This window comes from Rhinolophus hipposideros (assembly GCF_964194185.1).
Source record: "Rhinolophus hipposideros genome assembly, chromosome: 14".
In the NCBI taxonomy this organism is placed as follows: Eukaryota; Metazoa; Chordata; class Mammalia; order Chiroptera; family Rhinolophidae; genus Rhinolophus; species Rhinolophus hipposideros.
The window spans coordinates 28696333-28821524 of record NC_138060.1 but is presented as its reverse complement, the minus strand read 5'-3'; the positions used below and the strand labels follow the sequence as shown (position 1 = coordinate 28821524).

General features: G+C 42.9%; 1 protein-coding gene across 11 annotated transcripts; it reads left to right on the top strand.

Annotated features, from left to right (window-relative positions):
* The first annotated feature begins 15583 nt into the window (after positions 1-15583).
* ZBTB38 (zinc finger and BTB domain containing 38) lies at positions 15584-124565 on the top strand. Of its 11 annotated transcripts, none has more exons than XM_081072056.1 (6): positions 15584-15691; positions 52884-53070; positions 54194-54267; positions 70432-70497; positions 84178-84282; positions 118086-124565. In XM_081072056.1, exon 6 carries the CDS (start codon positions 118086-118088, stop codon positions 121671-121673), a length of 3588 nt encoding a protein of 1195 aa, XP_080928182.1. In that variant the 5' UTR covers positions 15584-15691; positions 52884-53070; positions 54194-54267; positions 70432-70497; positions 84178-84282; the 3' UTR covers positions 121674-124565. The 11 variants fall into 11 exon arrangements, with proteins under 11 accessions (XP_080928182.1, XP_080928181.1, XP_080928185.1 ...); XM_081072055.1 differs by lacking the exon at positions 15584-15691 and adding an exon at positions 52241-52415; XM_081072059.1 differs by lacking the exon at positions 15584-15691 and adding an exon at positions 90081-90195 and having other exon boundaries at positions 52585-53070.
* The last annotated feature ends 627 nt before the right edge of the window (positions 124566-125192 follow it).

Sequence of the window (125192 nt, the reverse complement as noted above, 5' to 3'; positions counted from 1 at the left end):
TCACTTGTAGACAGAATTGAAAAACTTAATCTAATATTTTTATTAACCTGTTTGGAGAGTCTTCACAGCGATAGCAGAATTAGACTTTTGGAAAGATTTGAGTGATTCTGTTTTCTAGAGCTTGTAAAGACTGACGCTGGAGGGGCAGGGATGCAGGCTTCCGTGTCTCTGAATCTTCAGGAAGGCTTCAGAAGAGATTTAGCTGCCCAGGCTGTGGTGGATGTGCCCTGGTGTACTTAAACACAACCACAATCGAAAGCAGAAAACAGCTTGGGTTTATATTGCAGTGGTAGCTTTGATGGTGGCGAGCACAGAGTTCTGGCCTGGGCATCAGTTGGCTCTCATTGCTCAAGGCCATGAGTGTTGAGGTTTTACCCCTGCAAAGTGCCTATCCAGTGGCCAGCTCAGATGAGTAGTAATAGCTTCTGCTTAAGAGGAACCAACTGAATTCATCAGAGTGGCTGGCTAGGCCTTCTGGCCTCTGAAGCCCACCTGTCCGCTAAGACCGACCTTGATCGCTGAGGGGTCAACATGACTCCTCCCTGAGCTACAGAGCCCCCTCAGCAGAGGGATAGCCTGAGGCCTGGCTTCTAGATAACTCTGTCAGTAGTAAAGTCACCATTTGGGGGGTCATGCTTCCCTCCAGGGGCCCCACAAGCATTTATCAATTTAAACAACTTTCTGAGGAAGGTCCTATTACCCCTAATACAAATGAGAAAACAGGCTCAAGGGAGTGAAGTCACTTTTCCGGAGTCAAAGCCCAGAATGTAACCCAAGTTCACATGACACCAGAAAACACCATGGAAAGGCTTTACGTACACTAATTTAATCTTAATAGTCTACACGATACCATGGTGAATATCAATGAATGCTAAAACACAGTCGGGTTTCAAGTTACAAACTTAAATCTAAATGGTTAGGACAACAGTCTGACTCTGCTTACCGTCTGTGATTGCTGTTTGTGTTAAGAAAAAACTTATGTAATGTAAAAACTAACCTTTGCAGTGATGTTATACCCAGCCACTAGGGGGTAGCATCAAATAAATTTTTAGGGTTCAAGACCCAGTCTTCCATCTGAAGGAAGTAGGGTAGTTTTGTGATGTGTTTTAATAGGATGAACAGCCATCTGTCCGGTTTGCCTGCAACTGAGGGGTTTCCCAGGATGAGGGACTTCCAGTGATAAAACTGGGCAAGTCTCAGGCAAACTGGGAGAGGCTGGTGACCCTAGTGTTACATGTTGAGACGTGCATTGGATGCTACTGTTATTCCCACTTTATAGAAATGGGGAAGCATAAAGGAGTGACCTTCTGGGTTTACACATAGCTAGCCAGTATGCGGCAGAGCTGGGACTCAAAGCTGTTGTCCATGAACTCGAAGGACCACATTCTTAAACAGGATATAATAATGCTTCTCTGAACTATTTGGCACTATTTGGTGACATGTAACAGAAACCTGATTACAGTGGTTAAACAAATAAAGCCTTTCATTTTCTTCAGTGGCTCCACCATGTCATCAGAAACCCAGACTGCTATTTAAACCTCACTGGCCAGAATGGGGTCCCTTGGCCCACCTCTACTGCAAAGGAGTCTAGGGAAGTGGGGATTGTTTTGGGGCATATTGCTGTCTCAAACAAATCAGACACCTCTTAATAAGGAAGAAGGGGAAAGTGGATACTGGGCAGAGAACTAGCAGTGACTGCTACTTTCTCCAAAGCCACCCATTGAAATTGAAGGTGTGGACGCAGCACCACCCTTCTCCCCCACTTCAACCAGAACTTGTTTCCCCAGTAGCTGGGAGTGTGCAGGCTGGCGGTACCTCCTTTCCAGGCCAGTAACATCCAACGGCTGGGAAGGGCAGAGATATAAAGCCCTGGAGACAACTCTGAAGGGCCATCCCAGCTTCAGCACTCCCCACAGGGTCAGTTGCAGTCTTGTGACTACATCGCAGCCCACTTCTGCCTCATTCTGCTTATTTCCCATCCTTCACAGTGTTAACCCCAAGAACAGTCCCCAGTAAACTTCCTGCAGACATACCTGTCTCAGAGCCTGCTTCCTGGGAACCGGCCTGCAACGGGAGGCAAGCAAACCCAAGGCGTTAAAGCCTCTGCTAGTCTGGGCAGTAAAGCTGGAGTCAGCTATTTGAAAGAGATAATGTATCTATTGATGACAAACGTCCATTACTGCTTTTGAGAGGCTTTGCATTTTATTGTGGAAGCTAAGTAAGCACACAGGAAGCAATAGGAGAAACTGGATCCTGGACAGTCCAGAGCTAATGACAGAAGCCTGTTCCACCAAGACTTACCATTGATTGAACACATACCATGGACTGAGCACTCAACTGACATAGTCTCTATGTCTCACAGCATGAGTAGACATTCATTATCTCCATCTTACAGGTAAGGACACTTAGGCCCAGAGGTAAGCATCTGCCCACGGTCACACAGTCAGAGTAAGTGGCAGACTTAGGACTGGAACGTGGATCATCCTACACTACAAGGCTCTCTCAGGACCCTTAGCACACCACTTGCTCTACCCCATCACTCCATTACCCTCATACAATGGAATAAGTAAGATATGAAACTTGAGGGTATAGCTGAGAATCTATCCCACTCCAGGGAATGACCTCCTCCTTGCATTTCTGTTCAGACATTCATGTTTCTAGTTTCTTTCGTTTCTCTTTTCCCGTATTTTTTCTAAGGCAGCATTTTCAAGAAAGTATTTTTAGGATCATCTTATAATGGGTTGTTTAAGCTTGGGTTCCTCTGAAAGCAGAATCTGAGAAAAAAGCTTAAGTGTATGTGTTGACTAGGGAATGCAGTCCCAAGGAGCAGGAGTTGGGTGGGGCAGCGGAGCTCACCAGACCAATCAGATTTGGCCCTGTGGGGGAGGGGTCAACACAGAAAGATGGCGTCTGCCTGCTGGCTACACAGGAGGGCGAACCCACACAGGGAAATTGCCAACTATCTTCCAGCCCTCACCTGAAGCTACACACCTTAGTCTACCTCCTGTTTGTCTTCAATGCCCCCTGAATCACCGTCCCTCTACCGCAGCCCAAGGTGAGTGCAGCGAGCGAGTCTGTGCGTGAGCCCTTTTAAGAGGACAGCTGGGTTTCCTGCAACCTCCTGTCCCATTCAGATGATCGGAATCCCCACTGTTTTTCACAGCCAGATGTTGTGGGGGCTCCTCTTCCTGGCACCAGTGCTCCAGGCTGGGAGGCTTGGTGTGAGGCTGGAGTCCCTTGCTCCTCTGTGGGGAACCTCTGTAGCCAACATATTCCTCCCCATTTTCATCTGCCACTCAGAGGTTTGGGGCTGGCCAGTTTTGCATCTCTGCTGCTCCTACCAGTCTTGACATGGCTTCTTTATATCCTTAATTATAAGACTTCAGCTAGACTTCAGGTGGTTCTCCAAGTGGATTGTTCTATAATTTAGTTGTAATTTTGATGTGTTCACAGAATAAGGCAAGCACGGTGTTTACCCTGCCATCTTGGATCTCCTCATTACTCTTTTAACTGTTCTGAATCAGAAAAACTGGCTGGAACCAGAATGTGTCCCTGCCCATTTTGTTAAGCCAGGAGGCCCACCTCGAGGCCTAGCATCAAGGCTCTAGGCATAACTGGTAGATACAACTCTCTGGGCCCATGCACTTCCCTTTGGAGGAGAAAAGAACTCGAATTTTCTGACCCCTTGCCTTTATGCCCAATGCCATGTTTGACATGTTTTACAATGCCTATGTAAACATCTCAATTATTCCCCACAGTAAATTAAGCTCACTGCTTGCCCTTGTCCATGTTTCCTTCATTCTCTGTATCTAATCTCCATCTTCCTGCTTTAGTCAGAGTTGCTATCCGTTTCAGAAGAAGCAGCTGACCACAGAGTTCAGCAAAGGAATAGGAGTCTGTAGTTTTTAGGCCATTGGTCTGGCTCTTCCCTTGGCCCCTAGATATGCTGAAGGAGAAGCAGCCTGGGAGGTGACGTGCACCTCAACAGAAGACAGATCCTGCCCTCTGTGCCTCAGCTTTAGGGGCCGACTAGTGCTCCTGGGGCAGACTAGTGAGGCGCTCCTCCCCCTCCATTTTCCCTCCTCCCCAATGCTGGTGTGCCCCTGGCAGCAGTCCTAGGAAAGGCAAGTCCTCCTCCTCGTGGGTAGCTGGCTGGCTTCCTCCCAGCTCAGAGCCAAGCATGTCGTGGTTAGGCAGTCCCCAAGATGAGAAGTCCTTTCAGGAGCCTTTCTTCAAAAGCTAGGAGAGACGGGGGCTTCCAGAGCCTGCGGTTGAGCCTCCAGTGTGCAGAATGTGGAAATGAAGGAAGGCCACACTGCCCTCTAGTGACAACTTGGCCTGGCCCTTGCTCTGCAGCTTTTCTTGTTCCCCACACCAGGTGAGGCCTCTTTCCCAGCAAGCTGGAGCTCCCTCTGGTGGTCTAGGAGTCAACTCTTCTTTCACCTGCTCACATTGTCTTCCAGGATGTAGGTAGCAAGTAGAAATGCACTCTGTTATCTAAATGATCTCGCCACAAGTGCTCTTTTGTCCCACTGATGAACTCACTGTTTACTGTTCTCAACAACTGACTCCCTGATGGGCAGACTAACCATTAAACTTACCTTCTGACTGATGGATCCTGGGGAGACTGACTGACTGGTTAGCTGATTAAGTTTCTAAACCACAAATCATTTGACCTACTGGCTTTATAACTGACCTACTAATCCTAAATAGCTAAACATCTGATAAGCTTGAACTGCGTGCCTGGCTGACTCTTCCACTAACCAGGTGAATGACTGCCCAGCAGGGGACCTGCAAGATTAACTGCCTGGCTCCTGCAACTCAGGGTAACAGATGGATGGGAAGCCTGGTGCCCCTTTCTCACACCCTGACTCTTCTGGGTGCTTGAAGCCCTGCTCTTTTCCCCTCTAGGGTCACTTAAAGACTGCAGAGAGGACAACCAGGAAACTGACTTTCTGATGAACCTCTAGTGAGGTTCTTAACCACGGCCCCACCGATGGATTTCAATTTTCTTTTCAAAATAGTGTAGATATGAAGATGTGTGTTTATCTGAGAAGAGGGTTCACAGATTTCACTGGGGTCTTAGAAGACTCAAGCACACATAAATATGTTCAGAACCACTGCTCTGGGAAGACCCTCTGCAAACACATTCAGAATATGGAAAACCCTTACCTGAATTCAACCCCATTTCCCTCTCCCATCAGGCCAGGGTGGCAGGAAGGAAACTAGGAAGAGTCAGAGTCATAGTGGACATGGACATAGTAAGAAGTCTAAAGGCTGAGCTGTATGTGAAGTTTCCAGAAAATGAGCCAAAGAAATCAACATATGTCCTTTTGGGAGGCAACACTTAGCCCAAGATGGAAGGGCATCCTCAACTCTGGGCAGAAGCTCTTTGAGCTGAGATGAAGGATACATTTATCAGGGCCCTCCTTGTCTGGGGCAGGGAGTTTGCGGATGTGATCATGAGTAGCCATGTGACCGTGTGTATTCGCATACCAGTGTGCTCACAAGGGTGGGTATAACAGAACTGGGTGCCTGCATGAATGTCCTTTGGGGCAAAAGGTGCATCTGAATAGTTTTGTGGGTGGATTTGCACGTTTGTGCTCATCGTGGAAACGTCAAGTTTTTTGGTGGGCTGAGACAGATTATGAGTAAGAATTTCATTAGGTGAAAATATCTGCAGACATGCGAGGGAACCACACCAAAAATCTGGAAATTCTCAACATCTCCCTGTCCCTGAGCCGTCATCATCACACTGCCACCGCCACCACTGGCTCTCATCACATCTTCCTGGAATAGTGCAGTGTCCCCAGTGCCCTCCCCTTGTGATCCTTCCCAATAGCAGCCACAATGACCTTGATAAAATTAAGTTAGGTCACAGTGCGCCCCTGCCTGAAACCGAAAACAGCCCTACACTGTCAAGGGATAACGCCCTTCTCTTCAGTCTGACTCAAGGGCCCTTTCAAGGTCATAGACCTCTGTTCATTGGAGACTGGGCTTTCGAAGCCCCAGAATTTCGGTGCGTCGCCCCTCGGCCTGATCCTACGCCACACCCCAAATTCCGGCTCTGATGCCTCTCCTCGGGGCCTGAACGCGCTGCCGCTAGGTCCTGTATCTCGGAGATACCACCTGCCGCTAGAATTGGCCAATTACAATTAACAACTGTAATTGATTGACAGAGAACCCCAGTGCGTCTGTCTCATTCCACCCCGAGCCCGGTCCCCACCAGACAGGAGCCTGAGCGGCCGACAGTCGGGGATTGGCCAAGCCGCGGAGCTGTAGAAGCCGGTGACGTCACACGGGAATGCGCGTGTGCGAAGTGAACAGCAGGAACTACGACTCCCAGAATCCTTTGGACCGAGAGAGAGACTCCATTTCCCAGAGAGCTCCTGGGGTCCCCACCCCGGAATTGCTCTCTTTTTCGAAAGCGGAAGGTGGGACAAACCTGGCAGTGAGGAGGGTTTTAGCCGAGGTAGAACGGGGCGAGGGGGTGTGGAGTGTTTGCCTCCAGGGGTCGTTCTTGAGTCAGAGAAAGCCGGACTTTGGAGGAGAAGGACGGGCCGCAGCCTTTCCGCGCCTCGCGGGGCAGGGCCCTCCGCCGGCGCTGTGTCCGGCCGCTTCAGCCGTGCGCTCGGTCGGCCTGCTCGGGTTTCGTGGGCCCCGCAGCCGCTGCAAAGTCTCTGCCCGCCTCCGGAGGCAGAGACGGGAGCTAGCGAGTCCCCAGGACCCTCTGGTACCGACTCCGCCCCGCCTGCCGTCCGCGGGCGGACGTGGCGACCTTGGCCGTAAGAGCAGAACCCGCGCGGCTCCACGTGTGAGCCCCGCGGCGCCTCGGCTACTTCCCGCGGTGGCCGCAGGAGTCGGCGCTGTGTGCGGTGGGGACGCGTGGGGACCGTGACAGGGAGGGGCAGGGGGAACACCCATGGTGCCTCATCTGCCGCCTCTGTTCGCAGGAAGACACCTTTCCGGCCTCGCTGACCCTCCGGTCGCTGTACCCGGCCTGTCCACCACGTATTCAAAGTGTCCGCCCCGCTGCCTGTTCCCACCGCTTAGATGGCCTGCTTAGCAGTGGGAGCGAGGTTGGGGTTGAGATGGGGACTCCGGAGCCTTTGCAGGGAGGGAAGGAGAGGACTAAACCGCCAGTCAAAACTGCAGGACATTGGAGCGACTGACAGTGACAGGGTCACAATGGGAGGGTTAGGGGGCAGGGGTGAGGGGGTGACAGAATGAAGCCTGTCATCCCTGTGTGTCCCCGCAGTATCTCTAAGCAGTCAGGTGAAGAACACATTCTTCAGAGCTGTTTATGAGACATGTAACTCAGTGGTTTCGTTTTCTCAACATTTTAAGTGAAGTAAATACTTGTGCATCGGCCTGCTGAGCTACAGCCACGTCCTCCACCTACTAGTGATGTGTCGCTCGGTGTGGCCCCATTCCTCTGCGCTAACGTAGGTCCTGGAGACCCTTTTGGGGGATCTGCAAGGTCGAAACTTTCACAGTCAGAGAAAAATTTGCATTTTTTTTCTCTATTGACGTTTACATTTAAAACGGTATGTAAAACTGCTAACACCTGGACATGAATCAAGACAGCGGCATCAAACTAGATTCGTAGTCATCGTATTGTTTACCAATGCTCTTGGGGAGGGAGGGGGAGCCAGTTTCACTTAAGAATGTCCTGAATGAAGCTGTAGAAAGTATTCATTTCACTCGCGTTGAACCTTGAGTACTTGTCCTTTTGCTGTTCTGTGTAACAGTGGGAAGTATGCCTAAAGCAAGTCTGCTGCGTACCAGGGTGCTATGTTTAGCACAAGGGAGTCCCATGTGCACAGTCTTCCAATCCTTGTACAGTCGCCTAAGAATACTCACATGCCTTGTGCCTCCTAGAACATTTCCTTACAAAGCGATAAAGAGCGGTCACAGCTTGTGCTGGGCATCTCTCTTTGTTTGGAAATACCTTCCCCTATTCCAGACTTCCTGTGTACTTCTCTGTTCTGCTCAAACGTGTGTCACGTGGCACCGGACTAGCCCCGTTATTATATCTGTTCTTGGTGGGGAGGGAATGGAGTTCTTCGCTTCCAGGACAAGAGGGATCATGCAGACCATGGGGGATACTCACTCCGGAAGCTGCCCTTGCCCTTCCCCTTCTCTGTGTGAGAAAAGCATTTCATCCAGTGGCTATGTGAGTCATGTCTTTCTTGGCAAACCCAACACCTGCAAACCATGGAATGGGTCGACATCTGCTGGTCCTGGTGGCAGGTGTGGCTACACTGTTTGCTATCCTCCTGGCTGTGGGACTCCTCCGTGGAGGTGGAAATAGGTGTCACTTGCTCCTCGATAAAAAGCATTTCTGTGCTTGTTTGATTTGCTAGCCGAACTAGACTCTTTTCCCAAAAACACCTCTTTTACTTGAATGACTAACGGTGTGATTATTTGGACTTGGGTGTTTGGTAGACATTTTCTATAAAATGAACAAAGTGAGCTTTGTCACTTCCAGGGAAACAACTGACATTTGTCGCCAATAATGCAATTTGGTCTTTCAAGCAAAAATTAGAATTTTGAAGAACATGCATCTGCCATACATCTTGACAGTTTCCTAGTGCTTTAAAAAGATTCTTCTGATAAGTTTGGCGGTGGTATGAGCAAATGTGATTTTTTTTTCTTCTATTGAATAATGTGTCAACATTTGGAAGATCTGCATCACTCAGTACATTAGGTATATGTTGTGGCAGAACGAATTATTCCAAAACATAGTGATTTAATACAACAAACATTTATTATCTCCCAGTTTCTGTGGATCAAGAATCTGGGAGTGGCTTATGTAGATGGTTCTGACTGAGGGTTTCTCCTTGAGGTGCAGTCAAGATGTCTGTTGAGGCAGCAGTCATCTGAAGGCCTGACTGGAGCTCGAGCATCTGCTTCCAAGAAGTAAACTCACATGGCTGTTGGCAGGAGGCCTCAGTTTCTCACCACATGGACCTCTCCACAAGGCTTTGAGTATCCTCACAACATGGCAGCTAGCTTCGCCCAAAGCAAGTGATCCAAAAGAGAGGGAGCAAGATAGAAACCCAATGTCTCTTATGATCTACCCTCAGAAGTCATACTCTGTAATTTCCGCCACCTCCTGTTCATTAGAAGTGAGTCACATGTACAGCTCATGCTCAAGGAGAGAGTACATAAGCTCCGCCTCTTACAGGGAGCCGCACCAAAGAGTCCGTGGACATGTTTTAATAACACGACGCATTTCCAAATGACCAGCATGAAATTATAAAACCATGATGCATGGATAAAAGAATCTATTCCAATTGCAAAATACCTCAGTGGATTTTAACTGTAACAGTTTGAAAAGTGTATTGATGTAGTTTTAGATTCTACATTGCTACTAATTAGTAAGAAGCTATCATTTGTTGCATTTTGGTGTATCCAAAGAGTATACATAATGATCTGAAAAGGCTATTAAAATACTCCCCTCATGTTTAACTACGTATTCCTGTGAGGCGAAATTGTTTCCATGTACTTCAACCAAAACAACATTTGAACAGACTGGAATGCAGAAGCAGATAGGAGAATCGATCCGTCTTCTATTGAGCCAGACAGAGGTTTGCAAAAATGTAAAACCATGAGGTTTTTGTCACAAATTTTTTGTTTTGGAAAATACGTTTTTCTTAAAAAGTGTGAGTGTAATTGACGTACTGGATTTATTACTGTATTTTTTAAATGAATTAGATATTTTAAATTTTTCTCAGTTTGAAAACCTCTAGTCCAAGCGATCCTGATGGTACTGCCACTCTTGAAATCACATGATTAGATATGGGCGTGCAGCGCAGTTCTGGCCAGTGACACATGAGGTGAAGGTGTTTATTAACTCGAACCATACATGGGGTCTTCAGTGGGATTGGTAGTGTTCTGTTAACCTAAGCTAGATGATTGATATGTTTATTAGCTCTCTTTATCTCTTACATGTTAAATTATTTGGGGTGTGAAATATAACAAAAAAATGAACACATAGAAGAGAAGTTTCCACTTTCTCTACGTAACATCGTGTCTGTTTTGTAGCATATTCATCTGGTGTATGGGCCTGAGAGTGTGTTGTTTGGCTCTAAAGAATTCTGTGCACATTTCATGGCTCTCTGAGTCTGTGCCTACAACATATTTGTTATATTTGATTTGTAACCTGAGATTCCTCAGACCTCTAGCCACATAGGCAATCTCACCACATTCACAAGGCCACCAGTTCAAGTCATACAAAGTCCCTCATAAGAAGACCTTCTCTGCTCCTGGCTTAGTCCCTCTCTCCCGTAGGGTAGGCAGGACACCAGTCTGTCACACGTCACATCGTCTGCCAGGTTCTCCCACCTAACCTCCTTATACGAGCAGACAGATGTCTACAGATGTCTACTGGGGTTGCCAGGCCACCAGTTCTGTAAACTGCCACACTCTTGAGTCTATTTTAGACCCCTTTTAGGAACTTGTGTGAGCACCTTCTAAATGGAACCCGCAACAGGTACAAAGGTAGGCTCAGTACACTTTGAGTGAGTGGACCCTCTCCCTGTGTGGTCACCCCATGAAGTTCCAGGGTCCCTCAGTCTCACTGAAGGGCCTGAGGCTAGGTTTCTCGTACATCTGCTTTTTTTTCTCATTTGTTTTTGTTGTTGTTGAAGAATATTGGGGAACAGTGTTCCCATCAGCTCCAAGTCATTGTCCTTCAGTCTAGTTGTGGAGGGCGCAGCTCAGCTCCAAGTCCAGTCCCTGTTTTCAATCTTAGTTGCAGGGGGCACAGCCCCCTATCCCATGCGGGAATTGAACCAGCAAGCTTGTTAAGAGCTCACACTCTAACCAACTGAGCCATCTGGCTGCCCCTTGTACCCCTCCTTTTAATGTAACTTTCTCAGAAATTCATAAATCAAGTAGTAAAATTAGAGAATTAAATAATCAATTAACAAATTTGAGAGGCTACCTGAATAAAATCTGGGTTTTACCATTATGGATGAAGGGGAGATAACTATTGGGTAGGCATAAAAATTGTGTGTGTGTGTGTGCGCGCACGTATTTAAAATCTTTCCATAATAAAATACATTGTTTGTGTGATTAAAAAAGAAAGAAAAGTAATGAATATGAGAGGAAGTGGACATACAAAACTAAGAAATGTGTGGGGACAGAGCCCCAGAGAGCAGTTTCCAGGCTCTTGGCCTCACATAGAAAAGTGCTAGCTCAGGTAGTAAATGGCCATCAACTGTGATCAGATGGCCGTCAGCTGTGGCTAGTTGTCCGTCAGCTGTAACCAGTGAGCCTTTGGCCACTAATATAACTGCTGTGGCTACGCTAGCAAAAAAAAGCGGGGCTAGCAAGAAGATGGTGGCTGGCAAGCGCGGATTGCAGTTAGCACGGCAGAGTGCGGGTTGTGGATTGCAGAGAAGTGGACAGCAGGTTGCATGTTGTGTGAATCTAGTCTCCAGTGAGGCAATAGTGGTATGACTCCCCTACCTATGGCTTCGTGGGTGTTCCTTTTTGGCCTCACCATGTTCTGCGTTCTTATGCGGGAGCGGGAGCTGAGACCCCGCCTGTCGCCCTGCATGACAAAATGTACTCACACCTTAAGCTAGTTGAGACAGATATGCTGGTAAAGGAAGCGTACCCATTTGCTCAAACCCAATTCATTGATCAATGTACCATATTTACTTCTTTTACCTATTTAAAATTTACAGCAATTTATACTGGACGGAATTCTTTTAATAACTTTTGAACATTTCTGCAAAATTTTATTTAGCCAGTATTCTATTATATCCACTTAACAGCATTTTTTGGAATAGTCAGCCTGTCAGCCCAATTAGTGAGAGGACAAGGGACACTGAGGAGAAATTATTCATGAGCTATATAAAAGATAAATATCTAATAATCCAGATATATTAATCAATAAGAAAAAGGCAACCCAATTGAAAAATGGACAATTCACATAATCAGAAATACAATTAATCAAAAAAATACATGACAAGATTTTCAATGTTACTAGCAATTAAGAAAATACAAGATGAAACAGCAGTAAGATGTTTATTTGCACAAAATATATTATCCGCTGGTGAAAAAGAGGAATAGTGTTGGTGAAGGTGTTTCTGAGATCAAGCCCATTCATTAAATTCACTGTTGATGTGCGTGTAAAATTGACACAGCATTTTGAAATCCTTGAGAGGATTGGGGGAAGTGAAAACAAATGGCGGTGGGAGGATTCAGAGGGATTAGAAACAACTGAAGAAATGTGTGGAGAGGGACGAGAAAGGAAGAGGTGGGACAACAGAGATAAAATGGAAACATAAGTTGACAGCTTTCAGTGAAGTGACCCAGAGCCACTGGCAAACAGGACCTCCTAACAGTGAGTAAGACCCCTGTGGAAGAATGAGGTTTGTTAGCAAACAGGAAACAGTAACTTTCACAGTGCTGCCAACTAACGGGGCTTTGCAGAGTTCTTCTACTTCCTCCAGTCTTGGCTCTGTTATTACTTCGTAGTTTGCTTGTAAAAGCAACCTGAGATCTCTGAAGCCTCCTAGTCTAACGCCTCTGATGATCAATGGTTTGTATCTTTCCCAGGCTATCCTAAATAGATTTCAGTGGCCTCTAATGGACACTTCCTTTGTCACCATTAAAACTCAGGGAGATGCCCCGAATCCTGAGAGGCCATGCACGGAGGCTCTGTCTGCAATAGAGTGCAGGTATGCATAAGGGGGTGCAGACGCCAAGACTTCCACTTTTCTCTTGGTTTGAGGCAGGCATTCGTTTAGGAAGTAGACAGCCCTGTGGTCACTGGCTTTTTCTGGAGTTCACGCCGCTTGCCACACAGCGAATCACAGGACAACCAGACACAAAAATCTGCGTGAGAGGGATAGGGTGGGAGGGGAGGCTGTTATGGTTTGAATTGTGTCCCCGAAATTCATGTGTTGAGGCCCAAATACCCAGTACTTTAGATGTGACTGTATTTGGAGATGGGACCTTTAAAGAGGTGATTAAGTGAAAATGAGGCCATTAGGGTGGTTCCTAGTCCAATCTGACTGGTGTCTTTATAAGAAGAGTAAATTTAGACACAGAAAAGATACACTAGGGATGTGTATACACAGAGCAAAGGCCATATGAGGACACAGCAAGAGGGCAGCCATCTGGAGGCCTCCGCGGACACCAACCCTTGATCTTGGACTTCCAGCCTCCAGAACTGTGAGAAAATTAGTTTCTGTTGTTTAAACCACCCAGTCTGTGATGTTTTGTTACGGCAGCCCTAGCAAATTAATACTGGGCCTTCAGGTCTGAAGGCATAGGGACCTGGGAAAATAAAAATAATTCAAGTCCTCCCGCTAACTATTACTGAGAACTGTTTGGAAGTGCTCCCTTTGAGCATGGAAGAAGCCCCTGCTGCACTCCCCCACACACTTTTACTTTTTGTTCAGGAAATGTGGAGCTTGCACTTATACGGCCCTAAAAGTTCCCAGGTTGAGTCAGTTATCAATCATTAAATTGGTAAAGAGAAATAGGGATGCTGGCCAATCAGGTTGGGTCTTTCAGTTATCATCTCTTCTAACTCTGCTCAGGGATTTAGTCCTTGGCTTTGTAGATTCAAAAACTTTTTCAGTTCAGGCCCAAATTAGTAATATCCATACCGGTTCTAAAAATTAGCTGGAATTTTAGTTTAACAGTGAGAGCTATATTTGCCAAGAAAACTGAACTATTCATGATAGACTAGTCCTAAACAATCTCTACCCATTAAGAGGAGCTAAGTAGAAAAAAACAAAACAGAAAAAACTTCTACCATAGGAAAAACCCTTGTTCTTTAGAACTCAACAGAAAGGTTGCTTTCTTGGAATGCTTTCTTTGGCCTTCCTGGGAAGCATGGGATTGCCCCTGTTCTGAGGTCCTAAGGAACCTTGTATCAAAAACCCCAACTTGTAGTATTTTAATTAGTTGTTTATAAGCTTGCATGTACGTTGGATTGTGAGCTCCAAGAGGAAGAGATCGTGTCTTGTCTATTGATTTATCTTCAGTGGTATCCAGACCACAGTACGTGCTCAATAAAACTAGGAGGATGAATGAATTAAATTGTGATATCACCTGTCTCTTGTATGGACTCTACCTTTCAAATGGACCAGAAGACCAGTCAGTCATCTCCCTATCTGCGTACTATTGGAGACATAATGATAAAACACTCCTCCTCAGCTTCTCCTTCTCCAATCTCTTCAAGGAGGGTCACCTTTCCACAAGTAGTTGTCCGTCTTATACCCTTTTGTTTTGTTTGGATTTACAAGTGGTCTTTTTCCTGATTTTGTTCACAAAGAAACACTTTGCTCCCACCACTAAACTACCTCCAAATGACAACATAGGATGAATTCTTTCTGGGAATGTCTTCTAGAAGCAACATGTCCCCTATAAACTACGATCCTTATGGACTACACCTCCTGACTGGTCTCCAGATGTTTAACTTATCTCACATCTGGATTTGTTCACCTCCGTCAGCTGACTACCCTCCTTAGGTACTCTGCCCGGGCTATCACACTCCACACTCCCATTCTTCAGGGCTAGGTTAAGGCTTTGAGTGGGATCATGTAGATTGATGGGTATCAGTTCAACAGAGGACACTGGATAAATATTGAGTGTGGGACACCCAGGAACTTGAACTTAATTTGTAGAGATCAAAACCAGTGAAGAAATGAGAAATTCAAGAAGATTATTCTTAGCCAAGTGCCGAACAGCCAGGTCACATGTTCCATTAGGGCAGGCGTGGAGACCTGAGTATAGATGGGCCTGAGCCTAAAGATGTGACATGCTCTTGCTAACGATGAGAGAATGAAAAAAGGAGGAGACAACCTCAGACTAGGGGAAGGATGAGGGAGGAGGTGACAGCTTGTTCCACTGGAAGGTTTTTTAGGCCCTGGTATTCAACAAAACAACTAATCAAACTCAGCAGACTCAAGTTTGAACATTGCCTTTTTCTGTTATAATCCATACCTAAATTCCAGTTGATTTTTCAACGTGCCACCCACATATTGCTGATTTTTAAGGGCCATCAGGGCATGCTCACTGCTGTAACCTCAACCCCATCATCTAGAACAGTGGGACTCAACAAGTGTTTCCTGAATCAATCAACAAATATATATATGGATATGTAGAGATGGATGGATGTTCGGGTCTATAGTGGTATACAGTGCCTGCTCACAGCGGTTTGAGATCCTCTCTGGGATGGGTCCATTTCTCCATCCACCTGCCCCCTGATAGCTCTGAAAGTTCTTAGTCATTTGGCTCAAGTGCCCTACGTTTGGAGACTAGCTATTTATTAACTAAACCGTTGCACCACTCACTCTTATAGCCGTAAATGAATTTGGGTTAATTCTTAACTGTTTCCTTTGTGTACATGTGTCATTTAATGATTTGCCTTTATCTGATTTTCTCCAATTTCCTGTGCATTTGTGGTTTTCTACAGGAGCTCTCTACCAGAGGCCTCAGGCGGTCATGCCAAACGCGTGTGGGCACCTACATTTTCTAGGAGGGCTCTCCTGCTGCCCCGGGTCTCATCCAAGCGGTGTCCATCCAAACATTCCCACCCAAGGTTATTTATGCTAAAGAAGGAAGAATGTCCACCCCAGAGGCAGTTCGTGGGGAAAAGAAGAATTGTTGATATAGCCAGAGCCCCAAAAGAAGAAAGATTACTTTGCAACAGCTAAAGGTTGGTGACATACTTTTTCTCCAACTCAGTGAAAGCTGTCTATGTTTGTTTTCTTTCCCATAAATCTTATGAGTCTATTTTTTCCAAATGACCTTTGGAATAAACAGGAAAGAAAGAGTTTAAATCAATAGAATAGCTTCATGGGGGACCGAGAGTTTATGCATCATTGATTCCCTTCCTCTAGCATAGCACCTGACATGTAGATGCTCGGTAATTGTTTGATGAAGGAAGGAAGGAAAGATGGCATGGAAGGAGAGAGAAAGAGGAAGAGTTTGGAGAATGGGCATGAATGGAAAGAATGTCAAAGTACTATTCAGAAATAATACGATGATAACATAGTTGTGTTTTCTAGGTTAGTTAGATGCATTATCACTGACACCTAGAATCAATAAAACAAATTAAGTCACTGCAAAACGAAGGCTGTATTTATAAAGATAACAGAATAGTAGACAACCAGAATAACAACAAATGTACTCCTTGGAACGTAAGCATAAACAGCAGTGGTTAAGTGGTTAAGATAAATTCAAAATTCTGTAATGTAGTAGTTCTTTGTTCTGTCTATGCCCAATTCTCAAAAGCAAATTAAAGCCACCCAGAACTTCACTTATGGATAAATGCAAGGTGATCAGGGAGGTGATAGAATTGACTGCAATTGGTCGGTTGGTATTTAGAAAAAGTCAACTAATCAAAAATGGTGCACCAAGGAAATTTACAAATATCTAGGCTTCCTGCCGTTGAAAGGGATTAACCACACAGTAATTCAGCAAACGCTCAGACGTATGTAATTATGTGTCAAGGAAAAACATCTCACTACAGGAAAAAAAAGGATTAAGGAAATTAACATTTTCTTAATATCAGTCTTTTAGTTATTTGAGATCATACAGGCTACACAATTCAGGTCCAGCAAACCAACTCTAAATGACACATATATCACAAAAGAATATGCCACCATAATGGAGGTAGAAAGAAATAAGTCAGACATACCATTTTTATAAAATCAAGATCTCAAGCTAAGAGATGGTTTCTTCAGCAAATCAGCAACATATGTTAAAGCTCTTGGTGTTAAGACAAGTCACTATAATTTTATATTACTTTAATTTGGGGACAATAAAATGTAACCTAGGAGAAAAATCTAAACCATATCCAAAGCAAATTCAGAGAAACCTCCCTTTTGACACCAGTCTTGCAAAGACTGTGTTGCAGGAGCCTGCGATTTGTTTTGAAAGGTTTGCCAGAGTGATTTAGACTCGTGATCAGTACAATTGTATTATCAAAGAAAACTGTTGGTAATATAGGTAGATGATGACTGGTGACTAGCAAAAAATGAATGTACCATCTTAGCTGCTGTGGGTTGTTCCCAAAGTTACAGTAAAATGATTCAGGCTTTATGTGTACAGTAAATTTCACCTGTGAAACTAATTAATGCGAGAGTTCAGTGGGTCCCAAACCTGAACCAGCAATCATTTTTGTCCTACCTCTTACCACTTGTCCTATTTAACATGCTTTTTCTTTAAATCAAATTGTTTTTACCTTAAATATCTTTAAAAAGAAACTTAGTAGATATTACTACCTGAAATCATCTCTGATAGGCATTCTCTGGAAAACATTTCAATAGCAAAATAACAATAATAATAAGTTAAGACTGTTTCAAACTAATTTTATGAGGTAGAGATATACTGGTAGAGAAAAAGTTAAAAGCGTTAGCGCTCATGGGAAAGTATTTGGATAAATCATATGCTCAGGTCACAGTTTGCTCTTTGTGGCTTTATTTAAGAAGCAAGTTAATGTTTACGTGACATTGAAGTTCAAAGTCCAGGCAATAAGGAGGAAAATAGAGTGAAAGAGAAAAACAGTTTATGTTTGCCACTTCCTTGCTTTTCCTTACCCCACGGAGAGGCCCCCCGAGGGCAGCCCGACACACGCTGGAAGGAACCAAAGTTGGGAGTTGAGTCTTATCTTACTGTGTATAATAATCATTTAGTAAATTATAAAAATGTAGTATGCTAAGATGCAAGTCCTGTTTATGCTCTTTTACACAGCAGTTATTCTTGTTGGAGTTTCATTATGTTTTTGAATAAGCTTCCTTCCTACCATCTTGGTGCGCAATGCTTTACCTTACTGTTTTTGTAGTGATGCAATCTCTGATCACGTTGTGTGTCTTTCTGTGATGCTCTTGGTGTATAGAAGTCAGTGCTGTTAATATAGCAAAGTAAGACATTATTTATCTTTCAAGTTCTTCCTTTCCGATTCCTCCTCTTATGGTGGTTTTTCACTTACTCCTAACTTTTAAGTTAGACCAACCTCATACATGGCAGCAGCAGGGTGGACGAGGCGTGGAGGCTTGCCGGACAAGCCCCCGGACAAGACACCTTCCAGGCTTGCTCCAAAGGGAACCTCCGTGCTTGAGGCAGCAGTAAACCCGTGCCTCCTGGAAAGAAGCCACTACCTGCCTTTTGAAATCCCATCGTGTGGTATTTTGAATTTAGATACATTTAGAAATGTTAAGTCTCATAAAATATCCGTTTAAAGTCAGGTTCCATAGTTGACAAGTCTGTGTGTTCTTAGGAATGTTTGAAAGGCAAGAAAGGAAGCTGGAGAGAAGATTCTTTTAAATAAAAAGTCAGGGTGAAATTTAAAAAGCTGTCTGCCTCCTCCCTCAAGAAGGGGGAACATAAACTCCCCACTCCTTCAGTATGAGCTGCACACAGTGACTTCCTTCCAAAGAGCACAGTATGGAAGGGGGCAGGGAGTAATTTTACAGTAGAGAAGCCTGACAAACGTGACCTCAGCCAGGCAACCAAGGTCAATGTCAACCCTGATAATTCCTGTTGATAGTATAGACCTTGATGTGATGTGGCAAAAACGGTACCTGACCTCTATGGTATTTCTCTCGAAAACTTATAACCCCAGTCTAATAATGAGAAAAATGTCAGAAAAAATCAAATGGAAGGAAGTTCTATAAAACTTGACCAGTACTCCTTAAAACGGGCGAGGTCATCCGAAACACGGAAAGTGTGAGAAACTGTCACAGCCCAGAGGAGTGTAAGCAGACATGACAACTAAATGTGATGTGGTACCTGGATGCTTTCCTAGAACAACAACCAAAAACAGACATTACATAAAAACTAAGGAGATCTGAATAAGTATGGACTTTAGTTAATAATAATGTATCAGAATTGGTCCGTTAGTTATGACAAAGGTACCACACTAAGGGAAGGTGTTAACAATATGGGAACCTTAGGTGTTGAGTATATGGGAATTCTCCGTATTATTGTCTCAACTTTTCTCTAAACCTAAAACTGTCCAAAAATAAAAAGTTTACTTTGTTCTTTTTAAAAGCTAACTGCCAGAGAAACCACTGGTTGGAAAACTACTGAGACTCTTTGTGACTTCCATGATTTCCTGAAAATCCTAGAGATACTTCATAATCACATCCAGAACTAAGTTGTACCTTTCCAAAATTAATGGGGACAGATTCGAGTTGTCCAGTCTAGTGCTTGACGTTACTTCAAAGGGGAGAAGTCAGAAGGAAAGGCAGGGATAAATCATTTTATACACACAAATGCACACACAGACACACACACACACACACACACACACACACACGACGTGTGACAATTACATTCGCGAACTTGTTACAATGATGTTGCTAACCTTTTTTGATATCAAAGGGATTATTCATTATGAATTTGTATCAAATGAACATACAGTTAACCAAGTTTACTATTTGGAAGTGCTGAAAAGGCTGCATGAAAAAGTTAGACAACCTGAACTTTTCGCCAACAATCCGTGGCTCTTGCATCACGACAACGCACCAGCTCACACGGCAGTGTCTGTGAGGGAGTTTTTAGCCAGTAAACAAGTAACTGTATTGGAACACCCTCCCTACTCACCTGATCTGGCCCCCAATGACTTCTTTCTTTACGTGAAGATAAAGGAACAATTGAAAGGAAGACATTTTGATGACATTCAGGACATCAAGGGTAATACGACAACAGCTCTGATGGCCATTCCAGAAAAAGAGTTCCAAAATGGCTTTGAAGGGTGGACTAGGTGCTGGCGTCAGTGCATAGCTGCCCAAGGGGAGTATTTCGAAGGTGACCGTAGTGGTATTCAGCAATGAGGTATGTAGCACTTTTTCTAGGATGAGTTCGCAAACTGAATTGTCTGACCGCGTATATACTCATTCATTCATTCACACACACCTGTGCGCTGAAGCAGTGACACCCTCTTTCTCCGTTCAGAGACTCCCCCAGTCTGCTTCATGGACTTGTCTGTGTCTGTCCATCCTTAAAGGTGATGCCTCTCATACACTTTCAGGTACCTACCACCCTCCAGTTGTCTATCCATGGCTTTATCTGTCACTTACTTGCCAATCTCGCTCTGATCAATAGATCCACGTGTCTGAAGATGTCCCCGCTTGGATGTCCCACATACACAACACGCAGGGGCACTTAGCACGCCTCAAAACCTGCTGATCCCACTGCTCTTCTTTTAAACCCTCTCTGTAAATGATGCCACCACCCCCTCAGCCACTCAGATCAGGAGCTCCCCGTCTGGTGAGCCTTCCCACAGATTGTCCAGATTGTACCTCTTGCATGTTTCTCGGGACTGACCCCTCCTCTCCAACCTCAGGGCTTACTGCAGTTTCTCACCATGTCTCACCCCAGAGACGGCCTCTGTCCCCTAGTTGGACTCCCACCTCCAGCACCAGCACCCCGACCTTGCCCATACGAGTGTCTCTAACACAGACCTGATATGCCGCTCCCCTGCTGAGAGCCCTCCAACATTCCCTCTCACCCCTGGAATAAAGGCCAGGCTTGGTAGCCCCGCACACAAGTCCCTTCATGAATTTCTTCCTCTTATCACTCTCACCTCATCTCCTGTGATGTTCCCAAATTCTACCCCATACTGGGAATTCCTTTTGCCTATTTCCTCCCACATTCACCTCCTACTCGGTCTTCAATATTCAACCCAAACCTTCTCTGTCAAACCTAAGGCGGTACCCTCCACAGCTCCTCCTTATTGATCTCATAGGTGCCCCCTCCCTTATCCTGACCCCTTCCTCACTCCCCAACACCCCTCCAGTGTGCATAACTGTGGCATTGCATTCATTCATTCATTCAGTATTTTTTTAAATACAAAAAATACAGCAGTCAACAAAACAGAAAAACAAAAATCCCTGCCTTCTTGGAACTTTTACTCTTTGCACATTGGCTTTGATTTTCCTGTCTCTTCCTTAGGAGATCTTTGAAGGTGGGAAATGAAATGCTTATATGCATCTTAATGAAGGCCCATGATTTTGTTCCTTTCATCCTCATGCTACGCAATGATCAGAGTTAGAGAAATGCTTCCAGCGTGTGGAGGAAAAATAACTTTAATACACTTTCCATCCCTTCCTCAAGTCTTCCTCCTGACTTAGTTGCTTTTATTTCCCTTTGAGCAGCATGACTTTAGTGACTTGTCTGCATGTTCTTTTCTGAGGGTCTTCACTTGCCTCTGGAGGGAACAACTGACACAATCAGAATATGACAAATGGTGGTTGTTGGTTTTTAATTTTAAGAATAAAGCTCTAGATGAAGCACAAGCAAGTATATTTCCAGAACAAAACATAAAAGTTATAAACCTTGGTGTCATGTAGCAGTGCTGGGAAAGGGCACAGCAGTTAGGGACAGGGTGGAGAGCAGAAGTGGAAGGACACACAAATTGAGACAATTTCCTCATCTTCAAAAATGGAAGTCAAGTGAAACTGCCTTCCCGGGATGCACCAAGAGCTACAAAATTATACTTAAACTCTATGGTTTTTCTTTTCATTAGACAGCCTTTGGTATTGTTTGAATTTTTAAAAACCAGGTACACGTGATTATATTTATACAATTTAGAAACTGGTTAGCAGAGAAAACCAGTGACGAGGACATGGCGTGTTCACCGTGGAAGAGGGGCTCTGTCACCAGGAAGTTGGTTTAAGAGTTCCCTCCTCCAGTGGGGGGACGGGCGCTGCGAGGTGGCTGAGTCCAGTGTTGACGGCAGCTGGTGACTTCAGGGAGCTCTTGCTTTCCCATCAGTGCTGAGTCACTGGCTGAACTGTGGCTGACGAGCTTTCCTGACTGAAAGGCCACCGTGGGTGCTCCCTTCCCTGGGCCTCTAGGGCCTCAGACACAGGTTTATGCGAGTTCAGAGGGAGATGCTGGGAAGTCCAGGACCACCTCCCAGAAAGCCGTCCTCCACTGATAGGGGATGTACGGGTAACTCTCCTCCTTCCTCTTTGTCCCCATTTCTGATGACATCATTCTCATCCACCCTGTGGAGCTGTTAGACAGACACTGCCTCTGGAACTGGAGGACCAGGGCGAGAGGATGGCCACACACCAGCTGATCGAGGGGCCTTGTGCAGGACACTCAGACTCTGTGTGCTTAGTCCCCCTACCTCCCAAATGTGCCCTCTGTGTGTCTCTGGGTTTTGGATTTTGTAAGGGACACAGAGAGAGACAAACAGAGACACAGAGAGCCAGCCAACCCACCCGTGTCACTATCAAACTGTGTCTGGTGAGGGAATCTTTATACCGTTTTCCAGGAAAGTTTGTAGCATCCGGCCCTTCCTTCAGGGCAGCGCTGACGGCGTGTAGCCCCCACCTTTACCCAATTCAGCAGCAACGGGCGTGCCTGCTTCAAGAGCGACTGTGTATGCACGTGCATGTATGTGCTCCATTGTGCTGGTTTTGGAGAGGTTTCAACATAAGGCCGTTTTTCTTTGAATTTCTTTGGCTCTAAGTGTGTCATAGTTGCGTGAGGCCAGGAGAGCATTTGGGTGTTTCCCTTCCCTGGATTTGGGCAGAAGTGGAAAGGTCTGAGAAGTACCGATCTGGTCTCAGAATGCTCTCACCGGCTACCGAACGCGTGACTGGTGATCATGTGTTCTTGCTGGAGAGGATTCTTCTGGGAAGGCCTGTGAGTCAGGACGCCCTTCCCCCACCCCCAGAGTCCTCTGTTGGGTGACTTCAAATGAGTCACCATGCTCTTTGATTCCTGATGAATAGGTAGAAGGTAATGCAGCTCCCTTCACCAATCCCAAAGGCTTGTGACCCTTTTAGGGTGAAATGTGTCATCGTCGTTGCCCTTTGCTGACCATTCACCTTTCAAACATCACTTCTGAGCAGCTTGACATCTGATTTTTGCTCTTAGCTTGTTTTCAGTTTTCCTAATGATTTTTTCCCTCCTAAGTTGAATCATTCAGGACTCTTGCTGGTCTCTCAAATGAGCTGAATTTTCCTAGCCCATCATTCAAAATCTGGTCCCTTCTCATTCTCCCATTTGGAACGCGCTGTTATCTGACCAAATTCATCCACTAACTGTTCCTGAGCACTCCACGGACATTTCCATCCTTTCTGGGATGCACCCAGCACCCCTAGGCCTCAGATTTTCCTTTCTTTTTCTTATGTTAATCTGTTGAAATCCTGCTGAAGCCCCACCTGCTCTGCGGAGCTGTGCCCCTTTACTCTAGCCCTGGCCACTTCTCCCATCTCTGAGCCCTCAGCCCTAACGGTACTGGGGACACCCTTGTGCGGGGCACGGCCTCTGGTTGCTGGCTGTAATCATCTTCTCTGCCCCACCTTTCCTTTGTGTTGGGGACATGTCTATCACTTCGCTGTATTTCCAGAGCATTTTCAGAGCTTGGGATGGGCTACCGTCCATCTATAATACGTAACGGGTGCTCCTTTATGTTTGCCCGAGATAAGGACAAAAGGATCTGCCGCCCTGAGCAATGCACAGAAACGTTTGTTTGCACAGCTCTTGGGTTCCAGAGGAGCCTGCAGCGGAGAGGGTGAGAGGGGTGCAGAGAGAAGAAACCCAGAGGTGTCTCAGCATATAGCTCTTCTGTACTGAGGTTTCAAGTAACATTAAAAAAAAAAATCAGTGCTGAAAATTTGAAAACCATTGGACTCACTGTTATTATTTCCATGCCAAATGTGACAAATGGGAGGAGAAACTCATGCTCACCATTGGAAAGCGTGTGTGTAGAGCACTGATATAGCATCAGAAAAGGACGTATTTGGCTCAAAAAGTGGGCATGTTATATAGTACCAAATATACATATCTGACTTGTAGAAAGGGGTTCCTTAGACAAATGAATTGGCCAGAACCATCTAATTTCTAGAAGTTTGCATTTTGAGTTGCAAAAGGCCACAAGTGATTGAAGCTTCACAGTGAGTCACCCAGGTGGTGAGAAGACCTGTCTCCCCTATACAGGCCTTCACAAGCCTTTGAGGCTCCCAGGGGACAGTGTCAAGCCCAGGCCTCACACCATCCGCGCCAATAAGACCTTGTTTGGGTGCAAGAGACAGAATCCAAGGCTGACCAGCTCCATAATAAGGGGAGGGGGTGATGGAAGGACATAGTAAAGGATACCTAGGTTGGTGATTCGGGGACAGCCAGGTGTGGGAACGCTGCAAGGGAAAGCCACTCAGCCGCTCGGTTGCTCACTTCCGGTCCCTGAATCCCTGCTTCTGTCTTCCTGTATCTGCTTGTCACTCCTCTCCTCTGTACGCTCCCGGTAACCACTAGCCCACAGTCTATGGGTCCTCCTGGCTCCAAAGGCTGCTGCCATCTCACAGCCTCTCAGATCACATTTGTATGTGGGTGACTCTGGGGTAACTGGGTACAGCCTGTGCTGAGTGATCAACTTCCTGCCTAATCAGTGGAGAAGGAGGGGTCACCACAGGGTCCAGAAGCACCAGTGAGGCAGGCTGGCTGCAGGAGGTGAAGGTGGGAGCCCTGGCTGTCCAGGACAGAAGACATGTGGGTGGGGACAGAGTGCCGGGCGTGGTAGTGACGCCTTGTCTGGCATTCTCATGGCCACACAGATGCCCAGTGCTGCAATGTGCAGGGGTTTTGAGCACATGTCTACTGTGCAAGCACAGTGGTGTTGCAGCCCGTGTTTTTGCTGCCAGATTCCATCAATGATTATAGGACTCCTGCTTCCTCTGGGGCTGCAGCCTCGTCTCCTCCCCTCAGGGGGGACTTTGAAGCATCCGCTGGGGTCTGCGTGGCCAGTTTCTCAGCTTTGGCAACAGAAAAAGTCAAAACTATGAAGCCTTCAGACACAGTGCAGTTACATCTTTCCTTAAAGGATAGTGAGTGACTCTGGACCCTGATGGGAGAGACAGTCCCACATCCTTATTCAGGAACTGAGGATAATAATACCCCTTGGTAGGTCTGTTGTGACGACAAAATGTCTTAATATTTGCCAAGTGTTAGAGCAACGCCTGACACAAAATAAGTGCCATACAAGTGTTTTAAGGAACAATACGTTTTTAAATCCCATGCCAGCACACTCGACTCCTACACCTCTGAAACAAATGAGAGTGGCTTCCTCGGATGTGTGTGAAATCCCAGGTGCAGACAGCTAGAAAACAAAATAAGAAGCCCGACTGTTCCTTGTGGTCACTGTACAATTATCTGCCCAGGAGCACAGGGAAGCCACAAGACATGAACCACATCTGCTGTTCTAGATGGCACGATGCCCTGGCTGGGCTGCAAGAGACAGGAACAGCCCCCACAGGCATAAGCCTTCCGTGGTGGCCATGCTGAACACAGTTCTTCTCTCAGGGCCCAGCTCTCGGCTTCAGCTTCCCTCCCAGAAAGGCCTCTGCTGGCCCCACCACTAGTCTCTGTCAATCACGTTACTCATGTTGTTGCGTCATAGCAATTATCGCTATTTATAATGATCTGTTTATGATGTCTTTGACACTAGAACGTAAGCATATCTGTCTCAGTCTCTGTTGTTACCCAGCACCATGCTTGACACCTAGTAGAAGCTCCATAAGTTATTGTCGGATGCATGTCAGAGAGTATGGAATTGAAGGGGAACACAGAGCACATTCTTCTGTTTCGCCTGTCATCACCGCTGTGTCTCTCCTTACTGGGAGCTGGGAGCTGCTTCCCGAGGGCTGGGGACCTACAGGCAGACTGTCCTGTGTGGGAGCCACTAACCACCAGACAAGGGCCCTCCCAACTCTCTCTTAAAGGTTCTCAGCCCCAGCCTGACTACTGGTCGATGGGACATTTGTCTTAAAGTCCTAACTAAGTGTAAAGGCGCGGGCTGGGGCCTGGACAGCCCTTACTCTCAGAAGCATTCGCATACTCTAGAAGGGAGGCCTGAAACCCAAGCCACTTGGGCTTCCTGGCCAGAGCACCTGACACGCTTTTCAACTTACTTCTCTAGACCACCAGTTATGAAATGCACTATTTTTTATGTCCAGATAGACCATGGGCTGGGCATCTCAGTAGCTCAAATCAGAGACAGAAAATTCTTAATTGGTGGTCACAGTTGAGTTGAGTTTATAAATACAACCAACCCAAGCTTTTCTGTGGTGTTTCTCTCCAGGACTGCTGTTGGCATTTGCCTGGGATACTGCTTTGCTGGATGGGAACTTCTCACATACTCATCCCTGAGGAACTAAATGCCAATAGCCTGGGAGTCAAAAAAAATGCCACCAAGCATTTCCAAACACCCACAGAAGGGTGAGACTGGCCCATTTGCAAACTGCTAGTAAGGGGAAAGTAAATTCCTTCATTTTACCTTAAATGTGGTGTTTCGGCATGATCTTGTTTGGGCAGTTTTAAATGTTAATTTTTAATTACAGAAGAAATACATGCTCTCTTTAAAAAAATATTTCAGATTAAGCTAAAGTCTCCTTTGACACCTACTTCCAGTTTTATTTTTATTTATCTTTTTTATTAGTTTCAGGTGTACAAAACAATGTAATAGTTAGACATTTATCACTTATATCCCTCACACTGTGATAACACCCCTCCCCCCATCTACTATCCCTCTGACAATGCATACAGCCATTACATTTCCACTCTCTCTATGCCTAATGCTGTACTCTGCTTCTTGTAACTACATATATACATATATATGTATAAGTATATATATATATATATATATATATATATATATATATATAAAATTGTAGTTGACATTCATTATCGTTCACCTACTTCCAGTTTTAGTCACCTCCCCATTTCGCTGAGGAAACAAGTGTTATTGATATGGTTTCTATCCTTCCCGACTTTTTTCTATATGTTTACATGCATATATAGAGAAACCTGTCCACAAGTGGAATGGAGTGTTGTTGGTAGGTGTTTTTCCTGTATATTTCATCTGCAACCTGAGATTTTCACTCGGTAATATATGTTGAAGACCTTTGCATGTCAGAACACGTAATGATGCCTCATCCTTTGTGACAGCTGCACCATCTTTACCATGTCGACAGACATCTTAGTGAGAGCTGCAAAGAAATTACTACCCTGGGTGAGGTGTCACCTGTGGTCTGGTCACAGGACCAGATTAGACAAAAGCTGAGGTCATTTTGAATCATCGCCTCCAACCCTGCTGCTGTCTACAGAACAAAGCGGCGCCTTGACTTGAATTTAGAAGTAGTATCTTTAAGCATCGGTATTCTGGCTGGTGTATAAACCCAGCTCTATGCGTCTCTTGCACTGAAATGGATTCATTTCCTGCCTTAGCCTCTTGCGTACCGTTTTCCATCAGTAAGTTCTGGTTCTGAGAGAAAAGGTTTGATGACGGCCTTTGTCCTTCAGCTGCGTAGTGCAAAAAGAGGGATGTTTACTTTTCTGGTAATTATGGGTCTACGAAGTGAGAGTCTACTATCAGGCACTTTCATCCCTTATCTCTGAGCTTCACAACAGTCCTTTGCAGTAAGTATTACTAGCTCATTTTTATAGATGAGAAAACTGAGATAGAGGGAGATTAGACAATTTGCCCAAAGCTGTTCAGTTAGTGGAGAACCAGGGCACAAACCCAGGGCTTGTTCTCAGATGATAAATTATGATACCATCCATTTATTTATTCAACAATATTTATTAAATGTGTATAATATGCTATAAATGGTACCCAGCACTAGGAATATGGCAGTAAACAAAGCAATAAGCAAAGATAAAATCTCTGCCCTCGTAGAGCTTACGTTCTAGTGGGGGAAAACAATTAAGAAGTAGTCAAACAGACACATATTGTAATTTAGGGAACATTAAGTACCATGAGTGACCAAGAAGCAAGATAAGGGAACAGTGCATTGCAGAAGGAGCTTCATTAGAAAGGGTGTTGCATAAGGCCTCCCTGAGGAGGTGACATTCAAGCAGAGACCTGAATGAAACAAGAGGGTGAGCCGTGCTGCAGTCTCTGGTGAGGCAGTGTTGCAGACAAAGGGCAGTAGGTGCAAAGGTCCTGAGGTGAGGCATGCTGGCCATGTTCAAGGAACATAAGGAGCTGGCAGAGCAAGACTGGAGTCGGCGAGGCAGAGAGAGATGGAGGGGTATCAGAAAGGAAGTCGGGCCCTGATCACTTGAGCTTTCAAGGCCATGGTTAGGACTTCAGATTGATTCTGAATGTGATGGGAAGTCTTTGGAGAGTTTTGAATGGGGGAATGGTATGATCTGGCTTAAGATTTTAGAGAATCATCCTGGTTCCTGTGTGAAGAAAAAATTTAGTAGAATATATTCAGGGACATAGGTTAGGAGGCCACTGTAGGAATCCAGGGAAGAGAAGATTGTGTCCTGGGCCAGAGCCGTAAGCTGGAGAGAGGGTAAGGCATGGTTGGATTTGGGGTGTTTTAAAGGTAGAACAGATAAGGCCTTTTGATGAATTGTAACCTTTAAGGAGGAAGAAAAGCAGTTAAGAATGACTCCTAGGTTTTTGCCTGAGCGTCTCTTTGGAAATGATACCATTTACTGAAACTAGAAAGCCTGATATAGGATGGGGAGTCGGGGAGGTAGTTTGGGGAGGTGTGGAGAATCACAATCATTATGATTGTGATGCCTGTTAGACCTGCAGATGGAAGTGATGGATCAGCAGAATGGACCTATCAGGAAAAGAGTCCAGGCTAGAGATACAACTTTGAAGCCACTGACATGTTTAGAGCTGTGGGGCTCCATGTGCTTCATGGGGACTGGGTAGCACTATTCATTTAGTTTATTACCCACTATGTAGGTCACACTGTTTTATGCTGGGAATATAGCAGCAAGCAAGACAGATATGCTGATTATTCTTAGTGGCTAGCTCTAAGCCCAGCATGCCACCAAAAATGGTCTTAATTTTTGTGATTATTAAACTTATTAAATGTTAGAGTAGAAACAAGCTTAAAGATTATCAAGCACAAACTCCAAAACTTCTCTTCAATTGGCAGCTGAGGAAACAGGCCTGGAGAAATTAAGTGATTTATTAAAATCCATTGTTTAAACACCATTTACATTTAAAATTATTTTTAAAAATGCATATGTCTAGTTCAAGTTGTTCATATTCTTCATTTTTATTTGTATTTTCATATACTCTAAGAAAGCAAGTTGAAGTCGAGATGAAGGTAAAAAATATGGTTATAGACCTTGCCTAAAAGACCTATGAGGAATTCAATACATATTTATTGAATAGCTATTGTGCTAGAGACTGTGGGTATAAAGATCTTAAGAAGCATCCTAAAACAGCCCACAGGCTGGGAGGAAATGTTTGGAAATCATATTTCTGATAAAGGACTTTTCTCTAGAATATATAAAAACTCTCCCAACTCAATAATAAAAAAACAAATAACCCAAATAAAAAATGACAGAGAATCAGAATACACATTTCTTAAAAAAAAAAAAAAAAAAGGACAAGTGGCTAATATGTACATGACAAGATGCCCAGATCACTAATGGCCAGGGAAGTGCCAATCAAACCCACAGCGAGCTACCACTTCACACCCTTTAGGACGGGTATGTTCAAAAAGACAGACAATAACAAATGTTGGCGAGGATGTGAGGAATTGGAACCCTCACATATTGCTGGTGGGATTGTAAACAGTAAAGGCGCTTTGGAAAAACATTTTGGCAGTTCCCCAAAATGTTAAACATATGATTACCATATAACCCAGCAATTCCACTCCTCGGTGTATACCCAAGAGAAATGAAAGCATATGTCCACACAAAAACTTGTATACAAATACAAATGGTAATATACAGATGCTATTCATAGGAGCATTGTTCACAATAACCAAAAAGAGGGAATGACCCAAATGTCCCAAAACTAATAAATGGATATACAAAATGTGGTACAGTCATACAATAGAATACTATTCAGTCAAATTGCTTGGGAAGTGAGTTTAAGATGAGAAGGAGAGTTGAGGACAGAATTCTGTGAAGCACCTACAAAAAAGACAAGTAGTAAAGGAAGGAACTGTGAAGAAAACTGATGGTTGAGAGTAGAAAATGAAGAGAGAGTTGATATTATGAAAACCAAGGGGGGACTTCCAAGAAGGAACTGCTTAACAGAGGCAAATCCTACAGTGAGTTCTCAGTGAAAACCAAGACACAACTGCCAAAACACAATGGACACTGTGATTGCAACCTGGTCTGAATATAGCAGCTGTACCTAAAGGTATTTCTAGAACAATTGAGGAAATTAGAATGTGGAACGTGTATAAAATGCTATTACAGAATTGTGGTTAGGTGTGAGATGATTCTGTGGGTGTGTAGGAAGATGTTCTTAATTTTTTAGAAGTGACTACTGAATAATTTCAGGGTGAAATGTCTGAATGTCTGTAATTTATAGTGTAATAATTCAGCATAAAATGGATGAAATAATTATGGAAAAATGTTAAGGATGGTTAAATCTAAGTCATGGATGTATGTGCTCATTATACTATTCTCTCTACTTTTCTATCCATTTGAAAACTGCAAAAAAATCTAAAGTTATCAAACAAACCAACAAAACCTGAAAAGAAGCCCCTGGATTAGGCAGTTAGGAGAACCTTGTCTTTAGAGAAAATAGCTGCAGTTGAGAAGTGGGCATAATACCCAGATTGTGGAGGATTTGGCGTAAGATTAGGGAGTGGACATAAATACTCATACAGAAGTTTAGTTTTGAAAGAAAGGAAGCAAGAGAGGGCAACAAAATCAAATGAAACTTTCTTTTTAATGGAACGATCTGAGTTTGTGTACAGGCAGCCGGGGACGGGGGAAAGCCAGTGAGAAGCTAAAGACTGAAGGTGTTGGTGAGCGAAACAATCTTTCAGGGAGGGAAAGACAGAAGAATGTGAATGAAAGCTCAGGCAAGAGCTCAGCTCATGAAAAAGAGTGGACCGTTCCTTTAAGCAGGAGTGGGAGGGAAGTATTGGGCGTGAAGAAAATTTAATGAAACTGAACACGCCAGCAATGTCAATATATGGAGCTGTTTTCCATCTCTATTAAGAACAAAATATATGCAAGTATTTGCTTTATGATATTGAATATAAAATGAAAAACAAGACTGCAAAGTATTTCCCATCAGCTTCTTACATTTTCCAAATGGCATACTGTCTTGTCAGAATTGATCTGCGCAAACGCCAGCCGTGGAACATGCTGGGTTGGAGAAAGTTTAGGACAGGGAAGTTTGCAGATGGCAATAAGGGGACCCATCAGGGTCCAAGTGGTAATCTATCCCCATTTCTCATTCCTTGTTCAGGGAAAAGATGGGCAATTTATAGCAACCAAAACCCCAGAAGAGGGGTCAAACTCTAGTTTAATTTTGTGATCTTCCTCGGAAAGCCATAGGGTTCCACCCAAGGGTGCAGTGTAGCAGCAGCATTTGGGGAATTCTGGGCTGAGTGTGAAATACTAATAGTCTGTGTCGTGGGGAGCATCAAGAAGCAGACACGGGCCCTACAAGAGCAGATGATGACGTGAGGCCAAAAAACGTCCCCTGTAGCTGGAGTCTTCCCAAAAGCAGAAGAGGTAGGAGATGGAGGAGAGAAGGACTCTGAGCAAAGGGAACCAAGTATATTTCTCCCTTCGTGGCCACAGATTCTGCAAGATGGCACCTAAGACCATCACAGCATGCTTAAGCTTCTTATCTATGCTTTGTCTTCTGGTCTATACCAGTTTTCTGTTGGTTGAAGATTCCAGGCAGGCTGGAGTTGCAACAGAGAAATGAACCATCTTGAGCAATCCTGAGCAGTGGAGCCAGGCCCAGGCAGGGATCAAAGTATGATTCTCCTTCTGGGTAAAGAATGTCCACAAAACCTCTACCTCAAACATAGCATAATTTTGAGAAGGTTACATGGCTCAGATTCACGGTAGTTATTGCCTGTCTTTATGCCCCAATGACGTGTTCCCCTGTGTGAATTCCATGAATGAGACCACCATTCTCTTGCCAGTGATTCTCAAACTTTTCTACCCAAGGCCTTCTAAATGATGGAGAACAGAGAATTTGGATCCTGGGAACTCTGAAGGACATGGTTCTAACAGTATGTCCAAAGCACAAAATCCATTCCATGTGTCCCATTTACCTTAGGAACTCAAGTATACTTTGTATTCTAGTAATAACAGAACAGGAGACCTCAAACTGTGGTCAGTTTGGGCTATGTTTTAATCAACTCCATTGCTGCTATAATAAAACATCATAAACTAGGGGGCTTAAAATATATTTATTATCTTACAGTTCTATAGGTCAGAAGTCTGACATGGGTCCCACTGGGGTAAGTCCAGGTGTCTGTAGAGGGTTGTGTATCTTACTGGAAGCTCTGGGGAAGAATCCATTTCCCTGCTCAACCCAGCTTCCAGAAGCTGCCCCTACTCCTTGGCTCATGGCTGTCTTCCTTTGTCTTCAAAGCCAGCAACGGTATGTCCTATGGCCCTTCTTCCATAGTCATATCTCCCTCTCACTGACTACAGCTGGGCAAGTTTATCTGCTTTTAAGGACTCGTGTGATTACATTGTGCTCACCCAGATAATCCAGGCTAATCTCCCCATCTCAAGATTGTGGCCTTAATCATATCTGCAAATCCCCTTTTGCCGTGTAAAGTAGCATGTTCACAGGTTCTTGGGACTAGGATGCGGACGTTTTTGGGGAGGCATTATTCTGCCCGCCACAGCTGCTATGGAAAGAAGCCTTCCTGCCAATCCTAGGGAAGAAATAAAGGTAATTTCCCATGTTCCAAAGAGGGTAGGCAGGCCTGATGTATTTCTAGACACTTCTTGTCATCAAAGGATCTGGACTATACTGTATATTGTCTGGATAAGACTCTGGGTGGGTTGAAAAGACAAGGCACCACTCTGCATATGGGTCTGGCCCTGGAAAAAAAGCTCTGATGGTTTCTATGGGAAAGGGAGATGCGGTGTTCCTGGGATGGCAGGGCATTAAAGAACAAAACTTTTCTTTAAGGCTTTGGGAGTGTTGGTCAGGGTGAGATTGGGGACTCAGGTGTGGGATGACCACAGCGCTGCCCTTGGGGATGAATGCACAGGCCTAGGCAGCAGAGAGTGACCTACCTGTGCCAGGGAAAGGTGAACTCTGGGCCATGGGGCATGCAAGGATATGAGCATTCGAGGAAGAATGGTGGAGCTCTCTCTCAGTCCTACTATATCTAAAGCCAAGCAGGCCTCATGCTGCAGGGTAGATTTTCCTTTTCCCAACCCCATCTGTCTGCATTTGAGATTTACAGTGCTCCTGTTAATTCAACTTTGACCCTATTTCATGTGAACTAATTATCCTGGCCTTATTATGCAAGCAGAGTATTCTCTCATCACGTGCCTGGATTCCATCTCTGAGCTCCCTGGTACTGGCACGTTACTTCTGCCTGAACTCAGAAGAGCTGTGTGAGGGTGAAGTGCATGGGTGAGTGGGTGAGCGTGTGTGGGGGTGAAGTGGGAAGGTGGGAACTCACACCTCTCAAGCACCTATCATAGGGCCTAACCCACAATAATTTCCCAGTGTTAGTTTCCTTCCGCAGCCCTCCCTTACTCATTCTAACAGCTCAGCTTCCCCCCAGCCCTGACCACTAATCATGGTGGCAACTAAAAAGCAGCCCCTTGGAGAGTCCCCAAGGCCTCCCTGGGGACCAGGTCATCCCCATGAGCACTTCTGCTCAGAGCACGTGAGTGGAAGGCAACGCCTGTCCTCTGTGGGGACTGGGGGGTGGCAGTTTCTGGCTTACTGAGGCCCCGATGTGGGAAGAATTTCCTGGAACAACCCCGGCTGGAAGACACTGCTCTAAACAGCAACTGTGATTTCTCATCAGTCAACACAATCTCAAAAACTGCTGTTCTTCATCTTTGGCCATGTTATGCCCAAGGTGGGGCTCTCCTCAGAGGTTCTCTTAAAAAATACTGACACCTGGGTTTCACCCCAGAGACTCTGATTGAACTGCCTGGGTGTCCTATTTTAATAGCTACTTTACTGTTCCCATTGACCGGTTACCAGGAGAATTCCTTTGTGAATAGCCTAAAGGCTGGGGTGAGGGTGAGGGTAGCCGAGGTAAAATAAACGCTTCCCATTGACTGGGGAAGTTTGCTCGTTAGTTCCTCTCCTTTAATTTATTCTATTCTTTCTTCTTTTCTCCCTTCTACCCATTTTTATTATAATTATTTAGAATTAATTGTACAGTTCCCTTTTGTTCATCCAAACTATTATTTCAGTGCAACAAAAGGTGAATAGAAAAGACAGCACAATCTATAGCTTCTTAATGTTTTTGTTTCCTCTTGGCTTAAAGTCTTGCTGAGGGAGCAGAGGGAGCGTTAGGGTGAGACGCTCAGACTCAGAGTAAATAGGAAATGAGTCAACGGCCAGCCCAACCAGGCTCAGCCTGGGCCACTCCACGTAGCCAACCATCCGACTTTCTAGAAAGCACAGGCTGAAGGCACCTCTCAAACTCTCCAGATTTCTTTTATGGCTTAATGCTCACATCTGAAGGAGGTCAAGATGCAAGCCTTCTCCACAGACCCCGTAGATTTCCAAGTTTCTGAAAGAAGGCACTCTCTACTATGAATGTTTTATTCTGCCATCTGCCAGGCGGAAGTGAGTGTGGGAAAACAGCCAGCTTACCCATTCCACTACTAGCATTTATAAAGGAATCAAAAAAACTGTTATTGATTATTTGTGAAGCCTAGTTTTCAGAATATCATTCTTTCATATTCTCATGAAATTTACCAAAGAATCTTAAACTTGGGTGTTGTTGCTTTAAGAAGTCATACATACAGTACGGGTGGGCATTTATGCTGTCGTGAGAATTGTAGTTTTGTGTCTTAGACTGTTTACTCCTAGTGTTAGGATTAGGGATAAAAAAAAAAGAGAGAAGGGAACCAGTTTCCACATCCAAAGATGGCTGCTTGATGTGTTTCCTGATTTAAAACACAAAAAGTGTCAGCCATGCAAACGGAAACCACAATGATATATCACGTCACACCTGTCAGAATATCTATTATCAACAAACAGCAAGTGTTGGTGAGGATGTGGAGAAAAGGGAACCCTTGTGCACTGTTGGTGGGATTGCAAATTGGTGCAGCCACTGTGGAAAACAGTATGGAGTTTCCTCAAAATATTGAAAATAGAACTATCTTATGACCTAGCAATTCCACTCCTGGATATTTATCCAAAGAAATCCAAAACACGAATTTGAAAAGATATATGCACTCCTATGTTCACTGCAGCACCATTCACAATAGCCAAGATATAAAAACAACTGAAATGCTCATCAATAGACAATTGGATAAAGAAGATGTGGTACATGTATACAATGGAATATTACTCTGCCATAAAAAAGAATAAAATCCTACCATTTGAGACATGAATGGACCTAGAAAGTACTGTGCTAAGTGAAACAAGTTAGACTCAGAAAGAAAAATACTATATGATCTCATTTATATGTGGAATCTAAAGAACAAAATAAATGAACAAACAAAGCAAGAAACAAACTCATAGATACAAAGAACACACTGATGGTTACTAGATAGAAAGGGTTTAGGGGGCTGGGTGAGAAAGGTGAAGGGATTAAGAAGTACAAAATGATAGTGACAAAAGAGTGACAGGGATGTAAATATGTACAAGTGTTTAACTTAAAGAATATCCATACTGTATGGAATACTATGTATATGTTATATAGGTCGTGGGCCCATTTGCTTTCAGATCCATTCCTCTCCTCACCTGCTCTGCTCTGTGTCTCAGGGGAACTGACCGTTGCAAACAGGTTTACCAGGCTGCCAGGTCACCTGGGTTCCAGCTGGGCTCAGCCACTGAGAAGCACTAGAGGAAGGAAAAGGCCAGGGTGTTTCTCCCTACGCCTCCTGCCCTTGGGTGATATTTCCGACAGTAGTTGTAGCGAGGCTCCCCACCCCCGCCAGAAAGTCTTGCTGTGGTACCAGCTGCCATCAGTGACCCCAACCCCTGGGATCTGGTAACACCTTCTCCGATGGTCCCTCCACTCTAGGGTTAGAAGTGACTTCCTACTGTCACTAAGTCTAAAGGTCTCAGAATATCGGCAACCATGTGACAAATTCCCTGCCTTAAACTCCATCTTTTATAAATAGGTGTAGTGGTTTCAGTTGTTCTGGTTAGACCCTGACTGCTAACATATGTCATGCTTAAACACATTTTCCTTTAACATAGATTAGCTATTAGAAAATGGCTTAGATTAGAGTTGTGGTTACCAATCTATTATTATCTTCAATTATTTGTTTGAATAGTAATTTGTAATCTATTGAAGTTATTATTATTTGCCAGTAAAATTTTAAAATGCTTGTGAATATCACCATCTTGAGCTTCAAAGCAGAGGCCTAACTTTACTCAATATGTTCATGTAATAAATGTAATGGAAACAGTGAGTTATAGGCCACGATTATGTTTTTCATAATAGAACTACTATTGTATTTTGCAGAAATAGCCCACATTCATTCTTGAGCTAATAGACACACTGGCTTCCAGCAGTGGCATCCTACAGAAATGACCTGGTAGTAGTTACAGTAAAAGAAACGCTTCATAATAACTTGGAACTCAGTAGTAATTTATATCTCCCCCTTTAAGTGATTTCTTTTCATCGTTACCTGCAATATCTCTCCTGAGCCTTTGCCTAAAACCCTCTCTCCTGCTGACTGCAAATTCAGATCGACTGTATTACTCTAGAAGGGGAAAGCATTAGCAGACTATCTTCTAAGAGACCTCAACTAAATAAAGCAAGTCATTTTGACTACCACTTCCTTTCTTCCCTCCCTTCGTCATCTTGCCCAAACTTGAAGCGTGCTACACACACACACAAAACAATCTTGTTCCCCTCTCTACAAAATGTAAGCCCCAAAGATAAGCCCTCTGACATGTTGGCATCTAGGAGTTCTCTAGCTAAATGGCAAGGTTTCTGCCAAGTAATCATAGTAGAAGTAATAGAAGCAGCCAATAGTTATATAGCACTGTAATGAATATGTTATACATTAATTCGTTTAATGCTCACAATAACTGTAGGAAGAAACCGAAGCACAGAGTGGTTCAGTAACTTGCTTAATTAGGATCACACAGCAAGGAATTGGTAAACATAGGTCACCACAAGGTAAAGGCCCAACTAATAAGCCCCATCCAGGTGCAAAAAACAAGAAGTACCAATTAGCATCTTATGGCCTCATTCTGAAGTAAATATTTGAAGACTAGATATTTGAAGAAAGGTCACAACGTGAAAGAGAGATAAAAGTCAACACAAGAATGACTCAGGGGAAAGAGTAAATATAAACAAAAGGTAAGAAAGAAACTGCTAGTTAATATTCTCAGAGATATTTGAGAAGATATTGCATCATAAAAGAACAAGATGCATTGCAAAAGGAGTAATCAGAGAATGGCCTCTGGAAATTAAAAACATTTGTAAAACAATAAAAAAATTCACCAAAAGCTTTGCAGTATAAATTCAAAGAAGTTTCCCAGAGAAAGGACAAAGAAATAGAAATCATAAGAGGAAAAAAAAAAGAATCATACATACAAGGCTAATAATGCAGGATGTCCCACATCTGATTAGAAGTTACAGAAAGAAAAAATGAATAGGAACGATAAGACATTTCCCAGAGGTGAAGGACTTGGATCTCCTAGACATATAATCATTACATTTATACATTGAGGATATAGAAAAGGTCCTCTATGCCATTTGTTATCTGTGCTGTGACCAAAACTAAGTCTTTTGTGCTCTCTCAATAGACTTAGTCTAGGAGTTGAAAATGAGTAACAGGATTTACTGTTACTTGATTGTGACCATGAAAAAATTATTTGCTGTAGGGCTAGTAATCACTCTGATTACATTTCTTGTCTTATAGAGCTTTTTGTTTTTTAACCTGGAGTTTGTATTTGCCTTTCTGAGAATCTTTGCCATTGTTTTATCTTAAGTCTATCTAATCTCCTTATCTAATCAGGAATTCTATCAAATCCCCTTCATTGTCCCTGAGACCTCCCCAAGCTCCAATTTGGACAGTTTGCTCTCTAGGCTCCCATCCAGGAATCGCCTAGTGTCTTCACTGGATTAGATTGCTTCCTGGATTCCACATTTTGTTCTTTATGGTCTTACTCCCCTGGTTTACTGAAGCAGATCGGCAGGTAACTTTAGAAAGGATGTGTAAGCGATACATTTTCTTTGAACTTGTATTCAATTTTCACATTTAATTGAGGCCTTGGCTAAGACTAGGTTTTCACATTGAAAATTATTTTTTTCTTGGAATGTCGAAAAATTGCTCCAGTCCTTTTTAGCAACCAGTGTTGGTAATGACAGATCAGATCCAATTCAAATTTTTGTTCTGTTGGTAAGCGCATTTCTCTCCTCTCCTCTTACCCTCTTAAGATGAATACATCATGCAATAGCAATATAAGCATGTTGTTTAAAGACATGGAGGTGTCTACCAGCAGAAATGTCTTGAAAGGTGAGAAATGGTTACCTCTGCAGAGTGGAACCGGGGACGACAGGAAACGTGCATCTATTTATGTTTTCTTAACAAGGTACATGATGATTTTTGGCAAAGCTTACAAAATTATAAAACCTGGGTTACAAAACTATAAAGAAAAGCAGGTGAAAGATGATCACACAGTCAGGTTTGTGTTACCTCTGAGTCAGGGAGGCAGCTGTGCTCAGGGCTCAGTGGGGGAGGCTGGGGGCTCCTGGGAGCTGGACTCATTTTTATTCAACTTGGGAGGTGATCAACTAGTTGCTTGCTTTGTATTTACCCTTTATAAGTATAAAATTTTTACATTATACTTACACAAAATTCTTTTGATATATGATTCACAATGTTTTTTAAAAAGGCATACGGTATACATTCATCCCAAATGCCAATTTAAATTTGTCGTCCAAGTCCACACAGCAAAACAAAGATTGTCTTCCAAAGAAAAAAATGATAAATACCTCTTATAGCAGTCCAAAAATGCCTGTCATCCATTTTCTCTTTTTGCTTCTTTTAGATGCAGTATTATAAATTGAAAATATTAAGTTTCAGTGTAATCTTCATCTAACAATCATTTGTATCTGAGTTAAGCTTGTATTTTTTAGGGTTGTTTTTTTTTTTAAATCCCCACAGAAAAGAAAGAGAAGATAATATTTGAACCTCAGATTGCAACCTCAGAGTTCAATACAAAGTTAAAGCCTTGCTTCATGAGGTTATATTTCTAGAAGTGCACTTCTGATTCTTTAATTTAGTTCCACATTGACTGGGATACTTGATATCTACCAGGAATTCATTTCCCCAAGAAGTGTTTATCCTAGGCCTGAGATACAGACAAGGTCCTTGCCCTCATAGAGCTTACATTCTAGGGGAGCTGGGAAGACAGATATTCAGCAATTTAATAAATAAATATTTATCAGGCGATAAAGAAAATAAAGCAGGAAAAAGCAGCTAGGAAGTGCAGAGGAGAGTTGTTATTTCATGCAAGACCTAAATGAAGTGAGGGAAGGCGCCCCGTTGGTTATCTTGGGGAATTACAATCCCAGAACCTTGCCGCCTTCTGGGGATACACAATATATATGTCTCTATCCACTAGGTGTGTATAGACTATGAAAGAGCCAGGTGATAACTTGAACTATCAGAATCAACATTTTGTAGCATCCTAGGATTCAGAATATGTTTAGAGTGAATAAGATACATAGATGAAGAGAAGGTCAATGGAAAAGCCAGAAGTTTAAAGAAAGATGTGAAAGTGAGCAAGAGTGGAAGAAACATTCCATCAAGGGAGAGCTAGCTATACTGGGCTAAGGGAACAGCTAAGAAAGTGGCAGAAATGATTGTGTACATGGGTGAGGGGAACTGGGGAAGAAGTAAGGCCACAGGGAATTCTAGGCATGATACTGAGGTCATAGGGACATAAAAATGGAGTAGGTCAGAGGGTGGACAGAAGAGACGATCTTTACCACAAACCAGGTTTCTAAGCAGAGTAGCGCGTGTAGCCTCTACTTTCCCAGATGGTAAGGTGGCCATGCTAAGCTGGACCACTCCATGCTGCAGCCATAAGATTACATACCTGTAATCATTACAGGCTCACCGGCCAATGACCTTGGATATCAAACAAGCACACACAGGGAAGTCTGAGGAAACGTGACTGCAGAATTAAAGGTAACGCGAAAAACCCCTAATAAGACAAAGCTGCCTTCAATCTTAGTACTGATTTGCACTCAATCAATAAATAAGTAAGTAAGTAAGTAAATAAATAAATAACTGCTACCACTCCCCCCTCCCCCATCCCACCCAAAAGCCTTGAAAAGTAGCATAATGCAGACTATGGCGAGGGGTTTCACAACATGACACACAGCAAAGCTTCCTCCAGACAGATAGCCCCTTTCTCCCAAATCCCTCAGCTCACAGGGGCTGCTCAGACCCCCTCTCTCTTCCTCTCCTCACCAGTCTCTCTGTCTCTCTCACCTTCAAGGTTTCTCTTCTTCCCTTCTCCTTCCCCCATTTTCACTCTCTCCAAGCCCATCCTTCACCCTGTAACGCACCCCTAATCCTCTCTCCTTTCAGGGACCTCTGACCCCTTTCCCCTAAGCGTGATCTCCCTTCTCCAACCTGCTCTATTTTTCATCCCTTACCTCAGCTCCGACAAACCAAGAACCTTCCTCCAACCCACACCCCTTAGAAGCAAGGGGAAAGTAAGGGATTCTAGAAACTTCTTGAATGTCTACACTCACGTTCCTAAACAAAAAGCAAAAGTTACACTGGAACTCATGTGGGGAATTGAGAACCAATCACCTACTAATACAAGAGCTATTTCAATTTTCCAGATGGTGGGGGAGTGGAGAGGGAATAGAGGGAAGGAGGAAAGAGAGAATAATGGCCCTGAACTGCCATCATTCATGTGCATGTCTGTCTCGCCCACTGTATTATGGAGACCTTGTCACTGATTGTTGAAGTCTGCACCTTTCATTGCGCCTTAGTGGGTGTGGATATGAATACTTGAATTTGAGTGAATGAATGAATGAATGAATGAACATGGCAAAACCTGACACTGAGTGGTGTGAGGTTGCTCTCAGGTGTCACGTTACTTGGCTTTGTCTTGGATGGTTTCTCAGGAACTATCCTGCACTCCAGGATTCTACAATTGTTCCTCCTGCAAGTGTAGTCTTGCAGAATAACGTGGTTGTCAGCCAAATTCCAGTTTCTCATAACCACCTTATGAAGTCAACACTTGGACACCTGGTCTTGTACCAGCTCCCAAATTTCTTCAACCCAGCTCTTCCTGATTGAACTTGTTGATTTCATAAATCAATAATCTCTTCAGACTCCCTTACTAATAGTGTGGATTAAGTTGTATCAAGGTATAAACCTCTGAGAAGTTCTATGCACAGCACACACAATGCTTATTACATCTCAAAGTCAACTTTTTTTTTTTAAATGCCATAAGTGTTATTACCAAGAAATCATTACTAACCCATAGGACTTCTAACACTGGGTATCTCCCATGGGAGCTTGCTGCTAATCTTCCTTAAACCCTGCTCTCATCAGATAATTCTGTGCTGTAAACCCAACTGTCTCATGTCTGAACAATTCTGCCCAGTGTTGAAAGCCATCCACAAGCTGGTTCCACACTCTTCATCTAACTCCATGTATTCCCTATTACTCCCAACATGCATTGTCTACCTCACAACCAAGCGGTGACCATTCTCACCTCTGTCCTTTTGTCCAAGTCCCTGGAACCTTCTGCTCTTTTCCTTCCACTTCTCTCTCTTCCAGCCGACTGAACTCAGGAAGTTCAATGGACAAAGGTTTCCCTCCAGGACCCCTCCTCCAGGGAGACTTCCCTGACTCCAGTCCTTGTGGCTCTCTGGGCACCCCGAGTTCTACCTGGCAGCTCAGCCCCATTGCGTACTTCATGGCCCATAGTCTTATATCTCCAGGGAACTGGTACCTTCCTCCTGGAAGGACCTGTATTTTTCACTTCTCTGGATCCAGAGTGCGTAGCACTTCGCTTTTCTGTGTGGTGGGTGTTACTATACAACTCAGAATCAAAGGGACTAAGTCCATTTGCCATGGGACTTGCAGTCCACTCAGTTGTTCCCCAATTTGTTCTACTGGGCACGGGGAGAACGACTAATGTAATGAAGATCTAGGTCTAGGCTGGTGGGCCCCGATTCCAGGCTTCATTTTCATGATTCTTCTTGAAGATCCTGTTTCTGTCTTTTTTTAAATGGGAAGTGGAGCACTTGGGAAGATCCTGAGAACTGATGTTTCCGCTAACTTAATGTGTGCATGTTATAAACTAAACTATATGTTGTTTAGACGAAAGAGAATTTCTAAGAGGTGAAGATTATGATGAGAGGAAGGAGTTAAGGAAGATCTGCTCAAAATGCAGGAGCCCCTCTCTCTCCAAGGAGAAATACCGTAGATTACATTATATCGAGAACTGTAACAGGTAAGAATTTTTGCACAAAACCCAGGTGCAAAGCATGCCACATGTCTATATTTCTCTAAAATCAAATTAAACTTGGCTTCAAGTTCCTCACTCTCCAAGGTTAGGGAAGAGTCCAATATCAGGATTACTGGGCCTCCCTGTGCTTGTTCCCCAAGCTTTCGTGGGCTCAGGAAAGTGAAGATATCCTGATGTGTAGATTATGGTGGGCTGCCATGGTTACCACTGCTCCTTCTGCTACTCCATGTGCTAGCCTTTTCTGCCAGTCAGGGAAGGCCCTGGGAGGACCATGGAGAGGCTTTTTGGTGGTGAACTCCCCTCTCCACTGGCCACAGGTTATCCATGGAGACCCCAACCCAGGGTCTCAAAGCGGGAGTGTGTAGTGTCCAGCCTCCAGTCTTTCAAGTAGCCTCCCACCTGAGTTCCTGCAGAGGTGGGGGGACACAGAACCCTGCAAACCTGCACCCACTACCCCTATGTGTACACACACACACACACACACACACACACATTTCTCCATCTCAGGGAAGCCACCATGCAGCTGAGCCATACTTCCCTTCTTTAACTGCAGCAACTGTCTCCCCCATCCTGAATAATTCTTTAAATGCCTTGTTTCCAAATAAAGATCTGAGTGGAGGGGCTTTATCCTGGGATCTAGAAACGTCTCTGTTTAAGACTCTGAAGTACAAAAGGCTATCTCCTTTCCCCTGAGGAAAGGAAGCCCCGAACTTAACTCAAGGCCAAGAAGAAAATTACCTTATCAATCTTTTTTGCTGATAAGGGCTCAGAGTAAAAGGATAAGACACCAGTTAACTTCACCAGCACTCTCTGTTTCATGGGGAAACTCTGAGCCTGTGAGGGCTTGTTCTGTGTGTGTGGTGGCAGTGGGGGAGGGAGGGAGGGCTAAAAGCATTAACAAAGAGATTTGGGCACCTGATGAAATCTCAAAGGGCAGTGTAGAAGGAGAAACCATGGAAAGAAACGTGAGCCACGTGTCTGCAGCGTTAACTGTAGCAGGTGCGACTGTGTCCTGTGACCATTTGAAATCAGGAAATGGCAATTTGCAAAGATTTCCTGTGCAGCAGTTGGACTAGAGCTGGTGTGAGGAAAAGGATTGCTAGTACAGAGGCCCAGGGGTCAGAGGGCCTGAAGCCGGCCTGGGCTCCCCTCACATATTTGTGCAGCCTAGCAGGGGCTGGCCCTGACAAGACACCTTTCTCTAACTCATACAAAGGTGTTGCAGGGCTGATAAGGTGCTATTTAGGAAGGACAATGTGATAAGGGAATATCAGGAAAAGTCTCTGTGTTTAGTTGACTGTAACGATTGTTAAAACTATACCAAAACCCAACCTTATATTAAAGCTCAACCAAACTGCAGAGAAACAAAAAGCATTCATACAACTGAATGTTGATAGAGAGAAGCCAGGGAGCAAGAAATCAGGACACAGCAGCTCCGCCCACAGGGCCCTCCCCTTCCCTCCCCTCCCCCTCCCCCAAACCCCTCCCCACAACCCCTCCTTGCCTCCCCTACTCCTCTTCTCATATAGTCAATTAGTTGCTTATGCACCGTTTTAAGAAGTAGCCAGGTAACATGGAGAATTTTAAAAATAAATTCTCACTTAAAGAGCTAGAGTAGGGCTTTTAAAGACGATTATCACTGCCAAACTTCCTTATTCAGTATTATAGGCAACCTGAGAATTATCTTTAAAAGTGTATCCTATATAAACCTCTCAGAATGGGGGAATTGAGAAAGAAAGGATTTGCGATTTCTTTCATTAATCATTAAGACTGGCTTTTTAAAAGTTCGCTTGGTAATTATGAATGGACTACCTGTTCACTGCAGGAAATAATGAATCCTACCAAATTGTTCTTGAAAAAAATTATATATATATTATAATATATATGCAGCACTGCTATTTATGTTTATTCTTTTCCTCATACACTTGACAATTACAGATAGTCTCAGTCTTTTCCCTGTTTGCCTGTCTGGTAGGCAAATGACCCTCATTGTGTTGTTCTCCATTTCCCTGATGCAAACAATGTTGAACATCTTTCATAAGCTGTTTTATCATCATTGCTTTTTTCTACAAATTACTCTGCCCTGTTCTTAGTGTATTATTTGTTCAGTTAGTACGGATACCCATCGTTTAACTATTCTATCTCTTGAAAATATCTTCTCAAAGTCTGTCATTTGTCCTTTGCTCTGTTTAGGATGTCTTTTGTCATACAGAAGGCTTGAGTTTTATATAAAAAAATCTATCACTGACTTTTCTTCATGGCATCTGGGATTTTGTGATTTCTTTAGGAAGATTTCCTTCATCCTAAGATTGTAAAAATATCCTCTTTTGTTTTTTTCTGGCACTTTCATAGTCTTTAAAAGTGTCCGTATCATCAATCTAGCTTTTAGTTATTTGGCATATAATAAAGGGGTAAGGCCATTCATTAAAATCACCTAGCCGCATTTTCCTTGCGTCCTAGAGAAAAAGGGAAGCTAAGCTCTTTTATCCACCTGAGAAACACTGGTGAAAACCCTATGAGGGAGGAAAGGACGTGTAACTCTAGTATGTGTCCAACAGAGATCATCCGCTTTAGTAGGAAGACTATCATGGCAACCACATATGGTCCTGATTTGCAATATTCTCTTTACGGACACATACTGACCAGCCAACTTTTGACATGGAAACTGTGGAGCCAATGAGGTGCTGTGTATACCAGCCTATAAAAGGGACAGTGAAACACCACATAATGTATATTGAATTCTATGAATGCAGAGGAACAAGGAGCATTTCTGCCCGGGAAGATTAAGGAGAACATTTGAACCTGACCTTGAAGAACATTTTGAGAGACACAAGTGGTGGAAGAGGTCATTTTAGGCCAAGAGAAACCAGGAGCAAAGGCAGAGAAGCAGAGAAGCACAGGTTGTGTTTCTGGAACCACTCATGACCTGTTCAGTTGTCTGCCATAGAGGGAAGTAGTGAGGGATTAAGCTGGATAGTAGTTTGAGGGTGGAGAGTAGAAAGCCTTGAATGCCGAGGTAATGAATTTGTGCTTTATTGCCTATTAATGGAACACCATGGAGGCTTTATTTTTCTAATATCTTTATTGAGACATAATTCATATGCCATGACGTCACTCATTCAAAGTACACGATTTAACGGTTTTATTTTTGGTATACTCACAGTCAATTTTAGAACATTTTTATCACCTCAAAAAGAAACCTTATATCTTTTATCTATAACCCCCTAACCCTCCATCCCTGTCTCAGGCATAAGCTGCCAAAGGCTACGAATGAGCTGCAAGTCTTTGGTGATATGTCAATTATATCTTAATAAAACGGAATGTAAAAAAGCTGCAAGTCCTCGTGGAGTTCACACCATTTCCCTAATCTATCTCAGCACTATTGACATTTTGAGCCAGATAAGTCTGTGTGGGGCGTTGTCCTGTGTGTTGCAGGCTGTTCAGCGTCCCTGGCCTCTGCTTATTGATGACTGTAGCATTCCCCCAGGCCAAAGGACAGCCAAAAATGTCTGTAGACGTTGCCAAATGTTTCCTGGGGGCAGGATCACCCCAGGTTGAGAACCGTTGCTCTAGTCCTCACTTTCTCATCAGTGATGGCTGACCTTGAACCAAGTACTGTCTACCCTCCCTTGAAGCACTACCATTCTCAGATTGCATCAATACTGAGTCTACAAATGTGTTTTCCAGAAGCTATTTTCCTCCAGAGCCACTAGAGGGGTCACTGCAACACAAAGGACAGACAGAGCACTCAGGGAACTTTGTTTTCTTCTCCTCGTGGACTTTGTTGTTTCTGTTTCCTGGGGCCCAGCCTTTAATAAATAGCCTTTGATGTTAAGAGTGATAGCCCTTCATCACAAGGTGCGAGGAGCTGTTTGTCTCTCTGCTTTGTGCCATAAAAGTCTGTGTTTTCAGATGTGGGGTAGGGAGCAAAGTGTTCTTTACTTTTTAAACATTCTTCATAAAGCAGTCAGATGAAGCATATTACCAAAATGAAGTTATGTATCTCTTTGAGGAGAGCCAGGGAGACAACCAGGCTGGGAGGTAAAAGATTTAGTCCTCTTCCTGGTCCTGTCACCTCCGGGCTGTGTGATGTGGGTCAAGTCTCTTAACCTCTCTGGTTATATATAATAGAGCTAAGGAGATAGGCTGAGAAGTTAAGTCAATTGCTTAAGGTTAAATGGTCAAGCAAAGATCTGGATCTGACCTGTCACCTTCATGGGATAGTTGTGAGAATCAAATGAGATGGAGTACGTGAAGAAGTTTTGGAAAATACAGAACCTAACACAAGTTTAGGGTGTGGATTTGCATATGTTATGAGAGTGAGAGGATGTGATAGCTAAGAGGTGGCATGGCGGGGGTTGGCATGTCCACACAGCTAGCAAAGATGTTCCTCCAAGTGTTATAAATGCAGGAAAAGGCCACAATGTCCCCAAATCCGTCACTGCTGCTGTAACTTTATCCCTTGGACTTAAGGGTTCGATCCCCACCAAGATGGACAGATTGCTTGGGGTGGTGTTACTTTATGCTTTTACGGGTTGTTTAAATAGTGTAATAAAGGTGAGAGATCTACTCCAACACTTTTTAAAACATTTTTTTAAACCTTGAACCACAGTAAGAACTATGTTTCACTGCTCACACACATGTTACAAAACTGAAACAAAAGTCTTATTTACAATGCACTTGGATACTTTCTGTTCTGTTTTCTTTTATTCTGTCACTTGAAACCAGCGCTGGTTCTGTCTCAATAAACAATGGATCCTGAGCTGCAGTTTTCAAAACACTGTACTAGAAGGTTTTGTAGGAGGCCAGGAGGTAGGACAGGGTTCTGGTGCTGGGTGGGGAGGAGGAAATAGGAGACGGGCCCTACACATTATTCAGGAAGCCTCAAGATAAACTTTATAATTTTCTAGGGGCTGATTCTCTAAGGAATGATTTAGGAGGAAAAAAAATGAGCAACAACCCCGAATTCATCTGAATGAGTGAAAATGGGCCACTGGGTAGCATGTCGCCTCTAGACGGGATTTTCAGAAGCCATGATCTACACCTCACATCTTCGCATAAAGTATAAATGGGTGTAATGTAACCACCACCGCAACAAAAAAATAAAACCCCACCATTGATTGAACCCTTAGTGCAATGATCAGACACTGCTCTAAGAGCTTTAGATAAGTGACGGGACATCAATTAAGATTGAGTGCTCCTAATTTTCTTTTCTTCCTGCCCACTAAAAAGAGTTCTGGCTTTGTCCAGTTTCTTCCTCTGCCCCATCAGAAGGAGAACTGGACAGAAGAAGGGTTAGAGAAACAATGGTTAGGCTGGAGAAAAGGAGATTGGAAGAAAGAAGGAGAGGCCAAAGCTGTGGATTGTAAGAGGCTTAGGTAGGAGGGAAAAAAGAATGTTAGGAAGCATCGCAAGGGGCTCTAGATGGTGTTTGAGAAATGCAGGTATCGAATACAAGTTAATTTGAAATTACTTTTTGTTACTGGACTGGTTTTCTTCGACTGTAATATCCAGCTGAGACTGATCCACGTGGGTCATGGTCTCAACAGGGTTACGTAAGCATTATCTTATTTCATCTGTGTAACAAACCCGTGAGATGGTGTTATTATTTCCTTTTTTCCGATTAAAAAAAAAAGGAGGCTGATTTGGGCTAAGTCAGATCATACAGCAAATAAATAGTGGAGACAGGACTAAAATTTAGGTATTTTGATATTCAAAGTATAAGCTCTTAAATTCATGAGCAAAGATTATAATCTTGATTAAGAATAAAATACTTAGAATGAGATTTTAACAAAAGGAGTGTAAGACGTGCCCTGAAAATGACAAAACAAAATTAAAAATCTAAATAAATGGAAAGGCTTCCCAGGTTCATGGATGACTATCGTTAAGATGGAAATACTCCCCAAGTTGATGTACAGGTAGAACACGATCTCCATCAAAATCCCAGCTAGATTTTTTTTTTTTTTTTGCAGAAATTGAGAAGATAATCCTAAAAATCCTATGTATATGCAAAGGATCCAGAATAGCCAAAACAGTCTTGAAAAAAATACAAAATTGTGGATTCATAGTTCCCAATTTCCAAACTTATTATGAAGCTACAGTAATCAAAACAGTGTGGTATGGGCATGACAAGAGACATCTAGATCAATGGAATGGAATTAAGAGTCCAGAGATAAACCCTAATATTTAGGGTCAGTTGATTTTTGACAAAGGGGCCAAGATAGTTTAGTGGAGGAGAGAATAGATATTTTTAATAAACTTTTTATTTCAGAACAGTTTTAGATGTATAGAATTACTGTGAGAAAAGTCTTTTCAACAAATGGTTCTTGGACAACTGGATATCCACATGAAAAAAATTAATTTGGATCCCTACCACACACCATAAAAATGAACTTAAAGTGAATAATGGACCTAAGTGTAATAACTAAAACTATAAAATTCTTAGAAGGAAACTTAGGTGTAAAGCTTTGTGACCTTGGGTTAGACATGACCTTGGTTTCTTAGACATGACACCAAAAGTGCAAGTGATAAAAGAGAATATTGATAAGTTGTACTTCATCAACAGTAAAAACTTTTCTTCTTCAAAGAATACCATAAAGAAAGTAAAGTGACCCGCAGACAGGGAGATAATATTTGTAAAACGTGTATCTGATAAGGGATTTATATCCAGGATATGTAAAGAACCCTACAACTCAAAAATAAAAAGACAAATAGTCCAATTTTAAAATAGACAAAAAATTTGAATAGACAATTCTACAAAGAAGTTATACAAATAGCCAATAATTTCATGAAAAAGATGCTCAACATCATTAATCATTAGGTAAATGCAAATCAAAGCCAAAATGAGGTACTATGTCACACTTCGTAGGATAACTAGAATCAAAAAGATAGACAATAAGACTGTTGTTGAAGGAGAAGTAGTGGAAGGAGTGAAAAAGTTAAAGAGGAATAAGAGGTACAAACTTTCGGTTATAAAATACATAAGTCATGGCAACATAATGTACAACACAGGGAAAATAGTCAATAATATCATAATGACTTTGTATGGTATAGATAGTTACTAGACTTATTGTGGTGATCATATCATAAGGTATATAAATGTTAAATCACTATGTTGTACGCCTGAGACTAACATGATATTATATGTACTTTAATAAAAAATAATTTTTAAAAATAGTGGCGGTAAGGATGTAGAGAAATCAGAACTCTCGCACATTGCTAATGAGGATGTAAAATGGTGCAGCATTTTGGGAAACAGCTTGGCAGTTCCTCAAAATGTTACACATAGAGTTACCTTGTGACCCAGCAATTCCACTCCTTGGTATCTACCCAGGAGACGTGAAAACATGTATACGCACAAAAACTTGTACTTGTTCATGGCAACCTTATTCATAACAGCCAAAAAGGAAAGCAACTTAAGTGTTCATCAACTGGTGTATGGATCAACAAAATTGGGCATTACGTGGGCAGATCCACGTAATGGAATATTCTGATGGCGTAAAAAGGAATGAAGTGCTAATGTATTCTACAACATGAATGAACCTTGAAAACGTTATGCTAAGTGAGAGAAGTCAGACACAAAATACCATATTGTATGACGCCATTTATATAACATGCCCAGAAGAGGCAAATCTATAGTGACAGAAAGTTTAATATGTGCTTAGGACCGGGGGTGGGGCAAAGGAGGAGTGACTGCTAAAGGGTACAAGGTTTTTTTGGAGTGATAAGAATGTTCTAAAATTAGATTATGGGGCACACAATTCTGTAAATACGTATATTAAAATCCATTGAATGGCACACTCTAAGTGGGTTAATTTTATGGTATGTAAATTATATCTTAGTAATTTATTTTTTTAAGTGAATGCGTTGAGAGAAATTGGAGCAGCAAGTATAGACAAAACTTGCAAGAAATTCCTTGAACCTGTAAAGGTTTCATTTTTTGTAATTATCAATATATAACTGCATTTGTTATAACAGAGGACGGTTCTCCACATGGATAAAGGTTAAGGGTTTCACCACTTACTTCTCTGTGTCCCCAAGTAGATGTTTTGCCCTATTCTCTGATTTTTATCTTCAGTACTAGAATCAATCCCAGAGCACACAATGCAAGGATCTGTGTCTCCCTTAAGCTTTTACTTATCTTTTCTTCTTTCCTTTCTCTTCCTCTTCACATTATTCTGGCCCCACAAGGTAGGCTGAAGAAATAATCAGCCTCTGTTCATCTTACTAGAGAAATAAATACCTGTGTATGTGAAACAAGCAAGGCCACCTAGCCTTTGGGGAAACGGAGCAGGGAGGTACCCAGAGGCATTTTCTGCAGAGAGAGAAGAAAAGAATAAACAAGACTTCTGCCAAAAATGCCTGGAACTTAAAGTGCTTTCCTCAGCCCAAGGTCAGGCTCTGCGTGGACGTGGACGTTGACAGTGACCCTGATCAGTTGTTGCTTCTCCCTTGATTAAAAAGGTCACGGCTTCCTGTCTTCTGAAATTCACCTCTGCTGATTCCACCTGCCTGGGGAGTCAGACCCCACAGCACAGGTGTAATGCCTCAGAGCTCCCAGCGCAGGGTAACTTCATCGAGTTCATGAGCCAAGGAGAGGAGTCCCATGACCAGACATCCCGCCCCACAGTGAGAAGGAAAGCTGTGGCATGGCATGACTGAAGAGGCTACCAATACTACCCTCCCCCTTTCTGTAAAAGGCTGCACATTCCTGGCTTTTGTCTTCCTTTTGAAATGAGGCATTTACCCAAGGAGAATAGTGGCACAAACCACAGAGGAAGAAGCTACCTCTGAGGTCATTCTTATCCTGGGACCAGACAACCCCATTAACAGATGTTCTCCTCCTGCCACCACTTCGCTCCTTGGCTTGAACACAGCCACTGACAGCTCTCTCGCTCAGTCCCAGAAAGGCAGCTGGTTCCTGGTAGGACGGTGTGAAGAACAGTGACAACCACTGTCAGGTCCAGCTCTGTTCCCTGTCACTTCCAGCCCCTCCTCTCTCTCTGAAACCATGCCATATTTCCAGCTCCTTCTCTAGGTCTCGGAGTCTGAGAGCGCTATCATGTCTTTTGTCCCTGCCATCTTCTTGCCTGCCCCAGAAGTGTGCCTTTAGCTACACTGACGCTTCTACCCACACCCATGAGTCCAGGGGGCAATAAAGACAAGTCTGGGCCTTGGCTCCTCTGAGGTACTCTGTCCACTGTGCTCTTGGACCCTGCATCCACCACACACTGCCAGGCTTTGTCTTCTGATTCTCGTTCTCACTTCCACTTGGACCTGACAATGGACTTGCCCTCCTGGCCACGCTGGGTAGCTCACCAAGCCTCACACCTAGTGTTAACCCATCAAGAGGGCATGAAGCCTACTACCCTAGACAGATCATCCCTAACTGCTCCACTGTTTTCTACAGAATTTGGTTTCAACCCCATCGTTATCCTTCTGCCCTCTGCCCTGGACAGGCTGCCTTGGTCAGTATTCATTCACTCATTCCAGCCACTCAGCACAGTGGTTAAGAACATAGGATGTGAGATCAGACAATCCAGGCTCTGCCGCTAACTAGCTGTGAGATTGTAGAGAAGTGTCTTAATCTCTCTGAGCATCCATTTTCTCATCTATAGAACTGGGAATAATAATAATACCCACTTCATAGCGTTGTCATGATAACAATAAATGAAATAACCTTTGTAAAGCACTTAGCACAGAAGCTTGAACTCAATTCACGGCTAGTACTCAATATATGTCCTCTACTATTTTACTTTAAAATTATCGTTCATTCATTCAACATGTATTTACTGGGCCCCTTGCCAGGCCTTGGGATATAAATACCCCTGTGAAGGAGCCGTGCCCTCTAAAATCCTCAAAGCACAAGCTCACTCTGGCACCCAGAGAGCAGAGGTCCAGGGCCATCACGGAAAGGCAGACGAGAATAGACACCCACTGGGTACTGCCCAGGGAAGGTGACGAGAACGCCTTCTACCTTTCCACATCTCTTTCAGTACCACTGTGATTCGCTGGGTAAGGGAGCACCAAGAGGAAGAAGGAAGAGGGGGAGGTAAGAAATCCCCAGAGAAACACCCTCCCCTCTTTCTCTCTTTGACAGACAGCGGCCATGCCTCTGCCATGCAGGAGGGTGACATGTCTTAGGGAGGCCTTGCTGAATCTGCCTGGGACTGTTCCGGAAGTAGGAAGGACGGCTGGGGGTGGGGAGGCGGCTGGAATGTTCTCCTGGCCTGCTTCTCAGTACAAGCAAGAGTGCTGAGAGGAGGGCCCTGGACATCAAAGGTTCCTTTTGTCCCCTTCCGAGTGGCAGGGCAGCCCGGCCTCTGGTGATGACTCAGGCCTGGCCCTGACGTCACCCACGCCCGGCCACTGGCCTCCCTCTGCAGCCAGGAAACTGGCTGGGGAGTGGCACTCGCAGCTGCAGCAAATCTCAAAATAAGGAGGCAACTGCCTCTCTCTTCCTTCTCTCCATCTCCCCACAGCACACCTTTCTTTTCTTCTTCTTTTTTATTTTTTTAAGCCCCATGGAAGGTTTTACTTGTGGATCAACTTTCAAAAAGTAAGAAGTCAGAATGAGTGACATCATCAGAAAAATATGTGGAGCTGATTGCGATGAGAAGTGAAGAACCCAGAGCAAGAAAGCGGTTATAACTCCTGAGCCCAGGGAGTTGGCAGCGTCTGGGTTTCAGAGGAGCCAGCGCCTCCAAGTAAGTGAAGGCCCACCCTGGCCCCCATCACTCAGTGCCCTTCACTGTGGGGCGCCATCTTGTTCCCTGACACCTGAGGCTTGGCAGGCCCCAGCCCAGAGGGAGGGAGTGGGGACTGCATTTGGGAGACCCTTAATATAACAGCACCGAAGGGATCTATCTGACCTCTCTGTTCTCCACAGGACCAGACAAGAACACATTTTCTCTCTCAAAAAAAAAAAAAAATATATATATATATATATATATATATACACTAAGGCTGAAACCCTGGGGGAAGTGGCCCAAGTCGAGCCCTCCCCGTCAACCCTCTTGTTTTGTCTCCTCTTCCTTCTTCCGCCCTAGTGCTGTGTTTTGGACTAACAGAATGTTTATTCAGAGTTCTGAACTGTTTGCTTCCTGGATCTTATACTGAGTAATCAGATACAAAAATAAATGCTGTTCTAGGCGAATAGGTGCGCTGTGCGGTCAAATGATATTTTCGCACTTAATCTGGTAAAAGATGGCTGCTCTGGTAAGAAAACATCCACAACCTGCCGCCTTTACAGAGCATGTTTCTGGTTGTCTCCAGTTGTTCTGCTTTAGATACCTCCATTTTCTCATTGCCCTGTTTACAGAGAGCTTGTTTTCATTTCTACTTGTGCCATCTGGGATGATATGAAATATAAAGACATTATAACGTATATCTGGTATCTGTTTTAACTTCGACTAAAAAAAAAATCTTAAGTCTTTGCATCGCCTATTTTTCAAGCTCTGGAAGTTCCTACCTCAGGTAGCTAAGTTTCCGAGAGAAAAGTTTTAAGTTGTACATAAGAACTGCAGAGCACATAGGCATAGAAATCATACTCAGTTTTCCAAAGTCATCTCCTGAGTCAGCATCTAGTCTTTGTACAGCTTACTTAGCACAATAGAATTGCTCTTCATAAATTCTGTTTTGTGATGATTGAGCGAGTATATTAAAAACGAATCTTATTTTAAAGACAACAGGGAAGTTTGTCATTTACTGGAAAACAGTGGCGAATTGCTTTGTACACTGACAACACCCTTTGGAAATTAACCGTCAGACTCTCATATATCTCTTTTGTAGGTCTTACATTTTACTTTTTGTTTTATTTTAATGTATCAGAACATCTTGAAGTGAGGCTCTGCTAAACTACTGTTCATCTGGCTGCAAGATCTGAAGCTGTGACCACTAATTCGGTGAGTGTCATTTGTCACTAATGGCTGCTTAAATTTAAGGGTACTAATTTTATTCTTTTGGTTTGCAGTAAGATTTAAGACAAAGGGAGAAGGCGTGGGGACTTCTGCACGCAATGATAATAGCTGTATCAAACAGGATATGTAATAGGATAAGCTAATTGCTGTACTAGACTGAAAAATGTATAATGGCTCAAATAGAAGTTTATTTCTTGCTCTTGTAACAGTACAGGTTAGTGGGGAAACTCAGGCATTCAGAGACACAGGTTGAGAGAGGCTCCACCTTCTGCAGCATGTGATTACCAAGGTCACCTGGGATTGTTTCCACTTCCCAGTAGAAGCGGAAAAGAGCAAGAGAAAACGTACATGGGAGGTTTTCATGGGCCACGCCTAGAAGTGATCTACATCACTTCTACTCACATTCAGTTGGCTAAAACTCTATCACATGACCACATCTGGCTGCAAAGGAGTCTGGGAAATGGAGTCTCTGGGTGGGGGCAGGGTAGCCATTTCCCAGGGATGCTGTGGAGAGTTTCTGGAGAAGAGGTAATCCTCTCTGGCCAGGCATAATAAAGAACTTAGAGATACTCGAGGATAAGACAGCAGAATGCAGCAGTGGGAGAAGAAAAAAATTATCAGATATTTAGAATTCCCTAACTGATACTCTTAGGTAACATCTGGCCATGTGGGCAAGGAGCAGTGGGTAAGAGTTTTTTCCAGATGCCTCTGTCCATTCTGACCCTGAGCCTTTCCAGGAGTACCACCATGCCACCAGTGAGGACAGGGAGGACATTCTTCCCCTTATTTTTCCCTATAGGATCCTCTTGGTCTAGGACCATTCTGGCTTTGTCTCCTGGTTCTGGGTCTAACCATGCTAGTTGGAATATTGCTAACAGAATTCTGTTCCCCCAACTTGGAGCCCCAGAGGTTGATAGGAAAGCTCTTGGTCTCCTTGGCTCATGGTTCTCTCTGCTCCTGGGGGCTTTGGGAAACTACCCTGCCTGCTCTGCTCCAGATCTTGGCACATATTTTAATCTTGTCATGGGTTGGTGGGGAGAAAGGGAGAGGAGGGACTCCTTGATTAAGATGGGATCTTCAAAAATTATTAAAATTATTTTTAATAAAATTATTAAAATTAAAAAAAAAACATTTAAAAGTAGACTAAAAAGGCTCAAGATTAATGCTACCCTAAGGATTTGATACATAATTCTAGCTTTCTCTTTTCAGAAAAAGTTTCAAGACATTTATTGTAATAATGAGTGGTAACCTTATAAGCCCTGTTTGGAGAACCCTGAACTAATTTTATATTTTATGTAGCCTTTTCACCATTGTTGGGCTTACAGCAGTATTCCCCACACTGGTAAATACCAGAAACCACATGGCAGGTGCCCCATGATGCCCCTAAGGTGTCATAAAGGCCTCTGGTAAAAATGGACTACAGGTGCTCACTTCAGCAGCACATATACTAAAAATGGACCACAGTCTTTGCCTGAGCTACCTGGTACCTAATTCTCTAGTTGTTTATCAATATCTGGCTAGTCACTCTGGTATCTGATTGGATAGTGCCCTGGACTGGACATTTCTGGCACTCACGCCCACACCCTGAAGAACACACATTGTCCATTGTGTGGGAAAGCCAGCTACTGGCAGATTTAACACAGCCTGTCAGACTGTCACGGAGCCTGATGCATGACCTCCTATAATGGCTGCCTCACCTTGGCCCAGTCCCCTCCCATCTGGAATGGGCTAAGAAGGAGTGGAACAGAAGAACAAGTCGCTGTGTTGCAAAAATGCTACAGCCTTTGGAAGTCCATTTGCATGGGCTGGTGGGTCCTGAAAGTGTCTGCTGAGCCAAGAGCTGGCTGGACTCATGGACTAAGCTAAAGATAAGACCAGGTTGATGGGGGAATGCAGTGCCTGCTAGATGGGTGCAGCCAAAGGAGTAAGTTGAGAACAAGTACCAGGTTTTAAAAGCTGGAGCCAATTGGAGATGATCTGTTGCTGGAAGTCCCAGCCTAATGGAGTCTGCCAGGAAGGGCAAGGCCAAAGGCCACAGTCAAGGAGGACAGGTGTCAGGGTCCATTCAGCTTGTTAATTTCAACTGCCATGTGGTAATGACTCCTCAAAGTACTATGTATGTAGGAATGACTTGTGAGTGTGTGCGTGTATGTGTGTGTGTGTGTGTGTGTGTGTTGGGGTCAATCTCCTGATTTCTAATGTCTAGCTGCATAGCATGACAGGGAAAGGTGTGCAACTGCCTAATCAGACTTTAACTGCTGTCAACACGACCCCTCCACAGTACAGCATGCTGGGTGACCTCACAGACACACCAACAAGGCAGGGGTAACAAATATACTCTTTGTAAATATTTGGATCTTTGACATTTTCCAAAAAGCGTCAACGTAGACATCGTGAGAAAAGTTGCACTTTCTTAAGCTTCCTTAATTTTAATATTTTATTATTTAAAAAAAATTTAATTCCACATGAGGGGTATAATTCAAATTTGGGGCACCATTGTCTTCTCAGAGTCAAGGGCATCTAAGGACCTTAGCCTGGACCTTGTTGATCTGTGAGGAGCAGATGTGACAGCAGAGCAGGCTGACATAGGCCATGTCTAGACCAGTTGGTTATTTTTTAACCCCAGAGGATTTATGGTTTTTGTAGCGCAGAAGTACAAGCCCCTTTCTTACCCTGGGTCAGTATTATAAATGTTCTATTACTCCCTTTAGAGAATTTTGCAATAAGGCCACGTCATATTCACCAAAGCTAAGGATTCATGGTAATAGGGCTTCATAATTTCTCATGCTGAAATCCCCTGATTTCTTGTCAAGAATGGAGTTGGAAAACACCACAGTGAAGACTTCAGGGTTTTGTTTTTAATTCAAGAAGCCTCTGGTTTTCATCAGAACTTTAAAGCTTCCTCCCGCCTCCAAAATGGTATTTTGAAAAAATGTAAAACTGAGATTCTTTCAGAATATGTAAGGTAATATATGTGAAATGATTTGGACAACTTAGAAAAATGTATGGCAAGTCAAGGTGTTAATGAAATGAATTACCATAATTATGGTCAGCACTGGCATTTTGGCTTTTGCTATTGCTTTTAATATTGCTATTAATATTGTTAAGTATCATTATTTTAATGTTTTTGTTTTTGCCTTTCATCTGAGATCTTTTGCACCACTTCCTAACTAGCCAAAGCATGTGGTGTAAAAATCTCAAGGACATTTGGAAAGGTTTGACTCTAGGCCAGAGGCCTAACCACGAGGCATCTAATCTTATTCAGAGAGAGGTTTGACCTGGGGTTCACTGAAATCTGCAAGGGAAGATGGATTTGAGCCATCTCTCTGCAAAAAAAAAAAAAAAAAAAAAAAAAAAGATGCTTCCTGGCGTTGTACGGGGTTCCCAGCGCATTGGTTAAAGGAGGCTTTGAAACCACTCCATGGAAGCACCACCCTGGGGGGTGTCTCCTAAGCCAGAATAGAGCCCACCATCTGTCCCAAGCCTCTAGTCATGAGTGCAGTCTGTCTGCTTGCTGTGATGAGGTGGGGGGAATTATACACAGAGGCAACAAGCATGCGTTCAACCCAAGGGCAGTAAAGAAGTTCATTTAAACTGTGAACTTCCCTCCATGTCCCAGATCCTATAGTCTGTTATCCTCGGATTTAACAGGAAAGCTGTATCTAGTAAAAAGGACTTTCTCCTTGACCCAAATTCCTTGGCATCGACTATACCAAGGTGCTTTGCAAATGAGAATGTAGCTCAAAATTCACTACGGGCACCAGACTCAGTCTACCTGTAGTCTACCTGTTGTGTGAGTCCTCCTGTAGCAGCCAGGCCAAGGCGGGGCTGGACTCCTAGGAGACCCCTCTTCCCTCTGCTTTCTTTCTACAGGAGGCAAATGCCTTGTCTTTTTAAAAAATGTATCACTCTTTTTCAAATAACAAGAGTCATAGCTAGTCACTATACAAAATACAGAAAAATATCAACAAGGAAACAACTATCTGTAGTAATTCAACAAACAAGTAATAATTCAATATGAACATTTTGATGTATTTCTTTCCAATTTTTCATAATACATTCTCTTTTCTTTTAAAAATTATTGAAATTCTGTTTTGTATGCTTTTTTTTTTTCTCCCCACTTATTGTAAACATTTTTTCCAAGTGACTAAATGGGCTTGGAAAATTTGATTTTGAATGGCAGTGTTTCCATGGCACTGATACATCGTAATGTACCCATTCTTTTCTTGATGGATATTTTGATTGCCTATAGTATTCTGCTATTATAAATATATAAACATTCTTGTAGATAAACCTTTGTGGACATCTTAGGGAAACTTCTTAGAATTGAATCAGTAGGTCAAATGACCTAGTTTTAAAGTTCCTAATGTATGTTGGTAAATTAGCGTCTAAAAAAAGTTACCAGTATCTATTTCAAAGCGTAGGTCCCCTTAGTTTCTTATGTTGAAATGCATGCATGTCCCTAGGCTCCAGAAGCTCAGAAGAGGAAACCTAGGCATATGCATTTTAATATAGCCTCCCAATCCTACTAAAGGGATTAAAGCCTGAGAGCTATTGACATGTTGCATACAATTCAGCAAACATTTATTTCAGCAGACACCTATTAGAAAAAAAAATTAGGGAACGCTGAGCTAGTATATCTAAACTAGAATTTTACGTAAAGGTTCTTTTTTGGCTCTGAACTTTAGATTTTCCCTTATTTGTGGTATCGTATAGTTGAAAGATTATCAGCTAGGGAGTCAAGAAACCTTATTATAAGTGTGAGATAACTGAAACCCAGAGTGGTTCATTTACTTCCTTGTGGTTACTCAGGGATTTAGTGGCAGAGGTAGAACTAGAACTTGAGTAGACCTAGGGCTCAGATCCACCCAACCTCTGGGGAGCAGAGACAAGGCATCAGTGAGATGACTAACTCCTGAAGTGAGCCCTTCCTTCAGCCAGGGAAATTTCATCTGTCTTCTGATAGGCAGGGCCATACCTCATGACGTGTGTGGCAACCCTCTGGGGTCCCTCACCTTAGTAGCCGAATGAAGCCAGACAACTGTGCACCCTAAGCCTGAGGTGGTGACACGGCAGCTAGACCAAGGAGGACATAGTGCAGCCATGCAGATCCATGCCGTAAGAGCAGAGCAGGAGGTAGGGTCCCGAGCCAGAAGCCAAGAGTGCAGGGCAAGGGCAAGGGCAAGACCCACCTTCTGGGCAAATTTTAGGTCAAGGCAGGCATGAGTTGAAAAGAAGACAAAGCCAGAGCTAGAGGGGAGCTGCCACGGATTCAGCCTCAATGATGGAGGCCCTATTACATAACTTCATAGTCAGGGGAGGCACCTGCCTCTTTAAATCTGAAAGGTGTTGTGCACTGGGCTGCCTTCTGACAGCAGGTTAGTAGGAGCATCTGGCCAAAGGAGGGGCATTGGCCAGAGAAGAGGCACCTGAAAATGGAAATTTGGAAAATTCTGTGACAGCAGAGAACATAGTGAACAAACAACAACCAAATTTAAAAATTCTCACCACCTTCTAAGAGGAAGTATAACTATCCATCCTGTCTGCATAACTGCTCAAAATCATCAGAGCTCACCCACTGGTCACCTGATAATATCTGGCTGCCCTTCCTCTTGTATACCTCAACTTCTGGAGGCCAAATGATCGTATCATTTGATTTTCAAGTTTAGCCTCCGTAGACTGCTTAGCTCCTGACAGTCCCATTTATGTTCAGGTTTTACAAATCACTATGCCCAAGTCCACATCCATCTCCTGTGACTGCACCAGGTGAAGTACAAGAGCCAGAATCCAAAGGAGTGCCTCTGCTGCACCCATTCTGCACCCGTGGGCACCAGGGAATTTGCCTATGATCACCAAGCTTCACTGCGTCTGTGCATGGCTTCCATCATCTCTTAGCTATCTTCTTGCAAGGGTCACTGCTCTCCTGAATCTTGGCCTCCTGGTCCAAACTTGTGGACCCAAGGTCATGATGAATATAGATTCTGGGAAGGTCTATAACCTCCCTTGACTGAAGGGCACACCAGAAGGAAAGTGACTTTCTAGACTACGATTTGACTCTTCACTGTGACGTTGGCCCTATGTGAAGCCTATGTCCCTGGCATCCTAAACAACTTCCTTGGCTGGGGCACGTTCTGATACTTAGATGGAATTCTAATTGCTGACAGAACCTGGATCCCTAGGCCAGGAAGTCCATGTGGTGGTGACAGCAGCGCCTCCAGATCTAAATCCCAAGAAGTAGAAGTCGGAGTTCTGTGACATCCGGACAAGGTGCCCACATGCTGTTAGAGAGTATTAGGTGGTCAACAGAGTAGGAAGTCCAAGGGCAAAAAGTGATCAGGGGGCCTATAATCTGAGAAGTACCACTGGTGGTTTCATCCTTACCTGTCTATGCTGACTCTGTGTCTACCTTCCCCTCACACCTGCTAACAAGTAACTAATTCTAAGACTAAAGAGCACTGAGACCATCTCTGGCCAAGGCTGCAGCAGAACCCTGGCCCAGGCAAAGTCTGTCCCTGCCCCCTGGCTCTTATATCATGGCTTGCAAATCACCTCAATTGAGCAAGGGTCTGGTATCAAGTCTGCCTGTGGGACCAAGGGGTACTGCCTCAAAGAACCCAGCATGATCAGAGGGCAGTGCCCCACTACTGCAGTCAGCAGCAACCAGACAAACCTGAAGCCTCACCCCATCTCGAGAGCCCCATTTTCCATCACAGAAATGCCAGATTGCCCAAGCTGCTGTGTAGACAACTATTAGGAAAGCTGGAACGGTGAGAGATATCTGAAGCCATCCCAGCCAAGCTCTGAAGGTGCCATATTTTCCTGCCATCTTGACTGGGGACATCCAAGAGAGCCCCCTATATGTCTATCAGCATGGCTGAAATAAAAAATACTGATGTTACCCAATGCTGGTAAGGATGTGGAGAAACTGGATCTCTCATACATTGCTGGCGGGAATATAAATTGTGCAGCCGCTGTGGAAAACAATGTGACAGTTTCTTACAAACCTAAACATACACTTACTGTACAATCCCACTCCTGGGTATTTACACAAGAGAAATGAAAACTTAGGTTCACACAAAAATCTATACGTGAAGATATATAGAAGCAGTTTGATTTGCAATAGCTTTAAAAACTGGAAAGTAGCCAAATGTCCTTCAGTGGGTGAATGGATAGCAAACTGGTACATCCATACCACGGAATAAGAAAGCACACACTCTTGGCATACGACGTGAATAGATTGTAAGGGCATTGTGCTGGGTGAGAGAAAGCCAGTCTCAGAAAGGATTACATGCTGCATGATTCCAGTTGTATACACATAACATTCTCAAAGTGACAACATTATAGTAAGAGGACAGATTGGTGCCCGAGGGCTGGGGGGAGGTGTGAGTATAGAGGGGTAGGTAGCACGAGGGTTTTTTGTGGTGATGAAATAGTTCTGTATCTCAATTGTAATGATGGCTACTCCAGTCTACACATGTGATAAAATTTAATAGAACTCTAGAAACAAACATGCACACGCACACACATACATACACACAGTGCATGTAGAAACTGGTGAAATTCGAATAAGGTCTTTACCTGAGTTAATATGAGGTTGGTGCAAACGTCATTGCGGTTTTTGCAGTTGTTTTTAACCTTTGAAACCGCAATTACTTGTGCACCAACCTAATAGTGTTGTACCAATACCGATTTCTTGGTTTAGACAATGTACTACAGTAGTAGAAGATATTATCATTGGGGAAAGCTGGATGAAATTATCCAGTTACTGTGCCATTTTTGCAACTTCTTGTGAATCATAAACTAGTTCCAAAAAATTATTACAAGCAACCTTTAAAAGTATATTTTGTTTAATTAAATTTTTTTTAAAAGGGTGTTCCCCACCCCAGGAAAGGAGGATTCAGCCACTGGCTTCTCTTTCATGAGCAATTCCTATTGTTTATTTTGCCGCTTTCTGATTTATGGTTAGGCTTCTATTGAGGCGTCCTAGTGGCTTTGGCCTCACCCTCTGCTTCCTCAGAGACGCTCATCTCAGATGGAAGCAAGCTCAAGCATTGCAGCACTGAGCATGAGTATGCCCCTTTCCCCCTCCCTGAGACTGTAACTTCAAAGCGAGGTAAAGACTCAGAGATCTAAGAAATGGCCTCACTGTGAAAATCTAGGACAAATCATTTTTCTCTCCCTGCACAACAATTTCTTTTCTGGAATAGCTCTTTGTCTTCTCTGCTCTTCATACAGATTATTCTCTTCACCTTCACCAAATGGCCCCTCCTCTAATGGAAGGAGATTAACCCTTCTTTGCCCCCTTTCAATCTCCTTCAGCTGAGGGCTTTCTGTTAACCGCATGGCTCTCTCTGGGCCTGGTGTCCCAGCTGAAAGCTCCGGTGTGAGACGGCTGCCTTCCCTTTGAAGCACTTCCGCCTCTGTCAAACACCTTTTGACCAGACTTGGCCCTGGAAAGACAGTTTTGAAATTTGGAAATTTTGAAATTAAACTTATCGTGAGCTGCTTGGGTTTGCAGTATGGAATTGCACAAGGCCGTGGGCATTTAGGACAAGGAGCATGCGCTGTGCTCACTAAGTTAGGGCCCCATCCGAATGAAATTCTAGCTTTATTGACTCCCTTGTTCTAAGGAGGGATCCCCGCTTCACCTAAGACTGAGGCTGATCATCTGGGGCTGATATCTATGTGGCATCCTGTCCGGATATAAGACACACACACACACACACACACACACACACGCCTCTGTCCCAGGGGACTGGCCTCAGCCCCTAATTTCTTGCCATGCCTTATTTCTTAAGGGGGACCCATCTCTAGAGACCATGCCGAGATACACAGCAGCGTGCATTTCTTGGGCCTGGCTGGGAGCTGCTGAGCAGGATGGTGGGCTAGAAAGGTGACAATTTAAATTGCTGATTTTCAGTAGGCGTTAATGACTCTCCTCCGAGTTTTGCACCTTTTGGTTTCAAAACCATACTGAACAACGGAAAATGAAACCTGCAACTTATTTTTAGCTGCTCATGCTAACTCATGAGATTTTTCTTTGCAAACCAAATAGGATAAAGGCAACACAGCCGGACAAACTTAATCTAGTTGGCCGAGTATAGCAATCAAACCAACTTCTCTGATACTCTCAAGTGACACTTGGTCTCAGGTGATACTTTGGCCAATATTTATTAGTTTGCTTAAAATTTTATTTAGTTGAGCTTTTTGATTAAAAAGGCTAAACAATATTTTCTTCTGAGAAGAATTGGGAAACAAGTTACAAACCCTCAAGCCTAGCATCTATTCATTAATTCACTTAATCCATTACCATTTATCAAGTACCTATTTGCATGACAGCTTAGAAGGTTTTAAACATTGAGCCAGTGTGTTGAATTACAAACAGCAGAATACTAGAAATTAAGAAATGTGGATTTTATCCGGGTTGCCGAGATCTTTAGTTATAATACTTTCTTTGAACCTGATTTTCTCCTCCCTCAAAGAAAGGGTTTAGATGACATTGTCTAAAGTGCCGTCTTCATCCTATAATTCTGTGAAACATGCTCTGCCACCCAGGGCCTGAGGAAATGTTGAGGTAATTTTTGGAGGCAGTGGTGTGCTGTCAGGTCCCTCTTCTTTCTGTCTTCCCTTCCCCTGTCCTAGGAGGGACAGATTTAAACAAAGCCTGTGGTTTGCTTGCCAGACAACCTGTGGCTTCCCTGCGTTAATAAGTGACGAAGTGCTTGAAAGACTTCCATAGGTATTTTCAGTCCCCAGCCCATTCCTTCACTCATGCAGTGAGTTCTCCAGTTCTCGGAAGTGGCTTCATGACACAGAGCTGAAGATTCCACTGATAGTGGTGGGAGCAGAGAAAAGACCCCCAAGTTTGGTGTTGGTCAGTCAAAAACACACCCATATGAGCCCCTTTGTTGCACCAGGTAATGCTCCAGGTACCATGTGCGATACATAGATCTTGCTGGAAGCAAACCCTGAGACGTGAGTAAAGGTAGGCAATTCAATACAACACAAACTTCTTGTGTTTTTATCGTTAGTCCAAAGGAAGTGAAGATTCACTGAGGTTTGTTAAGTTGCTCTGGTGAGAGGAGGTGTGTGGTTGTGGCCCTTCTGAGCTGCAAAGTTATGAGAGAAGAGAGAGCAAAGGAGTTTGTTTCTAAGAGAAGAGAAAGCAAATGAGTTTGGTCCCAGGTGGAATATTTGGAATATTTGTTGCCCAGGATGAATACAGACACAAGGAGAGGGTTCGGCGCCCATATGGGTGTAAGAACCCTTCCTTCTCTCTACCTTCATGTACAGCCCACCCTCCCTTTTCAATTGAGTAGCCAATTCTCTCTAGAAAGAAGAAACTCAACCTTCTTGCTGAATGTGTATCTTGCCAGTTCAGGATCTAGAAAACCCTGTTCCTGTACTTGCTCTCCATTTGAGGGTAGCAGGCAGTCATGGCTCAAATGAACATGTGGTTAGGGATGTGGGAATTCTCTTGACCTCTGTATGCATGTAAGGTCTTTATTAGTGCCATGTGTCAAGTGCACTGAGAAATGAAAGCAGGAACTATTCTGTTGCTAAAGCTGAGGTAGTGAGATCAAAACTGGTGGTGAAACAAGTTGAGGATCTTCCCATAGGAGAGCCTGAGCTGGATTAAGGTGGGGTGGAAGGGTGTCCACCAGTCTCTCTTGAAGCTCTAAGTCACACTTTTTCTCTGTTGAAAACCACATGCTTCATATTGCCGTTCTTCCAGCTCTTTCCTGGAGGGCAACTTCAGTTTGGTCCCCAAGGCTTGCTGCCCAATCCTTGCCATCAAGTGTTTACTCCCTTCCCACATCTTACACAGATGCTAATGGACGGAAATGAGAAAACTCCTGTCTAAGAATTGGAGGAGGCTTCCTGGAGTTCAAGTCCTCAGGCATGTCTATTCACCCAACCCTTCGTTCTATTGCCTCATGAGCATTGAGCAAGATAACCGTCCTCTCGTATTCCCAGGCACGGTGGAGCCGACAGAGTTGATTAGAAAGCCCCCTTTCAGAGCCATCTGGTTGGCATATAAAATTACTGCCAATGAGTGAGATAGTCAGCTGGCCACGTAACCAGGCGGCAGGAGACTTGGAATCCAGCTCTTGGCCTAACTAACCTAGAAAGCAAACAGGGCAGGATGTTTTAGAATCACAAACTTTCAGAACTTCAGGGGATCTTCAACAGGGGCAAAATGTACAGACGTCAACACAGAGTCAGTCATTAAAATGATGCACTTGAAACATTGAACTTGGTTGAGGAAAATCTGTTACTCAAAAGTTAGTCTTTGTAAAAGCCCATTGAAAAAATATGTTGGGGAAGGAAGTCATAATACCAACTTAGGTTATCTCTTCAGGCCAAAAACACAGTGTTTGTGAGTGAAAACCAGGTCAGTCCTGATTGTTACATGGATCTTTCTTTAATTGATAATTTAAATTAGAACAGTCTAACAAGCTGATAAATTTACTCACAAATGCTGAATATATTAAGTATAAAATGAAATGAGGTGTACTTTCTAATACAACAAATGGGTAAATTCATTTATTAACTATGTGATAGTGGACAAATGACCAGATTTCTCTCAGCCTCAGTTTCCTCATCCGTAACATGAAAAGATTGGACTTCACTAGGGGAAATAGTTTGCTCAGATGGAAATGGAAGATCTTCCACTTATTTTGCCTTATAAAAGCTTTCCAAATTATGACACATCTCGGACCAAAATTGTTACTGCTTTCTGTTTTCAGTTTTCCAACATGATCTCCTTGATTCCTCCCCTTTTTTTCTGTCTTTTCTACCTGCTGGTTCAGCATCCTCGGTACCCACAATTCCAAAGGCCTGGTGAGTTGGGGCTGATTCTTAGAAACAGGGGTAGTTGTGGCTCCAGGAAGGTGGATCCACTTTGCTAGGAGTGTACACAGTAAGAAGATTCCCACATCAGGGTGGAATGTGAAGGGAGGTTTTATCCTCTCAGCACTGGTGGAAAGACCCAGACATTGGAATCGGTCAGACTTAGGTTTGAATCCTAACTTTGTTATTTACTGTGTGATTGGTAATCTCAATTGGTTCCTCACCTAGAGTTGACATTAACTAATATCCACCTTGCAGGATTCTTGGTTTAGAATTAAATGACATAATATAGCTATAATATCGAGTAGATAGTAGGTTCTCAATAAATGGTAGCCATCATAGACTTAGCTCTGACCAAGGTAGAAAGCAGAAGTTCCTGCCCAGATCTCTAGGCGAAATATACATGATCGAAGTAGTACTGGATTTTCCAGAAAATTTAGACTAAAATATCATCCAAAGCTACTTTCAGTCATTAACAGATTTGTTACCATGTTGTTTCCAGGGCAAAATATTCTGTAGACAGATGTAGTAACCAATCTCGTACATTTTTAAAAACTTTTTATAGTCTAAGAATTTATACGAGAATATTACTTGGTAAACATTTTATTTTTAAAAATTTAGATCACCCTAACCTGATAACAAACTTACCCACAATGTTGAATATCCATATTAGGTGTAAACGGAAACCAGCTGTAATTTTTAATGCAGCGAATGGAGTGAAGTAATGTGCAAACCAATCCGAATGTTTATCAACCAAGGATTCCTCTGGGACTCAGTGCCCTGACTTTACGTTTTTTTAAACATAGAGGAGTCCAGCTTTGCTCATACTTGAATTATGTTATTTGCATAAGCCGTGCAATTTAACTTTAACCCACCGGACTGAAAATAAAATGAGCTCAGACTGCAGGACAATGAAACTGTGAGCAAGTAAGAGCCTTAATCAAACTGAAAGATTCTCCCCTCACGGCTGGCTCTGTCCATCTCCAGCCTGCTCCTGCCTGATTATTTTTGGTTCCTGGTGCTTGACTCGTCCAAGTGGCAAAAACAGGTTAACATTTTCGTCATGGAAAAGGGACTCATCTTCTAAATTAATATTTGTGCACATGCCCTAAGGAGATTGGTGAGGAGCATGAATTTTTAAAAATCATACGTGAATGCATGCCCTTGCCACTTGTACTCATGACAAAGCTTAAGTAATTCAAGGATGAGCATGGTTTTTTAAAAGTACAAAACAGAATTTACTAGGCAGAGAATGTCTGCCTCAACAAGCTCAGCCATCTGAGTGCTTTCAACTACAGTTCAAATTTGTTTAACACGAGCAGATTTGGTAAACAGGCCATGTTTGCTCATTGAGTGTTTTGGAACATCATAAAATAACCAATTCGTGGCTTTTAGGTTTGTTTTGACAGAGGGTGGACAGAGAACCTCACAAGGAGATTTGGAAACCACGGGCCCTGGCATTTGGCTTACGAGTACCAGTAGGGGACCTGACCACACTCACCACCTTGGTCCTGTAAAGAAGACATAGCACTACTCACTCATCTCATGGGAGCCTGATACACATTACTGTCCTTGTCACTGTCATTTATTATCCCAAGCAGAGGCGGCATTGACTTAGTTCTATGCAGTTAGCGTTGATTCCATGTAGTGTCTATTTAGCCTATATGATAATAATTTGTGAGTGTTTTAACGTGAATGTCTAGCTTTCAGATGTTATTAATGGGGAATATCTGAACAGACGCTGATGGCGTCAAACACACAGGTGTTTGCTTCAACCTCTTCCAAGCCCACTGTAAGGACCCTGCTTTCCAGATGACCTTATTTTAAATTGGTACCTTGTAACTCGGCATGATAGTCTCTCTAATTCTCGACCCCCATGGTAAAGGAGGAACTAGCCTAAGGACACTCCATTCTAATTTTCTGTCACTGTCAATGCTAACCAGAGCTCATAGAGCAATGATGTGGGGGTGGGGAAGATGGTTCCACCATTGGTGTTAGACCATGAGGAACTGTTTCCCTTAGAGCTACATTTCTTTCTGGTATAGTTGTGGGGAAGAGATGTGCTCCAAGGAGAAGAGGACTCGGTGTGACTCAGGTATGACCGACCATCTGGACAACCCATCTCAGAGACTTTAAAGTGTATAGGATAGATCTGAGCTGCGTACTCTCCACACATTGAGCTAAAAAATCACTTGGGTTCTGGGGACGGAGATGGAATGAAAGCTAGAAACAAAAGAGCCGGTTGTGAAACCTAGTACCTAAGTTAAGATGTTTGAATACACTTTCTCCTTTAAAAAAAATTCTGGGGAATGTGAATGTTTTGCTAACCTGATCATTTTTAGCCAGTCCTTATAGAAAATAGAGGCGCTGGAAAACTAGCAATCCCAGAAAATATTAATTTATTTTTGCATGTGTTAACATGAACTAACATTAGCATATTCAGTGATGCAATAGGCAATGAAAGACTTTTGGAGAGATATGAAGAAGAAAAACGTAAATATCATGTATTCAAAATCAGTCTCATAGCATTTTATAAAAATGTTGGCTTATGTCCAGGATCTAAGGGTGGGGGTGGGTATGGTTTGTTTGTAGCTGAAGAAGGAGTAGAAAAGAATCTCTTCTATTTCCTTAAAAATAAAAGACTTCTTGTTTTATGCAGCGTGGTAAATGAAATGCTTTTCTGTTTTTTACCTGCCGGCAGGATCTGGAGGAAATTTTTCTAGCAAGCTATGCTGTTTTTCTCTCTTTGGGGACATGGTGACACTGGTTTTGTAGCAAAACAGTATTTGCTTATTAGGCATTTTTTCAAAATCCTGAATAAACAGCTCTTTCCACATTTTTTTTGTTCTACATGTTAAACGTTTCATTGCAATTTGAGCTTCAATTGTGTGTGTGTGTGTGTGTGTGTGTGTGTGTGTGTGTGTGTTGATAGGAAAGATTGAAAGGGGTGCATAAGAATTCTTGAAGGTTTTTTTGTTTAAAAAATTAATTCCTACAATTACGTATTGGAGTCTCTGCAGAAGGTGACTCCAATTTATTACATACAGCCAAACAAGGAGCCATCAATCTTGAGCAGCGGGGGTAGGGAGGTGCTACTGAGGGAGACATGAAATTTGGTGTTTGAGTAGATGAGATGTAATTTTCAGAAAACATTTCACTCATAAAACAGATAGCACCCCAGTGTCAGCCCTGACCTTCGTGATGACAGTGTCATCGTGCAAGCGTAGCTAAGATAAGCCTCAAAGTAAAACAAAGAAACATTGCATCTCAGCACAACACCATTTCTTCTCTTATAGTATGTACTCTCTCTTTCTGTCTCTCTGTCTCTCTGTCTCTCTGTCTCTCTCTCTCTGTCTCTCTCTCTCTCTGTCTCTTTCTCTCTCTCTCTCTCTCTATACATATATATATATATATACATATATATATATATACATATATATATATATATATATATATATATATATATATATATATATATCCTGTTGGATTCCTGTTGGATTCCTGTTAATAGCTCATTACTTTACAATTTAGCTTTTGGGAGGGGAGGGAGGAGAAAAATCATTTTGCACATTCTACGTTCTGAGCAAGTAGAGTATGCATGCTGCTGCACGTCCACATTATTTAGGTCAGTATCCTAAGGACAGCTTGTATCGTTCATGATGGTAAGCTATACATCGAAAGGAACACAGCATCCACGTATGTGTCTGTCCTGGTTTTATTCTGCTTCTAAGTTTAAGCAAATCCATTCACATTTTAATACAATCCCAGCTGAGGAGGTATCTGCCTGTTCTGTACTGCAGACACATTTAGCAGGATACATTTACACGCTTGTGGTTAGAGGTTATAGCACGGATACAGACAGCTGATCATGCATTCTTCTACAAGCCTACCGGCACCGTTTAGGATTTTGAAAAATAATATAGAAATGCTAAACCTTTTACAATATCATTTTTTACTTTGCAATAGCTTAGCAGTTTTGTTTTGTTGCTGTTGCTAGCAATTCTACTAAATTAACAGTCTATAAAATGCATCCCAAACCAGATACATACTGTATTGAAAGCTTTCTTCAAGAAGATATGACAGTATTCATTCCAGCTGATTTTCTTCCTTAGCAAAAGGATTGTTTGCTTCTCAGAAGCAGAAGGACACATTCATTGTGCAGCAGCTCTGCTTAAGTGTATGAAATGCCTCGTACTGTCTGGTTGCAGAATTTGGACTTTGCTAAACAGTGTTTAGCGATTGGGCTCATCTTGCATCACCAGTTGATGACATTTTTCTTTGTTCCCTCCTACCCAGTTGAACCAAGACTCTGAGGCTGATATGCAATGTCACTTACAACATTAATCAGATACTGCATTTAAGGTGAGCTGTCCCTTGCCTCCTCCTTCCCCAGTGCTTGTGTGCTGCATGCAGAGCGTATCTTGCTCCTGTGAGCCTAAGATGGCAGGCAGGATTAGTCGTGCTTGTGCTGTGTGTGCATGCTGTGTGTAGAATTCATTCCACGTTGCCTAGTATTTCAGATGTGAGTATGTAAATGCTCTGTGTGCCCTATCATCTGGTGGTGAAGACTTGTTTTTGCCTCATTACAGCCTTAGATATTTCAAGATCACCTTTCAGTTCCAATTCATTTGCTTCTGGATGTTTGCTTTTCATCACATTCAAAATAGGATTTGACTTTTTTTTTTTAACAAAGCCAAAAAAACAACAACAACCCTATAAACAAAAACAACAACAAAACTCTGCTACCAGATGGTGTCTCCCCTTTCTTCTTGCATTTGCTATCTTTTAAATAATGTATGTTGTATTGTTAATTAATGTGAATATCAAATTAAACACTTGAAACTTACATATTTATTATGCAGGTAGGAGGCAAGGTGGAATCTATTTTTAACTCTTATGCGCTCCATGGTGTGCAAACAACTTGGTTCTCAAATTTGTATTTTCAGTGCTGGTATCAGTGGTTTGATTTTCAGCAAATGTGACAGTGGCCTTTGCAGTGGTCAGCTCCGGGCTTTGAACTCTCAGAGGAGGAAGGGAAAAAAATTCAACACACCACCTCCTTGGTTGCAGCCTCAGAGAAACCTTGGATGAGAAACTTCTTTTTTCAATCCTGTTTTCCTGTTGATAAATTCAGTTCTCGTGATCACAGTACATTCAAGCTGTTCTGCGTATGATTTTGTGTGTGTGTGACAATTGCATCTAAAACTTGTGAGCAAGAAGACGGAGAAATCAGTTGGTCTCCATCGCTTTACATAAAAATGGCCGAGTGTCTTGTCAGGCTAGCACTGCACAAAGTGATACATGCAGGTAGGTTGAAATTTGCATGTTTTATAGAATTTGAGCCATGCAGCAAGATATTAGATGGATTAAAATATGACTTTTAAAACAAAAATTAAATAAGACAGTTGTAATTTTTTGTGGGGGGTGGTTATTAAATTGGATAGCCTTTCCTATTCAGGTACTTTAGAAATATAGAGAGCTTTTATAAATTTATAAAATGATTCTGCTATACAAGTGAGATGATTCCTTTTTTAAAAATCATATATATGATAGGTGTGGCGCCATTAGACAACAAAAGAATTTTTTGAAAAGTCTGTTGATTCAGCTCCTTTTAAGCTTGAAACTAAAAATAAATGGGTTTCTGGAGATAATTTCAAAGAGCGCAAACAAGCTTAATATGAAACATTTAAAATATTTAAATTTTAAGAAGCGGTCTTTAAACGTGTTATGAAAGATGAAAATAAAAACTTATATGCTTCCAAATTAATTTTAGATAATATGCAAGAATAAATACTCTACATATCTATTATTTGGGGAGATGAAGTATTATAATTTTTAAAAGGGGAAATATTAAATGTAGATGGCCCTGTTAGAAGAAAAAGAGCTTCACTGAATGAAACAGAGTCTCTAGGATGGTTCACTGCAGACCATACAGCTGTGGTTCTGTAAGTACCAAATTCTGACACTTTTCAAAATAATTTCATGGGCTCTTTCCTTTGAGATTAACGTCTCAAATATATTTTAGTTTCAAATTAACACCGGGCCAGAACCTGTTTCCTTGGTAACCAAATCTCATTTAAAAATGCAATAACAGATATGCAAAAAATTGTCTTAAAAAAAGAAACAAATGTTTAATGAAACATTTACAGTTCTTTTTCCCTTCATATAGAGTCTGAACTAGTTTTAGACATTTTTAAATGCGGTCTTCAAGCTTTAAAAACTGAGTCATATTTCTACACATATTGAGAAACCTTGCACAATGAGAGCTTTTTTTTATTCCCTTCCTTTGTGTTCAATACTTTCAAAATTAAGGTTTTCTTTGTAATGTGCTCCAGAATGCTGGTCAAGGTTTGTGTACAAAGGTGTAGTTTCATTATCACGAGTTCACCAGCGCCACTGAAACAAAAGGTATCTCAGAAATTCTGAGAATCAGAAAATGCTTATGCTCTTATTTTCCCTGATCCCTCCATTGGTAACCTCAGAGCTCTCGGTAGAGAAAGACCCAAAGCCAAGCCCACCCCCCCAATGATAAGTGCACATTGAGCCTTTGTGGAAATGTCTTTGTAGATATGTGAGGAGAAAGATGCTGTCAAACCAGAAACCTCCCTAGGGTTTGCTCCGATGTGAAGAACCTTGAGATTCAGAACCATTTATGTAAATAGTTGCTGTATTCTAGCAGTTTGCCTAATATTCCAAAGCACTGTAAAATCAAACCTCTTACGGGCTAAGGGTTTGTTGTGTTGTTGTTGTGTTGTTTTGAGGCCATCTTAAATATTTTGCTTGGAGTCTTCTCTGGCTCAATTGTATTAGAACATGATTCATCTCACAGTGATTTTGTTCTTTGGGTAGCCATGAAATATCCTTCCTGCAACACCATTTTTTTTACATTTGTTTTTTTTTTTGGCTGTTTGGGAGCCATTTTCCTTCTTGCCTGTGCCTTAAAATGACTAAGTACATTTTGAATATAGCATCAATCTGAAGATCGTAAACTGAAAGGCAATGTTAGAAATCTTATTCAGTATTGCCTGTTTATTTTAGTAGCAATGGCATTAACAGTTGCAGTAGGATCAAGCTAATTGTCATTTGCTCTTGAGCAAATAATGAGCCAGGCATTTGTAATTAAAACACTATTGCTATTCAGAAAGATTACTACCATGTCTTCTATTTTGATAGGCCAGTACAAATTAATCATTTTGAATCCATTTGAATCTTAATCACAAGATTAGATGGATGCAATGGAATTGTTTTACCATAAAAATGAATGCCTGGTAGATTCAACAGTGTATTTCTTCTTTATAAAATGTCAATCCTTTTGTTCTCAAGCATGGTTGCGTCATCTTGGAGATTTTCATTACTAATAATTTTTTTTGTGTGTGGCATTTTTCATTTTTGTTGCTCTTAGTCTAGCCTAAGAGAGTTTAAAACACAATTCAAGGAGCTTGAAAGCCAAATAAGACTGTTGGGAAGTATATTGTATCATTGTCATTCTAGTAAATAGACCAGTGAATGGAAGAATAATTATTATTTATTACTTTGCTGTGTGTTGCCTTAATGCCTTGCCTTCATATTTCACAGAAATGTTTACAAGGCACAAAGGTTTTCTAAGCTTACCCATTTACAGTTATTATTGGATTTCCAAGATTAGCCAAAAAAACTTCCTGCCAGTTGGAGAGAATGGCATTTGCCCCTTTTCACTGTTTAGAAGGCTATGCTTAACCTGTTTACACTTTTTGGCTAAGGTGTTTATACTGGGCAGGCCAGAGCAGGTGTGCCAGAAGAATGTGCAAACAACTGCTTTGTTCTCACCAAAATGAAATGGGCAAATCTGTGGTTTTCTGCCTGAATGATTTATAGTATGAAATTCTCAATTCTTTTTTCCTTTGGAAAATAGGAAATGTTTTTCCAAGCCTTAACTCAGGTTTTTTGTTTATTGTTTTCAACCTGCCCATAGTCAGGTAAATGGGAAATCTTACATTCAATCATCCAAAATATCTTCATGCAGATTTATATCTGTTGTGTCAATATCTTCTAATTAAAAGAGATTGCATCTCTTGCTACTAGAGTGATGTCGATCTTTCTCAACAATTACCATGGCTCCCCATAGAGAGACTGGTAGCCAGACTATGTCTTAGAGCTGGTTGATACGGGGAGAAGAATCTAGAAAAAGATCTAGCACCTTTCTCTCTAATACTAAATCATGCTAAGCCTTTGAGTTCCTGCTTAACACATTTATTGAGCACCTACTACATGCCATGTATGTTTCAGAGACTGTAAGTACACTAACGAACAAGAGAGACCAGGGCCTACTTCTGATGGACCTTCCTCTAGTGTGGTAGGCTGTGGAGAGGGGCGTGGAATTAACATGTAAACAATTTATTAAAGAAGACAAGTGCAAAGACACAAAATTAAATTAAATTTAAAAAAGTAATGTGACATGTTGGGAGGAGAGTCACTTTAGCATGCTTGGCCTGAGATAGTCTCCCTGAGGGGGTTGGTATTTATGTAAGCTTCCCCTGCAGTGAGAAGGTGCGTCAGGCCCCCATGGCTGGTTTTAGTCAAATTCCTAGGACGTGGTGCTGGTGGCATCATTGCCTTTGCCCAGTCCCACCCCAAAACTGCCGAAGAAGGTGCAGTGAAACTCTGGACATTGCAGCCCCAGGTGGTGATAAAATTCTTACACCGATTCAGTGCCAACCCAAGAAATCCACAGAGAAAGGCTTCTTGGAGCAAAAAAATTCTGGGAACCTTTTGCTTTATTTTTCATAAGAATTCCAGGCATGGCCAAGCATTGAGATAGCCATGTCCTTTATTATTTTTTCAAAGACAAATGGTGGAAGGGTCTGTCCCTCTTACCAATAAATTGCCATTGTCCTCTAACGCCTAAGACTCTTCAGTTCTGCAGACGTCTTTGACTGTTGGTGGCTTTCTAAAGACCTTACTACTTGGAGTGATATTTCTCTATCTGAACAAATATTATGAAGAAAATTCTTCTTAAGAACCGGAACTCTTTCACGTCTTTTAGGTTAGTCAGCTGATGAAGGTTTGAGAACAAAGGGATAGGTTTGCTATGTATACAAGTTAGAAACTATAAGACCCTTCAAATGTTTCAGAAGCATCTTCTAAAACCGATTCATATTTTAGTGGACTTTACTTATCACAAGTTAGAGGTGGACTGGCTTGACTCTTTACGCTTTGGTTTTGACTAACCATGAAACATTCCACTTCATGAAGACTGTTCTAGGCCTTTCTAATAGAGTATCAACCATCAGTGAGAGAGAGAGAGAGGTTCAACAATTCAGTTCACTTCTTCAAGCATTTATTGAGCATCTACTGTGTGACAGACACTGCTACAACCCAGGTAAAATGTAATATGACATGAAACTCTGGACCAGGTTCCGACACTAGGCTAGGACATTGTATGAACAGGCACAATTGTGTGTCCTCTCTGTCCCAGAAAGAAATGAATGGTGGTGCTGTTCTCATAGTGGTCTTTTATACTGTTTTCTGAAGGCCAGCCTTCAGTTTGGGGGCATCTCAGCCAATCACAAAGGTGGTTCTTCCCTGGGATTATGTGTCTCCTACTCATTACTTTACCAAGATGTCTTGGCGCTTAATAAGCCACCGTATGTCTGGCTGCCCTGCTCCAAGCTGGTCTGCCCGCCTTGCCAGGTGACCTCCATAACAGGCTGCCACTCTTTCGTATTCATGAGCAGATGTTAAGTTGAGAAGAGTTTGAATGCAAAAATTTGAATTTGCGATATAGTCAAGATGCTTCTGCTCGTTTACCTTCCCTGGCTGACAATAGGGGGTCTCCCTGCTGGCTATTCTGCAGCAGGCTTTGTGGGCAGCAGGTAAATCAAAGCCCAGTTGCCAAAGCACTTGTCTTTGTTAGGTGATCCCAGCATGGCTCTGCCATGGCCTAAATGTCTCAATGACCAGAAAATTGCTCTTTTGATCTTGTAACTCATTTTGCATCTTTCCCCTTCATGGCTTCTTTGCTTCTGCAGCTATTCCTGCTCAGGATTTGAGACTTGCTCTCTGCGTCTACCCTCACTATATTTGGTCTTTGAAGGGGCTTTGCTTTCTAGTTCTGTCTTGTTTTTTAAAATGCCGGTGTAAATATTCTTTCTGTGTTCATAAAAAGAGTGAGAGTTTTCATGATTTTCTTTATATAATAAAAATAAACTTCTTCCTTACTCTATGGTCATTGCTGCCAAATGGATATTTTGACATTCTTTTTCCTTTTGCCTGAGAAAATCTTCTACCCTGGCTGAGGCCTTGCTCTAATTAAAGCCTAACCGACCTACCCATCTTCCCCAGAGCAGAGCAGGACTGGAGTCCCTGCCCCGAGGGCCTTACAAGCCAGTGAGAGGAGAAAACAAAAGCCACCCACTGAGAATGTGCTGAAATCCCAGTAGGGCAGTGCCCTTGTAATTTTTTTCCCTTCCTCTTGTTTCTTGAGCTGTGGAAGGGAAGAGGGGAACCTTTAGTAGGGAAAGAAAGGGGCCACAGCATTTGAAGGTTCTCTAGAAAATGCAGGATAGTGGGGAAACGATGTGGAAGAGAAGGGGTGGTCATCTGGGAGGCGAAATGGGGAGATGGAGATGACTGTAGAATGAGAGCTCAGCAAGGGGGAAGGGTTGGGGTGCAGAAAATACAAAAGAGGGAACAAAGTGAGCGGGAGGGAGGCAGGTGGGTGGGCACACAAAAAGGAGATGCTGTATGCCACACTCTGAAGCTGGGGTGCAGGGTGCAGGGAGAAAAAATGGGGAGGAGTTTCAATGAGAAAACAAAGGCTTAGGAGAGCCCCCAAAGTGCGTATGGACGGGGTGCTCTGATGTTCTGTCTGGCTTCACTCATAATGTTGGCCTTACTGCTTAATTGTCCCACGTGGGCTATTATGAACAACCTACAGACTGAGGTCCTTGAAGGTGATTTATCCCTGAGTTTTAGGAAGTCTCCATCCCATTTTACATGCTGAGGATGCCAGAGAGCTCCATCCCACAATACCCTACTAGATCTGGATTAACCTTTAAATGAGCAGTTTTCCCATGTACCACTGTGACCTCGTACTTTTGGTCTTCCACAAAGCCCAGGCTGGCGATAGACCCAAAACACCGGCTTTAAGCTACAGGTTTTAGAAACTCTTTTTCCCAAAGCTATGTTGCCCACGGCAGGCATGCTGCTCTGGGTTTGGGGCCCTCAAAGCCTGGCCTTCCTTGCTCTTCATCCTATTCAGCCCCTGGCCTGCATGCCTGGTAAGCCATCCCCAGTGGATATTTCGACTGTTTGAATTTGTTGGTCTCCAGGAGAACCACACCTGGCTGTCATAGCAGCACTTAGTGTTGTTATCATCCCTGTCCTTCTTGCTTAGCGCTACGGGAATGTGAACCACAGACTTCAGTTGCTGTGTGGACCTTAGGCCCACTTTATTCTATCATTGAGGGTACTGTGGCCCCAAGAAGTTGTGACTCTCCAAGTCACTCGGAGAGTCGAGTGGCCATGCTTGACTCCTAGTCCAGTGCTCTTTCTGCTAAACCAAGCTGCTTTTAGTTTACGTGGGAAGCCCACTTCTAAGCCAGGGGTTTGCAAATTTTTTTTAAATAAAGGATTAGATAGTAAATATTTTAGGCTTTGTAGTTCAAAGCAAAATTGAAGATATTATGTAGGTATTTATATAACAGAGGAGAAAAATTTCCACAAACCTTTTATTGGTTAAAATTAAAAATGTAATAATATATAATATTAAGTATAATAATAATAATAGATGTTCTGCCATGGATACAGAAATGAGACTGAAGCTATGTACTAGTAAAACTTCACTTATGGACACAGAAATTTGAATTTCATGTAATTTCCATGTCACAAAATATTATTCTCCTTTTGATTTTCTTCAAGCATTTAAAAATGTAATAATCATCCTCAGCTTGTGGGCTATACAAAAAAAGGTGGTGGGCCAAATTAGCCCATAGGCCATAGATTGTGGATCCATTTTCTAAGTCAAAATCTGTAAACTGGGGGCCCATTGGCCACTCTACTCCACATATGTATTTTGTTTGACTTTAACAGTAGTTTTAATTGAATCAGTCACCAATGTTTTTGTTTTCTATTTTTGTAATTGTATTATCTTTTTTCCTTCTATTTATAAAAGTAAAATATACCTATTGTGAAATAATTTGGAATGGTATCATTTTGGCATGTTTTCTTTCAGTCTTTTATCTATACCTGGTGATTGTTTTCTAAGAATTGAGATAATATTTTGTAGACAATTTAGTGGCTTCTTTTTATTTACTTAATATTATATCAAAGGCATTTTATATAATTTAAAGTCTTCCATTAACATACTCTTTTAAAACTTTGTCATGAAAATCTTAAATATAGGTAGAATATGGAAAGATTAGTTTAATGAACCCCCATGTAGCAATCACTCAGCTTCAACAGTTCTCAACTGCTGGCCAATCTTGTTTCATATAAATACTCTCCTGCCTTACTATTTTTTAAAATCCCAGATCATATAATTTTATCTCTAAGTATTTTAGAATGATTTTCTAAAAGATAAGAACACTAAGTGAAATCCCTTTTTCTTAGTAAACAAATGCTGAAATGTTGAGGGGTAAAAGAGAATGATGTCTGCAACTTATAAAAGGAAAAAAATAATAGGTAGATAAATAGATAAATATGGGCAGAATATATATAGGAGTTTTTGGTACTATTCTTGCAACTTTTCTATAACTAAAATATTTCTAAATAAAAAGTTTTTAAAATGCGTATTACTAAAAAAGTACATTTAAAGATATAGATTTTTTTAAAGAAAGAAAAGTAACCACAGTATCATTATCACATGAATAAAAACAATAATTCTTTAATAACATCAAATATCATAGTCAGTATTCAAATTTATCCAATTAGTTCATTTAAAAAAAACCCAACAATTTGTACAAAGCACAAGTCCAAATAAGGTCCATACAATGCAATTACTATTCCTTTAAATTTCATTTAATCTATAGATTTTCCTCCCTCTCTTTCATCCTTGCCATTGCTCTCAAAATTTTGTTGAAGAAACAGTTTGTTTGACTCATAGAGTTTCCCACAATCTGAAATTTGATGATTGCATTCCTTGGTGCTGTTTTACATGTTCCCCTGTCTCAGAGGTTTCCTGTAAATTGGTAGTTATAGCTACAGACTTGATCAGATTCAGATTCTTTTTGTTTTTTAAGTAGTCAACATTTCATATATTTTACACAAAAATCCTTTGGGCTTCATTGGAAAATTCTGCAGAGCTGGCATACCCAGCTGGCAACAGTTGGTCTGGGGCTGGGTAGTGACCACCCCCATTCCCCATTTCCGTGGAACACGGATTATCCTTTAGGCCCCTATTCACATTACTTCCTGCCTGGCTCCCATGAGCTTTGGAAGTTGACACCCTTGTTCTAAACACTGCCTCTTCAGGGGCTTTAGTAGACTTCGCAACACAACATCACAAGAGGCCTTTCAGGAATGTGGTGGAGATTAGGAAAAACGATTTGGACAGAGACTTTCTTAAAATGCTTGAAAGGAAAGAGATAAGCAACCACATGAGGGGAGACCAAGTGATAGAATTTGGTGAGTGCCCATGATGAGGGAAAGAGAGAAGAAAAGTAAAACAATAAATTAAATCCAACAGTGCTTTGCAAATATGGGAGGCAGTGAGTTATAGATTCCTAACTCATGGTGGGAAACAGAAGTAGCAAGTGGGTTTAATAGAGATGACTCATGTCTTTTTATATATTATGATAATATTGAAACTTTGAAAAAAAAGAAAGAGAAGAGGGGTAGTAAATGTTAAATCGGCCAATAGTCCTAAATCAGAACGTGCAAGCAGGTGCTTGTAGCATAATGGAAATTGTGAGATTAAAAGAAATTAGGTAGAAAAATGAGAAATGCCTCCTAAATAGGCCACTAGAAAACGATCAGGAGCCACGCTGTGGAGCTGTTGAAGAACTGGTAGAAATTTAAGAAGAGAGGAAAGAATCTTGAAAGTCTTAGGATTTTTTATTTTTTGTCATCAGCAAATGTGTTAAAATGAAAAGCATTACAAAGACATAGAAAAATAAATCACATTTAATTGTTTTGAAAAGAATAAACCTTTCCAGAAAAGAATAAACCTTTCCAGAAAAGAATAAAATTATGACAAGTTGGGATGTTCCTGGAAATTTCCAGATAGTTCCCCATAGTCAGAAGAATGATTAAGAGAGAGAATCTGCAACTGGTTATGAGGAAGCGTGGAAAATTTTGAAGGACAGGCTGATTATGTAAGTTTTAGGCTGTGGTGTTTAAAACTGTTGCCACGATATTTTAGTTATTAATAACAATTTGGGGAAATCTACTCGCTCTGGAGAAACATTTAGCTCTAATGAGAAAGAAATGCCACTGTTTGTAAATTCCCAAGTGGATGTAAGGAGCCATTCATTTGCTAAGCCTCTTAGGAAAGAAAGCCAGAGCCGATTTCACCCTTAACAAGCTGTTGACAGCGTCTGATCAAGGTACCACCTTGGAACATGTTAGCAGTACAGAAAGTGGACTGTGGAATCAGAACTGTGTTTAAATCCCTTTATGTCACCCATCATGTGACTCTGGCAGCTAACTCCTGGAAAATTTCTGGGGTATAAATGTTGCTTTACACAAGTAGCTATGATTCTTATGGCTTGGACTGTAGGAACTTAGAGCTCTGAATACTGGACTTCCTGCACTAATAGCCACAAATGCTTACACTTACAGAGCACTTACTATGTGCGGGCACTACTATTGTAGATATTTCATATGTTATTATCCCATTTAATTATCAAAAAGCCCTACAAGGTAAGCATAATATTAAAATTAGCCCCATTTTACAGACAAGGAAGCCAAGGCACAGGGAAGTTGGTAATTTGCCTAAAGTTACATAGTGAGTGACCTTGTAAGTGAGAAAGCTGGGCTTTAACCCCACACAGACAGAATCCAAAGGCCAAATCTGCTCTACCACTTCCCACTTCCAATCTCAAGGAAGTACAGAGAGCAATGTCAATGGTTTCTAATTTGTGTGTCTGAGTTTTGTTGGAGGTCCGAATGATTTTCAGTTTCCAAAAGCCTCAATGGAAGCACGCAAATTTACAATGAGACTACAAGTTTCTTTAGGTTGGAATCCACGATTAACAACGGGTTAGCTCAGGCTTTGTAGAAGCCCTAATTGACGGTTGGTTACGTACAGAAAAACATTGCAGGGTCGTTTTTTTAAGTGGGAAGATGAATCATTAGTTAATAAATGCAATTTAGTGGGATAGATCTTTCTAACCATGTGGCCTAGAGAGAGAGAGAGAGAGAGAGAGAGAGAGAGAGAGAGAGAGAGAGAGAGAGAGAATAAAAGGTGCTTGGCTTTGAGGATGTTGGGCACTGCTTGTGTACAAGTGTATGCATGTTGCCCAACCTGCCGGTCTTCAGAACACTACTTTTGTTTTTAATTGCATGATCCTTTCATTTGACTTTAAGTCCATATACTTTCCCTTATTTAAAATAAAAAAAAGAAGTTTTACAGGATTTTGTATTTAATATTGGAATCTACTTTATTCATCAAAATGATCATATTCCTAAAAACACGGTGAGGAACTGGGATGCAGAAGTATAAACACGGTACTCCAAGCCAAAAACAGGATGTAAGTCGAGCAAAGAATTCTATCCTTTCAAGCCTTCATCTGGGAGTGAATCCTTTCTAAAGAAAAATTTTAAATAAGACTCATACTACCAAAACACAGGATGGTTTTTTAAAAACGAGCAAACAAAACCTGTACATTAGTGCACTAAGCTGTTAGCTTTACAACGCGAGTTTATTTACTGTGGCAGGCCTCTGTAAATACATATTCAAGGAGCGGTCCCTGGGTCTTGGAAGAAAGATCCTAATAAGCAGTCAGTGCCCTTTATTAAAGGAAGACGACTGAGTCTTTTGCGTGAAATATCTTTTATATCACGTGGGGGAAATCAATCTAGGCCTCTCCTGACAGCCATGGGAAAGCGCAGGTGACACCCTATTCCAGCGAATTTGTTTCAATTAAAACTGCACTTGACTTTCTCTGAATCCCGCCTCTCCCAAATGTGCAGCGTTTGGACGCTGTCTGGGATCTGGGTCCGGAACCCTGGGACCGTCCTGCAGACCCAGGCCTTGTTCTGATAATGACCGTAGACACCTCAGTGGGTTGTTCTTCCGCAGGTTCTGAATTGTATTTTCCCGGGAGAAGGTGGAGGCGCAGGCCGCTGCCCGCTTGGTGGGGTCTGGAGCCTCGCGGGGCCGTCGTGGGGCCGCTCGGGTCCCGCCGCGGCCCTCCCGAGGCCTTCTTCTCCGCACAGCAGGACCCCGAGCGCCCCGGCCCGCGGGCGGAGGGTCGCGCCGACCTCCTCCCGGACGGGCCGCGTCCCGTGCCCCGCGCCGGGGGCGGGCCGGGCTGGCAGAGCCCAGCCGCCGGCGTCCATTTTCTGGGCGGTGCTGTGTGGCGCGGCGGCGGGCCTGGCGGGTCCGGAAGCGCCATGGACCCCCGGGGGACAGGCGCTCGCAGCGCAGGAGTCGAGCCCCGTAAGTGCCAGGCGGAGGGTCTGCGTGCGCTGGTGGGTGGGGGGAGCACGGCCTGTGGGCGCGGGGCGCGGGGCCGAGCAGCCTGCCCCTCCTCTCCCCAGGAGGGAGCCTGGAAACCTGGCTTGGAAGCACCGGCGCAGGGCGGTGAGCTCCGCCAGCCCTGCAGGACGAGCTGCTGCAGGGACCCAGCGCCCGCAGGTGCCCGGGCTCCGGGGCCTGCGCGGAGGGGGAGGGGGCCCAACTGCAGAGTCGGGGCAGGTTGCGCCGCATCTAGTGACCCAGCTGCGCAGCTGTGCTGGAGGGCGGGGGGCCGGGGGACAAATGCGCACCCAAGGGACGTTACGGGCCGGGGTCCAGCGGGCCCCGGAACTGCCCCGACAGCCGCACCTCCCCTCCCCGCGACTGTGACTCGGACCCCAGGCCTGACCCTACGGGAACCTAACGATTTCCCTGGTTCAGCACCAAGCCCCTGGGATTGAATGGAACATGCAAAGTCAGGGTCCTGCCCCCAGGGGGTCGCAGTCTCAGCCTCCTACTTTTGCAGTACAGTTAGGTAGGTGTGCTCAGTTGGTACAACACAGCCGCCCGCTGCTAGGCACTTCTTTGCAGGGTATATAATAAATCACCTTAGATTTTAGTCCGTCCGCGGTTCCACTTGATAACTCCTGCTCTGCTATAGGTAAGTGACTAATTTCATTCTGGACTTGGGCCCTAATTGAACATACCTTTTAAGGATCCGTTATAGATGATATGCGTTATTGTGCCTTATACATATTTTAACGGTTAAAGACTTCCCTCCTAATTATGAAGCTCAACTATTTGGTCAGGTTCTCGTGGTTAAAAAGCATGGGAGGACTTAGTACGAGGTTTCAGAGAAAATTCTACGGAGGTACTATATCTAAGTATGGTGTTTTTCCAGCAAGAGTGGGGACCAATTAGAAGATTGTGAAATCAGTTACTAATGGAATTCTTTAAAAGGCATAGAATAATGCAGTGTAGAAAAGAATCAAATAGAATAGAAAATATCAGAATGCATTGCACATGGTAAGAGTAAACATTGTTTTGAGACTTTGGGGTTCATTTATATAATGTAACTTTTAAAAACCGTGGGTCATTGTCAAAGAAGTTTGTAAAACCCTGACTTATAGGTTAATAACCCAGGCTTTGGAATCAATTGAACCTGGGTTTAAGTCCCAGGTCTAACATAACCTAGCTGTGTGACCTTGAGAAGATTCCGTGACCTCTCAGAGCCTCTTTTTGTGTAGCTGTAAAATGGGGGAATATCTCCTACATTTGAGGCGTATTATGAAGACTGTCTGAGGTCATATGTCAATCACTTTACTCAGTGCTTGACTTATAGTAGGTGTTCAAAACACAGGCTAATTATAATTACTATTGTGGCTGACGCATCAAATCCTGGCAGCTAGTCTTGAGACATTGCACTTTTTCTTTTCTTTTTTTAGATCTTGATGTGGAGGAAATGGAGGACTCAGAACCAAGGATTTCCAAGTGATTTCTTCCCAAGCACGAGAAACTAATTTTGTCAAGGCTGGTCCGTTCTACCTGAGGTAACTGAATTTGCAGGTCTCCGTAGTCGACATGAAATAGGAAATGGTTTTTTTTGAGGGAGTGAAGGCCTCCCAAGGGGCATATGATTTGTGCTAGCATTTTACCAGGTTTGGGAATTACAAGGAGACAATATTTAAGCGAACGGTTACTAAGGAGATTTGGCATGTGAGGCCTCCATAATGAAGGGGGAACTAAAGTGAGCAGGGCCTCCAGGACAACTGTTTTCTCGTTCCAGTTCTGCCAGTGACTGTCTTGGGAACTTCAGTAAATCTCTTTATAGATCGCTAGCTTGTCTAAGCTGGAAGGACCAACAGATAATCACTGAGGCCCAGAGAATTTAAATGTGTGACCCAGTGGGCTGGGGGAGAGGCAGGCCTGGAACCTGATCTCATTTGCTCAGTCATGCAGCCAGCCTCAGGGCTTGCTGTGGGGTGAGCACTGTGCTAGGCATTCAGGATAGACGGGTGAAGAGCCCACCCCCCACGACACTTGCACTTTGTGCAGGCAAGTGCTGACAGCCCAGCCCACTAAACACTACCTTTGAGGTACATGCAAAGCCCCAGATAATGACAGTAACAACTACCATTTATCAAGCACTTGTGTGTGTATATGTGTGTGTGTGTAAGGCAGTGTGTTAAGGGTTAAGTGTTGTATTTTTATTTATTCCTCAATACTTCTGCAAGATGAGGAAGAATAGATGTAAAGGATTGAAGTGTGAAAATACACAGGCAGGTCATGGAGGTCTTTGCATCTCATGCTGCGGTTATGGTGCACATTCTGTATGCAAAACACAGTGCTAGGACCACAGGGCTCAAGGTAAAGTGCTCGCCCTGGAGGGGCTTGCAACCTAAACTTCGAAGAAGTGAAGAAGAGAAGCGTAGTCTAATAGGCAGTGCCTGACAGTCATCCCTCCTTCACCTGCTTCTCCAGCATTGAGATGGGATCTGTCACAGGAGGAGTTGACATATCACAGTTCTTGCCCTTCGATGCAATTTTTTAACATTTTTCAAATTTAACATATCCTTCCATCCATCTATGGAAACTTTACAAACAATAGGAAGGTCTTCTCTAAATTCATTTGTTTATGTGTTCATTCAATAAATATTCATCGAGCTCCTACAAGGCACTTGGGTATTCAAGACCAAACAGTGCTGTGCTTTTTCCATCATGATGTTAGGCATATTCAGTCTCTTAGCAAGGAATTATTGTTCACCTGTTAGAGATTTTTCTGTTGTTAACATGCTAGAATATCAGCTCCAACCCATAAATAGGATTCCAAGTGGGTATGTAGGAAAATCTTTTTTTAAATCTTCAGAAAGGAATTTCTTACCCCCCTTTTAAATTTTGCTTTTGCTGTTACTGTCATCTGCCAACAGAGGCCTTTTATTGGTATACACTTAACCTATAGACAGAGAAAAAAAAAAAACCAGTTTGGCAAGTGGCCTTTCTTTGACTCAAAATGTTCTGTCCTCTTTGCTGGAGGCCACACAGGACTATGAGTGTTCAGAAGTAAAGCAATTTAAGAGCTACTGTAATTTTACAAGGTACAAAGTTAGAGATAGTGCCAATAATTACATGAAGCAACGGTAATCAGATTGTAAGTCTTGAATGCTATTTGTAATAAACTTAAGCTCCAAACAGAACAAGTGAGATGCTGAATGTAAATAGACTTTGTAAACTTTTAGAAGTCCTATTAATGTTATACAGCAAATATTTATTGAGTGTCTACTATGAATGTGACACTGTGCAGGAGAATGGAGGAGTGCTCAGCAAAAAGATGTGGTTCTTTCCCTCTCAGACCCTGTTTTGTAGGTGAGGAAATAAAATATGCAAAAATAACTGTGTGGTAAATGCCAAAAAAAGATATTTTGGCAATTTGAGGAAGAAGAGGTCCCTTTTCCCTCTAGGGACTCTTTCTTGAGGAAAGCATTTAAGCAAGTCCTTGAAGGATGTGGAGTTTCCACCAAAGAGAAGAGAAGGAGGCTTTTAAGATAGAAGGGAGAGCAGGAGAACAGGAGAGCATGGAGAACAGGAAAGCAGGGAAAGGTAGTGGGCCCAGTTGAGTTAGAACTGGTCTGTATAGGCATCAAGTGGGAAAGAAAGCTGGAGAACATTTGGTGCCGAATAATCGTGGTCTTGAATGCCACACTGGGACATATGAATGTATTAACCAATAGGAGTCATTGGAGATCTTTGAACAGGGAAGTGTCATGGCTGTGCGTCATGGGGAGATCGGGAGGAAAAGCAGGGCAGAAACCAGAGACAGGGAGACTAGTTAGAAGGCTCCCACAGTTCACCAAGGAAAAGGGTCAGGTGGAAGGCCTAAAAGGGGAGATAGCAGTGAAATGGGAAAGGAATAGATGCAAAGGAAAGAAATGACACCATCTGACATCTCAGTAGAGAAGAAACAGCTGAGCCTGGTACCCATTCAGGAAACGTGGAAGGAGATGAGGAGCTGCATTTAAGAGATGCCGAGTTTGAAGTGTTGAAGTATGATGTCTACCAGACAGATTGGGACTTTGTGCTCCAGAGGAAGGCCAGGACTAGTTTGGGAATCATTGGGATATAAATACGTCAAGAGGTGGGAGAAGAGATTTTCCAGAGAGAGACTATAGGGAGGCAGAGGTTGAGGACAGAGCTTTATGAGAAATGAAAGAAAGACCTAGAGAGGATCTAGAGAGAAGTCTGGCAAGAGAGCAAGGGAGCACCACAAGAGAACATGAATCCAGAAGCCAGCAGAAGTGGGTTTCCCAATGGAGCGAACCTGGCATGGCAGATGTTGGAGGGGCCGAGTGGAGGGTGCAAGATGGCCATTGGATTGACAATTGCTAGATCACACATTTGTTGGTGTTTTCTTTTGTAAGGTAATGTAACTTGCAGAATGAATATTAAGATGTTTCATTTGCAAAACTTTGTAGCTTGCGTGAATCAAGTATCAGTGTTAAATTTGACTGTAGCGAGCCTCAAAATACACTTCTGATTACTAAAATTCAGGCTGTTAAATGTGGTTTTGATAGTAGGGATACATTTTATTCTGTTGTCATCAGATAGACCAAAGACTTTTGATTCAGTGAGTTCTTTGAAAACTACATTTCTGTTGATGTAAAAGGTTTCTAAAAGTCATTTAATTCTTTTGCCTTTTTACCTTATGGCTGTCTTATGACGTGAGTGTGTGTGTATGTGTGTTTCACGGGCATATGAGCTTAATACAATGGAATGAAAAGACTGGGGTTAGATAAATCTAGTTTCACAACCGCACTGGGCCATTTTCCAGGCTTGTGACTTCAGAAAAGTTACTTTCTGTCTAAGCCTAACTTTTTCCATCCATAACTCAAATAGGATTATTTTGAAGATTGAGTAATAATGTATAATTTGGTCAGGATCTATACCATAGTAGGCAATTAATAAAGGCTGATTCCCTTCCCCTTACAACCTTGTATAGATAAGAACATTTCTATGTAAAGTACATCTATACACAAAGCCTTGTCTTTACGGCTCATTTTAAATGCCTTAATTTTATCCTGGAAAGAGCATACCTTCCACTATAGCTAATCTATGCTGTTATAGTCAAGTGACATTACAGTTTAATATGGCTAAGAATCGACCTGGGGAACTGAACTAAAATGGAGGTTCCCAAGCTCCTGGCACACAGATTCTAATCCAGGGGATTTGGGGTGGGGCCCTGGTAATCTTCATTTCAAATAGTCACTGCTGTCATCAAGACTAGCCGATGCCAGTTGCTAGGAAGGGATAAACTTGAGGCTTGACATGCTGACTTCAAATCCAATTTCTGTTAAGACATGTCTATGCTCAAAAGTTTTATATTTATATCATTAATGTTGACGGCTTATATTTGTGATAAGATAAAAACAAACGGATCCCCGCTAATCAAGGAATGGTGGTATTATTACACCCACCATCGCTGTCTGTTGTGTATCCATAGCGGTTCTGGGCGGCACACAACTTCCAAATCAGCTTCTTTTCCTGTTGTATAAGTGCCCAGGGTTTGCAGAACCAATGTAACTTTGAATGGTGTTACCTTTAATATATTTAATGGCAGCAGCATTGCACAGTCATGCCATTAAAACTATTTTAATGCATATATCCATCTGACTCTGGGTCTTCTGGTCCATAAACATCTGTCATATTACATTTCCCTCATTCTCCACATCGTGGAATCATAATTTTGAGGCTAGTTCATATTGTTTATCACAGCCTCATTTTATAGGAAAATAATAATTTATCCTGTTTTTCCTCCTAGTCCTAGCTCTCTGCTTATTCACAAGAAAGGACTGAGACATACATACATGTTTGGTGTTTAAACTGTGTATGGAGGATATGAAACATACTTACTTGTGTATATTGATCTGTGCTTTATGCTCCTTGTACATAATTTAAAAATCAAATGACTTAACAGGAGTATGTTTATTAAAACTACTGAATTATTTTCTGTTGTCGTCATTCCATTGATAGTTTGCTGCTCTTGTAAGAGGATGCCGATAGCCTGGAGCTTTTTCTAGAAATGGGGTTTCTCTGTCTATACCCATAGCCCCAACAGAAGACAGAACCGGCTTTCATGCAGTCAGTTCTACACCTCATGTGCATTATCTCAGTCATCTTGTTAGAAGCTCATAAAAACCTAGTGTGGTGGCAGTTGAGGCAAAGAGTCCCAGTAATGTGGCCAGTGTTGCAAAGGTGAGGTTTTTCACACCCTGGGGTCTTATCTGACTCCAAAGTCCTGCCTCTTTTCTCCTCACCCATGTTGTGTTCCCTGCCACGTACTGAGTATGCACTAGATCATTGTTCTTGGTTGTAGCTTGGAGACTTAGAGACACTTGTGCTTGGTGTTATTGTAACCTCAGAAGTTTTGACAAGAAGCAAGTAGAGCAGAGGTAATGTGCAAACTTGAATCTGTTCAATAAATATCAACTCTGTGTGCCAGGGACCAGAGCGGGACCCCATAGGGCCTCCTTATCTCCCTCACCTGCCGTTATCTACCATCTATGTGCTGCTGCAAGCTTTCTTTTAGAGTTAAAACACCAATGGATTTCTGCACTGATAAGATCATTTTATGTCTCACCAGAGCTGTCACTCTCCCTGTGCCTGGCTAAATGGTCCCAGAGTGGCCCGTTGAAAGTTTAAAAGAGTTCCTTGGGGAATTGTCCAGAGGTGCTCAGGAAGTGTTTGTTGATTACCCTCAGAGGTCCTGAGGAATTCTACAGGGGTGAGGGAAAAAGAACAGAGACCAGAGGGAAAGAACAGAGGAAGGTAAAAAGACCTCCATGTGAGAGAGCAGACGGAAGGCCTGGCACTTGTTCCCTTGCCCCACTCTGTAACCTTGGGAAAGAAAATCAAGTAACTTTGCTGGCTCGGTTTCTTCACCTATAACCAGAGTTTTGGCTCAGTGACCGCTAAGGTTCCTTCCATCTTTAAGGGGCAATAATTCTGTTTCCTCTGCAGCAGAAAAGCAGAGGTGCTGTGACCAGCAGATGGTAAACTCCTTGCCTGAGGTCTTCCAGTGGCCCTGATTTCAAAGCTCCCTCTTGCTGTCTGATACGCTCGTACTAGCCAGACTTTGGGTGCTGCCTTTACCCCAGACGCTTTTAAGGAAAGTGCCTGAATTCAAGGGTGGGAGGGATTGTCTGCTTTGGAGGACAGGAAGATTCTTACAGAAAGATTGAAACAGGCTAGGAGTCTGTCAAAAGTGACAGAGTGGGAGGTAGGGAATCGTGATTTTCAGGTTTTATGGCTAGAAAGAACCTTAGAAATAAACTAGCCCAACTTTTTCACATTCCAGATCGGGAAACGGGAGTCCTACAAAGTCACAAGACTTGCTCAAGGTCACACAGTGGCAAATTGGGAACAGAACCCAGTGTCCTCTGCCCAGTCGGGTACACTCTCTGCAGAAACTGGTAGGTCATGTCCCAAGGCAGGTTGTCGGGAAAGCAGGCGATGGCAGTCTGTAACTAAAGATTTAAAAGGGGCTGGAGACAGCGAACCATAATATCTGCTGGGCTTCTAGCAGACACACAGTAGGACACCATGACTCAAACTTCTGTTCCTGTTGAAGCGCTTGGATTCTTGCCAATTAAGGTAGTCAAGAAAATGTCTTTTTAACCTGAGAGAGGCATGCCTAAATGGCTGTTTCATTGTTTGGTGTTGTTTTTTTTTTTGAAAGCATTTTTCTTCTCTAAATGAAAATTGCTAAGCTATAGAATAATTTAATTTTGAGAGGAAGTAAACGTTTTCTCAGGGAGTATGTGCGCACCCCATTTTGCTGGCTACTGCTAACAGTGTGCTCATCCCAGGGTGCATTCTGGGAATGAGAAATCCAGTGGCTGTTTAAGTCCGAGAGGGGCATCTGGGGGTTATTTCAACAACCCATGAAGGCAGGCTTTGTGCAAGGTGAGATGGATATGAGCTGTCACTTCCTGCTTTGTGAGTTAAATAGTGTTTCTAGGCCCTGTTTTGTTTGTGTTCTTCTTCCTGTTCATGTGTTAGAACAACTTCTGTTTTTTTGTAGAATTGATTACATTAGATAATAAGACCACCAATTCAAGTAAAAACAGAAGCAAAAGTATTATCTTACCAGGCATGAGAGACTCATGTTCAAATCACAGACTCCCCAAACTTGAGTGCATTTTTATGTAAGTATGGAAGTTTCTGATCAGCTCTAATATAATAGAATGTTGATTTGCTCCTAGACCAGCGTGAGGATTTCCTTTTTTAAAAACCTGCTCAGCATTCTGGTCTGCCCCTGCTTCTACCTGTTTGTTCTGGTCTTATCCCTGACACGAACTCAAAGAGCAAGGTTTCTCAAGGTCTCCGTGCCGTCTCTGATGCTCATCTCTGGAAACACTTCAGTCTTAGCCTGCTGCTGGGAGCCTGTTGTGGAACCACGCTCTCTGTTGTGTGTTCTGCCCTTTCCTGGGACCACTGCAGGTTCTATAGTTGCTTTCACGGGAGAGGAAGGGAGGACCACTTTGAGGAAGCGGACGGTACTGGGAAAGACGGAAAAAGCAATGACGTGGCAGTGAAATGAAGCCCCAAATGGGGTTTTACTCAGATGTTAGAGAACTGGCCTACCCCAACTGCTGCGCAAAATAGGGTTACAAAAACAAACAAACCTGACCTTTCAAAATTTTCCCGTCAAGGTCTAGCAATTCTGGAGTTTCTTTAGCCACTATACACTGTAGGTTGACTTTTTGCACAGAAGCACTGTAAGTTACCCAGGAGAACATTTTTTTTTTTACCTAAATGAATATACACTACAAAGTGAGTTTATTACCCAGTTTTGTGGTATATTTGATAGTCCTAATATTTGCTTTTGATTCTGACATTTTCAGAAAAATCAGTCAAGAGCGTTTTGCCGCGTCTGAATGATCTATTTTAAGACTTTCTTTTCTATGTAATGATACAAGTTTCTGATAAGGTAATTTGCGTTTCTCTCTATTTTAGGAAATACTTCTTGAGGGTATTTTTTCTTTTATGATTAAATGGGAGTCTAATCTCCAATCCTAGCAGCTACCTTACATTAAAAATGACCCATTTTCCACCCATGAGGTTCCCTTCGCAGGATAAATAAAAGTGGGGTGATTAGTCATTGTGGCGTTCAGCAAACAAATACTTTGGAGGCCATGATTTATGTTACTGGTGGGGGGTGGGGGGGGAAGGTTATATCTGTCTTTAGATAATTACTCTTGTGAAAGGTAAGTGCCCTCTATTCCCAGAGGGTCCCTTGAGTGCCCTGTTGTTGTGTTCAGGTTTCTAGAACTGGTGGCCATTTTCTGTGACTTTGAATCCCTGTGTGAAACTCCTCCCACTGTGAAGTCTGAGCATTTGTTTTCTAAAATGAAAGCACAAGCAGAAACTGGAGCTGTTCTAAAGAACAGCCTGTTCTTTAGATTTTTTTTTTTTTTTTTTTTTTTAGATTGGTATATTTAAAGCGTAATTTTTCTAAACAGCCTGTTGTGGGCTTTTCTCTGCAGTGGGTTTGGGTTTGTTTGGAGAATTTTACATTTTTTAATGCAGACAACTTCTTGTGTAAGTGCTCCCTGTTCCTCCCGCCCCCAGATAATTTCACTCTAAAACAGGTGAACAGGGAAACTGTTTGCATACCCAACTAGGGCCAGAAACCTTCATTCGGTTTTAATTACATTTGTTTGGGGGGTAAAGTTGGCAAGAGCTAACTAGCACCTTGCTCCTTTAATATATTTCCCTTCCCCGGCGCAACAATTTTCCCAGTCGATTTCTTTTGTCTAAATCATCATGCATCCATTTGTGAGATCAGCCACAGTCTGTGTAGCATTTCTGTGGTAGAAAAGCTCTGTGCTTCTAATAGTACCTCAGACCTACCGACGGGCTGCTTGACAGCTCTGCCAGTCACCTGCATCTCCTGAACCCGAGGAAGAGGTGACTGTTTCACATTCCTGTGCCCTCAGAGAGCTGTGCTGCCTGCCACGCCTGGCCTCCCTCCAGAGACTGCAGCATTGCCAGCGGCAGCTTCAAACTGGGCAAATGGGAGGTGGGAGAGACATGGTGGGAAAGCAGGGGAGAAGGAATGGGGTAGTCAAAGGCATGTGCAAGGAGCGTAGGTTCATAAAAATTATATTTGTACCTTTTGTGTCTGAAACCACTGCAAGTGGGGGGCTATCTACTGGCGGTGGGTGGAGGCGTGGCAGAACAGGACAAGAGCATGAGTGGCTTTTCTCCAGGATGTCCCCCCCAGCACAAGAGCTGTCCAGACCTAAGGGATCAGCTCTGCACACCCCCCCAGCCTCCATCCTGCCCATCTCTAGCAGCATTTGCTTCCTTGGATTGACCACCATTGTTTCATCCTCGATTCCCTAAGGAGACTTGTGATCTTGGTAGGTGTGCTTTATTGTGTTGGCCCCATTGTTTGAAGCCCCGACTGCCAGGTAGTCCATGCTCCATTTCTGTGATCTAGTTCTAAGAATTGTGGGACACAGTGACGGGGCATGATACCAGTTCAGGAGACTCTGACCCAGCAAGCAACTCCCGATAAAGGTCTATGCATTGTCAGCAGTTACTGCTTTGCCCATTGCACCTGCTAATGATGAAGATGGGACCCTCTTAAAAAGAAGAGCTGGGTGCCTCTGAGAGTGTGAATCTGATTTTTTGGAGTGCTGACAAGGAGATGAGTGTCCCTTCTCAAAGCTTGAGCTGACCCTATAATTAAAGTGACTTTTGAAGCAAAGTGAGGAGTTTTGATATTTGCCACTCTGCCCCCTAGGATTCATATATTAAGAAATGTTCCCCCATGGAAATGAACAAACTGGAGGGATTCTGAAGAAATACAATGTGACCCAGATATATTCCATGGTGAAGGTGTCTCGCCACCTATCCTTCATTAAGGTGGAATACTTCGGTGGTTTTGAAAGCTTGACTACTAATATGTCACCTTTTAAATTTTAGGAGGACAGTGAATCACTGTAGAGAGATTGAAATGTTACAGGCAGAACAAAACTTATAAGTGATGCATATTTATTTTATTATAGATTAGATACATCCAGGGGCAGAAAGGTAATATGAATATTCAGTGTGGGCTGGGTATAAGAAGAGAGTGGTTAGATTGTGGCAAACTGGAGGGCATGAAAAAAAGTTTTAAAGACTGTGTAGCTAAATGAAACAGGCGGGCAGGTTGAGTTCAGCCTGTGGACTGCTTGCGTGACAGTTACGGAGTGGTCGCTTCTGAATTGATCCGCCATTCTGAATTTCCTCGGTGACAGACTGCTCAGTCTTTTCCTGGAGAGCGTTGGGCTTGAAGCTCTCCCAAGACCCAGCCCTAGGAAAAGTCGTAGTCGTTGAGCCTCCTCCACGTCACAGCAAATAAAGGCGGCTCTTTGGATACAGACTACGTCCATGTCATACAGGCAAAGGGGTTTGTCAGGGTCAGCAGCAGAACACAGCTATGTCCAAGGATCTCTGCACAGGCATCGGACAGTCTTGTGTAAGCGGCCCAGCGCTCAGTGTGCCCATCTCAGGATGGACCAGAAGAATCCACCAAAGGAAGCCCTCTTTATCCAGACATGTCACTCCCCAGGCAGCTGCATGGAGCCAAGGCCACACAGGCTAACCTGGGTGGTATCAGGCCAAGGAATGACACCAGAGGACAGCAGGCATATTTTGACCTACCTGGTCTGTGGTATTGACCATCTCAGGCCAAAGATGCCTTCTGAAACGTCACACACTCAGCCACTTCCTGACCAGTCCTAGACTGGGATGGTGTGAGAATTGTCCCCTCTCTCTGTTGACACTTGATTGAGCAGCACAGCCTGGAATTTTTAAATGCCTTCTTTTAAAAAAAAAAAAAAACATCTCTTAACTACCATTTCCTCCCCTCTTTTGGTGCTGAGTCATAATGTCTGTAGAGCACTTAACACGGGGCTTGGTGTGTACCAAGTGCTCAGTGTCTATTAGCTTTTGCTGTCATTGGTCTCATTATCCTCACCACTAGAACTATTATCATTTCACCAGCCGGTAACAAAACTTAGTTTCCTAAACCTGAAACTCTGTGTACCTCAGCCATCTCCATCCTGACATAAATGAAGATGGACCGCACATACATGACCCACTGTGTCAGAAAAATGCACTCCACAAGGTCCCCAGCTGACTCGTGCGCCTTCAGGTTTGGGGAGCACTACTCCAGGTGCTGTGGCGAAGCAGAGAGACAGACTTGGGTAGACATTGATCCTTGCCATTTGTTAGCTACAAGGTGCTTTGGGACAATCGTAGACGGTGGGGGCTGGAGGTGTGCCTTTTATCTGATACTGTGGGGACGTACGATGAAATCACTAGGAATCTGATTCTGAAGACTATTGTCTCCTGCCTGTCACTTTAACCTCAACAAAACACCTGGTTCCTTTCCACCCTCCCCACCACCCACTGACCTGGCCATGCAAACCTTGTTGCCAAGAAGGGAAATTGCTGTGTTAAAGGACAGAAAACCTTTGTACATCTGGGGACTGACACAAATGATTATAATGTAGGACGTTAATGGTGGCCTGTGTCTCAATGTAAAAGTCAGAGGCAGTCTATCCTAGACTAATAGGCAGTCTAGTCTAATCTTAGTGAAGACTTAGGGCCCTGGTAGGCAGTGAGAAGGGAGGAGTAACTGAACCTTCTTTAATGTTGGTGACCGAGAATGTTGCCTGCTCTTAAAGAACCATTTTGAAAGATAGAAATAACCAATCCCATGCTGCCATGGTGACTTGTTATCGGGACTGGAAGCTCCTAGAAATGGCCACAATATCTTAGGGATGAAATTCTAGCTTCATATCAAACTAATTTAGTTGGGAAAGCAGATTAACTAAAAGCATTTTCAGCTCTGCAAAGCTCTTGCTTTGGTCTAGCATTTTGTTAGTTTATGATTGTGGTGATTTTTTTCCATCTGTATAGTACATTCGGTGGCCTGTGCCCTGGACCCTTAGTGGCCTGGGGTTCCTCAGGCAGCACAAGACTTGGAAATGCAGCTGTAGATCTTAGTTTCTGAAATGGCTCTCTCTTCTTCCTCCTCTTCCTGTTAGGAAACTTAGTTTGGAGTTCTGGACCCCAGTCCCTTCTTCCTTTCATCCAGTTGCCATGGTGGGTTGAATGGTGACCCCCAAAAGATACGTCCACACCCCTGAAACTGAATGTGACCTTATTTGAAAAAAGAATCTTTGCAGATGTAAATTAGTTAAGGATCTCGAAATAAGTTCATTCTGGGTGGGCCCTAAAGCCAAAGACAAGTGTCCTTAGAAGAGACACAGGAGAGACATATAAAGAGGAGAAGGCCGTGTGAAGGTGAGGCAGAGAGTGGAGTGATGCAGTCTGGAAGGGGCAAGGCAGGTGTGTCTCCTGGAGCCGTCAGAAGCAGCGCAGCCCTGCCAGCGCTGTGATTTTGGATTTTTGGCCTCCAGAGCTGTGAGAGAATAAATTTCTGTTGTTTTGAGTCACAAAGTCTGTGACAATATGTTATGACAGCCCTAGGAAACTGATACAGTGTCCAAACCTAGCCTTGATTCAGAAGTGCCTGAATCAGTTTCTGGGGTCTCACCCCTAGCTATTCTGATTCAGTCAGTCTGGGGTGGCACCAAGAAACTAGACGTTTAATATGGGCCTTCAGGTGGTTCGGGTACATCCATGCCCCCTCAGTATTGGTTCTGCTGAGGCTCCTTCTTTGACCCTACTTCCTTCTCATCCGCTGTACTTTCCTTAGGTGACATCCGTGCTCATGTTTGTAGCCTCCTCCCATGTAGCAGTGCTCTGCACCTTGGAATCGCTAGCCCCGCTTCCTTTCAGCAGCAAAGTCCGTTTTGGAAGCCTTTTGATTGAGAGCACTGCCCGGGTTTTCCACACGCCCTCAGAGGAAGTGCAGACTTCATAATCCTCCTCTCAAACCAGCTCTTAGATCTGGTTCCCTACCTGTTAATGGCACATCTAGGCGATAGAACTGGTATGTCAGTCTTCATTCTGCCCGCTCTTTCTCCTCGGTAATTTCCAGTTCGTTGATTCTTCCATCCAAATAACTTCAGATTTTTCTCTTCCTTTCATCCCCACCGGTCTCCCACTGCCTTTTCAGATCTCCGCCCCCCCCCCCCCACACACACATCCTTCTCACCAAACTGTTCCCAGTATGACCTGTCTGCAAATTTGTCAGATGACTCCTGCTTAACATCTTTTCAATGACTCATCATTGTCCAGGCTGCACATTAAAATCACCTGGGGAGCTTTTTAAAAAAAATCTCAATACCCAGCGTCCACCCAGAACCAAATACTAGATCAGAGTCTCCAGTTGGAACATGAGTGTTGGTATTTTTTTTCAAGTTCCTGTAGGTGTCTCCAGTCCAGTTAATCCTGGACTGAAGGATAAAATCCAAAGTCATGATGATATTCAAAACTCTTCCCAACCAGGCACCTGCCAATCTCTCCTTCTCCTCGCATCAGGCCCTGCCCACACCCTGTGTAGCAGCCATCCCCAAATCCTTGCCGCCTCTAAATGTGTCATTCTGTTTCATACCTCCTTGCGTTGGCTTAGACGTCTGCCTCGAATAGAATGCTTTTTCCCCTCTTGGATGCAAAAGAAATGCTCCCTATCTTTCTAGACTCGGTTCCATCTCTCTTTCCCTGATTCTCTGTCCCCAAACTCAGGTTAAGCTGCCTCCTCCCACCCGGGTGCTCTCTCTAGAGCAGGGGTGTCCAAACTGCGGCCCTCGGGCCAACTGCAGCCCGCAATCCATTTTTAATTGGCCCGCAGCAAATTCCAAAACTATATTTAGTTTATTTCAATTAACCAGGTGAGGCAATACGTACTTCACCTCGAGTGAGTGGCCCGGCTGTTTGTGTATTTTTCCGCATAGGGCCCTTGGTGAAAAACATTGAAAACGTTTGGACACCCCTGCTCTAGAGCATCGCATCCATTGTGGAGTAGCTGGTAGTCCGCTTGTCTGTCTCCATTGGACTGTGCGCTCCAGAGGTTGCTGAATGAGGGAAGAAATAAAGGCTTAAACAAGGCTAAGGGAATGAAATAGGTTTTCTGCTTCTCTGAATAATTGGACCAATGCTGCCTTATACCTCATCTGACACTTGTTAAGAAAACAAAACGACTTAGTTTTAATGAATGTAATGCAGTTTTAGTAGTATCAGTGGTATGTATGTATGTTTGTATGCATGTGAATAATACCATTAATTGAACACTTGCTAGCTTGGGTCTCTCTAGTCATTGCCTCATTTAACTGTCACAACAATCATCTCAGGTATCATTCCTATTTTACAGAGTGAATTAAACAAAATTCGCTGTGATGAGGTAATGCAGGATGGCAGAACATACGAAGTACCATGCATAGGTAATCACCAGCTCAGCAGCGTGTGAATGGTACATGGACTGATTGGGGAAAATTGGTTTTATTGATAAAACTAAAACGTGTGTTTGAGTAGCAGATACATGTTTGACATGGAATTTGGCATAAAACAAACACAACTGTTAAACCTATCCATCAAAACATGAGATGGTGATTTTATATTCACTAGCATTTAGAATGACATAAACATAATCTTCCTTTTCCGAGGGACAAGATCAGGGTTGAAACGGCATCCTTGCCAATGACAAGCTATCTGGCGTTTGGGATTTGGGCTTCATTTTTCTGAGCCTTAGTGTCTTCATCTTTGACATGGAAATCTTTCATAGCCCACGGGGGGGGGGTGTTGTGAGAAAGAAAAGGAGATGGGGTGTATGAAAGTGATTTGTAAACGACAAAGGGTTAAACAGGAATAAGGTGTGCTTACCTTTGTTCTGTGCTTGGGTCAGAAAGTTGGCCTTTGGGAAGAGCCAGGATGGAGAAGGTGGTGTTCTGCTGGGTAAGTGGATATGAGCACTGGACAATGCAGGCTATCTGAATACCCTGGCGGGGCAGGATACGAGGATGCTGGGATGTGAGCCCCAGAAGAACAAGTGGTATGAGTTACTTAGAGAGGATACAGGAACAGAGAAGAATGGTTAGAAAATTTGAGTCTGCTGTGCTTATTAAAGCAACAGAGCTGAAAGAATATAACTGGTCAGGGTTTAGATTGGTCCTGTAACCATGGACCAGCCCGGGGAGCTCGAACCAGATCTAAGGAACTTAACAACTTGTTCTTTTACTCTTAGGTTATTCCCAATGATTTCATTCTCAGTAGCTCTGAAGTTTTCTGGATCTCAGTGCCAAGAGCTCACTTATCCTGAGGTCTCAGCATCCGGATTCCAAACATATTAATGTATTAACGCGTCCAGAGCTGCTCCTCACAGTGTCACTTCCTGTGAGTGTGGCTTCAACCTCCGTCCTCTTTAAAGATGAAACCAAGGCTTTATCCTTTGTATTCTGATAGGAAAATATTTTCCAAGTTGTCATCAGTATAACAATCTTGATCTTGAAATACGATCTGAGTGGGTATGAAGAATGGTCACTTCTGCCCCTCTCCGGAGGTGAGCATAGGAAACAATTGTGCCTTTTTGTCACAAACACCATCTAAACTTACTTGAAAGTTTTGTGGAGCAGGATCAGCGTAACATGTTTAAGAAATCAGTAGATCCGTTTTAAGATAGAATTGATATTCTAAAATATCCAACAGACTAGAGATAATGGGCCAAATGAACACGATTAATTTAACCAGAATACGTAAGTAAATTTTTGAGTTTCAGTTTAAAAGTTCAGCCTTGGAAGTTTGGAAACCAAAGAGGAAGAAGAAAACAAGGGGCAAAAGGAGCACTCCATGCCAAAAAAAAAAAAAAAAGTCTGTATACTATAAAGAAAATCGATTATTGAGAACTTAAGATTTTCTGTGTACTTGCTGTACTCATATACCCTCATTTGACCCTCCCAGCACCTCATGACGTTTATGTTAGTCACTCCCTTTTAATAAATGAGAGACTGATGCTTAGGGAGGTCACGTACTTTTTAAGTTCATGCTGTTAGTAAGTGGGTCCCAGCACCTGCCATCTGAGGAGTATAGTGTAGTAAGGCATGTGGAACCAGAAGTCTAGAAACGTGTTTTGGTCACACCATGAGATCTTAGGCAAGTCATTCGACTTTTCCATGCTTTAATTTTCTCATAGCTGAAATGAAAGGATTGGAGTAAATCTATCAAGTTCCTTTTGTCTATAAAATTCTATTTACCGGGATATTGCTGAAGGAACTTGAGATTTTTAGTCCAGAAAAGAGATACACAGAGTAAACTTTCAAAGGGCAGTCATGTGGCAAAGGTTACGATTGAGGGCCCTTTGTTTGCTCGGGTGGACTGCTCCTCTAAAGAGGAAATTCCCCGCACTGGGTGGAGCGGTCCCCACCCCTCATCTGAAGAATCTCTAGAATCCATTTGTGGCAAATTGCGAATGAATTAGAGTGCATGCTCCACCAAAAAGCATGCTCTCTCTGCATTTTGTTAGCTAAAGCACCCACTGTCTGTTTATTTTGAAGCAATGCTTACTCATCTGCCCATTTTGAGAAAGATTTGGGGGACTGGATCGCTGGCTACTTGGGACACGAGCATTTCTCTGTGTGGACTCAGCACCATCTTGTGGACACAGCACTATGGACTGAGAATGGGCTGTGGTCATCCAGTGTAAAGGAAACTCAAAGCACAACCTGAGAAAGCTGTTGCCGGGAAAAGGCTCTGTCTAAAGGATCCTATTTTTAAGAGGGGCTGCCTACTCTTAAGAGCTAGGAACTGCCCCGGGGAATTTACTTCTGTGACTCTAACCTTATTATTAAGCCCATGGCACCTGGAAGAGCAGAGTGGGCAGGCTCAGTGACACAGTCAGCCAGACCTTCCCAGAAGATGTGGTACAACAGCTGGGGTTCTGTTTCCTAGGGAGGGCATCAGTACGGAGGCCTCACAGGGAGGGAGCCCCAAACCCCTTCCTCCCGGGCCTCCCTCTCCCTGTATCCTGCCTCCGTCCCCACCTCGTCTGGTCTAGAACACCTCTCAGCCCTGCCTCCTCTCTTGCCTGCTGGAATAGAGTTTCCTCAGCATAACTTGCCTTATTGTGCTCACAGACCACCTTCTCAACCAGGTTGGGATGGAACAGAGCACATAGGGTGTACAATGCTTTCCTTGCCCAGCTCTGTCTCCTAACACTGGTGAAGCTGGTCACCTCTATGTTTGTAGTGTTTCTGTGTGTGAAGAAACCGAGTAATAATCAAACCTGGGGCAGAGATGACAGACAGTCTGAGGACAGCCTTGCCTAGTGCTTTACGCAGGCTGGAAGGAGCAACCTGTGGACCTACAGAAACCACTCGGGGTAGAAGCTCGCGGGCCATTCAAGACTCCTTTCCTGCTTATGCTGCACAGTAGGGCTGCAGGGTCAGTATCTTTAATGGGCATGCGAGGCTCCCCAAAACAACAGCATCACTGGTTGTGTATCTGTTGCTGGCTTTATTTATCCTATCACATCGTGATGCGTGTACCTATTCTTCAAAAGTAAATGTTTTTTCCGTTACATTGCCATGTCTGTATTAACCCACAGTCCCTTATTTTGCTAAAATTTTTATTTTTTGCACTTACCTCCCACAAGCATGTTTTAGCTAACTTCCCTTCTTTGGGGGTCAGCCTGGCCTGAGCCCGGTAGCTGCTGACCATCAGCCTGCAGAGGTCATCTTGCCTGGGCCACTGGCATTCCTTGAAGCCTGAGACTCTCCAGACCACTCATCTCTCCACTTCAGCTTCAGGGAAATCCCCACGTACAAAATGACCCCTGCTTCCAACCCCCTTTCAACCAACAAGTTTGAATTGGTTGCTATTATCATAAGGAGATGGGTTAAAGAAAAGACTTGTAGGTATTGTTTTGTTTTCTGGAATTTTCGTGGAAAATCATCAGGATGAAAAAGAGCAGTAGAGAGAGATACTACATTTTATCTGTATTGTCTTATCTAATCCTATTAAGAACTAAGTTGCACTATTATATCCATTTAATAGATTAGGGAAAAACAACAGGTTTTAACGATGGTAATTAACTTGTCCAAGTTCATACAGCTACTTAGTGGAAAAACTGAGTTTGAACGCAGGAGTGTGTAAGCAGATGCCCTGCTCTACCCTCTGAGGATAAGGAGAACTAATGGACAGGAAGAGTGGAACAGGAAAAGGAAAGCTTACAATTATTGGCTACTTTGACAGTTGTCAAAATTTTTAATGTAGGACTTCAATGGAAATGTGAACCCAAATCCAAAATAAGCACATAAATGTGCTAAACCCCAAACTGAACCCAAATTGAAAAACATTTTTTTTACTAAACAAACCACAACCTAATGGATAGATTAAACTGAGCCTTAAACTTAAACTTAAAAAAATAATAAAATAAAAAGCCAAAACATTGAAGTATTCACTAAAAAAATCGTAACCAAACTGACATGTTAATAGGTTCCCAGTTTAAATTAACAAGGGATCCCAAGACTTTGCCCTCCAAAAAACCCCTTGGTGTAAGGGGAGAGGAACCAATGCCATCTGCTAGGGATCTGTAAACAGGAGAAGGGATGAAGCAGAACACAGGGGAGCCTGTTTTATGAAGGTAAGAATGTTGCTATATAAAACAGGCACATAACCCAGTAAACTGACAGTACCCTAGCCTTGTCTTATCTAGTCAAATTTCAGTGACTTTCTGGCTTAATGGCTTAAGTACACATGATGGAAATTTTTTAATGATTTCAGTATTTGTCTTAAACAGATTATTTTGGCCTCTTTCTTTTAATCTTTATCAGTCTTTTAATCAAAATTGCTAATAAGTAGCCAATTTGAATGATTTTTATTTAAATTCTTACTGCCTTTTCCCCCATGCTGAGAAGAGAGGCTAACAAACAGAGCAGCTGAAGAAAGAAAAGAAAATCATTTAGATGATACTTGTAACTAAATGCCCAGATAGGAGCTAAGGCTCAGATGTCACTGCCCTCTGCATTAGGGAAGAATAGTGAGCCCTCTGGGGTCTGAAGCACTGTGAGGGTTGGGGCGATGCCCTGGGCACACAGTGAAACAAAGTATTTATCCTATCGCGGAAGAATTTAATATTCCCTAGATTTTGGGCCTGGGGACAGGGCTTGGTAATACTTGTTCTTACTGACATTTGCAACTAATATTTGGTAATAGTAATACCAATAATAGCTAATGTTTATTAGGCTTGATTTTGTGTCAGACACTGTGCCAAACGCTTTATAGGTATAATCATCTAATCCTCATGTTAACACTGGTAGGTTCTATTATTAGCTGTATTTTGCCAATGAAGAAGCTGAGATGCAAAGAGTTGAAGAAACTTGCCCAAGGTCACAGCCAGAGGTGACAGAGCCGGGTCCACCTGACACTGAAGCTCAGGCTCTTCACCACTGTGCCAGACTGGGCATGGTTGGCTTTATGCTGACTTATCCTCAGGCAGAGCCCTGTTTCATGAACGGACTCACACATGCTTTGAGGTCTCTCTGCTCTCCGGGTTCAGCAGCTCTGACCTGTCCACTCTGCCCTTGGTATGCTGCCTGCTTGTAGCAGTCTCTGGTATTCTACTCAATAACTGACGGGGAGTAGGCATTCCACACATATTCCCTTGAGATGGAAGTGGATCAAAATCAAAATGATAATATTTATGAGCGCCGTGTATTACTTTGAAGTTTATGTTTTTTAAAGAAAATAACAGTAGAATGTTATGGAAAATTCCAACTTTCCCTGTGAGTGTTCACCGCAGGGCCATCTGGTGGCCCATATGGCATCTTGCGCACAGTAAAGGAATGGCCCCCTTCTGCAGGGGCGTGCACCCTCACCATGTACCCTACCTGGCCATGCAGAGCATGGGCCGGCTCAGGCTCCCCTTCCCCCCACAGCCTACCACAGGGCATAACCGGTCCCACTGTATGTGGCAGCTCTGCTCCAGTCCAGGCTACAGTTTGCTAAACATGCGCGCACTGGTGAGTAGGCTGAGGTCATGAGCAGACGAGCTTTTGATATTAAGGAAGACGTGGAAAAGCTGAGTTCTTTATTTCTTGGTGCTCCTGAGCCTGAAATGGAGAGTGTGTTTTTGAGTCAGACTGCCTGGGTTGGAATCCCTGTTCTGCCGCTCACTAGCTAAATAACCTTGGGCAAGTTGCACAGCCTTGCTGAGTCTAAGTGTTCTCATTTGCAAAATACGCTCGCTGTGAGGCTTAAACAGGATGGAGTGTGTAAAACGGTCCTGGGCACACGGACGTGCTTGTTAGGTGTTAGAGGCACAGCCCGTGGCTGGCATATTTAGGTGAACTTCCTCCTGCCAAATGAATAAGTCACATTGGGGACATTGACGCATGTGTGGAGGGATGTCAATGTCACTCTAACGCAACCCTCAGGAAGGCTGCCCAGAGGGGCTCTGACACAAGCCAAGAGACGTGATGACCTGTTTCTTCATACCGTGTTTCCCCGAAAATAAGACCTAGCCGGACCACCAGCTCTAATGCGTCTTTTGGAGCAAAAATTTATATGACTCGGTATTATATTACATTATATTATATTATATTAATTATAGTATATTATATTATACCTGGTCTGATATTGTAGTAAAATAAGACCGGGTCTTACATTAATGTTTGCTCCAAAAGACGCATTAGAGCTGATTGTCCGGCTGGGTCTTGTTTTGGGGGAAACGAGATAGTGTAGTTAGAAGTCACGGGCCAGCTCATCTGCACAACGTAACTCAGTAATTTTTAGCAGGATGCAAAAAGGACTCCTGCCCAGACCCTACCTCCCAAAACTCTGATTCAGTGTCGGTGGTGTCACCTAGTTCATACTGGTTTGAGACTTCACAGGTGATGGGAGACGGAGGTGCAGCTCTGCTGGAAACTGCCATTATGAGGCATGCGTCATAATGCCTTTTTCATCTGACTGTTGGTTGCCTGATGGGAGAGGAGGGTTTGTGTCTGCTTTTGGAGTGGGTGACACATCGGTGCACTGGGAAGCAAAAGCATCCAAGGTCTGTGACCCAGAGCAGGCCGCAGGCCCAGGGGTGCTCGGCTCAGCCCAGCGCCTTCTCCCAGTGAGCTTCTCCTCAGAGGAATGTGAAAAGGGACGGAAAGTGGGTACAGCAGGGGAGACCTGTGGAAGTGCTTAAAGGGAGGACATCATGTGGAAACGAAGCCCTTTACAAACACCCAACTTCAAGGCCTTACACTACACCCACAAGTTGCCGACTTTAAATTTTGAGTATTAAAAAAAAAGGTGACTTTTAAAAAGTTTGTTGCCAGTTCAGTCCAAGCACTTGGGAGACAAAGGCCAAAATCCCTGGAGTTTAATTGTTAAAGAACAAAATCCAATTGAGTAAAATTTAAGCTCTTAGCTGGCGTTATTCAACAATTCATGAATTGGGCAGCATCCAATCTAACAGAAAGGAGCTCCAAGGAGCTATACAAGGCAAGAGATTTCATAGGCACAAATGTGGGAGCAAAAGAAGAATATTATACCAGGCAAAAATGGGGGTTGGTTATTGCAAGGTTACTTTCCTTATAGGCAGTGGCAGGGGTTTGTCAGGAAAGTCACTCTAACTGATGCTGATCAGTTGATTTCTGATGGTCTCAATGGGCTAAGATTCCATTTCTGGTAGAGCCAAAAGTAAATTAAGTTTCAGGTTGGTGATGTGGCCAGTTCGGTGATGTGGGGACTCGCCTAAGCAACTCCATTTTGGGCCGGTTGTCTTTATCAGAACAAAGCATATCATAGAGCGTGAAAGAATTGCTCTTTTCCTTTCTCTGAGCCAAAGCAGTAATCGTAAGCAATTTTCAGTGTTTCAAAGCTGAGTTTCAACGTTTTAACTTGTTTGAACAGTAACAACTTTGTGGGCAGTGGATGGCCCGGACTTGTCATATCCAGCTCAGCGTTAGACCAGCCATGTTGCTTTGTTTTTGTTTTGTTTTTCCCTTTCACCACGTCAGAACAGCTTTCTCAACTTTTTCTATGTTTCATCAAATGTATCCCTTTTAGCATAAATGACAAATAGCAGGGCAGTTCACATTGACTTAACACTCGAACCAGGAACCAGGAAGCTTGGTAAGGTGGGCTCTAGAAAGCTTAGTGTACAGGTGCTTTTCACTTTTGTATTTATCTAATAAAGGCTTATTAGCACCTGTTATGTGCCACGTGCAGTGCTGGGAGCAAGGGAGGGTGTAGTAAACAGTCTCAGCCCTCACAGAATGTATACTCTTGTGGTTTATCAAACAGGAGGCCCTCGTAAGCCTTCGTAAAGGTACTGGAATTTGGATTTCGGGTTTTAAGGAGTCTCACTGGCCATGTACAGCTTCATGTTGTCAGGGAGATCCTTCCGTCTGTCATGGAGAAGGCTCACACCCTGGCTGGTCTCTTCCCTGAGTGCTCCCCGGAGGCTTCAGACCCACGGGTCTGATGCTGTAGCCTGACTGACTGGTCCCTCGCATTAGCCTCTGACCCTGAGGCTGCGTCATCCCCAGGCCTGTAGTGAGAGGATGAATCTCCCCCACTCGTGGTGGGGGAGAGGAAGCAGATGAAAACTCATCTTCCTGATGCATTCACTTCAGATTAGCAAGTCCTTTATCCTTTGTCTCTTGAATTCTTTGAGTGAATTGGCAATGACCTCTTAAACATCAATTTTTTTTTTAATACTAAAATTTTGAAGTTGGCAACATGTGGGTATAGTGTGAAGGCCTTGGTGTTGGGTGTTAAGCAAATTTTGGACTGTGGGGCGATGCTGTGATTGCGTGTTCAGGTGTCGCCTTGAAAATGCCTGTTGTACCAGCTAGCCACGAAGGGTCCCAGGCCCAAGGCTCATCATCTCGCAACGCTCAGGTTGCTCTGCTGACCGCTGCCTGTGATCAGGGGTCTGCTTACCTTAACTCTGATCCCTAGGTACCCCTCCTGGGGACTTCTCTGGCATAGTGTGCTTCATGACAGGTAGCATTTCTCAGGGACTTCCTGGCATGTGGCCCAGGCTGGCTCCCCCCCCGACAGCCCTAGCTCTTGAATGTCAGCCTGTGTCTGTTCCTGCTGCAGGCTTCTGCAGGGGTGATCCTGTACAACAAGCCTGCGGTTGGGACTCAGTGCAGGGCCGTTTTGTGTCGCACAGAGCAAGTCAGCTGCTCTGATTTCACTTCTGCTGTGTGTGCATGTACACGTGAGGCGGCAGGGTGCAGGGAGCTGAGCGCTGCGCCACCATCTGGGCTCTGCCGGGAGCAAGGCGCTTCTTTGGGCTCGCTCCACTCCTGCACTGTGGGCATGGCCTCCTGCGTACGTCGCACCTCTACTTTATGTGCCTACAGGATTGTAAAGGAGATTAAATGAATTAATATGTGAAGTGCTCCATGACTTCTAGGAGGTCAGACAAAAGCGATTTTATGCAGATTAATTGGGGACATTCAGACAAATGAAAATTGTAGTTGGCAGTGTTTACGATGCCTATCCATATATAATGCTGACTTGCAACCACGTATCTATTTACCATACAGGTTTTTCATTTTGTAAGTGGATTTTCATTGAGGGCCTACTATGTGTCAGGCCTGTTCTAGACGCTTAAGATACGTTAGTGATGAAAATTTATGATTGCTGCCCCGTAGGGCTTAAATTCTCACAGGCAGATGGACAATAAATAATGAGTAAATTGTGAGCTCTATTGGAATGCGATGAGTGCTGTGGAAAAGAGAAAAACGCAGAGCAGGGTAAGGGGGATCCGGAGTGCAAAGGAAGGGGCAGGTCGCTTTTTTAACCAGGGTGAGCCTTGTCTGGGTTTTCTGTGCATAGCCACTTCGCTTACTCATTCAACAAGTATTTCCGGAGTGCCTGCCGTGCACCACGGCCCAGAGGTATGGCGGTGAACAGGATGGATAAGGTCCTATTCCTACTCCTGGGGTTTGCTTTCAGGCGGGCAGAGTAGACGGTGAACAAGCAGGCAAAACACATGATAACTGCATGCCGAGGTCAGTAATCTAGAGGAAATTAATTAGACAATGTGAGGGCAAGTAAAGGTGGGAGCAGACAGAGGCATGGGATGACATTTGAGCTGGGCTTGCGGCATGAGAGTGAGCCAGCCACGGGCAGTGCTGAAACCAGTGTGTGTAAAGGTCCCAGGGCTGGAAAAGACTTGGCAAGTAGAATAAGCAAAGGGAGGCGTGTGTGGTGAGCGCAGAGAGTGGGCAGCAGGGAGCAAGTGAGTCTGGAGAGAGTGGACAGGACCTGCGGACAGTGCAGGGCCTTGCAGGCCACAGTGAGGGGTTTGGATTTTATCCTAACATCAGGGGAAAGCCACTGAAGGGCTTGACTTGATCTCTGTGTTTTTAAAAGATTGCCCTGCGTACTGCATGAAGAGGGGACTGCATAAGCAGTGTTCTCCATAGCCAGCAATTGAGCAGGACAGTCAACTCTCAAGCTGAGTCCAGCCGACATTCATTAAACCCCTACTATATGCCTACTATATGCACTGCAGTTGGTGCTTTTTGTGAGCATTATCTCATTCACTCCTCTCTGCCCAGTTTCTGGTTAGTTCAGAAAGGACCATTGTAACAGTGTAGATTCATTATCTTGCAGGAGTCCCCGAAAGCCAGGGTGAAGAGTGGGCTGGGGGTGGAGAATGAAGGAGCAATGGGAGATCAATTTAGATAGTTGAACACCAAAGCAGCAGGTGGTGCTCTGTCCATTTTAGCCTAACCCATCCTTGCGACTAGCTGGAGGTTCATTCTTGTGCAGAAGCCAGAATGTACAACGTTCTTCCCTCTGCCCTCCCTGCGAGGTAGCAGTCAAGTGAGAGGAACAGGGCCATCCAATTGGCTGGCCCTCTAGGATCACAAGAAAATGGCATTTGGCTCTTGATGGTTTAGGGCTCACCCCTGAAATGAAAGTTTTCAGGGGACAGGAGTCCTATCCTGGCCATTTTGGTAACTCTGTCCCCACAGCATTCAGATTAAAAATGCCTTCTGCATTAGAGACTCCGAGTGTCCGTGGAATTTGGGTGAGACAAGAAAGCGGCACAGCACTTCAGGGCTTCAGAGAAAAGCTCTAAGCCTGTTTGCCAGGTTTCTTAAGCAAGCGGGAGTCTGGGCAAGCTTGATCCTGAGAGGAACTTAAGGAACAGGGGCTACCCTGAAATACTGTTGTGTTTCAGAAAGGAAAAAAAGGAAACCAAGGACCTTTCCCCCCTTTCATCTTTCCAACAAGCAACCTGAAATATTTAACTGGGCACATTGCATCATTCATGAATCTGGTAATACTCGTTCTCACAATCTGTATACACGTAACTACAAGTCCAGAGACCGAATGTTTACCTTTTCAAAATAATATATTCAGTTAAGGCGTTTTAGGCCAACCTCCCTCTCTGTCAAACGCACTCGAGCAGCTTCCTGATGTTAGCCTTTCGAACGGCCCGAATTTCAGTTGAAAAACAAACTTCCCTTGTCATACTATGCCTTCCTGAATCTGATAGCTTAAATGCATTAAAGTCTGATAAATGCAGCTCTTCTCTGCCGCTTTTGGGCTGTATGTAGAAGGCAAACCAAGAGGACTTGCCTTTTCCTAGACACAGCTGAACTCTATAAAGGGCTTCTGTTTTGTAATCTGTTTTCGAGATCTGATGCGTGTGTTTCTAACACCCCGTCACGTGAGGAGGTCTGACGCAGTCACCCAACATGACTATGAGAAAATGTACTGCAAAGATGTGTGGGAAGGTGGAGCCGGATCACTGAAGCAGTGCCCTTTGTCAGAAAACTTTCCACAGGGGATCGCAGACCCATGCAGTAGATTCCACTGTGATATGGGCCACATATTGGCCCAAAATGGACTGTGAGTTTGACTTTTGCAGGATTCCAGGTCAGTATCCTAATACAGTGTGTTCTTTTTTTAGTTGGGTTTTATTTCTAAGTTTCTTTTTATAGATGAAGCCTCCCAGTAGAGAAAGGAGAAAGTTGCTCTGTGGATGGTTTTGCTATTGCGTACACGCATGAGGAGTTGAGTGGCCGAAGTGCTACCAGAGGGCTCTTGGCTTTTCCTCTGATCAGAAGATTCAGAAAAATAGGGTTCAGTCTGTCCTCTGAGAGTGGCCTGGAGTAAGTGACTTCTAGTGCCCACTAAGGACGTATACTGAATAGGGTTACTTCTCTCTTTATATGTCACGTCTTAAAGATTTACTAATAAAAGTGCACCAACTTTTATTAACAAGCCCTATCAAGTTCTACATAATAGATACGTCAGTTAACAACTTAAGGAAGGTTTTTCAAGGTTTTTTTTTGGGGGGGGCGGTTTGCATTGTGAACGTTAGAATTTATATGGAAACTATCATTTTAATTTTTTTCACATCTGTGTATTTCAGTAAAGTTGCCTTGACTAATTGAGAGAGGGAAGATTTAATTAAGCTGCAAATACTAGAAATTACTTGGCCAGATTATTGCCAAAAAATTGTTGCCTTTGTTTTCAAGTTCAATCCCCTAATATTAAAAGCAGTATTCAGGATGTAACGGGGAGGAGGCTAATTTAATAGATGAACGGATAGAATCACATGGGCAAACAATAATGGGACCAAGCTAACCTTTGAGACTCGGAAGGCAAGGATGCAAACAATGATAGATTGTGTAAGGAGACTATAGGCAGCAGCCCTGCAAATCAAGGAACAGCTTTTCCCACGTGTAGTATAAAAAGAACTACTGGTCCACCTGGTTTTTCAGCCATGCTCAACTTCAAGTACAGCAAGTCCGCGAATAACATCCTTTCGTTATAACATTGATAGGAAAAAGTCCGATTCCCTGCGAGGGCCACTCTCTGTATGGAGTTTACATGTTCTCCCCATGTCTGCAGGGGTTTTCTCTGGGGACTCCAGTTTCCTCCCACGTCCTACAGCTGTGCACATGAGATGAAATGGCGTGTCCACATTGCCCTAGTCTGAGGTGGGTGGGTGTGAGTGATAGCGCCCTGCCATGGAAGGGCATTCTGCCCAGGGTGGGTTCCTGCCTAGTGCCCGAGCTGTCGGGATAGGCTCCAGCCACCTGTGACCCTGCGCTGGAATGAGTGAGTTAGAAAAGAATGATCTTACTTGTTTTTATCAATCTTTCTTAAATATATGTATAGCTCACCTTTATATTAATGTTCACTATTGGAAGTGTTTTGGGTCTTTAGAAGTTTGGTGGTGTTTTTGTGACCAGAAATACGTCATAGGATCTTAACTCTTGTTTATATCATTAAGCCTGTGGTAAAATTAGTTTCCTTCTATGTTGTTTCACTTAAAGTCGCAGGTTCCAAGAACCTATCGAGGATGTTAAGTGAGGACTTACTGTAATACTTCAAACCTGGAAAATTAGACAGCTACGGAGTCTGTGTATCTGTGTGTCTGTGTTTCTCTATCCCTTGATCTCTCCTGTATCCTGGGGATCTCTGCCTTGTATTTTAGCACACTTTCACTTTGTTTGTAGTTCTTCTAGGCTTATACGTGATTTATTTTATTAAGATAGTTTTTAAAATAATTTCTTTAGAAACGATTGTGAGCATTTTCTTATAGACTAGAGCGGCAGTTTTCAAACGGTATGGTCCCAGAACCCCTTTACACACTTATAAATCATTGAGGAGCCAAAGAGCTTTTATCTGCCTTATAGCTTTCAATATTTACCATATTCAAAATTTTAAATGAGAATTTAAAAAAATGAACTCATGAAAAATTACAGTTGTAAACCCAGTTGCATAATAAAATAATGTTATTTTTGTCTGTCAGCCAGTCTTTCAAGTAAAAATGGCATTTCATGAAAAAAATTGGCTAGTTCAGTTTCCAGCTCAAAGAATAACCCAGGTGCTTTTCCTCAAGGTTGTCATTGTTTTTCAGTATGCACCAGAAATGTTTTCTGTGTACCTCCCATTTTATCACACAGAATAATAAAAAGATGCATATTTAAATAATAAATTAATAATTTTTATTCCTTCATCTGAGTGTTAATGGCTTGATGCCTGCTAAGGTGCCAGCTGTGTTGCTTATCATTGGTTTTGTACCATTGATTCATATGTCCACATAGTAAAAAAAAAAAAAAAAAAGGCAAATGATACCTCAGTGTTCTGAAAATAGTTTTGACCTCAGAAACCTGCTGAAAGGGTGTTGGAAGACCCAGAGATCCGTGAAGCACTTTGAGAACCACCAGATTAGAAGGAAACTAGACAAAAAAATGGACAAGAATTAATTTGTATTTTTTTAGTAATTTTACTCTCTGTAGAGTAGAATTTGGGTTCATCTGGGTGTCACTTTTAAAGCTTTAAATGAGGACCCTTTCTAAGTACAATGTGTAATTAGTATGTAAAGCCTTCTGCTGCTCGGGGTGTGAGGAGCCAGTTCCTTTCTGCTCACTGTCAGCATCCTCTACAGAGCATTGTACTCTACAGGTAATGCAGGTGATACAAAGAGAGCTAGATTGCCCCTGCCCTCAAGGAGCTAATAGGCAAGGAGTAAACGTGAACAAATGCTTCATACCCCATGCCACAATAAAGGTAGGAACATAAAACAAGAAACTTCAGAGGCGAGAAGATGGGGTGTCACCTGAGATAAATAAATATAAGGCGTTGTCAGGCAGAGGAGCTATGGGCTACGACAGAAGAAGAACCTCAAGAGGAAATACCATTTTTCTCCTAAAACTTTGTACAGATGAAATGTAGAAATCTTCCAAAGTTATGAGCAAAGGCTCCCCTGGGTAAGGATGTGTGTGCTGTGTGTGTTGTGAGGGTATTGCTGGGGGGTGGGGAGGCTGGTTGGAGAGGGGGCCTTCTGCTTCTACCTTAATACACTTCTGTACTGTTTGAGTATTTTACCATGAGGATAGATTAATCTTTTAAAGCTAGTTAATTCTGAAAGCAGGTGAAGAAAAGTCATTTAAATCATCAAAAGTATCTTAAGGGCCCATCTTTGCACTATATGAATGTGTATTTATTACATAAGGTTGGAGTATGGCAGAGACAAAAGCAGCAGCAGATTACAAATATACTAATTGCTAAAATTTCTCAGTGGCATTTATATAAAGTATAATTATACAGCATGTTTATCATATTTATAAAATTCTTAAAAGCATTTTATATACTTATAAAGTTATACTTTATGTAAATATATGCATATGTACTTATAATATGGAATTTTATATTTAATTTATATAGAAGTTTATGTTTTGTATACACACACACACACACACACACAAAATGATCATTCATCTTCATTTACTGGGGTACATTCCCAGTGTATACGTGTTTCCCAAGCACAGTTATTAACTGTACCGTTTCTCTCTCAAATGTCCTATTTTACATGCTGTTTACCATATTTTTATGTGCTTATAAAGTATGTTTACATATAGTATGTATTCATATATTTATAGTCATTTATTTGTCCATACATGTGGATATATACATATATGTATTTATGCATATAGAAGGTATATGTTAAAATCTATTACAGCTAAAATGCAAACTCAGGAGATAGTAATAATGTAAGTCAGGTGATTACAGTTACCTAATTACAAATTTGTTTATTTGTTTAAAATATTGGCTCACCAAAATTTGTTCATCTTTTACATTTTTGTTAGCCTTTTTCATGCTTATCTATTCCATCACAGTAGTACTACTGAGAACAGTGAATTTATCGCATGAAACTTGCTTGTTAGAAAACATTTTAGGAAGTTACATGTAAATTAGATCTCATCTTTTTTCCAACTTGTATTTCCTTTTCTGAAGTCTGTCATGAGCTTTCCATTGGCAGGAACTCCTAAGACTTCTGTTTTAAGTTACTTTCTCTGAAGAAATATAGCAGAGAAGGTCACTTTAACTTTTTTTAAGTCAAAGAATACTATTTTTAGTGAGAATGATTGCCTCCCTGACCACGAGTTCTTTTGTAACTCTTAATTTTATTTTTAGGAATATCCTTAAAGTGAGTATATCTGCTAAGATTTGTGGATGGGTCCAATGTTATTTTTTTACTTCATGTTTTTATCAGTTGCATAAACCCAATTGGCTGACGGGGCCAGGCTGGCCACGTTATTGAGAGAGACCGCTTGGTGTTAAGTGTCTGAGTGGACAGTGCGTATGTGAAGGTGACTGGCACGAGGGGACATAGCTTCTAGGCCCCAGTTCTTCTTGACAGTCAGGGGACAGCCACACTGTTGCCTCGTCTTCCTATTTTCAAGAAAAGATATACTGATTTTTATGTTAAACCTTACTGTTTTTCAACATCAGCTCAGTTTTTTAAAAACATGGTTCAACAACTCTGTGGGTCACACAAAACTTGTGGGGACCAGATTTGCCTATGGCCTGCAGTGGGTCCCCTCTGGGCTATAGACTTGGAACTCATTTCTTTTTTGCACTTTGGACAAGTAGAATATGGCTTTTAGTGGTAGCACTTTCTGAGATTATCAGAGAACTGTGGTCTGGAGGCTCTTTATGAGAACCCTACGTGGTTTAGGTAAAGGGCTCTGTTAACATTGGTGCTAGAGTCTTAAAGACTAAATTCCTCTAAATCTTATTTCCCCTGCTACACCACAGGCGTTGGGGGGCAGAATTTTCATTTCTCTTGTGGCATAGGGTTTTAGTATCAGCACCCAGGCTTGATTCTGGCTGGTTGATAACAACCACTTGAAAAGCCTCTGAGACAAGGTGGGAAGGAGACTTTTCAGTGTTTACTCATCATGCCTTTTGAATTTTATATCATGTGAATGTATTACTTATTCACTAAATTAGTTTGAGTATAAAAATACATATGGATTCCAGGGTCTCGTGCCAGCTGTTCTAAATCAGAATCTCTATGGGAGCGGGGAAGAAGGAATTGATAAATCTCTATTTTAAAGTTTCCCAGGTGATTTTTATGCATAACCAGGTTTGGAAACTACTGTCCTAAAGCATATCGTAGGTATTCAGTAAGCATCTGTTCAAAGGAGGAATGAACTCTTTGTCTTCCTATGGCATTTAGTCCTATGCCTTGTACTGAACAGTTGTTTAGTAAATACTGGCTGTGGGAGTTAAGATAAAATTTGAGTTCAGATACCTCATACCCATCCACCCAATCCCACTTTCTTGGCAGAGGGTGCAGCATCTGCTCCTCCTCAGGCTCTCACTGTGTGGTGAATGGGCTACTTCTTACCTGGACCACCAGGATGGCCTATCTCGCTGGTCTCCTGCAACCAGCTTTCCTCCCTCTGCTCCATCCCTTCAGCTCACTGTAGCTTGAGTGATTTTTGTTTTCTTCTGAAGTCAAATCTGTTAATGCCTTTCGATTTATTACCTGCAGCATAAACTTGACTGTGGGGCGTCCATTAGAGCCCTTCATGTCCTGGTCTGACCCTTCCTTTCCTAGCCCATCTCATTCAGCAGAGAGGTGCTAAGGCCGGTGTGTGCCCTGCCTTGCTGAGGACACTGGGGACAGAGCGGTGTACACACCCTCTCCTGCCCTCACACAGACCCACTGGTCAGCCCTTGAGCACAGTATACTCTCTTGTCAGTGTTTGTTTGTTTGTTTGTTTTGCCCAGGGTGTTCCTTCTGTTTAGAATGCCCCTCCCATCCCTTGGATGTGTTCATTGAGGCCAAGCCTTCCGACCCTGGAAATAATAAATTGTTACCTCATCTTCTGACACTTGGCACGTACCCTTAATATAATATAAGGCCTACTATCATGGATTCCAGTTATTAGTTGACAGTGCTCTTTCTTCCCCTGGACTCTGAGCTCCTTGAGAGCAGAGGCTTGTCTTACTCTCTTCGGCACCTCCAATTGAGCCCGGTGTCTGACCATGGGTAGACATTAGCATATTTGCTGGATAAAATTGACGCAAGAGTGGAGTTTTTGTGTGTGTACCAAGAAGGCAAATCAAGATGCTACCTAGTAACTATGATTTGTAAAGGATTTCTGCCACACAATAGTAGATAGTCCTCTGAAAGATGTCATGCTTGGATTTTCTAAAGTTATGAGGATGTTTTAATGACATATATAATGATACTTTCTATTATATATGTTATTCTAACTATAAGTGAGACTAAGATATTATTCAATGTGAAGAGTTGGCCTTTTGCTAACCATTCTAATTGAACAATCTAAGAAAAGAATCGGAGAATCACACAGAAGTGAGTGGGGTTTACAATCTGACACCCTACAGTAATTATATTAGCTTGATGACGTGAAATACTGTATTCCCCAAATGGAGGAAGAGCCTAATGGAAGGTTCAAAGTGCGGTGAAATGGGATGTTTTGGAAGAAGCAGTAATTTTGAGGTGGAAGGACAAAATAGATGACATCAGCATAGAACTAAGCCAAGACAGAAGCCAACTTTTGAATCACATAGCATGTGATTTGCCAGATCTGAGACTATCCAGTCAGGCCAGATAAAGAGTGGAAATAATGTATGACCTTTAGAGAAACCAAACAGGATAAGAATATATGAGTCGGGAGAAATTGAATTCCAGAACAGGGAGACCTCAAAGAAGGCAAAAAAACATTAGCAAAGTATGTTATTGACCTATACCCCAATGAAGGACAGACTCCTGCGATCTATTCAGGGGTAGCCCTGTCTCCCTTTGGGATCACAGAAGAAGCCATAATTCCATTTCATTTAATTTCATGTTTACTTGCAGATTTGATCCCCAGACTTCTAGAAAAGATTCATGGAAGATTATCATTAAAGGCAGGGTAAACAAGAGTAGAACTAACATTAAAGACAGTGAGACAGTAGTCACACCAGAAACCCAGGCTCACAATGGCTACAACAGTTGATGACAAAAATTAATTCTAAGTTTCCTTGTCTTGAGAATTAAAAGAGAAACATGGTAAGCATATTGTTCTCATTATCTGAATTAAATAATTTGTTAGTACAAATGTACTTTTTCCTATGGCTGAATGAGGTAATTTATCAAATGGACCCTTGCATATAAAGGACACTGAATAACATAATGGGTACAGATTGTAATAGCTTTACAAAAAAGTAAACAGAGATTCTTTATGTGGCCATCTAGTGTCTCCAGTGGAATAAAGTCTGTGAGCTAAATGTTATACTCCAGTGCTAGGAAGATATTGCCACCGGGAGTTAAAGAAATATCATCAAACTATATGGCTTTCTGGATGTCACTTGATAAGGGATAGAGAGACTGGGTGAATACTAGTTACGTAGTAAGTCCTGTAGAACAGAGGGGGTTCTTTTGGTTTTGACTGCAGGGATGATGTATTAGTGTATAGTGAAATTAGTTTAGTGAGTTGCTGTTAGCATTTTTTAAATGAAAGGTAATAGAACAGAACAGAATCTATCACACATAGTAAGGGTCCAGTTTTAATTTCATTTGTGCCTTCGGTCACTAATGTACCATGTACTTACCATTGTGGGTAAGTACGAAGCCACTGCTTTGAACTATCCCTTACAAAAATATTTGTTGGTAGGCTCTGGCCATTCCAGGCTCATGATAGAACACATATAGAGAATATCAAGAACTAGGCTTTGGGGAAAACAGAAATAGGATCCTCAGACCAGAACAAACATCTGTATGCCTTTAAATTGTGCTAATTTAGGAACCTGTGACTAAACTCAGTACTGTAGACTCAGAAACTTACTTGATTACTTTCCTGATTTCGTTTTTTGTTTGCCTTCGGTACCTCACAGAGTCATTTGAAAACCGTAGTCTGCTTTGCCTGTAATGAAAAGGAAATCAGAGAAGGAACAGATCCAGTAGCACATAGGGCCAGTAGCACATAGGGGCAGGGTGCCCCTGGTGGTCAGACGCGGTCATGCAGCCTGAGACTGCATTGAGAGACCCTTCGGAGCCACAAATGAGGAACAGCTCCTCTGGATCTTGCTGCTTCTCTGAGCGGGCAATACCTTTACGTACAGGTACTGCTTACTTAGGGAAAGGGTTTTTAAAAACTCCCTTTCCTGCTTCATGAATTGTTAGGATCAGATTATCGGGGCTCTCTTTGAAAATAGATAGGCTTGTGGCAGGTCCGTGGCATTGCCCAACTCTAGGAGTTCAATGCAGCAGCCTTGAGTGATGATAAGACCCATAACATTTGGAGGAAAAAGCCGCCTCTCTTCAAATTTGGACATGAACATATAACTACATCTTTGGAGAAAGGAGAAAGAGTTCTGGGAGAATTTCCAACGATAACAACTCTTAGCCATGGTCTGAGAAACTGGCTGGGGCGAGATAAAGATTTAGCTTCTCTTGTTGGTTCCATGTCTTAGAAGAAACAACAGAATGAGATAAAAACTCATATTTTCATATATGTATTTAAAAAAAAACCAAAAGCATTTTTCAAAACTGGTTGGAAATAATTTAGAAATGTAGAAGCTACTTGTGGAATCATCTCTGACCGTTTCTCTCGTCTTATTTCAGATGACAGTCATGTCCCTCTCCAGGGACCTCAAGGATGACCTTCACAGTGACACAGTGCTCTCCATCTTAAATGAGCAGCGCATCCGGGGCATTTTATGCGACGTCACTATCATTGTGGAAGACACCAAATTTAAAGCCCACAGCAATGTCCTGGCCGCTTCAAGCCTTTATTTCAAAAATATCTTTTGGAGCCATACAATCTGTATTTCCAGCCACGTTCTGGAGCTGGATGATCTCAAAGCCGAAGTGTTTACAGAAATCCTTAATTATATCTACAGCTCCACAGTCGTCGTCAAGAGACAGGAAACAGTCACCGACCTTGCAGCTGCAGGAAAGAAGCTGGGAATATCCTTCTTGGAAGATCTTACCAATCGCAACTTCTCAAATTCCCCAGATCCCTATGTATTCTGCATTACTGAAAAGGGAGTGGTTAAAGAAGAAAAAAATGAAAAAAGGCATGAAGAGCCAGCCATCACTAATGGGCCGCGGATCACAAATGCCTTTTCCATCATTGAAACAGAAAATAGTAATAACATGTTTTCTCCACTAGACTTGAGGGCAAACTTCAAGAAGGTCTCCGACTCCATGAGAAGTGCTAACCTTTGCCTGGAGAGGACTGATGTGTGTCACGAGGCGGAGCCTGTCCGTACCTTGGCGGAGCACTCGTATGCCGTTTCTTCCGTGGCCGAGGCTTACCGAAGTCAGCCTGTGTGTGAACGAGCAAGCAGTTCGCCCAGTAAAACAGGTAAAGAAAATGGTGAAACTCTTGCAGCAAAACCGAAAACATGCCGAAAGCCAAAGACACTCTCTGTACCCCAGGATTCTGATTCAACCCCAGAAAAGACACCGCCCCCTCCAGTAACCAACGTAGAGGTTAATCAGGAAAGAAGTCCACAGCCAGCTGCAGTTCCTTCTGGTTCAAAGTCTCCCCACAACGAAGGAGATGTCTGTCTTTCCAGGGAAGATGAAAATAAATCCTCTGACGTTCCTGGGCCGCCAGCAGCAGAGGTCCCACCTCTCGTTTACAATTGTAGCTCTTGCTCCAAATCCTTCGACAGTAGCACTTTGCTGAGTGCCCACATGCAGCTTCACAAGCCAACCCGGGAGCCTTTGGTGTGCAAGTACTGCAACAAACAGTTCAGCACCCTGAACAGACTGGATCGGCACGAGCAGATCTGCATGAGGTCAAGCCACATGCCCGTTCCGGGTGGAGAGCAACGCTTTTTAGAAAACTATCCTACCATTGGACAAAACGGAGCTTCGTTCACAGGTCCAGACTCCTTATTATCTGAAAATAGGATTGGTGAATTCCCCAGTGCGGGAAGCACCTTGCCAGAAATGGACCACATGGTCAAATTTGTTAATGGGCAGATGCTGTACAGCTGTGCTGTGTGCAAACGTAGTTACGTGACTTTATCCAGTCTCCGAAGGCATGCAAACGTTCATTCGTGGAGAAGAACATACCCTTGCCATTACTGCAACAAAGTGTTTGCCTTGGCCGAGTACAGGACAAGACATGAAATTTGGCACACGGGAGAAAGGCGCTATCAGTGCATTTTCTGCCTTGAAACTTTCATGACCTACTATATACTCAAAAACCATCAGAAGTCCTTCCATGCCATAGACCACAGACTCTCCATCAGTAAGAAAACAGCGAATGGAGGCTTGAAGCCTAGTGTCTATCCATATAAACTTTACAGGCTACTGCCTATGAAATGCAAGAGGGCTCCTTATAAGAGCTACCGAAATTCTCCCTTTGAAAATGCTCGAGAAAACAGTCAGGTGAATGAGTCTGCTCCTGGTCCCTATGTTATTCAGAATCCGCGCAGCTCTGACTTACCGGTCCTGAATTTCCAAGGCAGTGTAAACACCTTGACCAACAGTCCAGCCATCCCACCGGAAATATCCACGCGTCAGGACGGATCCACTTCTGCCCATGTACAAAACGCAGAGGGGACCAAATGGGGAGAGGAGACACTGAAAGTTGATCTTGACAATAACTTTTATTCAGCCGAGGTGTCCGTTTCTTCCACTGAAAACGTCGTCAGTTCTGACGTCCCGGCCGGGGATGTGCCTGCTCTGTCTCTGAGTAATGGCAGTGACAACTCAGCCTCTGTGATCAGCTACAGTGGCTCAGCACCCTCGGTCATTGTGCACAGCAGCCAGTTTTCATCGGTGATTATGCACAGCAACACAGTTGCTGCTGTGTCCAACAGCACCCACGGAGCCCCTTCCGACCTGGCTGTCAGTCTGTCCACAAAAGATGACAGCAAACCTGAGCCAGACAAACTAGGGAGAGTTGTCAGCCGACCCAAAAGCATGAAGGAGAAAAAGAAAACCATCCCATGTAACAGGGGAGAAGTACCAGAGGAGACGAAATATGAGGCCGATCCTGGAGGATCGTTGAGCAAAAGTACAAATGTCATTAAAGAAACCAGTAAAACTGAAACCTACATTGCAAAGCCTGCTCTGCCTGGAACCTCCACAAATAACAGCGTCGCCCCCCTTTGCCAAATAACAGTCAAAATCGGGAACGAAGCCATTGTGAAAAGGCATATCCTAGGATCTAAATTGTTCTATAAAAGAGGGAGAAGACCCAAGTATCAAATGCAGGAGGAGACTTTGCCACAAGAGAGTGACCCTGAAACCAACGGAGAGAGCCCGCTCGGGCTTTGTCAGTCCGAGTGTGTGGAGATGAGTGAAATGTTTGATGACGCAAGCGACCAGGATTCCACTGACAAACCATGGCGCCCTTACTACAACTACAAACCCAAAAAGAAATCCAGACAGTTGAGAAAAATGAGGAAAGTCAACTGGAAGAAAGAGCATGAAAACAGGAGCCCCGGCAGTAAGTATAAATACCCGGCAGAACTGGACTGTGCTGTGGGGAAGGCTCCTCAGGAGAAGGCCTTTGAGGAAGAAGAAAATAAAGAGATGCCCAAGTTGCAGTGTGAGCTCTGTGATGGGGACAAGACCTGGGGGGCTGGAAACCAAGGAAGGCCCCATCGGCATCTCACCGCCAGGCCTTACGCCTGTGAGCTGTGCGCCAAGCAGTTCCAGAGCCCTTCCACGCTCAAGATGCACATGAGGTGTCATACCGGAGAGAAGCCGTACCCGTGTAAGACCTGTGGACGGTGCTTTTCCGTGCAAGGAAACTTACAGAAACACGAGCGCATCCACCTGGGCGTGAAGGAGTTCATCTGTCAATATTGCAACAAGGCGTTCACACTGAATGAGACCCTCAAAATCCACGAAAGAATCCACACCGGCGAAAAGCGCTACCACTGTCAGTTCTGTTTTCAGAGTTTTTTGTATCTCTCCACAAAAAGGAATCATGAGCAGAGGCATATTTGGGAGCATAATGGGAAGGGCTATGCCTGTTTCCAGTGCCCCAAAATTTGCAAAACAGCTGCTGCCCTTGGAATGCACCAGAAGAAACACTTATTCAAAAGTCCAAATCAGCAGGAGAAAATAGAAGGTGATATGTGCCACGAAAACTCAAATCCGCCGGAGAATCCACATTTCATGAATTCAGAAGACCATGACCAAAAAGATAACGTACAAACCATTGTTGAAAATGCCCTTTGAATGGCGATACTTAGAAAAAAATCTTCAAAAATATAAGTGGGTTTGTTTTTTAATTTTTTTCTCAGTTAGCTATTTTCTTTCTTTTTTTAGTTTTGTTTTGTTCACATAGCAGTCATGAAGGAGTGAAATGTAGAAAAAAGAAAATCTCGTTTGTGAAAATTCCAGAAAAAGGATCCTACTATCTACTTCGGGTTTTAGCATTAACTTCTCGCAAAGTGCACAAAAACAAAATAGCTGACTCCGCCAATATCCCAAGTATCTTGTGAAAGTTTATGAAGTTCTTAGCTGTGGTATTGCTGCCAGTGAAAAAAGTTGAATTGTAGACTTAAAATTTAAAACTTTCTAGTAAGTTCTAATAGGAACTGGCTGCTGAACTGTCTGTAGTCACTGGAGAAAATAAGGGTCAGCCATCATGAAAATGTCATCTGCATAAGTAAAAGGTAAATGAGTTGTGACAGTCATTATTCCCATCCAGCTTCTGCACTATTAAAAATTGTTTAAATTGAATGGATACATATGAAATAATAATATAGCTAAGAATATGTGTGAAATGAGTAACCTAAGTAGGACATTCATACTACATTAGAACTATGTTCTGCAACACAAATCTTGTAAAATGCATATGTAAATCACTATAACTTTTAACTGTCCATGTCCCCTGTAGATAATTATAACGAGGAGCAATCGATCTGCAAATAATGAGGATTGATAAAAAAAAAAAATCAGGAGAAAGCGTTTTGAATATGACTTAAGAGCATGTACATGCTTTTAGATGGGATGCTGTTCTCTTGAAGTTATGGCTAAGCTGTTACTAGAACTGGTCTATTCACGTCACGGAAAACATAGGTCATACCTTATCTATGGGGGAAAGGCTTCCCAGAATTTACTGTGATTACCTGGGCTATGTATTACTTTGCAGTGGCCTCACCTCAGAAAATGAAGAAGGGCCAAATTCTTCTGAAACTCCCTGCAGTCTTCCATCCATCACAAGGCCATAAATCTGGTGGTCTGTTCCAGACAGACTTAACCAGTTTTCAAAGGTTCAAGTAAAACCTAACACCTCCCATTCCACTGAAGGAGTATTTAGGAAATTTAGGGCAAAGCACGCAGGCGGTAGTGAATTCCCAGGCACTTGAAAGTGACAGAAAGCCTACTCTCTACAATGATTAGCCTTTTTGGAGATTGCGTAGCCCACAACTATGTACTAATATAAAACAAAAGGACAGCAGAAACACATACCCCCTCCCCACTCATTAAGGACTTGAGTGGACAAGAGGAAGTGATGATTTTTCTTGCCTCAAACAGTAGCTTTGTTTGTGGTAGGGATGGGGAGATAGAATGTGAAGTGATAAGTTTCCATCACTTACTTATGTGACTCAGAAGTATATCCACAAAGCCAGATGCCTTGACTTCATGTTTGCAGACATCTAGCCCCCTTGCTAAAAACCCACCTCAGTTCTTTAATACTCTTTTATGCTGACCACACCATCAATATTGCCCTCAAAGTCTGACTGCCCTGTAGGATATTCCATCATCTGGACTAGGTTCCTGGGAAGCTGGAACTCACGATCTTCCTTTTTAAACTGCCAGAATAGGAGGGAGAGAGAAAACATTCCTACCCTTTGATCACCAGTATGAGCAGAATCCGGAAACCGGTTTGAGGGTGACCTGCAGCCATTCATGTTCATGGAATTTGATAGGTGGAAACCCAAGGTTATCAAAGGTTGCAAGGTTACCATTATGAAGAAGTAGCTCAAAGGACTCCAGTTTCTCTCTCCAAGTGTTGTGACGTCTCCATGAAGAAGACTTAATGTGGATTTGGGTGGGCAAGAAAGCATTTAAACACCCAGGAAAGGACATGATCGAAGCTGACCTTTTTATACTGTAGTACTTTGCTGTTAAGTAACCCCAATATTGTATCTGCATTTATCTTTTGTTCATCTACTTTCACACACATACAGTATTATGTAATAGAGGAAAATTGGAAAATGCAAGTGAATTCAACTTTATTTTATACATTGTATATATGTATACCTGCCCTATTCATTTGGGTTTTGTTAAAGAGATAGTCACAAAGGGCTTATGAAAATCATTTTTAAACTGATAATTAGGATATTGAATAAGCAATCCTTGGATCTTGTAATTTGTTTTATCTCAATTAGGACTATAAATCGAGAATTACTGTGTATTTTAGTCATTTTGATTTGAGGTAACTCCAAATATAAAATTATTACATGTAGTGATGTCTCCCAGCCCTTACGTGTGGATATTTTTTAAGTGGACTTGTATGCTGATAATTCTAGACCAAAGTAAATATGGCAGAATATTTATACATGAAAAAATAATTTTGCAAATATTTTCTATAATTGTATCATTCGTTTAAAATGTTGACAGCTTGTGTTAGTTTCAGGGAGGGGTGTATATTTTGATAAAAAAGACTTGACTTTGTAATTCTGTATATTCTATACAATTTATAGCAGAGCCGTTTTAAGACAGCCTTGTCACATTTTTTGTTAATTGTGAAAACTTTATTATGAGTGATGTTTAAGTATGCATTGAGTATATAACGACCAACTAGAATTAACGTAAGTGTAAACAGTGAACATACTGTATGCTGTACAAGATATATTGTAATTTGCTGTTTTAGCATCTGTATTTTGGTTAGACAATACTATTAAATGCAGATGTTAAGGGTTGGAAAAGTCTAATTTTATTTTTAGAAATAATGAATATAAATTTGGTTTGGCTTGATTAAAATAGCTTGTTCCTATGTTAAGTCTCTTTTTAAATGTTTTAATGTTAATTCTCTTGTGGAGCCAAGAAGTTATTTCATCTGTGTGAGTCACAGCATTGTTTCACTTATTGTTCAGTCAATACATTTCTGTTTCCTTACTTGTTTACTTTCCATGGTACCTACTTACATGCTTAGTAGTACTCAAATGGTATATGACATTTAAAAAAAAAAAAAGGCAGAAGAAGAGAGATTGAAGTCTTCTGGTAATTCAGTGCCTGATCTTATGATAAATCCTAAGTGTTTGGAAGTATTCTGCGGTACTCATCCACGGAAACAAATTACACGTGTGGATTACCAGGTATTTGATAACGGTCTTTACCTGAGCTAGTTCATCCAGTCTTTCCTTGGAAAGTAGATGCCGTTATCCACATTTTATAGTAACTGAGAAGATCCCAGAGCCAGCATTGCAACCAGGGCTGCCTGATTCCAAAGCCAATGTTTTGTTTCTTCTCAACATCTTAGAGAAAAATGCCCAATGTAAACTGAAGAGAGTGAGGAGACATGACAAAGTAATGCAGCTTTAGGATGGGCATTGTTATAACAGCGTCGGGGAGGCTGTGTTATGCTCAGCTTCCCCACACTCACTGCTGAGTTACTTCCTGAGGCCTCAATACCTTGGGCATTTGGTTTTTCTTGCATCTTGGGATATTGCCCTATATAGTCAGTTTTTAAGAGTTTGTATTTTTTTTTTTAAAGAATACAGAGTGAAATTACAATTTAATATT

Excerpts from the sequence above, each read along its gene's own strand:
- ZBTB38 (XM_081072056.1), top strand. The coding sequence starts at position 118,086 with ATGACAGTCATGTCCCTCTCCAGGGACCTCAAGGATGACCTTCACAGT.